The 143,788-nt window shown below is 42.7% G+C and overlaps 2 protein-coding genes, 2 long non-coding RNA genes and 1 other non-coding gene across 7 annotated transcripts in view; 4 read left to right on the forward strand and 1 right to left on the reverse strand.

The window, feature by feature from the left end:
* Positions 1-6,977, forward strand: part of LOC132647031 (uncharacterized) — an 18,271-nt gene extending 11,294 nt beyond the window's left edge. The window contains exons 2-4 of the long non-coding RNA XR_009585319.1: positions 1,991-2,541; positions 5,698-5,775; positions 5,921-6,977. This is a non-coding gene — a long non-coding RNA (uncharacterized LOC132647031). The remainder of the gene's footprint in view (positions 1-1,990; positions 2,542-5,697; positions 5,776-5,920) is intronic.
* A 38,502-nt stretch (positions 6,978-45,479) lies between these two features.
* Positions 45,480-81,927, forward strand: LOC132647183 (uncharacterized). 2 transcript variants are annotated; one of them, XR_009585492.1, is made up of 6 exons: positions 45,480-45,741; positions 47,187-47,294; positions 48,546-48,674; positions 49,239-49,709; positions 81,392-81,490; positions 81,735-81,927. It is a non-coding gene; the product is annotated as an uncharacterized LOC132647183 (long non-coding RNA). The 2 variants fall into 2 exon arrangements; XR_009585491.1 differs by lacking the exons at positions 81,392-81,490; positions 81,735-81,927 and having other exon boundaries at positions 45,481-45,741; positions 49,239-50,534.
* A 1,398-nt stretch (positions 81,928-83,325) lies between these two features.
* Eif4g2 (eukaryotic translation initiation factor 4 gamma 2) lies at positions 83,326-96,432 on the forward strand. Its single transcript, XM_060366205.1, has 24 exons — positions 83,326-83,362; positions 85,394-85,936; positions 86,050-86,061; positions 87,234-87,360; positions 87,669-87,734; positions 88,260-88,400; positions 89,191-89,293; positions 89,807-89,938; positions 90,060-90,126; positions 90,277-90,428; positions 90,582-90,692; positions 90,861-90,944; positions 91,029-91,127; positions 91,310-91,448; positions 91,529-91,689; positions 91,997-92,110; positions 92,597-92,722; positions 92,871-92,975; positions 93,068-93,283; positions 93,366-93,624; positions 93,759-93,963; positions 94,071-94,282; positions 94,371-94,492; positions 95,607-96,432. Exons 1-24 carry the CDS (start codon positions 83,326-83,328, stop codon positions 95,670-95,672), a joined length of 3,399 nt encoding a protein of 1,132 aa, XP_060222188.1. The 3' UTR covers positions 95,673-96,432.
* Positions 92,163-92,326, forward strand: LOC132647443 (small nucleolar RNA SNORD97). The gene has a single exon (XR_009585811.1). It is a non-coding gene; the product is annotated as a small nucleolar RNA SNORD97 (small nucleolar RNA).
* A 15,469-nt stretch (positions 96,433-111,901) lies between the features above and the next one.
* Positions 111,902-138,205, reverse strand: Ctr9 (CTR9 homolog, Paf1/RNA polymerase II complex component). 2 transcript variants are annotated; one of them, XM_021627904.2, is made up of 25 exons: positions 137,985-138,199; positions 136,911-137,009; positions 132,932-133,171; positions 132,366-132,483; positions 131,452-131,541; positions 128,385-128,533; positions 126,221-126,328; positions 124,065-124,172; positions 123,724-123,960; positions 123,439-123,528; positions 123,200-123,328; positions 122,919-123,102; positions 122,190-122,278; positions 121,383-121,568; positions 121,219-121,306; positions 120,914-121,062; positions 118,652-118,768; positions 118,375-118,520; positions 117,560-117,631; positions 116,974-117,109; positions 116,728-116,874; positions 115,903-116,060; positions 114,897-114,993; positions 114,536-114,648; positions 111,902-112,901 (listed from the first exon to the last, which is right to left on the reverse strand). In XM_021627904.2, the coding sequence occupies exons 1-25, from the start codon at positions 138,027-138,029 to the stop codon at positions 112,481-112,483; spliced, it is 3,516 nt and encodes a 1,171-aa protein (XP_021483579.1). In that variant the 5' UTR covers positions 138,030-138,199; the 3' UTR covers positions 111,902-112,480. The 2 variants fall into 2 exon arrangements, 1 of the variants encoding a protein (XP_021483579.1); XR_009585493.1 differs by having other exon boundaries at positions 112,763-112,901; positions 114,897-115,034; positions 137,985-138,205.
* Positions 138,206-143,788: the final 5,583 nt, after the last annotated feature.

Genomic DNA, 143,788 nt, shown 5'->3' on the forward strand with positions numbered 1-143,788 from the left:
TGTGTGACATGAACACCCTCCCCACTCCCTCCTCATCCTCTCCTCACCCCTTCCCCACCTCATATCTGGCCCTTCCATGTGGTATTAGCTGAAGGAGTTGCCAGGCCTCTAAAGCCATCTCCTTCCTGGGACGGAGCCAGGCCTCCCCCCCCATCTCCACCTGCTCCCTCAGTGCCTCCTGATAATCTTGATTCTTCCTTTGCTCCATCCCCATTCTTCTTCCTACTAGGCTCCTCCTCCTCAGCCCTTCCATCTAGGCCCTCTCCCTTTCTCTCTCACCTCCTCCCTTCCTTCTACCCCTGGCCTCTCCAGTGTTTCCCCTCTCTGCCTTCTCAGACCTCCCACTCTCTTCCCTGCAGCTTGGCCTCTCTCCAAAGGAGGTCAGCTGACTGCCTGGCTCTTGGGGCCTTGCGTCAGAGCCTGCAGACCTTGGGGCCCTTCCCTTGGGCCTCTAGAGGCCTCATTACAGCCTCCAGGCCTCCTAGTACCAGCACCTCAGCCCTCCCTCCCGGAGGACATGTCCCCAAGCTCCCCCAGGGCTCTTGCCTCCATCTTGACAATAGATGAGGCCCAGCACCCATCCCTTATCAGAGTTTACTCCCATTCTTTCTTCACTCATCTCTTAAATGTGACACAGCATCGGGTTTTGTTGCTGTTGTTGTTTTGTTTTGTTTTGTTTTGTTTTGTTTTGTTTGCCTTCTTTCCGTGAAAGGCAGAGGCTGCATTTGGATCCCGGTTTTCTCCCCCGGTACTGGATTATTGAACCTGCACCTTGTGTGTGCTAGGCGAGCCACTCTACCAGCTAGGCTAACCACCAGGAGCTGCTCAACTGCTGCTTCCTCCCAGTTCCTGCCAGTCAGCACAGGACCCCAGGCAGTGTGGGAGGCGGCCCCATTAGTGAGCAAGCGAATGCTAGATTACCTGATGGCTTGCAGATGTTCTATCACAACCACTATGTTTTCCTCCGTGAAATTCCTGTCTGAGTCACTCTATGTAGCAGAAACAAACTAATATCCTATAGGCCCTGCTCATTTCCTGCTTGACTAAGAAGATACAGCCAGCATGTGTATGGGCAGCCACTTGCTTTCACAGAGTGCTGTGTGTCCCCAGGCCCAAGCCTCCCTCCCAAAGGAAGTTCTTGCTCCCCAAATCCTAGTGTTCTGAGAACATTGGAGGCACACTCCTGTCTCCAGGCCTCTTCTTTTCCCCAGGGCTTGCTCTCTGGATATTTTTAGCCCCCACTCTTAGGGAGCCAAATAAAGTTCCCTCTGGTCAGTAAAGCTTCCTCAGAACCCTTAGGGATTTTTTTTCTACTGTTGTTTCTAAACATACAACAAAAGTAGGAATGCTACAGCCTCTGCACCAAGGAGGATAAGGTGGGAGGATCCTGAGTTTGAGGCTAGCCTGGGCTACACAGAGAGCTCTAGGTCGATGACGGATGAAAAAATAGTGACTATGAATAGTGTCAGAGTGGACAAACCCACGTTTCTTAACATCTGCTTATTACTAAAGTGACCTTGGGAAAGCCTCTGAACCTCAGTTTCCTCAAGACATGGGGACAGGCCTAGGCCTACCAGGATATCTGAGGAGGTGGCCTGGGTACAGTGTGGAGTGCTCTGCATAGTGGAGAGGCAGTTGGTGCTCTCTTTATCACTACCGATAATGTTGAAAATGAGAGCTAGGAGTTCACTATCAGCTTCCCGGGAGCCTTGACTTACTAACAGTAATTTCCTATCAGATGAAACGAGAGGTCAAAGACTTTCGCGTTAAAAACTAGAGGCAGCTAGTTGAGACTCCAAGGACACTCCAGACCCTGAGATTTGGCCATCTGGTGCTAAATGTCTGGGACCCCCTTGCTCAGGGCACCCCCGCCAAGTGTGCTCACTGGTCTGTACCCAGCTTCTAGAATCTGGAATAATCCTAACCGCTAACTCTGAGCCTGCCATGTGGGAGCTGAAGGTGACCCTAGCCTCTTCTATACATTCTATAGGTACAGAAGCAACAGCCCTGGCTCATCCACCCGGCAGGGAACCACCGCGCTGACACTGTGAACCCAAACATCCTGACCTCCACCTCAGAGCTCAGCACTGCCACATCTTGCTGACTCCTACAGAAAGAAGGGCTGCGGCCGCTTCCATCTCCTCCAGCCGTGCGGACTCCGCAGAGCCCCACAGACGGCAGAAAACACTGGCTCGTTCTGTAGTTGTTAAGTAAGTAACAGTCCTGTTGCAGCAACTTTCAGCCGCTTCTGGAGCTGCAAGTGAAACGGTCCATCTGCGGAGAGCCAGTCAGAGCTCAGAGATGCTAAACAAAGGCTGAGAAAATTCTCCCAAATGCACATGCTTGGCCTCTGAACGCCACGCCCTTGCATGGAGCCTTGAGTTCTCAAAGGCACGTCTAGGGACTGGTCAGTTAGGTCACTTGGTGAAGTGTGTCCCTGGAAAGCATGAAGATAGAGCTCGTTGTCCCCAGCACTTACCAAAAAGAAGACGACATGGGCACAGCGTTCGTATAAGCCCACGGCTTCTGGAAGTGATGGAGGTAAGGGTATACAGAGGCCGGAAGTTGCACAGGGGCTTGCTGGCCTAGCTCAGGCTCAGTGAGAGACCTTGTCTCAAAAAGAATGAGACAGAGAATTAAAAAACACCTGCCATCTTCCTCTGGCCTCCACAAGCAACTGCAAACAGGCCTGGAAACATGCAAACACACACACACACACACACACACACACACACATAGACAAAGACCTACACAAACAAGGCAGCTCTGGGCAATCTTAGAAAGTCAATGAACTGGGCTGGAGAGATGGCTATTCTTCTAAAGGTCCAGAGTTCAATTCCCAGCGATCACACGGTGTCTCACAACCGTCTATAGTGAGATCTAGTGCCCTCTTCTGACGTGTAGGCAGAACACTGTATAAATAATAAATAAAATAAGTCTTAAAAAAGAAAAAGAGAGAGAGAAAAAGAAAGAAAGGAAAGAAGGGAAAGAAAGAAAGAAAGAAAGAGAAAGAAAGAAAGAAAGAAAGAAAGAAAGAAAGAAAGAAAGAAAGAAAGAAGTCAATAAACCAGCCTGGTGCAGTGGCACACACCTGTAATCCCAGCACTCAGGGAGACAGAAGCAGGTGGATGTCTGTGAGTTCAAGGCCAGCCTGGTCTACAAAGCGAGTCCAGGACAGCCAAGGTTGCATGGGGGGAGGGGAGAGAAAAAGAAAAGAAAAGAAAAGAAAAGAAAAGAAAAGAAAAGAAAAGAAAAAAGTCAGTAAACCTCCTGAGTTCATACACAGAGAAAAGCATATGGATGGAAGCCAAAGAGATGACCAAGGCTGTGTGGAATGTGTTCATGATGCAGCAAGAACTCAGACAGATGCATACTCTCTCTTAGCCATGCCTTCATCTAGGAGGAAATGGAGGAGGAGAAATGAATGGTTGTCAAGCGAATGACTGATGACCAAAGGTAAAATTCAGTCATCACCCACAGCGCTGCCAGTCAGCTCTGAGCGAGTGGAATTCTGCAGATGGAATCACCACACCCCTGCCTGACAGGGCTGAGCTTGGCTCCTGTCTCCACATTCTGGGGCTTTCTCACAAAACTGATTCTCCCAGCTCCTGGCATAGAGGGCTCACAATAGAATTCATCCAGTGGTACATCCTGCCTGAATCAAATTTCAGTCATGATGGCTCCCATAGAGTCCCTTGGCAGAGAGAGTCCTTCCCTACAGCGCAGAAGCATGTTTTGGTGGATGAGGAAAACTTACCAACCTGAGAACCAAGGACCCATGAAGTTCTCCCATCCCGTTACTTCCATGAATTCAGCCGTGGCTTGTAGCCTGAGAATCCAGCCAGGTGTCTCACTGGCTCAGTATAGCCTCCTCATAGATAGCCCTGTCTTCACACGGCACCTCGCTCCTCTGAGCCTTTTGCTTGGAGTGTCCACATGGCCTCCAGGATAACAGTGGACACCAATCACTGCACTGGCAGGCCGGGGGCCCCAGAACCCACAATGCCACAGTCTCTGTAAACAGTAGGGTATCAGCTGGGGATATAACCTAATTGCTAGGATCCTGCTTAATGTGAAAAAAATCCTTGAGTCTGACCCCCCAACACCACATAAATCAGAGATAGAGATAGAAATCTCTAATCCCGGTGCTTTGGATGGGAGAAGCAGAGGATCAGAAGTTCAAGGCCAGCACTGACTACATAGTAAGTTAAGACCAGCCTAGACTAATGGAGCCTGTGTCACCATACACACACACACACACACACACACACACACACACACACACGTGTGTCCCGCCTCCCATCCCCTGGACCCTGAAGTACTGAAGCTGCTGATCCACAGACAAGCCTATTTGCTGATCACTCACTGTGTGCCAGGAACAAAGCTGAATGTTTTATAGGCATTATCTGATTTCCTTCCCTTGATGGTCAAATAAAGTAGACTTTATGACAGCCATTTTATATATGAGAAAACAAAAGCGCAAAGATCAAGTGACTGGGCTCATATCACACAAGTAGTCAGTGGCTGAGCAAAATGACCCCTCTGTGTCTGACTCCAAAGTCCAAGCCTGCAGCCCCTGTGCTCTGGAAGCCTCCATCCTACGGCCATTCATTTCAGAGCTACAATGCTATGCACCAACCTTATCAGGCACTCGGCATTGCAGACAGCTGGAGCCAGTGCTAGCCTCGCAGCATGCATCTGCCTGGTTATTCTTCCAGCAGATGTTGGCACCTGTGTGGGCCAGAGCTGGGGCAGGCGTTGGGACACCAAATAAGCAGCATAAAGGTCCTGCCTGTGGCATGAGGACTGTGCGTGTGTTCGTGTGTGTGTGTGTGTGTGTGTGTGTGTGTGTGTGCATGCATATCTGTGTGTGTTGTTTGTGTGTGTGCATTTTGTGTTGGTGTGTATGCATATATCTCTCTCCCTCTCTCTCTTTCTCTGTATGCATGTGTAGAGGCCAGAGGTCAACTCCAGGTATCATTCCTCAGGTGTCATACCTTCTTCTTGGTTTTTTAAAGCTTATTTACTTACCTACATGTGCACACGCTCATCTGTGAACATACACACGGATGCCCCAGGAAGCCGGAAGAGGGCATCAGATTCTTCCGACCTGGAGTTACAGGTGGTTGTGAACAACAGGGTGTATGTGTGTGTTGGGAGCAGAACTTGGGTCCTCTGGAAGAATAGGAAAGACTCTGAGCACTGAGCCATCTCTCCAGCACCAGCTCTGCTCTTGAGACAGAGTCACCACAGGCCTGGAGCTCACTAAGTGAGCTGGGGTGGCAGGCTAACGAGCCCTAGGTCCTGCCTGCCTCCACTTCCCCACCTCTCAGATCACAAGTGTGTGCCGCAGCATCTGGCCTCTTCACACAGGCGCTGGGGGTTGAACTCGGGTCCTCACTCTCACGCAGCAGGCGCTTCACTGACTGAGCTATCTCCCGGGCCCTAGCAGGAGGATCTTAAAGACATGCCGGGGCTCCTTCTGGGTGTTGCTCAGCATGTGGGCATGGAGGTTCACTCTTATAGACGTTGTCTTGGTGAGAGTATCCCGGTGAGACCGAGCTAGCTCCTGCTACCTGGGTTCCGCAAAGTCCAGAGCACAAGGCCAAGAGGTACTGCTTTGGGTCTCCTGCCAGGCCCTTAGCCCCGGGGGACTTTAAACAATGAGAACAGGGCTCTGAAATCAGTCCTTTCCAGCTGCCTGGACCTGCTGTTGGACATGCCTTCAGATGACCCCCCTTCGGAAGCAGTTCTTCTAAAGTCTCCACATCTCAGGTGAGAGGATCTCATGGTTCTTTAATTATTGGCTTTACCTGACAGAGGAAGGCTGGAAGGGCCTGGGTGTAACTGCTAAGTGCACTGAATACACGATAATGATTCCCACGTCATTCCTGAAGCTTTGTTTCTTGTTTTCTTTTAGGAAGCCAATGGGGCTGGACAGGCCCAGCTGTGTGCTCCAGCTCACCGTGTCAGTGTCAGCACGCACACTATACCCGTGGCTAGGTACATGTGGAAGAGACCATAGGTCTTTGATTCCACAAGCTCAACATGGCAGAAGGACAAAGGGACTGAGATGTGCTCTTCAAACTCCTACTAGAGACACTAAATCCGTTCCCAAGGGCTCTGCCTCATGACACAAATATCTAACGGGCCTGACTCCTAACACCATGTATACTTCTGGCAACAGTGGGAGCATGGCAGGGGTGCAGCTGTCTGTCACAATTCCTCTGCACCCAGCAACTTCATTTGCTTGCACTTTAAGTGCTCCCAATAAGGAGAAAGAGAGCCTGACCATTGGGACTGCTCATCTCAAGGGAACTAACTTCAGGTCCTCCATGCTCAGAGGCTCAGCCAAAACAAGCCTCGGGCAAATAACTTAAGTGTTTACCCACAGAGAACAGGTAGGCCACACCAGCTCAGGAATTCTAAACTCCTGCAACTTCCAAAACAACCCAGTGGTGAGGGCAAATTAAAAACAATGCCGTGCACCCGGAATGCTGCTAGTTGATGCTTCCAGAGAGAATAAAGATAAACAAAAAATATTCCCAAACCTGGTTCCCGTTCACTCTGAGAGAATCCAGCTCATTCCTTCATAAGGAAAATTAGGGGCCTGGGAGGTATAGCTCAATGGGGTGAGAGCTTGCCTAGCACCAGAGCCCTGGGTTCAATGCCCAGCACCACATAAACTGGGTGTGGTGGTACACATCCATAATCCCAGCACTCAGGGGATAGAAGCAGGAAGTTCAGAAGTTGAAGAACATCCCTAGCTACCCAGCAAATTCCACATCCACCTGGGATACATAAGACCCTGTCTGAAACAACAAGAATCTTGGTTGGCCTAGCCTACATTAGGCATACGAAGAGTTTGTCTTCTAGGTCATTTAAATACTATCAAGTTGACATTCAAGGTTAATCATAACTCCAGCCAAGCCCTGCCTCTTTCAGAAAGCCTGCCCTGCTTTTCACTCTGGGTCTTTTCCCACCTCCAGCCTTGGTCATCCATGACTAATGGCCTAATACGACTCCAAAACAAACCAGCAGTGATTATCAAGGGGAAAGTGTCTTTTTTTTTTTTTTTTTTTTTTTTTGCCTCTTCGATGAGAACGTAAGTGGGAAAATCAGACTGTCCAGTGACATTTTACAATCAACTCAATTGTCCCCCTGGTGACCTTTCTCAGGTAACTGCTTAGTTGCTCAGTGTTCTGTTGCAAAGAGTTAGCATGCTAGACTTTTCTGTTAGCTCTCCAGCTGCAATTGTCAAATGTGAACATTGAGTAGAAAATCTACTTCCAAATGTATGCTGAACAATTAACTACAGAAGTCCACCATGGTGTCTGATACCTTCACGTGATGGTCTGTCTTTACAAAACTAGAGATAGACAGGGAAGTCACTGCATGGCCATTAGATGATGGTCAAGTAGTCATAGTAACAATCTCTTAAAAAAAAAAAAAAGGAGAGACTGGAGAGACAGCTCGGCAGTTAGGAGCACTGGCTGCTCTTGCAGAGGACCCAGCCTGGCTCCCAGAACCCACAGGGAGGGTCACAACTGCCTGCTATTCCAGTTCCAGAAGATCCATTGCAAGCACTAGGCATGCATATGGTGTACATATATACATGCAAGATGAACATTGATTACATAAAATTAAAATAAATAAAACTTAAAAAATAAAACCGCAGCTGGGTGCAGTGGCGCATGCCTGTAATCCCAGCACTCCCTTTGTAGACCATCTGGCCTCAGATTCACAGAGATCCACCTGCCTCTGCCTCTCTGAGTGCTGGGATTACACGGCACCTGGCAAACATGTTAGATCTAAAGTATGTGCATGTGTAGGTGTCAACAGGTAGATGTGCATGTGTCCAGAGGCACATGTGAGCACACAACTGTGTGAGGCAATAAGTATGCCAGCTGACTTGGCTGTAACAATTGCTTCACAACAGATACATAGATGACAGAGAGAGAAGATGAACAGATACAAACAAACAAACACACATACATCTCAAGTCATAAGCCTAGCATGGCGATAAGTGCCTGAAGTCCAGCACTTGAGGTGATGAAGAGTTTTCTGTTACTTGCAGCCAAAGAACCCTATACGAGACATTCTTAGAATAAATTATCCATTTCCAGGTCCTACGAGGATGGCAAGTACACCTTTTAGAAATTATAATGTTTTTAGAGGCTGAAATCTTTTCCATTAGAGGAATTAAGGAAAGCCATGCTAAAATCCAGAAATTTTTGCTTTCACTGACCTTACTGATTGGTCAGTTATACTCTTGAGTAAGACTATATCCTTCAATCCCAACGTGGTGGCACACGCCTATAATCCCAGCACTTGGGGAGGCAGAGGCAGGCAGGTCTGTCTGAGTTCGAGGCCAGTCTGGTGTACAAAGCAAGTCCAGGACAGCGAAGGCTACACCGAGACACCCTGATTCAAAAACCAAAACCAAACAAACAAACAAAAAAATATATCCTTCAAAGGCCATGATGAAAAATAGGTATCTTTAAAAGTTTGTTTTCTGTTACTCTGATAAAACGCCCAACAGGAAGATAAGAAGGTTTACTACCAAGGCCTGAGCGTCTAGAAAATGCTGCCCATCCTCCAAAGACAGTGATGCATGAGAGACCTAAACTAGGACCCATCACTTCGAACTCCAACTTAGGGAGGAGCCTTGATCTGTCGCTTGAGCCATCTCTGGCTTTGCTCTTTCTCACTTGCCTGCTCTGAGCATCTTCAGCTGATGCAAACTTCCAGAAAGCTACTTCTGTCCAGCCTTAGCCAAAAATATCCAGAAGTAAGACTATTTGAAGAAAGTTAACAAGGTCATGAAAGGGGAAACTGATGAAACAAAAAAGCATTCACCGTATCCTGACATTGCTCTTATTTAATTTTAAAATGGAAGAAAAGGCAGGAGTGTCTTTGCCAACGACTCAGAAGGAAGAAGGAGTATCCTCCTCTGGGTAAAACTGAAGCAGGTAGTCAGAGCATCTCTGCAGATTCCTCACATGACTCCCAGTCTGATGACTTATCAAAGGCTGGGTGTCTCAGTGAGCAAAGCATAAAGGCCTGAATTTGAGTCCTTGGCAACATGTAAATGCCAGGAGAATATAGCAGCTCACCTGTAATCCCAGCAACTCAGGAGGTAGGGAGGGGGGTGTATTTGCCTAGGGTTCCTTAGCTAGCTAAGCTAGCTGACTCTACAAGCTCTAGGCTTGAGAGAAAGACCAGAGACTCAATATGTAAGGTGGAGAGTGATCAAGGAAGGTTCCTGACATCAACCTTGGACCACATGTGCCCAACACACACACACACACACACACACACACGACATTCAGAGAGAGAGAGAAGACACCTTCCATAAAAATAACTAGAATATTTCATGTACTGTAAATTTGGTCACTTGGACAGAAGGACTTTTAAAAAACAGAACTGTTTGTATTATATTTATTCATGTATTTGTGTGTATGGGGTGGTGGGGACAATTATGCAGAGGTCAGAACTTGCAGGACTCAGTTCTCTCCCTCACAGTGACCAAACTCAGGATGTCAGGCTTGGTGGCAGGCACCTTTACTGACTAAGCCATTCCGCTGGCCCTAGACAGGAGAGATCTCAAAAGTGCAAAAAAGGAAAGGGGTAGAAGAAGGGGAAAAAGATAGAAAAGTCCACACAAATATTAAACTTCTAGGCATAATAATCTCTAGTGACAATATAAGAAACATTTTTAAATGTTTTAAAATATTGAGCCAACTTTTAAAATATTGAGCTCTGATAAATTAATTTTAAAGGTATTTTGATATTCCAGAGTAAAAGGCATTAATCAATAGATCATCAAATAATTACAGCTAGTTCAAAAACAAGCCCAAGAAAATCATTCATTCTCCTTCTTTGTAAACAGATGTATGCAAATTAAAACAAAAAGATAAGAATCCCATCCACCTGATTAGCAGAGGTGTTGTTTATGATATTGCTGTTTTACTTAGAGCAGTGAAACTCCAGTAAAATGGATAACATACTTCTAGGGATTCTACCAATTTCTCTAAACGCTCTGAAAAACACGGTATATTTCTATTTCTACATATAAACATACATACTTTTCTAAATGTCTATGTTTCTCTTTCAGTAGTAAAACCAGCTATACCTTTCTGAATTCTCTTTGGTTAATATTTAATAAGTTAGCATTAGGGTAGGGCAATCAGCACAAAAAAGCATTAGAGTACATCTCCCCAAAGATGTTCATGCTCTAACCCCAGAACCTGGGAGTGTGTTACCTCGTGAAAGAATCTCAGAATGGGGGAGACAAGCCTGGATAAACTGAGTGACCTGACAGAATCTCTCCAGGGGGTTGGCAGAGAAAGGAAGGTTCAAACACAGGAGTTGGAGTCAGAAAGTGCTAGTCTAGATGCAGTTTGTCCTTAAAGGTTATGTCCTGGAAGCTCAGTCCCAGAGTGATGGTAATGAGATGCTGGAACCTTTAAGAGGTGGGGTCTGAGGGACCGTGGTAACACATGGGAGGCACCACCTCGGAAAAGATGGAGGTAGTGCTCGTGAAACTCCAGTTCATTCCAGTAAGGATGGGTTGTTATAGGAAAGTGAGGCCTCCCACCCCCCACTCCCCCTCACACACACACAAAACTCTCTGACTTCCTATCTCATTGCAGTCTCTCCTCTGCCCCTTTCTCCTGCCATGATGTTATCTGTCATAAGGTCATCACAGGGGCTGAGCTGGACCAATGCCATCTCCTACAGAATTATAAGCCAAATGTACCTCTTTTTCTTTACAAAGCACTCAGCCTTAAGGATTTTGCTGTAGAAACTGAAAACAGTCAGAGATTGAAAGATACCATTCCACTTTCAAGACAGAGGGACACAGTCAAAAGTAGAGGCAGGAAAAGGCAAGGAAGAGATTGTCCCCAAGGGCCCCCTAAACACAGCCCTTTTTGATGACTTGATCTTAAAACTTTTGGTCTCCAGAGCTATGAAATGATAAATATTTGTTGTGGTAAATTTTAAATGGTAAAAATTAGTTGCAGCAGCATGTATGGGTTCTGGGTTTCATACCCAGCCCTGCGTTAACTGGCTGTGGGATAAGAAATACAGCACACACCAGTAATCCCAGCACTGAGAAGTCAGAGATCACAGGTTCAAGACTATCTATCCTCTGCCACATATCAAGTTGGGGCCAGCCTAAGATGGGGTGACACTGTCCTTTATTTTAAAGGACTTTAAGAAGATCTCTGTGAGTTTGAGGCCAGGACTTGTGACACAGAGAAGCCCTGTCTCAGAGAAAGAGAGAGAGAGAGAGAGAGAAAGGAAGGAAGGAAGGAAGGAAGGAAGGAAGGAAGGAAGGAAGGAAGGAAGGAAAGTCTTTAAAAATAATACATGGGCACATATGCACATACAATACACACAAACACTGGCATGGGTCACAGGCCAATATTTCTTTATTATTTAGATGTCACAGAATGTAAAGAATAATGGCATTTAGTCTGGTTCAAAAGACTATGTCTTGTTTTTAATTATTCTCTCATCAACATAGAAATGCCTTGCTACACAGCAATAAACATTGGCTATAGGGCAATTTGCTTAATAATGACATTCAGTACACAAAGCTCTGGGAAGCAGGCAAAGAGCAACAGGAAAGAGAAGCAAAAAAAAAAAAAAAAAAAGGAGAGGGGGAGTGGAAATTTGATGAATCACAAACAAAATACACCCCCTGAGTGAGCAGCTCTCAATATATGCAGCTTCAGTTCTGCACAGATTTCTTACCAAAAGGCACACACCACAGTTTTAGAGAAGTGGAAAATTCTAGCAAAGTTAATGAGCAATAGTTGTACAAAACAACTGTCATCATCTCCTCACTGTTTCCAGAATGTTCCTCCTTTATGCCAGCATTTTGTCCTATCTGGTCCAGTTTGCCTTCCAGTTGATGAGCTTGTGCTACCACTTCAGTCTTCATCTGGATGTGTCTAACTACTGGCTTTCAGACCCTAAACCGCAACCTTCCCATCCCACCTCCCAAAAGTTTCTGCTCTTGCCATGGTTCCAATGCCCGTATCAGGCGGCTCACACTGCCTAGAACTTCGTTCCAGGTGATCCAACGCCCTCTTCTGGCCTCTTCTGGCACTACACGCACACGGTTCACATACAGACATGCAGGCACATGCACATATTTTTTTAAATGATCCACAGCAGGCAGGAGTTTGATGGCAGAGAGGAGGCAGCCTTGGATAAAGGACAATAATAGCTCCCAAATAAAGAGAGAGGAGAGGAAGAAAAGAGGAAAAACAAGGGAAGGACTTAGGAACGTCAGTGGTCACCTCGAGGGGAAAGAGCTGGGGGGGGGGGTGGAAGCCATCCATCACACATGGGATGTTTCCACAAATATTCATTCTAGGCAAGTGGCTCATTAGCTCACTTGGCTCGTGGGTGAGCTGGGTTTGGTGAGCTGGCCTGTTTTCCAAGGGTGACCTAGCACAAGCACACGGGTACACCACTTGGCAGGTTCGGTACATGCTGGAGCAGAAGAAAGGGCCTCACGTCGTCCCCAGTTGGAGACAGCCTGCTCGATCCCCTAATTATCCGCTCTGCCCTCATCAGGCAGTCTCCTCATTATAATCTGGCCGGGCTGTAGCTTTCCCGAGTGGGAGAGAACGGGCTGACCCAGAGTAGGAGTGTTCTGGTCCCGGTGGCAGTTACTCAGTACAGAAATTAATAAATTGGCATTCTCCTGAGAATTCCATGAACACATCTGTTCTCTGAAGCCTTTGTAAGAAGCATCTTAGTGAAGCCATTTTAGGCTGTATTAACAAAATGCAGACATTTCACAGGTAGGTGGCTGCACGTCACAGCCCTCAAGCGAGCAGGCTGTTAATTCGGAAGCACCGAACCGGAAAGTGTCTCCTTGCTCACATCCTGACACCAGGGGTCAGTTTCCACTCCAGGCAACTCTCCGCTCCTCTGAAGATACCAGCTAGATGTCCTGTCGTTTAACGCAGATACCAGCTAACCATGGTTACTGCAAACTCCATACACCACAGACTCAGTCTCCCAAGGCTGGACATTCACTGTAACTGTCCATTGTAGGAAGTGGTTCTAAATAACCCACACTTTGGCCAGGAGCTCAATGTAGTGGGTCTCCAAATAATCGACACTCGGTCTGACTTGACTAAACAGCTCTCTTTCCAAGCTCAATAATTGACAGTAACAGTTCACAGGATGCAGACAATGCTGCCTTTACATGTCCTGGTTTTGCATAAAGGGGAGCATAAATGATACAAAGGCTCTATCAAAGGAAGAGATATACACAGCAAGTTCTGCAGGGGTCTAGAATGCAAGAGCTTCTGTTCCCGTGGAATTGGGGTGTTCTACCCTCTCAAATTGTCCTGTGTTCACCAATCTGGAAACTCTCCAATTCTACTGTTTACAATTTTCATGGAAGCCATAGTTCAGATCACAAAATGTCCTCTGAACAGCCATGTGCTAAAAGCCTGGTGCCCAACCAGTAGTCCATCAGGAGGCGCTGGAGCCTTTGGGAAATGGAGCTCAGTAGAAGGAAGCAAGTCATTGAGATTGTGCCTTTGAAGGAGATAGTGAAGCCCAGGCCCTTCTCTTCTCTTCTCCTCCTTCTTCCTCTTCCTCTCTTCCTCTTTCTCTCTCTCTCTCTCTCTCTCTCTCTCTCTCTCTATATATATATATATATATATATATATATATATATAGTCAGCTGATGAACACTGCTCCTCGCCTGCCTCTGTCCTTGCTCATATCACCCTTGAGTCCAGGCTACAAATTCCCCCAAAGATAACACAACACAGGGGCCCAATTGGGGTGCTTCATTCTATCAGTTTTTCTACATGTTTACCTTGACCTGAGTCTAACCATAGGCGGACAGGATGGATCTTCTGCATGAAGTTAAGAACAATTCCCAAAGATTTTGAATAGAGCAAGCATCCACAGATTATCACAGAAAAACAACAGTTGCATACACAGTTCCTAGGGAGACAAGAGACTAGTCACCCCAGACAGGAAACAGACAAAAGTAAATATAACACCAAAGACTGGCTTGGTGAACTAATGAGTTTTATTGGGGTTACTTAAAGGTGAGGGGTTAGTTAAAGCTGCAGAAGCGGCTCAAAGACAACTGCATGACCAAAGTCCACAGTAACATGGGAGATGGCTAGCAAAAGCTGTGACCTTGCACAACCTGGAGACAGCTCAACAGGTAGGAGAATGTCCTTTCTGGGTAGTTTAGTTGGGCAACTTGCTTGGTGAGTATCTTCTAGGCAGCCCAGCTTGTTTAACAGGGTCTTTCAGCAGCCTTCAAGGCCTCTCTATGCCTATTTATGCTTAGGGAAGGAAGGACCTAGGAATCTGGTCAGTTTCAGGGATTTCCTGAAGCCTTTGAGTTGTGGACTCCCTGAGCTTAAGGAGAGTCACTGCAGAGCGGAATGTTCTACCTCATTTTAGAACATCCTTTGTCACCCCACTCTCTTACCCTGCCCCCCACACACACACAAGCACAGGACCTGCATGGCTCTGCACCAGGTCTTCTACATATATGTTATGTTATGCTGTGCTGTGCTGTGCTATGCTATGCTATGCTATGCTATGCTATGCTATGCTACGCTACGCTACGCTACGCTACGCTACGCTACGCTACGCTACGCTACGCTACGTTACGTTACGTTATGTTATGTTATGTTATGTTATGTTATGTTATGTTATGTTATGGCTGATAGCTTTACGGTTCTGTGGAGCTCATAACAGTGGAAGTGGGTATATCTCTGACTCTTTGCTGCTCTTGGGACTCTTTTCCTCCTGTTGGGTTGCTTTGTCCAGCTTAAACATGAGGACTTTTGCCTTATCTTATTGTCTCTCATTTTGTCCTGTTAAGCTGCTGTCTTTTGGAGGCATGCTCTTTTCTAAAGAGGAAACAGAGGGGGAATGGATCTGGGGGAGAAGGAAGGTTGAAGAAGCAGAGGGAGGGGAAACTGTGGTTGGGGTGTATTATATGAGAGAAGAATATTTTTATTTTAAAAAATTTAATCAATTAATTTTTAAAAGAAGAGCAACCCTGTCTTAGGGAACTCCCCTCCAAACTGGAAGATTTATGTGAGAGGAAATCACTATTCAGCACAAACTCCGATAGTCAGAAATATGTGAGGATTCAGAATTTGGGGTCCTAAAATATGGTAAAATGCCATATTTTAGAATCATTCTAGCATGATGAGGACAGCCTGGTGGCAGGGCCAGCTCCTATCTGTGGTAGTATGTAGCTGCTTTCTCATATCTCCAGGGGCCAAAAGCAGAACAAAGAGACTAAGGTGGAAATTCATCTGGTTTTCTTCTTTTCCTGCTTTAATCCAGTATGGGCCTCTCAGCCTGTAGAGTAGGGTCTCCACCATAGTGCCTCTTTCCTCCCCAACTAATCCTCTCTGGAAACACCCTCACAGTCGTGCCCAAAGGTGTGTCTCCTGCATGATTATAAATCTAGTCAGCCTGACAATTAAGAGCAACTATCATAATGCCTGAACCCTATTTGTGCACATGGCTCCAGCATTCTTTCTCAGGAGCTCCTTGGTCGCCAGGAAAATTATGAGAGAGAACTAAACATCTGGGAAGAGAGCTATAATCCTGTTCCACACATCAAATGTTGGTGACTTTCAGCTTCTGCCTGCCCAGCTGAGGTCCAGCTGTGCAGATATACCACGTGTTTTTGCATCTGTTTTAAGAAAGTAACTCTGTGGTCCTGCAAGATCTATCACTTTCTACCAGGCCTGACCATCTGAGTGTGATCCTGAGGAACTGTGTGGTGAAAGGAAAGAACCGACCCCTACAAGTTGTCCCTGGCAAGTTTACACATGTGTACCTTTTAAAAAGATAATAAAATAAAACAAAATAAGAGTGTACAGCTACCAATTTCACCTAAACAAACTAGTACATAGTCCATTCAGCCTTTCCCTCACAGTGGTTTCTGGGAGAAAATGCTGTCTTTTCCTCTCTAATCCTCAGAAGTGCTGAGAACTGCTCTCTCAGTTCCCTACGGAACAATCTGGAAGATCCTTGAAGACAGGGTGCTAAATGAAATAAGCCAGTCACAAAATGACAGAAACTGCACGGCTGCTCTTAGTGAGAGCTATCCAACTCAGGCGGAAAGAAGAATGGCGGGGGAGGAGTGGATGGGTGTGGACTTAGATGATTAGATACAGTTTTGGTTTCACAGAGAAAAAAAGCTCTAGAGATGGCACAGGTGGTGATTTCTCAGCACTGTGGACATACTTGAGGCCATTGTGCTGAACATGTAAATATGATAAAGCAAGAAGTGTGTGTGTGTGTGTGTGTTTCACCACATGATAAGCACATTCAGAATTTATGAACTACCTCTGGTTAAGAGAAGCAGCAGACAAAGATACAAAGATGTTGTGAGTCCCATTCAGGTGATAGTGCGCCCTGAAAACCAGAAAGGGGTGACTTGTCTCCAATTCACAAAAACACTATTTACAGACCAGGCTGAGTGACTGTGAAGACTGAAGAATTTTGAGAGACAGATGGGATTGGAGGTGGGGAAGATAAACAACAGATAATTACCCCTCAGAGGAATGTTGCATGTTTTCAAAACATTGCCACAACTGACCTAACCCACTGTCATGCCAAGCCTGTTCGTGAAGGTCAGGGGTCAGATTTCAGGGCTACAAAGAGGGCCTTGCCCAAGGGAGGCCTAGGGCTGGGAGAGAACCTTCCAGAGGTGAACTTCCTTGCCCCAAATTCCACAGTTACTACAGAGCAGGGTGGGGACTTGATCTCACTTTCTTATCTCCCGGTGCTCATTCTAGAGCCAAGGCTGACTTAAAACAGAATGAACCCAAAAAAGCCAAAAATAATTCTTTATTGCATTAAAGAAAGGATCCCTGTTGTGTATGAGCACACAAATGTGCATAATTTGAGGGTGTATTTTAAACCTGACAGCATCCTCCACCCCCATTCCTGAAGGGAAAAGTGGGTAAGAACAAAATGTGGGGTGAGAAGTCATCTGACTCACCCATGAGGTGGCGGAGAAGAATCTGTAAGCAAACACCCCGCGTTTATTTCCAGCACACATCTCGTTCTGCCAGCCTTGGCCGCCAGCCCACCCGTGTGTTGCAGGGGCCTCCTTTGGAGACGTGGCCAGGGTCCTATTTCAGGAGGGCAGAAGTAGCCTAAATCATGGGGCTGTTAAGCTAGAATTTAAAAGAACAAACACACGCATACACAGAGATGGAGAAAGCCAGACAGAGACACAGAGACAGAAAGCCAGAGAGTGAGGGGAGGCTAGAGGAAGGGAGGATTTATGATACGGGATGCCACCATCTGTTAGCAGTTGACCGTTTGACTACGTGTTCCAGGCTTGTCTAACCCAAGGAAGCCTTAATATAGTCCCTTTGTCCTGTCTATTCCGGGAACAGCCAGCAAAATTGCCTGCAGGAAAAAGCACGTGGTCTCAGAGGTGAGCCAGGGACAGCCGCTGAGGTGCCAAGAATTTTTCTGAGCAGACACTGATGGACAGGTCTGTGTGTGCTGAAGAAACCCGTTCCCCGGGCTCATTGCGGAATTCAGCCTCCAGGGAAGTGAGCTAATGACTGGGGTCGTTCACCTTCAGCCCAGATGAGCCATAAAATCAACTTGTAAAGCCTGGCTCGGAATACCTTTGCTCACCCAGATGTAGTTCTCTGGGGCTCTGGGGCCTTTCATTGGGGTGGGGGTGGGGGCCAGTGTCCTGAGCTCTGCAGCTGAGCCAGGCTGCGGTCAAATCTGCTGACAGCAGCCACAGTCCGCCTGTGGTGTGTGCCCCACATCTGGGACTTGTGATTCACCATCCAGTCTCTCCCCCAAACCTACTTTTTCATGCAGGCCTGAGCACGCAGGACCCACAGAACCAAGGATCCAGCGCCTAGACTTGTCTTTCCACCCCAGCACCCATTAGGTTTTGTTCTTATCTCTAAAAGGCCTTCCCCTCCCTCTTTGGCTCAGCCTGATTCACCAGCTTCAGGTCCAGGGGAATCCCTGTCTGGCCCTTCTCATTCCCAGCCTGAGCTATGGTAAGAAATTCCTGAATGGGTTCTGTGTCTCCTGGATGCTGTTGGTGTCTGTGCTGGCCCTTCAATTCAGAGACGGTCCCTCCCCTAACCCCCAGCCTCCTCATCCCTTACTCCCCTCTCCTTTTTCTCACTTAGTCCTTAGTCCGAACAGAACCGACAACTGCTGTGAACCACAAGGAGCCAGTTCTAGCCAGTTCTGTTTACCTGGGCTTCCTGTTTCTGCTCTCACCTTCCCGGCTCTTAATCCCAGCTGTCACAGCTACCTCTGGCCCCTCTCGGACTTCCCCTTTTAGACCACAGTCTTCCCACATGTTTCTGAGTCGATTTGTTTCTGCAAAACAGTTTCTCTGTTGATCTGGGGTGAGGGCTCCATCAATCACCCTGTGGGCAGCTTCCAGTGTCCTTGACTGTGTCTCACCTGACCTTTTGGGTCCCTCACTAGGGTTTCCCTGGCCCTGCCCTGGTTCCCTAGCTGCTGACTCCACATTGGCCTTGATCTCTAGAGTCCCTCCCTCACCTGAGGCAGTGATAGCCAAGGCTCAGCTCTTGACTTCCTGCTAGTCTTACCTAGTTATCCCAAGTTCACTTTCCTCCTTCTCCTCTGCCTCAGGGGGATGAGAGTGAGCCCACCCCCCACCCCCATTACTCCTGGCCCACAGGGGATTTCAGCTTCCTGCTCACCTCAGGCCCTGAACAGGTGATTTCATTTTCTGCGCATGTTTCCTCATTTCTGAAGTTGGGGTGCTAACAGCCTCCCTCTCACTGCACAATCGAGAGGGCTGTGTGCATTAATGAATGAAAGACTGGCTTGGCTTACATGGTGCCTGTGGTAGCTACAAGCTCCCATTTATCAGTTGTTTGCTGCAGCTTGCTTTATTCCAAATGTTCTACATCTGATTATTCTTTTTTCCTAAGCAAGCAAAATAAAGACAGAAGAACCATTCCATAATTCTTAAAAAGTGTTAGTGTGCCAAGCATGGTAGAGCATGGCTGAGCAGAGGAGGCAGAGGCAGGTGGATTTCTGGGAGTTTGAGGCCAGCCTCGTATTCATAGCAAGTTCTAGGACAGCCAGGGAGCACAAGAACATTTTTCAAAACAGAACAACCCCCTCCCCCCAAAAAAAAAGGAAAGAAAGAAAGACAATGCTTTTTATCAACAGGAAAAGAAGGATTATTCTATATTTCAATTTAAATTATTGTTACCATTTATTAGATAATCCCCCATCAATAGGAGTTGATGAACTTTATTAAAATTCATCCCAATTTCTGCTATTGCAAATATTCATAACTGCTCAAAAAATTAAACCAACTTCCCTGACGTGGTTCCTTAGGACCAGTGAACCTGCCTGAGAGCTGCATCCAATAAACCTGCCTCTGTGCCTTAATCTGACTTGAACTGGCTCATTTTGTCAGTGGAGAAAATCTATTACTGAGCAATGAGGCCAACATACTCCAGAGATCTCCCTGCCGCTACCTCCCAGAACTGGATGCTTTTGTATGTGGATTCTGGCATTGAACTCAGGTCCTCATGCTAACCTAAGCCATCCCTTGAGCACCATCTCAGTGACTGCACAGGAACCCTTTTAGCAGTGGTTCTCAACCTTCCTAATACAGTTAATACAGTTTAATACAATTCCTCATGTTGTGATGACCCCAAATCATAAAGTTATTTCATTGTTACTTCATAACTGTAATTTTGCTACTGTTATGTATTATAATGTAAGTATTTGGTATGCAGGATATATGATACACAACCCCCGTGGAAGACGTGAGAACCATTGCTTTTAGCTAAATTATCATAATTGAACTGACTGGTGGATATTGGTAGCTTTTTACCATCATGTAGGAGTGTCTAGTAAGCATCTCAGCACCAGGAACTTATTTAAGAGTATTTCTTAGGTCAGTTCTCAGCAGCAGGCTTACTAGGCCAAAGACACAAACTAAAGCTTTCCAAAACTGTTGTTGCTTCCATCAGTTTATGCTTTCCTGGATTGAGGTTAGTAAAGTGTCTATCTGGGAAGTCTAAACACTCCTCAGGAAAGCAGGAAGAAGCATGTGCAATTGTGTCAGGCATCCCACACAGAGTTGGTGATATGCTACCAACACAACTGCTCTTATTCTCTAGGCTGTTAGAGAAGATATTCAGCATGCAGCATTTCAGAAACTTTGCTTATACGTTCCTGGCAGTCCTCCCAGCCATGCTCTGAGAGAGATGCTATCAAGCCCATTTCATAAAGGAGGCTGCAGGAGAGCCCAGAAAAGCAGGGACACGTGCAAGCCTGTGCTCTTTCTGCTCTGCCACACTGTGCTTCCGGCCTCCCATGCTCTCCATCTGTACATGTGCACACTGTCAGAAGATGAAAACTCCCTCTCCTGATGGGTGGAGGGAATGGTGGAGAGGTAGCCCAGGAGGGAGGTCCAGCTTCACGGCTTCTCTAAAGGGAATGGATTGCTCTCAGCTGTCAGTCCACAAATGATTTCTCTTTTCTTGCTTGCTAGTGAGAAGTATATTAAAGATATTTTTGTCTTATGTACACAGAAAGAGAGACAGAGAAAGTTCCATGTGGGCTGGGGAGATGGCTCAATTGATAAAAGTGCTTAACATCCAAGGGTGAGGACCTGAGTTCTAATCCCAGAACCCCATATAAAGCTGAGTGGCATAACATGGGACTGGAACCCCAGCATTCCTGTGGTGAGATGGGAAGTGGAGACAGGAAAATCCCCAAAAGCTCACAAACCAGCTAATCTGGCAAAACAGAAGCAAAACAACAGGAAACCCTGTCTCAAACAAGGTGGAAAGCTAAGACTGACACCCAAGGGTGTCCTCTGACATTTCATACATGTACACATACACACACACACACACAGCAGAAAGGACTGGAGAGATGGCCTATTTCTTTTGCAGGAGAATAGAGTTTGGCTCCCAGTACCCATGTCAAACAGATCACAACTGCCTGTAATGCCATGGAATCTGATTCCCATTTCTGGTCTCCCCTGACACCTGCACTCACATGGACACATAACCACACACAGACACATAATTTTAAAATTACTCTTTTTTTTTTTTCTTAAGAGGAAGAAGGATGAGGAAAAAGAAAAACGCGAGAAAGAAAAGAAGGAGGGTCTCTCTAATTTTAGGTCCTAAAACCTACCAAAGACAAAGACTGATCGATGAGCTTTAAGGCTAATTATCTTTCATATCATTATTCATCATGAGCTAATAGTCAACCTACCAATGCAATGACCCAACCTTATGTTAAAAATACATGCTATTCTTGTATTAGAAGTCCTCTCATGAAATAATTTAATCTACCTACCTTTACCATATTTGTGCACAGTTTAAGGCCTCAATTCCTTTAAGTCAATCAATTTGAGCCTTTTTTTCATATGAAAAAGGACTTGTATTCAATTCCCAGCATGTTTTAAAATACTGCCTCCCAAAACACACTGAATTTATAAAACCCCAGATGTTGGCCAGCTATACCCCTGGGCACTGACATCTGGAATTTCTTAGCAACCAAGAACAGGAAAGAACTGAGGCAGTCACTGGAAAAGTTTGGACAGAGAGGGACTGGCATCCGCACAGACTGAGGACACCAGATTTGGCTGGCTGAGTGTCTGGATTAGAAGACACTGACTGGCAGAGCAGGCAGCTGTACGGCTCTAGGAGCTGAGTTTCACTGTGCCTAAGACTAGGCATACGGTTTATTTGTCAGGCATCTTAAGATGCAGCTAACACACACTTGATTGTTAAGAGCAGAGGAGAAATGTCTAATCCCTGGCTGAAAATTCTAAGTGTAATTGAATACAAATCCTTAGTTTGTGTCACCAAAAAATGGTTCCAGTTTCTTTACTCTGAATCTTCTCTCCATAGTGGTGATAGCAGCCAACAGCTTCAGGTTTACTTTCCATAGAAATGCAAGTAGATACAGGAACCTGTTTCCCAATTGTCCCATCAAAAATCTTAGTGCTATTCAAGCCAGTATCTTGGGTCCAGAAATCAGATAGATAGATAGATAGATAGATAGATAGATAGATAGATAGATAGACAGACAAAGGTCCAGATCCAGAGTATAATGAGGGTTTGTGTTTCTTTAAAAACTCAGTTATGCTATGTGAATATATTTTTGTTTTAATCCCAGGTGTGGGATATGGGGCTGCTTCAGTTTGTCCACAGCTGTTAATTATTATTGTCTTGTACACTAGCAGGAGTGTGATTTTTGCCAGCTGTGGATAGTTTAATTCTTGTATTAGAATTAATTAATTAGAATTAATTCTGGGGACTCTGGAGAGGGAACAAATGGCAGAGCCCAGAGAGGAACAGGATGGGGGTCGATCTGAAGAAGGCTGCTGCTCTCCTTACTGCTCTTGGCTGTTGTTGTTGAGGTCTGATGTTAAGTTGGCCGTATCCTGACAATAAAGATTGCACTTTCCCCCAAGGAACCCAACAGTTCTAATCATAAGAGACCTATGCCCCATTTCCCCTTTAACCTTCTGTCTCTCCTACCACAGGATTGGGGTGTTGGAAGGGATTGGGCTGGAGAAAGGTGGTAGATATAAGAACCCAACAAAGTAGCAAAAAACAAATATGCCTACACCAGAGGGATACGGGTAAGTCAGTTAGGACATCTCTTTGAGCAGGACAAGAAATATGGTTCTGAGAAAAGTCTGACTGAAGGCTCCGTAAAGAAAGGAAGAGAGGGATTAGAGGAAAGGAGAGGAAGAGGAAGGGTGAAGAAGCATGGCAGTTATGGACTCTGTGTGCTGTGGTATAGGGAGGAAGAGGTTTGATGATGGCTGCTGTCTGCTCACCAATCTCAGGACTCACTAGGTGCTGTGAAGAAGAGGTACCCAGCAATCAGGACCCTCCCATGTCAATAGAAAACTCTTATAAGGAGTCTCTTAAGGAGTGCCAGGCGATGCTACAACAAGGATGTAAAGTGAATAAAAAAATTAAATAAAATTTTAAAAGTCCTAGGTAATGGTGGCACACACCTTTAATTCCACCACTTGGGAGATAGAGGCAGGTGGATCTCTTTGAGTTTGAGTTCAATCTAATCTGCAAAGTGAATTCCAGGGCAGCCAGGGATACACAGAGAAACCCTATTTCAGGGAGAAAAAGTGTATATTGTTTAAGAAATGTATAGACTATAAGAATATGCAACATGTACAGATTTTGTCCCAGTTTATTCCTCCATTTACTATGTGCATTTAGGGAAGACACATAAAAGCTTTTTGTGGAAACATACAGAAAGAAATAACAAAAGGCATTAAGAGAGCTCATATCTCAAAATTATGAAAGTTTGTGACATCAGATATAAGGAATAAATTTTATAAAGTTACTGTCAATAAACCTGTAAGTGGATAAATATTAAAAAGAAAGAAAGGAAGGAAGGAAGGAAGGAAGGAAGGAAGGAAGGAAGGAAGGAAGGAAGGAAGGCAAAGAAGTTTCTAATATAAGGAGTTTCTCACCCAAAGGTCCTTGTCTAAGACCTTCATACAAATCATGGATTTGAGCTTGCAGAGAGGATCTGCTCCCAACTGACTGATATCTGAGCTACCTTGTTTTAAAGGCAGTTCATTGGTCAGCTTTGGTTGCTACAGTAAGTTTTTTACAAGGTTGACTCCATCTTATGCCTGCATTAGTGGAGGTGTTTGTAAGCTGCTCTATTTTTCATTCTGGAGATGTGTGAGAGCCCTTATCACTTACGTCCTGTTAGACATTCTGTGACAGTGTGAGATAGGTTAGGATTAGCTGTGACTCACCTCCCCGGCTCTCTGTTTTATCTCTCTTTCGGGTAGTCCATCTCTTTAGGAGTGCCTCACAATTGTCCCGAATAAGCTTATGTGTGGAACTTCAGCTTGGCCTCCAAATCTACTCTGTTCTTCTCCCTACTCTACTGGGGGAAGCTTGGTCTGTGTGAATGCGTCCATGGCCCCGTTCCCCCAGGGCTTTCCTCTAGGGTATTTTCAAGGGAAAGAACCATGGGAAATGAGGGAAGGGGAAAGAATAAGGTTCTGTAGTTCCTTTCCTCTTTGCAAAACCCTACATGAATTAGCTGTGCCTCTCATTCAATAGTTAGGTCCAGCCAGCCTAAAATTCTCTCTCTCTCTCTCTTTCTCTCTCTCTCTCTCTCTCACACACACACACACACACACACCTCTACAATCTTAAGTGGTACCAATGCCTTGAAATGAATAGGTCTTTCCATCCCAAAACTGTATTATCTCTTGTGATTTTTCCCTTTATCTGCCCATAACCCCTATTTGAAACTTATTTGAAAACTCACTTTGAAAATACAATGCCTTCAATTTCCAGGATTGATTGTTACTGCAAACTTATCCATCCCTAAATCAAAGCCATGCTTCTCATTGGACAGGCCTGGGCCACATGCCTGCCCTTGAACTAAATCTGAAATCAGCTCCTTCCAAATCACAGGTATTGAGAATGGGGAGGTACAGAGAGAAACAATCAATGATTACTATATTTAGCAAAGTAGGCAGAGAGGCATTCTCATCATCAATATCAGTCTCAGCACCCATTCTTTAGCACCAGGACTGAGGTATAAATAAGGAAAATTTCAGAGAATAACTACATGCTGAAACAGCAGCCAGCCCACCTTCCATCCATGTCTGTTCAAATCAATTCTTTCTAAAGATCTGGCCACTCGTTTTCTGAGCTCCAGGCCTGTTGTCAACTCTCTTCTGAAACAAATTGAAATTTCTATCATCGATTCACTTTGAAATGTCATAAAGCAGCACAGTCCTTGTCTAGCTGAGCAATAAAGCAAACCCTCTTGGCAGCTCAAATGAGCGGCCCCTGACAGAAGGACAGGGGACACACCATTGAACATTGCCAAGGATAGACAATTTGGAAGCTGCCTAGTGGCAGAAATGACAAGGCCAAAATCATAACCACTTTGAAAAAAAACTGACAAGAGTTTCAAGATAAACATAAAATAGGACAATAGCAATCTCATCTCAGAGCTAGTACATAAAAATCTCCCTTTTAGCGGAATTTCTTTTCAGATGGCTACTGTAGTGGCTCTTCTTGGTTGTCAACCTGAGGACATCTAGAATTAACTGTAACAGTATGGTCTTGTGCTTTTTATTTGATTGCTAATTCATTTGCTCCCCCAAAATCTGCTTGCTGTCTTTCACAAGCAGACATTCACATGCCCCAAAATGATGTTTGTAACCTTGCCTAAGACATTATTCCTGATTGGCAATTAAAAGGCCTGCACCTAGGCAGGGCAAAATGGAGTAGGTATGGTCAAAGTTCTTGGGCTTTGAGGACAGGAGGATCATGGGAAAGAGAGAGAAACAGGAAGAGGAGGAGGAAGGAAGTAGAGAGCTGCCATGGATTAGCATGGAGAGAAACACATGGCCAGCATGGATGGATGAAGTGGCCTAAATGAGAGAAAAAGCAAGTATTCATGGAACTATGGATGAAAAGTAGCCTAGATAGAAATTAGTAGAGCAGATGGCCTGGGATGGAGCTAGGAGGTAAAGGTAGTTTAGAGGGTTAATATCTGCCCTGCCCCAGGTAAGATAAGGCTATTCTAAAATCTATCAGGTGTCTGTGTCTTTTATTGATTATAATAGCAGGTTAGATAATATCACTCTAATAAACATACGGCTAATAATAAACATTATTAGACCATACCTTTAAATTAACCACAACAATTAACTAAAACCCAGAGGGCTGGACACACCTGTAAGGGATTTTTGCTTAATTAAATCATTTGAAGGAAGAAGATCTACTTCTAATTCAGATCTTTGAGGTGGGAAGATCCACTCTTAATCTGGGCCACACCCTTTGCTGGCAGCCAGTACAGAGGACGTAGAAGAGGGAAGCTAGCTCTCCCTTGCAAGTCCATCCTTTCACTGGCATTAGAACCTACTTCTTCAGGATTCTAGCATATACTGAAGACCAGCTGAGACATTCAGCCTTGTAGACTGAACAATTACTGGGTTCTTAGACCTTCCACTGTTAAACAACCACTTATGGATTGGCTGGACTACAACCTATAAGCCATTCTAACAAGTCACACACACACACACACACACACACACATTCATTTATATTCATGTCTGTGTTCTATTATATATAAAGTCTAGTCCTTCAGAAAACCCTGAGCAATACAGCTATCCTGATAACAGGTGACTGGATACAGTAAGGATGAGTCTCTGCAGGAAAAACCATGAACCTCTCTACTCCAAAACCCTCAGTCTTGTAGAAGATATTTGTTTGTTAACCACTAACCAGAGAACCAGTTGTTCAGTCTTTAGTTACCTCATCCTCCAACCCTGGGCCTTAATGGAGCCTCCACAATCCCACTGTGCCTTTTTAATAGAAAAGTTGACATTCAGTGACACACTTGGAATATTTGTCTCTCCTCCGCCACACCTCCAGTGCCGCTTTGAAGGGAGTCAGGAACATTCTTGCGTTAGGACAAGCCCCCTGAGCCAAGTTGCTTGCCGCTCCTCTCCTCAGTTCCCTCACCATTATCTTCACCTGTGAAAACTCTTGAACGTCACCTCCTGCAGGAAAAAAAAAAAAAAAAGATTCTAAAAGACCTTTGTCTCTAGAGTCTACGAAATGGCAAACTAGGAAAAAAATCTGAGTATTGTTGCCAAGAGAATCCCTTTACCATATCTGGGGCCTAGCCTTGGGTACAGTAAAAGATGGTGAGCACTCAAAGTAAATAAGTTGGGTTCAAGTCCCAGCATGTAATACTGACCAAGTCATATCTTATGAATTTCAATATTATTAGTTTGTAGTGTAAGTGTTTCTGAACACCAATGATATGCTAATCATTTAAAAATTTTTAAATGATGGCTGGTGAAATGTCTCAGTAGGTAAAGTATTTGTTTTGCAAGCCTAATGACCTGAGTTCGGTCCTTGAAACTGAAATAAAAGTAGAAGCGAGCTGACTCAGTAGAACTGCCCCTGCATTACAGCATATGTGCCCCACCCCCAACACACAAACAACACATCAAATACACACACAGCAGTAAATTTAAATTTAATTTTAAAATGAGTTCTCCAAGACGAAGCAGATCTGATTTCTTTTTTTTTAAGATTTATTATGTACTCTGCCTGCATGAATGCTTACACACCAGAAGAAGACACCAGACCTCATTATAGACGGTTATTAGCCATTATGTGGTTGTTAGGAATTGAACTCAGGACCTTTGGAAGAGCAGACAGTGCTCTTAACCGCTGAGCCATCTCTCCAACACCCTGAAACAGATCTGATTTCCAAGTCCAGGGACATTCCAACTTTGCCATGGTCACTGTTATTCACCATGTAGGTTGCATTCTAAGCAAATGATGAAAATAACTCCCTACTGAACTTGCAAGTATTAAAAGTCATTTAAAAATTTCAAATTCTTCCTGGCCACTTTGCCCTAACTCAATCAATAAGTATGCACTTCTTAATTTATTCTTAGCTGCAGCGTTCTCAGATCAAAAACTTCTACTTCAGTGCATTTTCTTTCTAGACCCAAATAGGAACTTATAAAAATATCTGAGCATGTTTCAAAGCACTGCAAATGGGTTTGGGAACAAAAGTACACATACTTTTTCTGAAAACATTTCCTTAACAAAACTCTCCCTGACGTTGGAATTTTTACTTACTGGTGAAAACCTCAACCTTTGAAAGAAATCTTTGTGAATGTTACCTTGGTTAAAGTAAGAAAGACAGACCTCATAAATACAATGTGAAGTCTAGTCTTTCCTAGCCCTTCCAGACTTTGATATGTTGCTAATATTTTCACACACGCACACACACTCCCAAACACATGGACACATTTGATTGTGAATGATGACATTGTGCTTAATTCTGCATCACTCAGTCTCTCCTTCTAATCTCTCCTCCATGAGGGTTTTCATCTGTTTGAGTTAAGGCTTGGTGAAAAGATATTTTTATCTTAATTTCATACCAGAAAAAATAAAATCAAGAAAATGTTCTGAAAAGGATAGTCGTCTTTAACAAGACCTTAAGAACCAAACCCAACTCCTGTTGCCAAACTCAATGAAGAATTGTTTGGAGTAAAAACAGAACATCGCTCTGGGATTGAGCCAACTAGAAGGGCAGATACGCTATGACAGCTCTGGCTTATATAATCTCCCTGCCCTTGAAATGAACTCTGGAGAGAGGCCGCGAAGCCAACACACTATGGCCCATTTTATGCTGTGCTGGAGGTCAAACCTAGAGGCTTCATGCATGTTAGGTAAGCACTCTGCCTACAGAGCTCCATCCCTGTATGTTTTCAATGATTTTTAAGAAATGCACAATGGTCTTGAGTTTTAAAATCATAGAGTAAGGGATCCATGTTATATTCACTTCCACATCTGGTTTGCTTGGGGGTGAAAGGAGATAGAGAGACTGGAAGGTGAGCATTAGAGAACACCCCGGTCCCTCTTCTGCTGTTTTCTTCAGTGAGCTTTCACATTTGCACCCTACCCTAAAGTAGTCCCAGCAACTCAAATGGAGGAAGGGTGACAAGTGACAGCAGCAATGTCCCTTAACTTTACCTACTACTTTTGCTGAACTCCTTCCCACTGTCTTCTGAGTCTAAAGTCCTGAGGGAACACGTACTTCTAAGCTGCTTAGTAGAAGCTGGAAGTGGCAGGGACAGCTGGTTTGGGGAAACAGGTAAGTGTTCCCATACAATCCATTTACACAGGGAGACTCCAGGTTGCCTCTGTACAGATTTGAGAAAACTAATAAATAACCTATAATAAAAAGAAATGATCTGCTGTCATTTTATGACTCTCTGCCCTTGGGCAAAATACAAGTTCATGACTATAGCAGATGCTTTCCCCTGCCATGCCCTAAGATACTTAGCATACCAGGCTCTGGCTGGCTGCAAAGGTGAGAAAGTGATGACACAGGCCAACCCTCCTGAGAAGTATTCAGAATCTCCTCGACGATGAGCCTTAAGCAGCTATTTATTCAGCAAGACCTATTTAGTCAGCAAGACCTAAAGGTATTAGCCAGGGCTGGGCACTTATGGATAAGAAAAGGACTGTATACCTTTTCTTTCAGGCTATCATAATTTCTTTTTCTCACTTAGGCATGGGTTCTTATTTTCAATCTGGAAAATAAATGACTACCTTCTCAGTGATAAGGTTGGGCTTGCAGTAAATTGATAATGGTTTATTAATTCTGAGAATTATTGTACTCAAACTATCAGTGGAAGGTTTGGGTTTGTAGTTTCTTTGAAGAATGCTAAAATTAACTCCTTTCCCTATCTCAATTCCGATAATGTGGTTTGAAGTGTTCAAAAAGGCACCCTTGTGCAGTTGTGGGCCTTTGCAGAGGCCCTATGGAAAAACAGCGAACAGTTCTAATAGCTAACATATTATCTCAGTTCCTTACCACCCTGCCCCCCGCAGTGAATGAGAGAACACAGTCTGCTGTTCTCTTCAGTGAGCTTTCACATTTGCACCCTACCCTAAAGTAGTCCCAGCATTCACTAGAAACACTACCAGAGATCTGCAATGCAAACTTCCCCCCTCCCTTTAGCAACTTCCCCCTCAGAAAGCAAGAGCACACGTGTTTTTGAAAGAAGGGGGGGGAGAGCTGCTGTTCAAAGGTAGCCATGTCTGTTTCATTGCCTATATATCTTCCCCTGTCCTTCCTGACTGCAGAGGACAGGCACCACACAGCTTGCCCAGAGTCCTGTGCCTTTTCCACTGTTTGGGGAAGAACTCCTCTAGGACTTCTTGGAAGATACAGGAGGGAAGCAGATGTACAGATAACATCTAAAATCTACTCCAAAATTCCCATCTCCTACGTCTGTCCATACATCATCAGTGAGTTTCTGGCAGCATCAAACATTTTCAGTCATCTAAGCAAGCCCATTAGGGCCACTACCAACTTTAAAAGAGCAAAGCCAGACTAGCTGGTAAACACAGTCTTACCCTATGTTAATCCTTCTGTAAAATTATATCCTATTCTTTTTGGCCTACATCTTTAAAATCTATTTTAACACATACTTCTGAGTTTCTACTCTATATGAGTCACCAAATATCACATTTTTTTTTTTTTTGGAAGAACAAACAATTTCTTCCTAGATCAGCGTCTGCATTTGTCTTGCTTGAACCTCCTCATAGAAAATACTGCAAAAGAGACAGGTATTAAGACTAAGTGTCTCCCTACAAGGCAACTGCCCCAAGTACAGTAAGAGGCCAAGCATGGTGACAGGTACTTGCAAGCCCAGCACTGAGGTGGTACAGCCAAGAGGATCCCTGGAGCTTGTCAGTGAGTCAGCTTAGCCTACTTAGAAAGCCCCAGATCAAAAACCCAACAGCAGACTTGAATTCTGTTTACACATGCATACACGCTGACACATACAAAAAAAAAAGAGAAAAGAAACTTAACAAACATGCCAAATATAGCATAAGCTCATGGACCAGTCCAATGATTTGAAACAACTATTGAACTTTTTTTTTTTTTGAGGGAAACTTTGTATTAGGTTTTCTCTGCCAATGAAATATGAAAAAAAAAAAAAGGGCTATGAGTCTCAACATCTGCTTTGATACCTGGTGGGTAGAGTCTTTCAGAGGCCCTCTGTGGTAGGCTCTTGTCCTGTTCCCTGTTTTCTCCCTCTTCAGATGTCTGTCCAGTTTGCCTTTCTGAGTGAAGATTGATCATCTTACCCTGGGTCCTCCTTCTTGCTTAGCTTCTTTAGGTGTACAGATTTTAGTATACTTATCCTATATTATATGTCTAAATATCCACTTATGAGTGAGTGTATACCATGATGCCAAGACTCATAGCCAAACTTTGGGCAGAGTGCAGGGAATCTTTTGAAAGAAGGGAGAGATGAAAGACCTGGAGGGGACAGGAACTCCACAAGGAGAGCAACAGAACCAAAAAATATGGGCCCAGCAGTCTTTTCTGAGACTGATACTCTAACCAAGGACCATGCATGGAGATAACTTACGACCCCTGCACAGATGTAGCCCATGGCAGCTCAGTATCCAAGTGGGTACCCTAGTAAGGGGAACAGGGACTGTCTCTGACATGAACTCAGTGGCTGGCTCTTTGATCACCTCCCCCTGAGGGGGCAGCCTTACCAGGCCACAGAGAAACACAATGCAGCCAGTCCTGATGAGACCTGATAAACTAGGGTCAGAGGGAAGGGGAGGAGGACCTCCTCTATCAGTGGACTTGGAAAGGGGCATGGGAGTTAATGAGGGAGAGAAGATGGGATTGAGAGGGAATGAAGGAGGGGGCTACAGCTGGGATACAAAGTGAATAAACTGTAATTAATATTAAAAAAGGGGGCAGGTTTATTGGGGTAGCTCTCAGGTGGCTGCTATGGAACGAGACCAGGAAATTGCCAAGCAGACAGAGAGACAGAGGCAGAGGAGAGAGAGCATGTGTAGGCAGAAAGAGAAATTCAGAGAACAGAGGGGAGGGGTTCTGGATTATATAGGGAGGATCCCTGGAGTCTTACCCTATGTTAATAGGAGAGGGGAGAGGGGAAGCCCAGCCCTGGGCTGGAAAGTTCAGGGCAGAAGGTGGGGTGTGCCAGCCACACCTTGCAACAAGTAGGGACTGAGGGATGCTAGGAGAACCTGGAAGCCAGGTCTGCTTTAGATAGGAACCCACCATTGAGCTCTGGCTGCCTGGGAACTTGTTAATGAAAACCAGCTTGGACAGAGCTAAGGCCAGTTTCTGCCTCAATATCTATGGCTCAGGGGTGGGGAGTGGGGAGAACTGGATTAAGACCTGAATCACCGCACTCAGGCATGAAGATATGTGTTTAATGGTTGCCCTTCTCATGATTTTTCAGATTAATTAACTCCACAAGGATTAAAAACTTGACAGCAGTTTTTAGAAAAGGGGAAGAAAAAAAAAATCAACATCTTAAAAGTCAAGAGAAACAGACCTAACACCAGATTCAGAATCGAATCATAGTATTTTAAAAGATTTTTGCAAATAGAAAAATAAAACTTTACAGGCAATGCACAGACGAGATGGAAATGGTGATAAGCATTTTTTAAAAAATCAACTTCATTAGTAACCAAGGAATTGCAAAACTTAGAAATACTGATAATGTGCAAAAAAAAATTGGTTTAGGCATGGTGGGTAGGTCCTTCTAGGCTAAGTCTAGAAGTGTAAATTGCTATAGGCTTTGGAGTTACAATTTGACATACAAATTAATGCTCTTTAAGGTTTAATGTTTAAGCATTGATTTCAGATTAAGAATATAACTAATAAAAGGACACACACAGAGGCACATGTGACATTTATTGCAGTATTCATTCTAGAGCAACCTCAAAGTCTTTCCATAAGGGAGCAATAAACTCAGTGGAACACTATGCTTTGCTCGAGAGTTTTATATGCTAGAAATTTCTCGTCATGTTAGCAAAGTCAGAAACATGCTCTGAATCATGTCCGAATACTTACATCATAGATATATGTTTCTACATGCACTTATGTTAGGTTCCAAATCTGGGACAAATGGCTAAGGTGGCTATTTAACATTATCAAAGCGGACACTGGCTGCCAGGTTCTCCCTGAAGCCCTCAGTCCTACCTATTACAGGGCCCTCTTGACCAGCATAGCCCTCCCCCTACCTTGAACTCTACAGCCCAGGGAGCTGGGCTGCTCTTCCCTATGTAATCCAGCTATTTTGGTTACCCTCAATCTTTGTACCTTTGGGCCTCCTGGCCGCTTCACCTGCTTCGCCTCTTTCCCCTCTCCCTCCCCCATACTCCTCTCCTCACATGGAACAACTCAGTCTGGTCGTGTCCACCCTGGACTCTCCCAGAGGTCCCTGCTTCTGGCTCTGCTCTCCCAATTATCTCCAATAAACCTTCTCCTCCAATAAACCACTCCTAGGAGCAGTCTTGCTTCCTTTCCTTTGTATTTTTTTTTTCCTATTGACTGTCATGAGTGAAGGAGAATGTAACAGGATGGGATGATTAGAGAACATTTTTCTCAATCCTGTATTTTTAAATTACAACAGTAGCTATTTCTTATAAAATGTTTGTGATTATAGGATTAGAAAAAGCGTATGTACCTCCCCTCATCCACATACACGTGCTGCATGGAACGTGTAGCCGGACGTTTGGCTACTTTATTGGACTCTTTTTCCTACCTCCCTACACCACCTCTATCCCTTCCAAACCTTAACACTAGGTAAGAGAGAAAGAAGATTAGAGGGGAAAAGGGACATTAATATCATTAGACTTCTTCCTGATGATTAGGAGCATCAAGTTCCTTGGGTGAGTTTGATCTTTGTCATCAGGATATCTCCAACCAGCAACAACAGCAGGAGCAAACAGTAACAGCCACCATCACCAGCAGCAGCAGCAGAGAGAACAGCAGCCGCAGCCATGGGTCCTCTCAGGTCTCTAGCATTTATGCCCTTCGGAAGGGTCCCCAGAATTCCAAACATAAACTCTCTTCAGCTGGCAAAGTCACACCGCTGCTACAGCATGAGGCAAATCATAGTCAGCTACTGTGAACAAGCTAAAGCATCCCTGTATCCCACACCTGGGATTAAAACAAAAACATATTCACATAACATTTCTGTGGTTTTACTTTTTTTGTTTGTTTTTGGTTTTGGTTTTTTGTTTCATAAGACAGAGTTTCTCTGTATAGCCTTGGCTGTCTTGGACTCTCTTTGTAGATCAGGTAGGCCTCAAACTCTGGGAGATCTGCCTGCCTCTGCCTCCCTGAGTGTCCACTGCGCCCAGCCCATTTCTGTATTTCTAAAGAAACCAAAAATCCTCACTACAGGAAAGCTCTCAGAGCAATGATACTACATATATTCTGAGCGTTTGTATTGTTATACTCCTATTGTCAGCACTCTTACCCCTCACTCTTACCCCTATTGACACTGATATGCCTTTCATCAGAGAAATTCAAGCAAGATTTACAGCAGAAGTTCATTTATTCACACAGCGCATCTTTGAGGCAGGCTATAATTCCAGAATCTACAGACATAATAAATGACTTGCCCAGATTCTCAAACAAGTCAGGAAATGATCCAGAGACAGAATTCCACTCTTGTACAAATAAATGTACACACTGGCTCTCAGCACAGTGCTATAAATACTCCATCCCCTGGCATCTCCGTCTCTCCTCAAGTAATTGAGTGTTTAAATGGCTTGCAAACCCTCACACTGGCTTTAAAAACTGCCTATGTCTGGGATTCTTTTTTAAAGTAATGACTTTATAAAGTTTAACATCAACCTTCCCAAGAAAGTCAAGAGAATAAGATTTGTTTTCACCTTCTGTAAGACTCCAAAAGAAATGGTGTTTCCCCAAATGACAGCTCTGATCATATCATTTCTCCCAAGATCAAAACTTTAGCAGGGGACTCTGTAGCTGTGTTGCCTTAATTCTGAAAGCTTTCTTAAGTAAGTGTGAAGATAAATGAATTAAAAGAAAAAAACTGATCAAGCACTTGTCCCTTCCAGTAAATCTGTGTGCAACCATGTGTAACTCCATCCAACTCTCTGATCTGAAGTTCCTCATCTGTAAAATAAGAATGCTTCCCTGCTTAAATACATGGGCTGTCTCAAGATTCAAATAAGAGAGACTGTGAAGTGCTAAGTACCCTTATTATTGAATGGGGAAAAAACGAAATAGAAAGGAAGGACATAACTGCTCCTAGATCTGGTGAAAGAGGAAGTTTGCTGTAGATAAAAGGAAGAGCATAGTCAGAGGCAGACACATCTGGGAGGGTGCAGAGTCTTCATGACTCTGAGCCGCATGAGGAGAAAGGGGAGAGGAATGGAAAGAGCAGAGAAGGGAGCCAGGTGCATCATCCCTGAGGGCAAAAAATAAAAGAGTGGGTAAACAAAATGCCTGGATTATATAGGAAAGAACCTCCGGGGAAAGGGCAAACCAGCCCCTGGGCTGGAGAGTTCAGGGTAGAGGGAAGGGTATACCAGCCATGCCCTGAAACAGGTAGGTGCTGGGGGATGCTGGGAGAACCTGGCAGCTAGGTCCACTTTGATATGTTAAATAGGCACCTCAGCCATTTGTTCCATGGTCTGAGACTTAACAATTATTAACGGAGCTCTTCATGTAAGTGTATATCCTACCCCATTTTCAAAATATGAAATGTCTGATTTGCTAAGTTTAAGTCTCTCCAGTCGTAGTTCTATAATCACTTTGTTTTGTCTTGTTCTAGACTGAGTTCTCATCTTCAACATCTAGAAAAGGAGCTATGTCACTTGTTAGGTGTGTCAGGTTTAAAGTGATAGATTATGGAGCACTATACTAGAGCTGTCACTCACTGCAGTACCTGCCATTGTCCTTTTCAGCACAGGATCCCCCTTCCTTCAGTTTCTGCTCACATGACTCCACTTGCTAAACCAAAGCCAGAGCTGGATTAAAAGATGGGCATTTGGGGAGTTGCTGAAATCATTCACCTACAAGGGGTGCTGAAGTATCACTAGAATATTAAGTCATTACAGAGGTAACTCAGGCACTCGTAGGTAAACTCTTACATGCTGGTAGGTAACTCTCAGTGCTGTGACAAATACATGACAGAAAAGAATACATGACAACTTAAGAGAAGGGCTTGTGAGATGGAGAGAGAAGAGAAGGAATGGGGTACAAGTATGAGCAGCTGGTCACACTGCACCTGCAGGCAGAAGGAGAGAGGTGAATGCTGGGATTCAGCTGGCTTTCTCCTTCCCCCTTTTGACTCAGTCTGGGACTCCATCCAGTCCATGGGCTGCTGCCACCCACGTTCAAAGTCGCTCCCTCCTGGTCAGTTAACACATCCTGGGATATGTCTTCTAGATGATTCTAAACCCTAGAGGATTAAGAGTAAGAACTAAACCATCATGCAGGGATATGAATATATACCTGCCCCCTTGAAATACAATCCAGGCAAGTAGAAATAAAAAATACTAACTGAACATTTACTGTATGCTTTTTACATACCAGGCCCCTGTGCCAAGAGCTTTACCTGCATTGTTAATTTTAAACCCAGCCATTATATGTGTGATTAAACCCATTTTCTGGATGAGGAGATTCAGGTACCAAACTTTAGGAGCATATGGTGCTGATATTTGGATGCAGTCTTCCTCCAGGGCCTATGCTAACTATGCCTTAAAGCCCTCCCCTAGTTTTGCAGTCAGTTAGTATGAAGATGGTACCACACAGGCTCACATGTCTGATCACTTACTTGAGCCCCAGATGGTGGTTCTGTTTGGAGGAGACGGTGGGTCTTTTAGGGGGCCTAGCTAGTGGAAGTGGATTGCTAAAGGATAGGCCTTGCAGGCTGTGGGCTGGCCCCCCTCTGGACGGATAGCCCTCTCTGCTTCATGATCCACTGAGGTATAGAAAGCTCCTGAAGGAGCTGTGGAGAGTCTTAGCCGCCATGCCTTCCCTGCCATAGTGCACTGTATGCCTTTAAAGTATGAGCCAAAATAAATTCTTCCTCCCTTAAACTTGTCAATTAAGATAGAAAATGGACGCCAAGAATGTGCTGCTGCACTGAAAAACCTGTACAGCTGATAAGCTTCAAAAACAGCTTGCAAAGGGGTGTGGAGGGTTCGGGGCCCTGAGCTAGAGAAGCCCCGGAGCGCAGCAGGCTGCGCTGCCTGAGAGGAGCTGCGAAGATCCTAAAGACAGCAGAGACAGACCAGGGAGACCGAGCCTGTGGAGTTTCAGAAGTGACTAGCTTTATCAGGAACTAGATCCGAATCTGTTGGCATTCCATTCTGGAAAAGCATCTGGCTATGTCCTGAAAACTCAGCACGGCTGAATTCAAAAGTAGTGGGCTGCCTTGTTCTGTGGAGGAAATTTCTAGCTAACATTGCTTTCAGATTGCAACATGCAAACTGCTAACCACTTTTAGCAGGTTACCAAGAATAGAGAGCACAAAGTAGGGCAGAAAGATTTTTTTTAATGTACATTTTGTCAAGGAAAGGAAGTCATCTATATTCAAAATTACCAACAAGGCAGATAAGGCAGATGGATGCAAAGTAGCCATAAAAAGATTGGTACCACCAGGAGTGGTGGCATATGTCTGAACAGAACTCAGATATCTGTGAAGCCAAGGCCAGCCTGGTCTACAAAGCAAGTTCAGGACAGCCAGGGCTCGTTTACACAGAAAAATCCTATCTTGAAAAACAAACAAAACAACAGAAAGAAAGAAAGAAAGAAAGAAAGAAAGAAAGAAAGAAAGAAAGAAAGAAAGAAGAAAGAAAGAAAGGAGGGAAGGAGGGAAGGAGGGAGGGAGGGAAGGAAGGAGAGGAGGAGGAAAGAAGGGAAGGAGGAAGGGAGGGAAGGAAGAGGGAGGGAGGGAGAGAAGAAGGAGGGAGGGAAGGAAGGAGGGAAGAAAGATTGGTACCATGAAGGAGAAACCTCAGACTGCAGTGAGACATTAAGGAAGGTGCTTTGAGAGAGAGACTCCGGTTATTGCAGGCTCCAGGGTATAACATTCATGTAAATATGAAAGGCTTTCATTTTTAAAAGCCGAGTGCACTCAGCACAGCTGCAGCTGTGGTTCGGTGGAGCCAGGCTACATCTCAAGCTGGTAGTGTAACTTGGCATCATACAAGTGACGTCAGCTTTCCAGGCACAGGCAATGCAAGAATCACAGCATCGTGGAGGTCTATACCAAATTCCCCCAAAAAAAAGTGGCCAAAAAAGGTGTGACAGGTTCAGATTGCCCAAAAAGAGGTTCCAGAGCAATATGTGATGCTTTGAAAATGAAGCCTGTACGGCAATAAAGACTACAGGAACGTGGGATGTCCGTGAAGAAAAGCTGCAAGCACCAAGTGGAGAGGGTGTCGCCTAAAGTTCCAGGTGTCAGACAGGGAGCTGCAGGGCTTATTTGCCCTGCTGTATTGCGCACTTGCTTTGGTCTGGTCTTCCCTTGCTCTTCTCCTGTTCCTCCCTGTCGGATGGGAATGTTTACTCTGTGCAATCACTGTGAGTGTGTAGTTTCCTTTTTATTTTTGCAGGAGCTTACAGTTAAGAGATTACCGTGAGTCCCAGAAAAGGCTTCAGATTTTTTTTAAGTGTTGGAACTGTTAAGGCTATAGGGACTTCGGAAGGTGGATTTCATTTTGTGTTATGAGATAGCCAAGAGTCTATGGAAGCCGGGCCAGCATGTTATGGTTTGCATACGAAATGTCCCATACACTTGAACACTTGGTCCCTACATGGTGGCACTGTTTTGGGAAGCTGTGGAATCTTTAGGAGGTAGGGTCCAACTAGCAGAAGTGGGTGTCTAGGGGTTGGGCCTTGAGGATTGCGGTCTGGCCCTCTTTTTGAGCCAAGAGCTCTGCTTCCCAATCCTCCGAGACATGACACACTGCACCACAGGTTCCACTGCCATGTGCAGAGCATCCATGATTTCCAGCTCTCGGATTATAGCCTCTTAAGTCGGGAGTCAAATAAATTGTTCCTCCTTAAAATTGGTCTGTCAGGTTTGGGGCACTGCAATAAAAGAAGTAACTTATCCATCTGTCAAATGTGATTGTGTCTTGCCTCTAAGGCAGAAGGTATTTGATGAAATTCATCAGGAGAAACTAAAACTATAGAATTATTCATGGCTCAAGCTGCTGAGGAATCAGTGACCTATTTTAAACCTGTTAGGTATTATGTTTCAAAAACATGTGTGCGGTTCAGAAAAAATTGCAAAAAAAGGGGGGGGACCACTACAAAAAAGGGTGAAATGAATGTCAAAATGTTTCAAAATACACTGCTTAGGGATGCGTAAAATTCAACTGATGGAAAATTAGTTTTTTGCTGTCCTCATAAAATATGTCTGAAACATGTAATTAATTTTTTTTTGAAAGAAGAATCAGAATTTCACTCTACTTAGTTAAACATAAAGGGATTTACAAGGAGGAATTAGGGCTTTAAAAAAGTACCAAAAGAGCTGGAACAAGGTCGAGGCTGGACTTTCAGAGATAGCTTCCAGAGCCCCACTATTGAACTAGCACAACCTGGGCACCACACTTAGGTGACACTTACAGAACTGGGAGTCTGGAAGCTCTGCCATGATCTGAACCAGGGGGCCTACTCCCTCTCATCAGTGCTGGGACATCTGCTCAAACTGTCTCAGAAAACACAAACAAAAACATTATTCCCTAGTGGAAGCCACAAAGGTGGCAAGAGTGCAGTTTCCACTTGAACGCTCATGTTCAACTTTCATACAGTCCTCAGGCACACCTGTTTCACAGAAACTAGGTGATAATCCACCTTGTAAGGTCTTCTGGCAAATGTAATTTCCATATTTCTAACTTCAAACACCAAGACCTGCTATTAATTAAATCCTTCAATCTATGATGTAATCAACACTAAGATGCCAAAATATTAATCAGACTAGTGTACACACCCATCTTGCTCCAGGCCTGATGTAACCATCCTGGCAGGGATGAAGAAAGACACTTGTGGCTATCAGACTATTGAAATGATGCTCTCTAAGGAGAGATGGTAAGAGGACTGAAGCCTGGTGCCAATCTAAAGAACTTGGTTCCCAGGAAGAGATTTCACACAGTTCTGTGAATTTGTCAGACAATCTTGCAAGACAGACAGGAGCCAGGGCAATGATAGGTAGGATAACATCTTGACCAGAAAGTTCACAGTTATGCATACCACGAGTGACCGCTAGCTGAAGAGAAGGGTTCCAGACATTCCTGTCCATACTCATCTCACTTCCTATCGCCTCTGCTGCTGTAAACTTAAAGAATATTAAAAATAATTTTTCAGAAGTTAGACATGATGGTACAAATCTGTAACCCCATACTTGGAAGGTAAAGGCAGGAGGATTAGGATTTCCTAACCATCATTCCATCCTGAGTTTAAGACCAGCTTGAGCTACATGAGAAAAACCCAAAATGTAAACACAAAAATTTATTATTTCTGAAAATCCTGGTTGCCATGCCAAAAGGAGTTGATTACCCAACAACAAAGATATGGAGTAAGAAAATGACTTTAATGACTTTATTTTTATAGAAAGTCTACATCTACATTAATTACTTGTCTTTTTACTGTGATTTAAAATATCTGAACAAAGTAACTTAAGGAACTGTTTATTTTTGGCTCATAGTTCAAGGGGACAACTACCATGCTGGGGAAATGATAGTGGTAGGAACCGAGGCACCTGGACTCATTGTATCCAGTCGGGAAACAGAGAGGATGAATGCTGCTCTTTAGCTTGTTTCCTTTGTATGGAGTCAGGCACCATCCCGTGGCATGATGCCACCTAACTCAGGCTGAGTCTTTCCACCTCAGTTAACCTAATCTAACCTAATTTCATAAGCATGACCAGAGGCTCGTCTCCTAGCTGATACTAGGTCTTGTCAATATTAACCATCATAGTACACACATACACAAACATATTTGAGATATTGGCTAGGAGATAGACTAGAATTAAAATGGTGACATTGGGGCTAGAGAAAAGGATGGACAACGGAGGGCTTCTTGGCTGGTAAGACGTGAGGGGCAAAAGTAAATTTAAGTGTTTCCCACTATTCTGTAAATTTCCTCTGAGACTGAAACATTCCATCAGTGAAGATTGGGGGTAAACAAGTCAAAATATCTTCAGGAAGTCCCTGGAACTGCTGAGATTCACTAGCCTCCCCCTCCCCCCCCCCCCCCCCCCCCGTCAGAGTAAGAAATAAAAGCTGAGGATCCCCCTCAAACGGAAAGAAACTGAGTTGCCAAGAAAACTCTCAGATTCAGGCCAGATGAGCAGCCTAGAAGAAACAGAAACCAGCTGAGCTGCCTGGAAGAGGCAATTAAAGCCTCCAGAAAGGACATTATTCAACCTGTTGAGCTGCCTGTGAAGTGTGTGCCAGGCCCCAGTTTGTGAGTTATCACCCATGCTGAGATGGACTTTGGTGATGCAGCTGTATAAGAGTAATTTCCGCTTCGTAAGTAACCCCTTATCCACATTCCTAACACCAACAGAACTCATTGGTTCACCAAATTGGACTTTGATGGTCTCCATGCTGTGATCTGCTCACTCCTATTGGAGTGAGCAAATGTGTGTATTGCATCTCCCCAGTAAAAGCTTGTCACACATCACCTTTTCTTTCTTTTCAGAATTACTTCTGTTTAGGCATAGGCCCTCACGTAGTCCATGGGATTTGGGTGTTGGTTAGAAATAAGTCTGCTCTCAAAACAAAAGAGTGGCTTAAGGGATGGTTCCACAGTTAACACTTGCTGCTCTTGCAGAGGATCCAAGTTTGGTTTCCAGTACTCATGTCAGGCAGCTCACAACTGCCCTGAAACTCCAGCCACAGAGGTTCTGATGGCCTCTTCTGGATTCTACCAGCACTTACGCAAACAACCACCACCACACACACATACAGCCCAGAAAGAAGGGGAGAAGGGAGGGAGAGGAGAGAGAACATGAATGGATTAAAAATAAATCTTTAAGCATGCACACAAACACACACAGACAAAGACAGAGAGTATCCCAAAGTGGCCACAGCTACTATTTAGCATACAAACATGACCTCAAACTAAAGTCTAGAAGCCTTTCTTCTAATGCTACAGGAAGAAAACGTTCTTTCTCCCCAGAAGTTTTGGGATGCCACAGATCATCATCCTGTCATGAAGAGAGGGTTTATCGATAGAGAGCAAAACAGACTTTTTTGACCCATGCCCCTACTGATGAACTTTTGATGCTGGGTTTTGTTCAGTCAGGGTCTCATACACAGCCCGAGAACTCCAACTTGCCATCCTCCTGCTAGAGCCTCCTCCTGACTTCGGGGATTATAGGCATGTGCCACCACACCTGGTTTATGTAGTTAGAGACTGAGCCTAACACCCAGGAGTGCTCTCTGGCATTCAGGCACACACACTGAATAAATGTAGTTTTGAAAAGTTCTTCTTGACCCTGGTCTAGGTGACTTGTAAGATGACAGAAGGAAGAGGATAAGCATAAAAACACTAATAGAGGGCTGGAGATAAGGCTCAGTGGTGACAAGCCCTGGCTGATCTTACAGAGCACACAGGTTTGATTCTCAGTAACCCCCCTAGATGTTTACAAACATCTGTAACTTCACTTCTAGGGGACATACATGCAAGCAAACATACATACACCCACACACATAAAATTAAAAACTCACAACAACAAAAACACCAATAAAATGTAACAACCTGATGCCTGTATCTGCAGATGATGACTCCGAGTGTCCCAGTACAGAGTTTTAAAAGAATATAAAAGCTTTAAATAGTTTATTTATTTACTTTATTCATGTGTATGGGTGAATATACGTAAGTGACTCTGAAAGAACTAGTACAAGTCTCAGTAGGAAATATAAACTATTTAAAAATCTGATAATTTGGCATGATTTGCTTGGTTATTAATATGGTCAAAATGTGTTAAATTATGCAATGGTTACTTCCTAGGCCTTTAAGCTTAATTTATGAATATTAGATGTTTTTAAATTTCATAATCATAAAATATGGACACTTCCACTTATACTTTGCTCTGATCTAATTCACAAGCTTAACTAAGTATTTCTTAAATATTTAATCTTATTTATATATTCAACTAATTAACTTTTCTTAGACACTTGAAATTATGATTACAAATGTAATAATATCTTAGGCAGTGAACTCTTTATGAGCATTTACATAACTTTTCCAAATCTAATACCAATAAACCAGTCTTATGCGTGAGGTCGCTAAACTGACCTTCACTTCAAGTTTCATACATGTCAAATGCTAAGAAGCATATACCACTAATGATAATGTTCACAGAAATAATGAAAGTATATTATCATTGTTAAATGTTATAGCTTCTGACAAAAATGGAGGTCTATCACCACAGTCCTCCTTCAAGAAAGGACCTGCTGAATTGTTTGGGAAAGATGCTCTCAAGCTGTCAGTTCTTTCGGGATCTGAGTGGCAGTCAGGGCTGAGATAGGGTGTGACAGAAAGCCTAGAGTGTGACACTGACCCACAATACTAGATTTAGAGCTTCTTGGCTCCTCATTTCTGGAGGATTTAACTGCAAAGCAAGCTAACCACACCAAGGTCAACAATACTGCCACCTCAGACTTCCTCCAGGAACTGGTTCTTGTTCTTGTCAATTCTTCAGTGATGATTTACTTCAGCCCCAGATTACAGAGGTTTTTTGTTTGGGTTTTGGTTTTGTGTGCGGTGTGTGTGTGTATGCATGAGATTAGATTCAGGTATTGTTCTGCAGGAGCCATCTTGTTTCTTTTCTGCAATTTTGTTTAAGCTTTATTTTACTTTATGTGTATGGATATTTTGCCTGAATGCATGTATGTGCACACATGTGTGCCTTTTGGATCCCCGAGAACTGAGCCATATTATGGGTGCTAGGAATCAAGCCCAGGCCCTTTACAGGAGAGACAAGTGCTCTTAACCTCTGAGCCATCTCGCAAGCCTCCCCACCTTGTTTCTTAAGACACTGAGCTCTTGGGCTTGCCAGTTAGGTTGGGCTGGCAGGTCAGAAAGCCCCAGGAATCCACTTTCCCCGGCTCTGACACGACAAATGTGTCACTATACTTTGCCTTTTACATTGGTGCTAAGGGACCAGACTGCGGTTCTGGTGCTAGCCCTTCCCTGCAAGCACTTCACTGAACTATCTTCCCACCCCCCTCTCCATTTGTAACCCTGGCTGCTCTGACAGGTTTCTGTCTCAGTGGCAATCTCTCTCCTCAGCCTTCCCAGTGCCAGGATTACCATGTGCGCTAACACACCCAGCTCTCAGTACCAGTTTAAAAGTGAGGCCCCACCTTCCTATTGATATATTAATATACTCTACATGTCTTCCAATATAAATTCACTTTGCATGAGTACACACATGCCCACAGGCAAACATACAATTTGTGGTTCTCACAGCTAGAACTGAACCTGACACAGGCTAGTCCTTGGATAAGTGTGCAAACTTTACTTTTCCATGCTAAATGTCCTTAGCATGTAAATAAGATCTGATCTTAGACTGTTGACGGGTAAATGAGTTAATACATTGAAAAAGTATATAAAACAGCCAGCCTTTAATCCCAGCACTCAGGAGGCAGAGGTAAGTGGAGCTCTGTGAATTCAAGGCCAACCTGGTCTACAAAGCTAGTTCTAAGACAGTCAACGCTATACAAAGAAACCGTGTCTCAAAAAACAAAACAAAGTACACAAAAAACAGCCCCTGGTTCCTACAGTGTGTTAATAAATACTAGCTATTATCATTATTGGCTGAGTACTACATTGCTTATATTTATCTCTTAACCAAAGTTTTATAATACTTTGACAAAGAAATTACAGAAAAAAATCTGTGTGTTTCAAGAACATTTAGACTCTTCAGATTATAGGGCCTAAGTTAAATCCTTGTCTTTTATTAAACATTAACATGTTTAATAATTAACACATTTAATTAATTATTCTTTCCATTGTCTCATTTTTGAGGTTTTCCAATATATAAACCAGGTATGTGTGGGAACATTATGTAAATATAAAGATATGAAATCTTATCCAAAATTATTCTGAAACTAGACAACTGCCATCAGTCCTGAAAACTATTTTTAAGAGTTAGGCTTCTTTCACCATATAAAGGTGCTTGAGCACAAGTTGGAAAAGCATCTTTTAGAAAAACAGGCCCCTTGGTGTTAACTCCAAGTGGAGAATTTTCTGTCATTGGTGCAGGATCTGAAATAAATGATCCAACCTTTAAACATTTCTGTGAAATCTTAGACAGACAGAATTTTGTCAATAATGGGATCCATTGTCTAATGCTACCTGTGCTTTCACCCATACTGTATCTATTTGAAAGTGCCAATCTGGGCAAAGTCTTCAAGCCTACAGGGATGCCACACAATACCAAAGTGAAGAACTACACGCGAGGCCTCAAGCCTGGCCATGCCCTTTTGGAAAAGGAAGACAAAGATGGATAGCTTAAAACACCTAAATATTGCAGGCCACCAAAGGAGGGTTCAGAAATGAGTTGGTAACTCTTGAGGGGGACCTCAGAAAAATATGGAAGCCCTAAGGACTTTCTCTTCGGGAGGCCTGACCACATCAGACTTGACCCCAGCAGGACCTGAAACCCTGGCTGGGGGAGAAGGTGAGTTTTTTTCTCTCCGCTTCCGGCAGCCACTGTGTGACCGGCCCATGGGGCAGGGGATTCGAAGAAGCCAAGTCGCTAAGACCCATCAGCCTAGGCTCGCGAGCTCCTGATCCACACCTGTCACCGCCGCCCAGGCAGGGCGCCAGAGCTGAGGGGAGAGGCTACTGTGGCTTCCACCTGTCCGACGGCATCTCGTGTGGAAATGGCGGAGCCCGGGAGCCCGCTCTCTGAAACAGCGCCTTAACCCTCGGCGGATGGGGAAGCTCAAAAGAAGTAGCCAGACCCCAACCCCGCGCCAGCTCAGCGCTCCCAGGCCGCACCGCGCCTAAACCAAGCCTGGCCTTTAGTCCCGCCTCCCTGCTCAGCGCGGATTGGCGGTAGGGCTAAGTCCTGACGCTGATTGGACAGCGGCGAAGTCGCTCCCGCAGACCGTAGCGTCCAGCCGCCCCGAAGCACTAAGTGTAACCTCAGACCCAGGACTGCGCCTGGTTGCCCATAAGAGCCCCGTGAGGTGGCCTGGGCGCTCTCCCTGAGCTGGCAGCGTCACCCCATCCCGCATCCTCCTCCCCTGTTTTGTCTTCCATCTCTCCCTCCTCCCTCCAGTCCGCGCCTCGCTGAAGGTGAGGAGCAGGGCCGCCGGCGAGCGGGCCGCTCTGAAATGGCCGCTGGCTTGAGCTGTCTAAAATGGCGGTCTCGTGCTCGGCTGGGGACCGCGGTGCTGCTCTGCAGCCCAGCCGCGGCCGGGACGGTAGGCTGATGGAGATGGAGCGGAAAGGTGTCGGGGGTTGACCCGACTTCACGTCACATCCCGGGGCAAAACCGAGGCAAGGATGGGCTACTGTGAAAAGCGAGCCTCCGGGGGCGTGGCGGCCTGCGGGCAGCGCACACCTCGGGATTCCCGACTCGCTAAGGGCTGGCAGTCCCTGGCCACGGGGCGAAGGGGAAGAGCTTGTAGCTCGAGATGCCCGCCCCTCCTGCTTCCTAGCCTTTGGGATTGGCCTGCGCTCCCGCCCCCTAAAGGGTATTGTTCACACCTAGGGCGAAAAGATAGCTTGCGTTTCAGTTCGCCCCCAAAGGAGAGACCCAAGTGTTCCCCTTTTGGGAGTGAACTGGAAACTTAGGAGCACAGATTCTTTGTCCGCAAGAGCTGGGGGGAAGTACCTTTGAAGAGAAAGGCATGAGGTACCCTTTTAGGAAAATGAAGCTACTGTGTGTGCCAACTTGACAACAAGGAGAGGGGTCCTAGTTTTATGGTAAACTGGTGGCTCCATGAAGCTCTGTTTTGCTAAATTAAAATTAAGGCTGAAAGGAGAGTCCACTGCTAAGGAATAGGTTTACTAACCACTGCCCAGTTTAAGATTGCTGCCTCTGGCTGTTCAAACACACTGCTAATCTCTTTCTACCTGAACATCAACTCCTGGTACCAGAGGGTTGTAGTGCTTGATGAAGTAGAAGAAAACCCACAAGTAATGTTGAGGCACGAGTACTGCACAGTGAAATTTTCCAGCCTCTGTTCCTGATTCTTCACTGTTATGTGTTGATCTAGCAGGTGACAACGTCTCTGTTTCTAAACTGGCCATTAGTAATCTCAGGTTCTTGAGAATTAGATGAATTAACCTATATTAGGAATTGAACACAGATACTAACAGCTCACAGATAATAATAGCATTAGTTGGGAGATTGGGGACAACTGGTTATAGTAATGGCATAGGTCCATGTAACACTTGCATGTACAACTCCGTTTTAGATCCAGTTTTTAGTTTTAGAGACACTGAAACGGGGCTGTACTTTTCTAAAAGGTACTTAGTTTTTGTTTTTCCCCAGAATGTTTCCATGAGGTGAATGGATAAGGCAGCATTTCAGAGCAGGGGAATTGCCAGAGTAGTAAATAGAATGAAAATATTGGCATGTGTACTTTACTACATGCTAGACTTTCTCGGTTCACATCCAAGAGCCACACTTCAGTGAAGAATCATTTGTGTTGACTGTGTTTAAAATATGACAAGTGGGAGAAGTTTATAGTTCTGCTTGGTGCAGTGTCTGATTTCAACTTTTCTTATTCTAGGCTTCCGGTTACCCCCATTCCCACCCTATCCCTTAGTTTTATTCTCTTGAAGAGTCTGCATTTCAAGCTATCAAGTTGGAGAGATTACAGAAAGAAGTGTTGTTTCAGGTATCTTCCCTCCTAGCTGTTAACAGGAGAACCATTTTGATTGAAGATCTAAGAGGATAGAGTTTAATCTCTAACCACATGAAGTTTAAGTTGCCAGGAACAATCTGTATGCCTTTACCTGCAAATTTCATTTAAAACGTAGAAGACAGTATTCATTAGATGGTCTTAAGTTTGCATTATGTTTCTTTTATATAAGAGAAAAATCTGTTAAAGTGAGTTTATATTTTCTTAAGATTCTGAGTATTACCTCTAGCACAATAGTAGGCAGAGTAATTAGTAATAATGTGCATTACTTTAAATAAATCTTAATTAATATATATATTTACTTTTAAATTTGGAGACGTTGTATCTACATTTTGGTGTGCAATTATCATTGCAGACCATTGTAACACATAATGCCTGGAATATACTAGAATTCTGTGTCTTGGGACAGTGTGTGTTTTTAATATAGCTTATTAGAACTGTTGCAGCCCTGAAGGGAGACTTCTGATATCTAATACTGTCAACATTTAATTGCATCTAATGGGAGTAGTTATCAGAAAGATAAAAGAAGTTCTAAGATACGATACACTATGAGATAAGGTTGGTAAATTAGAGCCCACACAGTCTGTTTTGGTACATAAAGTTTTATTGGAACACCCTCCCATTCTTTAATTTGTTGTTATGCTATAACTACAGAGTTGAACAGTTGCAACAGAGCCTGTATGACCCACAAAGCAAGCATTTTCACTGTGTGGACTTAGTATTTACCAAGCCTTGCCATGGAAGGGTTCCTAAAAATGTTTCTAAAGATATGTTCCTTAAAAATGTACATAGGAACTCATTATTATTTTTAGCCTAGTAGTTCCCAGATTTTTTTTAGAATGTTAATATTCTCTGAGTGTTTTGAAAAAAAATATTGATACTAGCAATAGTTTTTTAATAGGTTGATTTGAATGTAAGTTTAAGACTACTAAATTCATTTCTATAGTTTTTATTTTTATGTGATAATCTACCTTTAAGAAAGGTGTGCCATAGTTGAGAACACCAGGAAGTCACTTGAGAGATACCTGATAAAAGAATGGATGTTCTGTCTTCAAAATGGGGCAGCATTTACAGTTAATCAGTTAACTGATTTGTTGTTATAGATCTTCTTTCATCTTTGTTGTTTGTCTTATAATTTCAAAACATTTGTGATACTTGGTGTTAAATCTAAATTAATCATGTTTTGTACCACAAACTCCTTACCCATGGATCATTTGCTGAAACAAGGAAGTCTTAAACAAGAAGTAGAATTGTTTGTTACCAACTTGTATCTGAATCAAACAGTCAAAAGGTTGGGAAAAAAACAAGAAGAGAGAAGCTGACCCATTGCAATGTTCATTTCTAAAAAACCAGAAGGTGAGCTTTCCAGGGTCAAATTTATGTCCAATTTCAATAAAATAGCAATATTTAGTAAGAAAATATGAAGAAAGTTACTTGTCCTTTGGATTTACTTACATTTGAAGCCTAGATGTACCTCATGTTTAATGTGTACTAAGTAAGAAAGTTTTATCCACTAGCTCTCTAGCCCCAAGTAAGCTTCAAAGATATTTAGAAACTAAGCACACTGCATGTAATGACAAGGACATCAGCTTTTCCAAGCAGCATTTTGACTCACCTGAAAACAGTAAACTTCAGCACCTCTGATTGTCGAAACAGAGAATGGAAGTGCTACAGAAGCACCATACAGTGTCAGTTTCCACTTAGCCCTGAGCAGAGAGGCTCAGACTATTGAAGAATTGCTATTAAGCCTTGAGCAAAAGGGGCAGTGATGCAGATGTTTGATGAACAGTATACTGAAAAAGGAGATAGTACAACTCTCGAACAGTCCTGTGTCACATTGAATTAAAGAGCTAGCTGCTAATGTTGAAAAGGAGCTTGTTTGTAGACTGAAACTTTGTGATGGGTTTTCATTGCAACTAGGTGGAGCAGCTGATGTTCCAGGACTTGCTGTGCAGCTTGTGTGTATTCGCTATAGGTGTAATAGATCTATTGAGGAGGACCTACTCTTATGTGAACCTTTCCAGAGTAATGCAGCTGATGAAGAAATATTCAACTATATCAACAGCTTTATGCAAAGACATGAAATTGAATGGAAGAAATGTGTTGATGTTTGCAGTGATGCTTCTAAGGCAATGAATGGGAAAATTGCTGAGGCTGTCACCTTGATAAAATATGTAGCTCCAGAAAGTACCAGTAGTCACTGCCTATTATATCGACATGCATTAGCAGTTAAAATAATGTCTCCATCTCTCAGAAATGTGCCAGATCAAGCAGTCCACGTTATCATCTACATTAAAGCTCGACCACATCCATCCCAGTTACTAAAGTTTTGTGTGAACAAATGGGTGCTCAGCACACAGCTCTTCTAATACAGACGGCGGCTTTCGCCAGGTAAAGTTCTTGTAAGACTCTTTGAGCTTCAGCGTGAACTACTGTTTTTATGGATTCTCCTTTTCGACTGTCTGATTGCTTAACAAAATTGTCTTGGCTGCTAAGACTTGCATATCTTGCTGATAATTTTACTAAATTAAATGAGGTTAACCCAGCAATGCAAGGAAAAAAAATGTTACAGTGTTTACAGTGTTTGATGAAATGTCTTCATTGTTAAGAAAATTGGAGTTTTGGCCTTCATCTATAGGAGAAGGCTTGGGTTGTTTTCCTACACTCAGTGACTTTTTGACTGAAATTAATTCTACAGTTAACAAAGATACTTGTGGTGCTATTGTACGGCATCTAAGGGGTTTGCACTGTAGTCTTTTAAAATATTTTCCTGTAACAAGTGATAATAATGCTTGGGTTAGAATCCATTTATAGTAACTGTTAAACCAGCCTCATTAGTAGCTCAGGACTACAAGAGCCTGATTGATTTAACATCTGATTTCCAAGTGAAACAAAATTTCAGTGAACTGTGACTAAATGATTTTTGGAGTAGCCTAATTCAAGAATACCTAAACATTGTAAGAAGTGCTGTTCCTATACCTCTTTCTCTTACAACACCTGTGTGAGACAGAGTTTTCATATTGTGCTACAACAAAAACAAAATATAGGAAAAGACTTGATGCTGCACCTCATGTGGATCTGACTTAGCAATATTATACCTAATACTAAACAAATATGTTATTTAAAAAAGACACAAAAACACTGTTCTCATTAAAATTGGAGAATTTTGCATGTCTCTTGGTAAGGTAAGGTAAAAATAAAAGATGATTTACTTCATCTGTAGTATTTGGATTTTAAGAAACTAAGTCAAAAATTCAAACATGTTATTGCTATTATTTCTTACATTGTAAATTTCAGAGGGTTCCATAGTGACAACTGGGAAATGATGATCCATAAACCAAAGTTCTAGTTCCTTACTTAATGTAGCACTTCAGGATGTAATCCCTACCTTCTTTCTATCCATGCTTGCCCTACTGATATTTGTTTCTATGAAATGTTTTTCCATTCCCTAAAAATATCAGTTTCATGCTTTCAGATCTCAAAAAACTCAGTCATCCACATGCTCTCTTGATGACACCTACTTACTTTTCAAAACTATGACTTTGTGTGTGTGTGTGTGTGTGTGTGTGTGTGTGTGTGTGTGTGTTTTCGTGTTTGCTCATGTCCTCTCTCTTTTGATTTCAAATGTTACTGGGCTGAACTTTTAGAGGATCTTACTGAGCTCTCTACCTTTTTTATCTGGCAAAAGCCTTTACTAAAATTCAATAAAAAGGAGGGGAATGGGATGGTGAAGGAGAACCAACAAAAAATGGAAATGTAGGTTTCCTCCTTCACTGGTTGATATGATGGCATGTGTACACCGTTTTACAGTTTTGAGGTTTGGCTGTGGTTCAGGTATTCTTTTAGCAAGAATTCAGTGTGACCCTTCTACAAAAGTTATTGAGGAATGTCCCAACATTTGATAGAGGCTGAACTGCAGAGGGAAAGGGGCAGAAGTATGAAGAATATTTAAGATATTTTCTCAGTTCTTTTTAGATTATTACAAATTCCATTGCACCCTGTTCCAAATTAATGAGAGTTCATGTAAAATATTTGGATGGCTTATTTACTTAACTTAAAATATTATTAATTAGAATTAATTGGAACTGTCTTGGAATACTAGAAAAAACTTGTTGCTAGCTGCCTTTGGACTACTTTTCCCATGTCACGTCATACAATACTGATAACCATTCTGTTAAATATTTTGTGTTGCTCCTGTATTCAAGAGCACTATAGATAGTAATTTATTTAATCTCACTTACTGAAACATTTATTCTACTCTTCTAGCAAATTGTAGTAAAGTGATTTCGGCTCAAAGGTCCATTCTACTACTTAACTAGATGTTTGACTACAGCATTCTGAACTTCTTAAACTTCAGTTAATTCATTTTGTTTTTTGAGATAGGGTTTCTCTGTGTAGCCCTGGCTGTGTTGGAACTCACTATGAACCAGGCTGACCTCGAACTCACAAAGATCTAAATGTCTCAGCTTCCCAAGTGCTGGGACTAAAGGTGCAAGCCACCACCACCTGGCTCAGTTGATTCATTTGCAAAATTAGCTTTTCAGGGGGTATTTTGAAAGTTAAGTGAGTATGTGCTTAAAACCGTGATCTAGAACATATATGGCACATGTTCTCTTCCATACCCGGTGTTCCAGTTAAATTTGATCAACAATTCACTAAGAGGCTCTGTGGAACACATTTTGATCTGAGGCAGAATGAAGCACTCCTGCCCAGGTTCTCTGTCTACCCCTGGCTCTGTCAGCTCATTAAACACCTATCTATCTGTCAGTCGCCTTAGTAAATGTGTGTGTGTGGTTAATGTTTATAACACGATGAGACTTGAACTTGAGTGAGGTTGCACACTGAGTAAGAAAATTTAATCTTTCTCAAAGATGGTACTTTTCTCTGTCATTGCCTTTTAGACTTTTTAAAGAAAAGCAGACAGTGACTTTCTAAGTTCAGCACATTTCCTCCTAAAATATGAACATTTCTTTGAAATCTGTATTTTCTTCTAAAGTCATCCAAAATGGACCATCTACTTTATAACTGTATTCTCTTGTTTAAAAAAAAAAAAACAAATTGTCATAAAATAAAGTTAAGTTAAATATTCAAGACTACACCATAGTTCCTATGCATGTACAGTTTCTGTACAAGCCATGGCATCAAGCATGCCCCAGTTTGGGAAGCATGTCTAAAGCTATGTGTGCTTTGCCTTGTACTTTATCTGACAAGTCTGCATCTGCCTTGTACTGAAGTCTGATAACTAGAAGTCTCCTTAAGTGATTACTGAGCTTGATTACATCTCCCTCTAATGCCTCACTCGTCAAACATATTATTTCCCTATCTTTTCCTGAACTACATTTCTTTTTTTTTTTTTTTTTGAGAATCCTCATTGTCTGGGATCCTGTTACCTGCCATTAGATCTCTAAGGCTGACCCTTCCCCAGTTTGACACCAACTTAAGTGTTCTGAAAACTGTCTGGCCTATTCTATCATGAAGTGCATCACTGGGGAGAAGAATGGGCTTTTTAAAAGCATGTAAAGGTGGGTCTTGGCCAAGACACCCTGTTCAAAGGAAGCCCATTGGCTGCTCAGTGGGCTCCCTAGTAAGGGGTACAGGGACTGTCTCTGACATGAACTCAGTGGCAGGCTCTCTGATCACCTCCGCCTTGGGGGGGGGGTGCATTCTTGCCAGGCCACAGATGCAGCCAGCCTTGAGACCTGATAAGCTAGGGTCAAATAGAAGGAGAGGAGGACTATCTGGGAACTAGGGAGAAGACATAGAGGGAGAAGAAGGAGGGTGGGTGGAACTGGGAAGAGACAAGAGAGGGGACTGCAGTGGGGACACAAAGTGAATAAATTGTAATAAATAAATATATAAATATAATTAAATTTAAAAAAAAAAGGTGGGTCTTGGTCCTGCTGGAAGATAGACTAACTCCATACCACACTTCTAAATTGCGCTCATCTGTTAGTTACACCGAATTCCCCAAAAAGAAGATTCTTTTCCTCTGTGTTTAAACATTTCTTGTCCTTCACAACTGGCTGTCTGTTCTGTAAAACCCGAGGTTCACAGTGCTGCCAGTCTCCTTTCTTGGGTGTTTAGAAGTCCTTGGGTTATTGTGCCAGACAGCATCCTTAAGCACAGCATAGGAACCTCTCTTCAGCCAGAGGGAAGACTATCTGATACATCTTCTAAACACAAAAAGAAATGTTACAAAAAGAAATAAATGTCATTCCACTTAATAGAATAGCTACTTTGGGGTCTAAGTGATATTTTCAAGGGACCATTAATGACAACTACCCTACTTGCTCATCTGTTAAGCAGTGATGTTCTATGTGTTCAACCCCAAAGGACTTACTTACCTTTAATATCTGTATTTCAAATAGTTGAGATTACGTAGACTACTCACCTCGGCCTCCAAAATGCTGAGATTACAGGCATGTATCAGCTAGTCTGGTCTACAGAGTGAATTCCAGGACAGCCAGGGCTTCACAGAGAAACCCTGTCTCAAACCCCACACATACACCCAGAAAAGACATGCCCTACCACTGTCCAGCCAATTTTCTAATACAAAATAGGGTTGAATTTTCTAGTTAAAAGGTAAAATGCAATTCATGAGAGAGTAGCTTTATAAAGCTTTCCTTAAATAGGATTAGAAACTAGCCTGTATTTCAAGAGCTTCAAAGGCAGAATTTCTTTGGAAGAACTCCCTATTGCCTTAAGATTGTTTTATTCCCTGAAATGTAATTCACCTACAATTTATAAAATGGCCCATCGGCTTTGGAGATGTTCCTGTGGAACTGCTGCATGTTTCTTTTCTTTTAAGTTACTATAACTGAGTACTGTTAATTAGCATACTGGAAAGAATTCTGGAGTAAGTATCAAGAGACATGTTCTGTAACTAATTAGCTGTCTTACATTTAAGTTCATCCCTCTCTAGGCTTTAGTTAATTTCCAAATGAATGAAAGGGATTGAACTGAAGTAAGCTCTAAAATTCTTACCAGATAAGATCAAATTTTAATCCCAAGTAAGAATTGGGGATTTGGTTGTTTGAATTTTAAATTTGGGATGTTTGTGGAGATACAGTTCAGCTGTTCAGAGCACTTGTTGCATCTGCACAGGACTGAGTTTGGTTGTCAGCACTCACTGAAAGCTCACAGCCATCTGAAACTCCACTTCTAGGGGATCCAACTCTTGACCTCTGTGTGTACCAGGCACACATGTGGTACAGTTACATACACGCAGGCAAAACACTCAAACACATAGGAAATCTTTAAAAAAAAAAAAAAAAAGTAATTTTCTGAGAAGCTAACCTTTTTCAATTATTCTATTACCATAACACTTTCTATCAATTAAATGATAAAATTAATAAATTGCCCTTTCATAGATACTAACTAGAAAGAATGAACTGTTTTGGGGGAGGGAGACTTGCTTTGTAATTTGTAAAACATTTAAGAAAAGACTAAAATGTGAGCAGTTAATTCCAGTTACCTTTTCTATTCTATGCATCCTCAGTTGGCAGAGCATAAACCTGTCTTAGTCACTGTTCTAATACTGTGAGGAGACACCATAACCAAGGCAGCTTAGAAAAGAAAGCCTTTTATTGAGGACTTGCTTACAGTTTCAGAAAGCTAGTCAGTAATCATGGGGAGCAGGGCTGCAAAGCAGGCATAGCACTGGAGCAGCCGCTGAGAGCTTTGCACCATGATTGCAGGCAGAGAGGCAGCCACTGAGTCTGAGGTGGACTTTTGAAACCTCAAAGCACAGCCCAGATGACACATCTCATCCACAGCTTCTAATTCTTCCTAAATAGGTCACCAACTGGGGAGTAAGTGTGCAAATATATGGGCCTCTGGGGTCCGTTCTCATTCTCACTGCCACAAGATCATAATGTAGTTTCCAAACTGCTCTTAACCCTAATCTGTAAGAAGAAACATTTTACATATGATCTCTGGGTCTACACGAAAGTTCCCTAACAGCCTTAACTTTGCATGTGTGTAGCGCATCCTCTAGTTCTGTATTTAATTTCTTAAATGATTAACTAGAGTTCTGAATTTAACTTCCTAAATGATGGCTAAGACTGATTCATTTGGAAGTTTTAACCCACTATTTGAAGTAAATTCTTCAGGAATGTGTATCTAAACCAATTGAGGAATACTTGAGGAATAGTGTGTAGTCCAATTCAGGCCAGTGAAAAACAAAGACAATATTTGGGCAAGTTAGAAAAAAGATGTTTCCTTACTCTTAAGGAAGAGATGACAGAATACTGTAGCACTGTAGCTTACCTCCTTTTGGAAGCCAATATATATACAGGAATTCAAGGCCAAAAAACTGATGAGAAATTAAAACTTGGGCCCTAAAAAAGCAATATTTGGTCACCACCTTACTTTATTTTTTTTTTCTTATTAACTAGGCTTCTAACTTCTTTTTATTGTACAAAATGGTTTTAGTTGTTGATTTCTATTATTATAAGCAAAATCATCTTTACATAGTAGTCTGAAAGGAAAGCAACATGATCTTTCCTGTGGTGTGTACCACCCCAAATTAACCTGAGCTTCCAGCCATCCACCAGTGTTTTTATTTGAAACTCTACCACTGGTACTGTTTTAGAGATGAGAAGCTCAGTCAGAATGTGTTATGATGATACATATCACCAAATGGCTTTTTCTTTCAGTGGGACAACTTGATAATTCATTGATTTTTTTTTTTTTAAGCTTAGGCTAGGCTACTCCTGAATTGGCTATATAATTGAAATTAGAGATTAAGAGCTTTTCAATTTTTTTTTTTTAATTTGCTGAAGGTTAGTAAAGATGATGAAATTTTAAAACAACACCCTAGTAAGTCATCATTTGTAGAAGTACCAGGCAGAAGTAGTTTGAGTAGTTCTCTACCTTAGAAGTTGCTTTCTGTCAAAAACTTTAAATAAGTTCCCTGAAGGAGCCATTAATATAAGCATAGGCCTTGCATAGGTAGTCTTGAAAAGTATGTATGCTGGTGGTACTTTGAGAGAATTCTGAGACCTTTCAGTTTCAGGACCATGTTGAGATCTGTCTATAGTAGTTGAAAGAGACTCACTCTTCTGTTGTTTCCTTGTGATAGGGGCTCTGTAACCCAGGATAGCACAGAATTCTCCTTGTAGCCCAAGATAGCCTAGAACTCTTCTACTCCCAAGTACTGAGAATGCAGGTAGGCAACACTATTCCTGTCTTAAGACACTTTTAGAGAGAAGGGATTATGCTCTGGGCTTCTTTTCATACTATATAGTGCCTTTTATACCAGGTTCTTTGTGTAACTTAAATTGAGCAATTACCTGGTCTGTCTTAGAGAAATAGAGTGCACTAGTCTGGCCTATAATCTATAAAAAGTCCCCAAATTTGAAGTCTTATTTAGGGTTTCTCTTGCTGTGATGAAACACCATGACCAAAAAGTTTGAGAAGGAAAGGATTTATTTGCCTTTATTTCCACAGTGCTGTTCATCATGGAAGGAAGTCAGGGCAGGAATTCAAATAGGGCAGGAACCTGGAGGTAGAAGCTAATGGAAAGGCCATGGAGAAGTGATGCTTACTGGCTTGCTCCTCATTTCTTCCTGGGTGGACCATCCACACTGGACTGGGCTCTCCCACATTCATCACTAATTAAGAAAATGCCTTACAGCCAGATCTTATAGACACATTTTCTCAACTGAGACTCCTTCCTTAAAGATGATTCTGGCTTGTGTCACGTTGATATAAAACTAGCCAGTACATTTGCTTTTGTTTTTATCAAGTGAAAGGAAGTACTATCACATGTTCAGGCCTTAGCTAGGACCCTTCAACTGCAAAGCTGATGGATCTTTGCTGCTATGCCTCTTACCTACTTTTCCTCTCATCTGAGAATTTTTGATGGGTAGCTTTCGTTGTAGGAGTTATTTTAAGCTTAAATTTTGAATTCTTTTTAAAAAATTTTAATAATAGAAATTAAAATATACCTAAAAGCAAAGCTTCTGGAAAAATCATTTGTTCTTCCCTCTCTTATATCACTCCTCAAACTTGACTTTGGCCTCCCGCCTGGCCTTGTATTTCAGAGCTGGGTCTCTAAAGACATCCTTGTTGACAACAGTTTTGTCCAAGGGGAGTACCTTGTGGGCAGGAGGTGATTGTAGATATAAACTTTCACAAAGGACTTATCTTTGATTTCTTGTTGATTTTCTTCTTGCCCTTGGCAGCTGTCACTTTTCAGGGATAGCAGTTGATTCCAGCCACCAGGGCATGGCTGTAAGGGCAATCTGAGGTACCATCATCAATATTCTTCAGGATGATGGCTTTGTAGCATCCCACCAGGACCAGCACCACTTTCCTGGGTTTCATGAACTTGCCCATTTCAACAGCGGGCAGCCAGCACCCAGCAGAAAGAGTTAAATTCTATTCTTAAATCATAACTTTAAGACTTCATATAAAAAAGTATCCTAGCCTGCTGGTAGTGGTACACGCCTTTAATCCCAGCACTCAGGAGGCAGAGGCAGGCAGGTCTACAGAGTGAATTCCAAAGCAGCCAAGGACGCAGAGAAACCCTGTCTGGAAAACAAAAAGACAAACAGAGGAACAAGCGAAAGTACCCTTTTCCTCCTTGCCCAATGTGTGTAAAGGAGAATGGTAATCTGGATAATAAAACATGGAATAAGCTTAGGTCATAGGAGTTAGGAACTCATTCTTCAGAAACTGTATAACCAAGTCCTACCTAGGAAGAATTCATTGTTTAACACTTAGGAAATATTTTGGGTTTGTTGTTGTTGTTTGTTTGTTTGTTTGTTAACAAGAACCTTTAAAAGGTAAATGTTAGTTTTTACTATTCCACATGATCAATGAAAATATACTAGTTAGGCTAGCAGAAGGAAACACTGTATTTTCCTAAACACAATGCTTTTGGAGTGCTTGAAGAGTTCACCAGTTTCATTCAGCAATTCTGATTCACTGTTTCTTTTCTTAACCAAGCACCTGTTTCAAGAGATACAAGTGAATACTTGTGCTTTAACAGCAACTCACTTTTGAAGTGTGTATCATTAAAATGTACATCAAAGCACCACAGTTTGATCAGACAGTTGTCATCAGGAATTGAACCACCTTTTCAGAAAGTCTTGTGTGTGTTAGGAAGCTGGGTTCAGACAAGAAATTGTATTTATTCTAGAAAAAAAAAAAGAAACCTGCAGTATCCAAACAAGTACAGTATTTTGCTTTCATCTATAAGTAGTTTACAAGTTCTGAGTTTAATGACTTCTCAGTCCTACTGAGTACAGTGACCGAATTAGGACATTTTCATATTGTTGCTGGAATTCATCATCACTCCAACACTGAATTCCACAATTACTAAGTTAGCTGTATCTGTTGTACTTTTGATTATTCTCATACTCAAGAGAAAAGGCACTCTTGTGAGCTAGATTGTGTGCCAAGAGACAAATAAAACTTAGGAAGCAAGAGGTCTAAAGTTGAGGACTCAGATTCTGTTATCAAAATCAATGAAGAATTCTTCAGTGTATATATAAAGCTCTGTCTAGAACTTAGTCAATGATATAAACCAAGCCACTACATGTGTTGTATAACTGCTCATAAAATAGCCTTAGGGAATCATGACAAAGCTAATGATAAACATCGCATTTCCAAGTCAAAATGTTTTGAAACACAAGCTTGACTATTTCTTAATAAAAGTTCAAATTGCCGTTTCCAATTACAATATGTGAGAGGAAATGTAAGCTTCAAAAAAGCAGATTCTTTGAGTTTCTTCTGTCTTTGTGTTCTGAACCTAAAATAAGAGCTGATGCCTAATAGTTAAAGGTTGAATGTTACATAGTAGTGATGAAAAGAGATTAGGCATAAATCTCAGGTCTAATAACTTTCTAATTGTGGAACACTACACAAGTCACTAAAGTCTTCTAACCCTAATTTCTGTATCTCATAAAGGGAAATACTAATTGACCAGGCATTATAGCAACTCCTATAACCGTAGCACTTAAGAGGTAAAAGTAGGAACATGAGTTCAGTACCAGCCCTAGCTACATGAGATCCCAATTTTAAAAAAAGATACTCTGCTCTGCAAAAAGTCATGATCTAGGGCTGGAGAGATTGCTCGGAGGTTAAAAACACTTGCTGTTCTTCCAAAGGTCCTGAGTTCAATTTCCAGCAACCACATGGTGGCCTATAACCATCTATAGTAAGATCTGGTGTGCAAGCAGAATGTTGTATAAAAAATAAATCTTCAAAAAAAAATTATGATCTAATTGTGTAAAACCACCATGGAAAATCCTATAGCCTTATTTAAAATCATTATTTTAATACCAACAATGTCATAACACAACATAGCCTGCAAGAGTAGACTTGAATTCATAGTAACATTTTTCTTTTCAATAATATACTGGCTGCTAGTTGCTTTATTTAGTTTTATTTAATACAGCTGTGAAGATGGGGAAACTAAATTTGTTAATCTGGTGCATTAAAAAAAAAAGCTTACTAGCTTTAAACGATATCATCAATTTTTATTTTTATGTAGTTATGTACTAAAATATTGAACCAAAGGTCTTATGTATGCTTGGTAAGCCCTCTGCTACTGAGCTACATGTCTGGCCACAGCAATATTCCTTAATTCACAGTTTCTAACATGTCAGGAATCAGATATAGTCTAGTTTCAAACTGCCTCGGAATCTCTCAAAAGCTGCTAGTGAAAGTGTTGACCAGGACTGTAGTCATTTCGATTCCATTAGGGAGAGATGCATTTCTAAGCTTATTTGTGTCAGCAGGATGAGGTTTATCTCAAGCTGTTTGAAGTCCTTTGACACATGGACAGATGTGTCATCTGTAGGGCAGATCACAGCATACCTAAACTGGCTCTATTAAGGTGAACAAGTGGGGCTGGAGAGATGGCTCAGAGGTTAAGACTGCTCTTCCAAAGGTCCCGAGTTCAACTCCCAGCAACCACATGGTGGCTCACAACCATCTGTAATGAGATCTGGTATCCTCTTGTGTCATACAGGTGTACATGTAAGCAGAACTCTGTATAAATAATAAATAAACAAATTAAAAAAAAAGGTGAACAAGTAAAAGCACCATGAATACTAAAGTCAGTCTTGCTCTTATTTGGGAGACAGATCTTGTGTGTACTAGATAAATGCTACACTGCTGAGCTACATCCCTGAGCTCCAAGTCCATTTATTTATAATGTAGTTGTTTTAGAATTGATATCCTAGTGTTCAAACAAGTCACATGGATCCTGTTCCTATTCATGGTATGAGAGTATTACACAAGGGCATAAATACAAGGAGGCACAGATCATTGTCAGCCATTTTAGGAGACTTTAGCCTGGGAGAAGTTGAAGTTGCTTTTCTAATTTCACAAACGTAATGGGTAACAAACCTGCCTGGGAACAAAGCCAGTGTACCCCATCTATTACTCTTCTCCCAGTGAATGAATGCATAGTGATGTTGGGCTAGCATAAACCCACTAGAAATTAATCATTCTTCACTTTTTTAATCTATTTGTTCTCTAAGATAGAATAAGCTGTTTCCATTCTAATTGTTTTCCCTAGGATTGCTTGTCTTAAACATTTTCTTCATAGATACAAAAAGGTGAATTTTCATTCCTGGTTTGAGATAACTTCAAATTTTAGCAATATCTGAATTTTCCTTTTTTTAAAAAAAAGCATAAGAAGTTACTTTTCAGCAAGGCTAAAGAAAATAGTTGATATGCTGGTACAGTGAATAGACTTTTGGAGAACATAGCTTTCAATTGTTAATTTGCTCATAGTTTAGTCAGGGAAGAATGTAGACATTTATAAATAATAAAAGTATCTACAAGGAACAATGTAAGTCCTGACAGGAAATATGACCAAAGATGTATGAATCAAAGAGCTTATACAGGGAAAAAATACTTTGAGCCTGGCTATAAATTTGAGTTTTCCAGGTAACCATGAGACTAAGTTTTATCATCATCGTCTTCATAGAGCCCAAGACGAGATTATGAGTGGAATTATAATTTATAATATATTCTGAACCAGTCTCAAAACAACAACAACAAAACTAAATCTTGACTCTGGGACAAGAGCTATAGCTCATAGTGAAAAAGCATTTGCTTTATATGCATAACATCCCAGTACTGGGGCTGGAGAGATGGCTCAATGGTTAAGAGCACTGTCTGCTCTTCCAGAGGTCCTGAGTTCAATTCCCAGCAACCACATGGTGGCTTACAACCATCTATACCCTTAACTGCTCTCTTCTAGCATGCAGGTGCACATGCAGATAGAGCACTAATATAAATGCATAAAATAAATAAATAAATAAAATCTAAAAAAAAAAAAAAACATCCCAGTACTGCCAAAAATAAGTAAATAAATAAATAAATAGATGACAAATGTATATCATGGAAGAGTAAATTAAGAATACTGGAAGAATAAGTTTCAGAAACATTTTTCTTAAATTACTCCAAAAGAATAATCGAGAGTTGAAGACTTGGTTCAGTTGGTAGAGTGCCTCACACACATGAAGCCCTGGGTTCACTCCCAAACACTGTCTAAAACTAGGTGTGGTGGGGTACACCTTTAACCTCAGAACTTGGAAGGAAGACCCAAGCATATCTCTGAGTTCAAGACCAACCTGATCTACATAATGAATTCCAGACTAGCCAAGCTACACAGCAAGACCTTGTCTCAAAACAAAACAAAACGCAAAAACTAAGCCAGGAGGTGGTGGCACACACCTTTAATACCAGCACTCAGGAGGCGGATACAAGTGGTTCTCTGAATTTGAAGCCAGCCTAGTCTACAGAATGAGTTCCAGGATAGCCAGAGCTAAAACAGAGAAACCCTGTCTCAGAAAAGAAAACAACAACAACAACACAAAAACTATTGAGAAATATATACACTCTACAGGTACACACCTGTATACATAAACATACACGTGTAAAGAAATTCTTTATCATGAAGTAAATTTAGACTTAACGAGTCTCAAAAATAACCTTCACAAAGAGTACCCTAAAGCTAACATGGAATAATGATTAAAATCAATTTTAAAAGAACAAAACTGCTCTCTCCTCTGCCAGCAAGATGCCAAAAGGAAAGAAGGCCAAGGGGAACAAGGTGGACCCGGCCCCCACCATTGTGAAGAAACCTGAGGCCAAAAAGGTGATCAATCCTTTGTTTGAGAAAAGGCCCAAGAACTTCAGCATTGGGCAGGATATCCAGCCCAAAAGAGATCTCACGTCCTTCATCAAATGGCTCCACTACACCCTTCAGTGGCAAAGGGTCATCCTCTGTAAGCAGCTCAAAGTCCCTCCTGCCATTAACCAGTTCACTCAGACCCTGGACCCGCAAACAGCTACCCAGCTGCTTCAGCTTGCCCACAAGTACAGGCCAGAGACAAAGCAGGAGAAGAAGCAGAGGCTGCTGGCTCGTGATGAGAAGAAAGCTGCTGGGAAAGGGCATGTCCCCACCAAGAGAGCACCTCTCCTTTGAGCAGGGGTGAATCCAGTCACCACCTTGGTGGAAAACAAGAAGGCTCAGCTGATGGTGAAAGATGGGGTCCCTACTGCATCATTAAAGGAAAGGCCAGGCTGGGGCAGTTGGTCCACAGAAACACTTGCACCACTGTTGTCTTCACACAGGTTAACTCAGAAGACAGGAGTGCTCTGGCTAAGCTGGTGGAGACTATTAGAACCAATAACAAGGATCAGCCGCCACTGGGGAGGCAACATCCTGGGTCCTAAATCTGTCATTGACATTGCCAAGCTGGAAAAGGCAAAGGCTACAGAACTCACCACTAAACTAGGTTAAATGTAAACTGCTAAGTTTTCTATACATAAATGTAATTACAAAATTTAAAAAAAAAACAAAAACAAAGCCACTAAGAAAATTAGGTATTATGCCTTATATATACTAGGACAAAAAACAAACAAACAGTCCATGGGAATGATTAACATGTATAAATGGGTACTAAATAAAAGGAGTTTGATAGTTACTCTATCCTTATTTCTATACCTATTTACTACATTGTGTTACCTTCTGTATTCATTTTTCACATGATTTGATAACCCGGAATCTTGAAATTTTTGAGTCATTAATGTTTCCACTTGAATAGATTGCTGTGATTTACTATTTATCACTGTACATGGCAACACAAGATGAATGAACATGTCCCTTTCAAGCCATTTTCATTCATTCTTATGCAGCAACAACCATATTTCCGCCGATCTCAAGGCTAAATAGAACTCTGTATTCTTTCATTGTTGCAGTGGCTCAAGAAGCCCAAAATAAGGGCAGGTATGGTGGTGCATGCCTTTAATCCCAGCACCTGGACTACATAGTGAGTTCTACAATAGCCAGAGCTATGTAGAGAGACCTTGTCTCAAAAAAAAAAAAAAAAAGAAAGAAAAAGAAAACAAAACAAAACCCACCAAAATAATTTAACTGTAGCATAAATGTCTAGTTAAGTAAAGGTTAGGCCATTCTTGGGATTTCTGGGGAGAGTAGTATGACTTCCGTGGATACTAATATCTCTAGGCAAAAATCAAAGTTATGGGACTAGAAAGCAAAACATTTTATGAGTTGGATCAGCAGGCATAACAGAGGAGAGAAATCAGCACTTGATGTCTGTTGCTGGTTCATTAAGGATATGCTGCAGGACAGGGATTAAAGTCTAGAATGAAGGAAATGTAAAGGCTGTATAGGCATATCTGTGAGTTTGAGGCCAGAGTCTTTGCTTTTGTTTATAACCCCTTTAAAATATAAAAACATTTTTTTATTTGTTTTGTTTTGGCTTTTAAGAAAAGGTTTCTCTATGTAGCCCTAGCTGTCCTGTAATTCACTCTGTAGACAATTCTGGCCACAAACTTCAGAGATCTACCTACCTCTGCCTCCTGAGTGCTGGGACTAAAGACATGAGCCACCACCTTCTAACATTTTTTGAGGCGGTGGGAGTTGTTTCAAGACAGGGTTTCTTTTTATAGCCATGACTGTCCTGGAACTCAGTCTGTAGACTAGACTGACCTTGAACTCACAGAGATCCTCCTTCCTCTGCCTCCCCAGTGCTGGAATTAAGGGCATGTGTCACCACTGCCCAGCCCCTCCACATTCTTAAAAGCTGTAAAAAAAAAAAACAAAAAAAAAAAAAAACACACAAAAAAAACAGGATGTGGGGGGCCATATTTGCCCTTAGACTATAGTTTGCTAAGCCCTGTTGGATAGCTCTGTAAATTTGCAAAGTATTCCCTCCCTGCTAATGTTGAAGCTAATTTTAGAAAGCCATTCAAGAGCTCTAAAGTCCAGCTACTAGTGGATCATGGGATATCCATATCAACCAGTGAGTCTTGTGAGTGTAATATTCAGGGTCACCAGGGATTAACACTACTGTCTAATAACCTTTAAAGACGTGATGTATTCCTACCCCTGTGCATGGATTTACTTTTATATGTCCCTTTTAGGGAAGGGTGAGAGAAAGATTTATGTGTAATACAGATATCCTTGATATGTAAGATCCTTTCTCAAAGGTACATGCAATACTCTACACAAGGCCTTCTGTGTCTGAATTTATTAAGACTAAAATTAGTGAGAGCTGTTCCCCTTAGTGAGGCCTCTCTGTTTCTCAATTTAGCGTTTGTTCATTTGCCCAAATCTTTAGGTTTACTTAGTAACACTTATTTTAATACTAGAAGTTAGTCGGCCACAACGAAAGATCTGTAAGCCAAACATTTTAGATCAGCATTCTTGACCCAATTTGATAATATGCAATGTGACTATGGCTGTTACATCCTACTACTTAGCCTCTGCCACCTTGGGGTCCCTCTTGTGAACACTGTCATAAGACTGTCTTAAATCCCAGCACTCCAGAAGCAGAAGCAGATGTATCTCTGTGAGTTTGAGGCCAGCATGGTCTACAGAGTGAGTCCAGGATAGCCAAGGCTACACAGAGAAACTATGCCTCGAAAAAAAAAAAAAATAGAATGCCCATTTAATTTGTCGTAGAGGAATTTTAGAACATGGCTCCCCTACAAGAGATCACATCCAAAGATCAGTGTGATCCAGCTAGATTACAAACATGCCTTTAATCCTGGAGAAAGAGGCAAGCAGATCTGAGTTCAAGGCCCGCCAGTATACAGCAAATATTAAGTAAAGAAAAGCTTAGGTCCAGGCGTGATGGCACATGCCTTTAATTCCAAACAATGAAGGTAAAGTTAATTTGTAGAAGGAAGCACCCATGTTTGAAAGTTATGTCTAATTGAGGGCCAAAATAGTGACAAATTAGAGAAAGACTTTACAGAATAGGATACGTCCAACTCTCAAGAAAAGAGAGAGGAAAGGGAAGCTACTTAAAGGCCAATGAAGAGAAGAGAGGAGGCAGAACAGATATATAGAGACAGGTTGAAGAGAGAAAAAGCTAGACATAGGTGAAGACAGAATGAGCCAGAAGATTAGAGCAGATTGCTGGAGTTAGTTTGAGGCCAAGCAGAGCAATTCAGGGGCCAACAGAGAATTCAGATTGAGTAAATCAGCTGGGAGAGGAGTTTGAGCCAGAACTGCTGAGGAGAACCAGCCAGCCCAGAGCTCAGAAAGAACAAGAAGTAAGCAGTAAGTCTCAGAGGCTGAAAACATTCTAGGCCTATGTTAGATTGTACAGAGGCCAGAAGCTTCTAGGAGTAGGCCTAGGTTAGCAGAAGAAGGCAGTAAACCTCCAAGACAATTGAAACGAGAATAAAAGTTCCTGTTAAAGTTTGTTTGTGGGGGGTGATTTATTTTTTCTGTTATTTTGCATGTGTTTATTCAGGGGAAGGGTACCACAGGTGTGCATATGGAGGTCAAAGCATAACCTGCTGTTTCTCCTTCCATCATGTTGGTCCCAGAGACCAAATTCAGGTCATCAGTCTTAGCAGCAAGTACCCTTACTCACTGAGCAATCTCACTAGCCCAAAATGCCCAGTTTAATTCCAGTATTTAACTTTCATTCCCAGATAACGGTCATTCAATAATGCTCAGGGTTGCTTGTTCTGTTCTACCAGTCTATTTCTTCATACTATAGTGTGAGATAATGCACTTTAGGACCTAGTTAGGACAAGAATAGATGATCCTGTGCAAGTAACAACCCTAACTTTTAAACTTATCTTCAATCTTTTTTTTTTTTTTTTTAATTCTGGCAACTCAACTTTATTTTCTTTCAGTCACTGGATGAGTCTAGTTTTTAATTAGCACAACAATAACACTCCTAGCTACCCAAATTAGTGTCTTCAGGCTCTCTAGTAAGAGCTCGTGTTCATCAGCATTTTGCTTATGTGACAGCAAAATCTTGTCATTCTTCTGCCATGTAATTGTTCTCTCATGTAATTGATTGCCTGGAGCACACTAAGGTCTGCCTCAATTTACATACCTAAAGAGAGTGAGGGGTAATAGGATAAAGAGAAAAGCTGATATTCAATGCAAGATGAGGTCTGTATTATCTATTACTGTATAGAAAATTACCAAAATTGAGCAACTAAAAATGATGATTACCCATATAGTTGTTTAAGCCTGAAATATAAGATTAGCTGGATAGTACTGGTTTAGGTTCCCTTGTGATTGGTGTGAAGATGTCAGTAGTGGTCACAGGTAAAAAGGCTTGGCCACAGCTGGTAGAACTGATTTAAAGATGGCTCGTTGACATATGTGGTAAAGTAATACTGGCTGTTGACTGAAGATCCCACTTCTATCCTCCAAACATGGTCTTTGACTTTTCTCACGCCAAAGAGAGAAAATTGAAAACCACAGTATTTTTTTTTTTTTATTACACTGCCTCAGCAGTAATGACAGCATCATTTGTGTAATATCCCTAGGTTATATAGGTCAGTTCACTTTAGAGTAGAAAGAGATGGTACACACAGGTTTTTATTAGTAGTAGAAATCACTAGACCTTTTTGGAGGGTGACTACCATAAAATTACAATAGGATTTTCAAGCAAGGTAAGCCCAGCCTCAGTCCAGTCCTTAGGACAGGGAAGGAACTACTTCTATGGGCAATAGTCATTCAGTAGATTTTGTGGACATAGTAAATCATTTTTTAAGTCTCATTCTTTTCCATTGAATATCCTAATGTTTACATCATAGATCAATGCTAATTTTACTTCTATAATTCAGCATTCCACTCACTCATAGTCTGTTTTAGTGTTAGATTTGTAACTTTCTAGACAAGGAAGTTTTTAAAGCAACACTAGAAAGTCCCTGGTTTTGTGAACATGCCCTCAGCTGAGAATTTGGAAACTTTTCTTCTTGTTGTTATTTTGCTTTTGTTTTTGTTTTGTTTTGAGACAGGGTTTCTCTGTGTAGCCTTGGCTGTCCTAAAACCTGCTTTGTAGACCAGGCTGGCCTCAGACTCACAGAGATCCACCTACCTTTGGGATTAAAGATGTGTGCCACCGTCATCACCCAGCTGAGAATTTGGAAGTATAAGTTTTTGTAAAATTTTTGCACAGAAACATCTAGCACAAACCCTACTCTTTGTGTCTTTTATGATTTCTCTAACGGTCTATCACTGTTGCCAGTCGGCCCATCAAAGACTCCTATAGTGGGCTTCTCATTCCAGATAATCACAGATAATGTTTTTAAACAGAAATAGTTATTTTCTCATGTAGCTGAAGTTAATGGATAGGCTTGGATCTAGGGACTTGTACTTTTTTAATTTTTATTTTTTTAATATCAGTTACAGTTTATTAACTTTGTATCCCAGCTGTAGCCCGCTCCCTCATTCCCTCCCAATCCCACCTTCCCTCCCTCATCTCCTCCCTGCCCCTTTCCAAGTCCACTGATAGGGGAGGTCCTCTTCCCCTTCCATCTGACCCTAGCTTATCAGGTATCTTCAGGACTGGCTGCAAATTCCTCCTCAGTCGCCTAGCAAAGCCTCTCCTCCCTGGGCGGGGGAGGGGGAGGTCAAAGAGCCAGCCATTGAGTTCATGTCAGAAATAGTCCCTGTTTCCCTTACTAGGAAACCCACTTTGATACTGAGCTACCATGGGCTACATCCGAGCAGGGTTTCTAGGTTATATCCATACATGGTCCTTGGTTGGAGATACAGTCTCATAAAAGACCCCTGTGCCCAGATATATTTGGTCCTTGTGGAGCTCCTGTCCTCTCCAGGTCATACTAACTCCCCCTTCTTTCATATGATTCCCTACACTCTGCAAAAGGTTTGGTTATGAGTTTCAGTATCTGTTTTGATACACTGCTAGGTAAAGTCTTTCAGAGGTCCTCTGTGGTAGGCTCCTGTCCTGTTACTTGTTTTCTCCTACATTCAATGTCCATCCCCTTTGTCTTTCTAAGTGAGGATTGATCATCTTATCCCAGGATCTCTTTCTTGTTTGGGACTTGTATTTTTAAGAATCTCCTAGCATCTCTCTTTGCTGTGTGTATGTATTCCCAGGAGACCTGTTCATGTGAGAACAAAGATGATCCCTATGCTAGCAATCCAAGGGTGATATTTAAATTACTTTCTCCTCTATGTATCATGAACTACCACTTTCCTCTAAGAGAAATAAACTCCTCGCTGGTTTCAGATTTTGGATACTCATCTAGCATTCCTGTCTGCTGGAAGGTCTGCTGCTTATGTACTGATGTCAATTTGAAACACCTGGAAAGAGGGAACCCCAGTGGAGAAATTGCCTCCATCATATTGGCCTGTGAGCATGGGGGGGGGCATTTTCTTGATTTCTAATTAATGACACTGTGTGGTGTCATTCCTGGGTAGGGAGGCCTAGGCTATATATATATGAAAGTTAGCTAAAGGAGAGTAAGGAAGCCAGCAAGCTAGTAAGCGGCTTTCCTGCTTGAGTTCCTGCTCTGAAGCCCCTTAATGATGGACTGTGATCAGGACATGTAAATCAAATAAATCCTTTCCTCCCCAACTTGATTTTAGTTAACAAGACCCAAACTAATATGCACATTTTTATTTGGTTTTGGTTTGGGGTTTAGGAGGGACAGGATGGCTTATAACACACAATGGCCTAAAACTCGCTGTAGTTTTGACTAGCCTTGAAATGATGGTGGTCTTCCTACTTCAGTCTCCCAAATGCTAGGGAGTCTGAAAAAACAGTGTGAGTCACCAAAAAAAAAAAAAAAAAGTGTAAGTCACCATATCCAGGTACAACTTTTGTTGTTATTGCATTTATAGGTTCAGTTGTATTAAAGAAAATCAAGGGTAGTTTGGGTGGGGGGAGGATTTAATGCAATAGACTGAATAGCCTGACAACACGCTGAAAAAATTAAAGGAGCAAGCTGTAGGTCCAACAATTTGGAATTGTCTTCAATACTCACAACCACTCTTTTTGTACTGTCATTAGAAAAGCTCCCACAAGGAGCTGGAGAGATGGCTCAGTGGTTTAGAGTACTGACTTCCAGAGGACTCAGTTCAATTCCCAGCACCCACATGGCAGCTCACAATTATCTGTAATTCCAGTTCCAGGGGGTCCGACACCCTCACACAGGCATACGTGCAGACAAAACACCAATGCATGTAAAGTAAAAATAAATAAATAAATAAATTATTAAAAAGGAAAGCTCGCACCCTACATGGTTGTATGGTAACTGTAGTTGCCACCAGTGTTATCACCATACAACTACATTGTCAGTGCTGCTGTTACGGTTAGAAAAGGCAGCTAACCTCAGAGTCACATACATCACCCCTAATGAGTCCACATGGCATATTCCATACATCCATTCTCATATTTTAATTTTGAATTTCTCTTAATGCAGTGCATTGGACTGAATCTAGAATCCTAAGTGAAACTGGAGTTCAGGAAATGTCACTTGTTAGCTTTCTAGGTTTTTCAGATCAGAAAGGAGTTGAATAGCATCAATTCACAGCTCTCATGACATTGATTAGATCAAGAATCACTGTTACAGAGCTAGGAAGATAGGCCTCTATTATAGAGACTCATAAGACTTATAAGTTTACAAAAGTGTAAACTTCATTAAGTTAAACTAAATATCATGTATCACTTCTAATACTTTTGTTAGAGAAGATTGGTCCACTCAGGTGGCTGTAACATTTCCATCCACCGGGCAATTTTAAACTATAGATTTCTTTTCTTAGTCTAGAAGTTGAGAAGTCCAAAACCAAGGTTCCAGCAGATCCAGTATTGGTAAGGGCTCTACTTCTGATTCATAGGTTGTTTGCCTCCTGTGTCCTCACATGATGAAGAGCAAAACAAGCTCTCTTGCTCCTCCTTTCTCAGAGTATTTACTGTATTAATAAGGGCTCTCCCTCCTGATCTAATCACCTCCCAGAGGGCTTACTTCTTAAACTATCACCTGGGGAGTTAAGATTTCAGCATATGAATTGGTCCAGGGAAGCACAATTCATACCACATAGCAGCCAGTTTTTCAGCATGATCGTGAGTTAGGGAGAAATATTAAGATTCTAAGTTTAAGCCTGCTGCCACTACAAACAAGTCAACTTCTGAGCTTGACTCTCTGGAGCCATCTGTTACTTACCCAATCCTCCTGGCCAGGTTTGTCCTTGACTTTACTCTTTGTTTTCTTCTATCTCTTTCCTCCTTCCACCTCTTCTTCATTCTCCTTCTCTTTGGTTCTCTCATTCTGGCTCTCTGCAGTCTCTTTATAGCATCCTAAGGATTGATGATCTTCTGAAATTCATTGCTCTATTACACACTGCCCAAACTACATGAGGGAATGAATCACTTCACTCTGTGGCTAGCAGGCATTCTTGGTTCTTGGGCCAAACAGGTATTTAACTCTTGTTTAATATAGTGAGTTACCCCAGGGTTCTTTTCTCTAATTTACACGTGGTAGTATTGTTTATAGCTCTTAAACCCATGCTACCTAGTCTCAAATCCCAGTACTATTTATTTATTTTTCTGTGTCTCAGTCTCTTTGCCTATTAAAGAAATACTGTCAACCACTTCCTAAGGTTGGTATGCACGCAGGAAATAGTTACAGTATAGACTGAAACATGGTAAACATTTGTGTTTATTATTATGGATTCGCCCATGACCTTGCTTGAGAGAGACTTATATCACAGTAACAATTTAGCAAGTGTTTATTAATCACAGGTGCCAGTGTGCTAGGCAGCTCGCAGAGATGAAACAAAAACTAATGGTAACGTCCATGAGCAGTGTTTGGTCTATTGATACTGCTAATAGCAAGAAATAGCTATTTTTCGAGATGATCCTTTATTATTATCTCTTTGCTTTGTTAGTTTGTTCTGACACAGGCTCTTGCTAGATAGCCTTGGCTGGCTTGAACATCCTGCATGGTGCAGGATGTCCTCAAACATATATAGCAGCTCTTATCCCTCTATATCCTGGGTGTTGGAATTAAATGCTGCTGCTCCCATTCAAAGTTAGCAGCAGCACTTAATTTCTTTTTAATTTGATAAGGAAAATTAAAGTTCTATATTTTTAATTGAAATGCTAAAGTTTAAATATTTTAAGATGGGCTTAAGTTGTAATGGTGTTGGTAGAATATTTGCCTAGCATGTGGAAGGCCCTGGGATTTAGTCTTCAGCACGCCCCTCCCCGACCACACACACACAATGAAAAAGAAGAAAGGACAGGGCTGATTAAGCTATAAAATTTGCCAGTTGCTTAACCTGCCATCACAAACATTCTCATTTTTTTCAATGTTCTCACATTATCTTTCCTATGTCCACTAATATTATTGCCTAAAATTAAGACCCATTATAAGTACTACATTCTAGGCCCAAATGTACTGGAATTCTTTATAGTGTTTACAGATACTAAAACTATTAAAATGGTCTGTCGTAATCAATGTTCTGTTACTGTGAAGAGACACCATGACCACAGTAAATTTTATAAAGGAAAGCATCTAACTGGGGCTTGCGTACAGTTTCAGAGGTTCAATTCATAGTCATCATGGCAGAGAGCATGGCAGCATGCAGGTGGACATAGTGCTTGAGAAGTAGCTGAGAGGTCTACATCCAGATGCAGGCAGCAGGAGAAAAGAGACACTGGGCCTCGCATGGACTTTTTGAAGCTTTAAAGCCCACTCCCAGTAACACACTTCCTCCAACAAGGCCACACCTCCTAATTCTTTCAAATAGTGCAACTCTTTGGTGACCAAGTATTCAAATTTATGAGCCTATGGGGGCCATTCTCATTCAGAGGTTATATTTTAATTTTGTGACAAAATTACTAAAGATAGAGAGTATCTAATCACACAACAAGCACAGCTCTGATTCACTGCCTGAGCATGAATTAGAATCAGTCTGGAATTCCTAGCTCAGGAGTCATGAAGCAAATGAATTTCAAAGAGAAGAATACTGGGCCAGGGAGATTGTTCTGGCATCTACTATACACCTTGTGCAACTCTTAAGGACAAAAATCCTAAAGTTAGATCTCATCATGCTTTAGTTTCATCATCTGTAGACTAGGATAGTTATACTTCTCCTTTACAGTGTCCTCTGACAGATGCTGAGATCTGACTGCAGGAAAGTACAGGACTCAGAAAAACAGTGCTGCATAGTTTGAAGCACTCTCATTTGTAGTTATTGTTGTAATATGTGGTACCTATTCATGATGTTCTTTTTGTAATAAAAATAAAAAATTTGCAAAATTGTATGTGTGTATATTCATTACAGCATACCTCTGGAAATGGTGTGTGTGTATGTATGTAACATTTCCAGTATAAAAATTAAAACCTTGGGTAAGTTTTCAAACAAGTTGGTTGAGCTAGAATTGTACTGTGACACACTTAAATATATAAGCTGTCTCTCAGAGCAACAGGATTATAAACTCATTCCCAAGAGCCAGCCTTTAATCCCAGCACTTGGGTGGCAGAGGCTGGTGGATCTCTGTGAGTCTGAGGCCAGTCTGGTCTACAAAGCAATTCCAGGACAGTCAGGGCTTGATACACAGAGGAACCTTGTCTCAAAACACCAAACAAAAACCAAAAAACCAACTCATCCCATGAGCAGTGGTTCTCAACATTCCTAATGCTGTTATCCTTTCATACAGTTCTTTATGTTGTGGTGACCTCCAACCATAAAATTATTTTGTTGCTACTTCATAGCTGTGATTTTGCTATAGTTATAAATCATAATGTAAATATCTGTGTTTTCTGATGGTCTTAGGCAGTCCCTGTGAAAGGGTTGTTTGGTCTCCAAAGGGATCACGACCCACAGGTTGATTACCACTTGCCTAATGATTGAGTGCTTAAAGTCTTACCAAACTGTACTTAGACTTTAAAAAGTATCTACAATCAGGCATTTCATTTTAATTTTACCTATGGCTTCTGAGAGCAGCTTTATCCATCCATACAGAGTACCTCCATTCAAAGTCTTTTTATTATTATTTATTTGGACTTTTTGTTTTGTTTTGTCTTGTCTTGAGATTGAGTCTGTCAACATAACCCTGGCTGTCCTGGAATTCACTATATAGACTCTGGGCTCGTACTCAGAGATCTGCCTGCCTCTACCTCCCAAGGGCTGGGATTAGGCATGTGCCACCATCGTTCTTTCTCTCTCTCTCTCTCTCTCTCTCTCTCTCTCTCTCTCTCTCTCAGAATAATTTACTTAATATTTACTTAATACCAGGGTTCCTTATGGCTTTTCAAACATCCTTAGTTTTGGTTGAACCTCCTCTTACCCCATCTCCATGATCCCAATCCTTGCTTAAATTTTTCTATTCCCAATATCCTCCATCTACTTTCTTAGGACATTTTCATAGGACATCTGTTCTATTATGCCTCTTCCTTAAAGCTCCTCCCCACCTCCTCTCATGGCCTCCTTCCAGCTTCTTGTCCTCTTTATACAGTCACTATCACATAAACAGATGCATAAAACTCTTGTCTTTTTAAGCCAGGGTCACCTCAATATATTTTCCAGTCCTATCATCTTGCCTGAAAAGTTAATAATTTCTTTTTCTGTAGCTGAATAAAATTTCATTGTGCATATGTACCACCTTTTCATTTTTTTTTTTTTTCCCAGACAAGGTCTAATGTGGCCCAGGCTGGCTTCGAACTTCTATGTATTCCAGACTAGCTTCGAATTCTTGGTCTACCTACATTAGCCCCCAAGCATGAATTACCATGTCCAGATAGGCAATCTTTTTTAATTAATAGCTTTTTTAAATTATCAGTTTCAAAAAACTTGAGCTAATAAGATTAATTTCAGTTTCTGAAAGAATTTATCATAATAATCTTCCAAGCAACCTCCGTATTAGAGTTCTTCTGAGTACTAGAACCAAGCATATGAGGGTATGTGGTCTTTGTTTATGTAGGTGTAAGAGAGATTGGGAGAGAGACAGAGAAAATAAGGAATTAAGTCACTTAAATATGGCATATTGCTGAGGCCAACATAAAATGAGATAAACCAGCAGGCTAAAAGCAGGGAAGAGTTGTAGATGGGGAAAGAAGGGATATTTTCTTTTTCCATTTATCTACTAATGAGTACTTAGGTTGATTTCGTGTCTTGGCTATTCCAAATAATGCTGCAAAAAACATGGGAATATAGCTATCTCTTGAACACGCTATATCTCTTTTGCATCCATACCCAGTATTGAAACTGCTAGATTATGTGGCAGTCTAGTGTTTTATGGAGTCACCATACTGTTTTCCCAAATAACCAAACTAACTTGCAGTCCTACCAAGAATACAAAGGTACACTTTTTTCCATATCCCCTCTAACAATTATGATGAATATTTTAGCAAGTATGGGGCAATATATCTCACTGTGTTTTAAATTTGCATTTCCCTATGAACATTTTTGCTTGTGTTTGTTTGTTTTTTGAGACAGGGTATCTCTGTATATCTCTGGCTGTCCTAGACTCACTTTGTAGACCAGGCTGGCCTCAAATTTAGAGATCCGCCTGCCTCTGCCTCCCAGATGCTAGGATTAAAGGTGTGTGCCACCACCTCCCAGCATTTTTAATATATTACCTATTGGCCATTTATATGTCATTTGATATGTCTCCTTTGGTCCTTTATCTAGTTTTCAATAAGATTATTTCCTTCCTAGCAGGTTGAGTTCTTTATATATCTTGGACAGAAACCTCTTAGCAGATGCATAGTTTACAAATATTTTCTTCCACCTACAGGTTCTTCATTCTGTTGACTGTTTCTTGAGCTGTACTGTTTAAGTTTGGTATAATCCTATTTGTCTTCTTGTTTTGATTGCCTGTGCTCTGGGGACTGTATCAAAGAAATCATTCCCAAAACAATGCCATAAAGCATATATTTTCTGCTGGTAGTTTTATCATTCCTGGACTTACATTTAAGTCTTTAATCCATCTTCAGTTGATATCTATATATGATTATGAAGTGAAGGTCTTCATTCTTAAGAGCATGTGAATATTCTGTTTTCCCAACACTTATTTATTGAAAAGACTATCCCTATATTTATTGCGTATTCTTGGCAACTTTATGGAAAATCAGTTGGCTATCACTGTGTGAATTTATTTCCAGGTTCCTTGTTCTGTCCCATTGGTCTGTATTTGTATGTTGGTAGTATGCTGCTTTGGTAAAAATAGCTTTGAAGTCCTGTAGTATGGTACCTCTAGATTGCTTTGGCTATTCAGGGTCTTCTCTATTTCCACATGACATTTAAAATTTTCTATTTCTATAGAAATAATATTATTGATATTTTGATAGATTGCATTGGGAATATAGATTAATATATGTAGAATGGGCATTTTAACAGCGTTTTCCAGTTTATGAACATGTGGCATCTTTCCATTTCCTTTTTGTCTCATTCCTACCATTAATGCTTTGTGTTTTGTTTAGAGATAGCTTGCTTCTTTAATTTATTCCTAAACACTTTTTCTGTAACTATTATATGGTATTATTTTCTGGCTTTCTTTTTCAGATAGTTCAGAGTTAGGGCACAAAATCACTATTGATTTTTATGTTCTTTTTATTTTTTGTATCTTAAAATTCTACTCTATTCTAAAAGCATCCCCACCCACTCCCACCCCAAGGCATCTTTAGTGTTTTCTACATGGAAGACTACATAGTTTACAAACAGGGATATTTTAACTTCTTCCTTTCCATTATCAATGGATTTCTTTCTCCCTTTCTCTTGCTTAATTTCTCTGGTTGCAGCTTCTATTACAACACAGCTATTAGAACAAAAGCTTTTAACTTTTTCTGTTGAGTATGATATTAACTCAGGGTTTGTCCTGTGAGTGGGCTTAATTGTGCTGAGGTGCCTTGCTTCTTCTTTTTTTTTTTTAATGTTTTATTTTTATTTTACGTGTATTGGTGTTTTGGCTGCATGTATATCTATGTGAGGATGTCAGATCCCCAGGAACTGGAATTACAGACAGGTGTGAGCTTCCACACAGGTGCTGAGAATCAAACTCTTCCTCTGGAAGAGCAGCCAGTGTTCTTAACCACTGAGTCATCTCACCACCCGGTGCCTAGCTTATAATTTGCTGAGGGAGTTTGGCAAGAAGTGTTAAATTTTGTCAAACCCCTTTGCTGTGTCTATTAAAATGATCATACTGTGTTTTACTTTATTTTGTTAATGTGATATATTACATTTATAGATGCCTGGACATTGAAAGATATTTGCATAACTAGGATGAATCTCACCTAACCATGGCAAATCATCTTTTAAAAAAAATGTATCACATTTTACTTTGTGTGTGCACTCATGTATGGGTGTGGGTGTGCACAACTTGTTAGACTTGATGGCTAGCACCTTTACCCACTGAGTCATCTCATGGGCCCCAAATCATCCGGTAATGCTAACTACGTGCCCTACCACTGAGCCACATTCACAGCCCACAAGAAGTATTATTTTCATTTTACAGATGAAAAAAAGTCGGTTGATTTTTTTAAAAAAACTGATATCTATATCTATGGTTTTAAACTTTTATTCCAGTGGTCTTTCATTGACTTTTTCTCCAAAAGAAGGAACATATCTGAAAACTGATCTTGATTTTAAAATCCATAAAGAACACTACCAAAACAAAACAAAAATGAAAAAATGAAAATCTGAACAGATCAATGAGTAAGGAATTTGAGTCAATAATAGAATGTCTTCTATAATGCAAACCTCAGAACCTTATATGTTCTGAGATGGAACAGTGAGTTCCATCTCTGAGACACACATTGTGAAGAGAGAAAACTAACTTCCTAATGTGTGTGAATAACATGTACTTTCATCCTGATAAAATAATTGGCTTATTGCAGTTAAAGTTTTCTATTGCAGTTTAATAATTTCTATTTTCTAAGACAATGATCTTAAGCTGCATTGTTTTAGCAGATTTTGATCACATTTGATTATAACATGGACTATTAATATTGTTGTAAATAAAAAGTATAAATTATTTCAATCTGTAAACGGTTTTATTGAGATAAGGTCTGTAGCCCAGGCTGATTTAAAAGTTGCAGTAATCCTTCCTCAGCCTCACAGGCACCAAATCATAGATCTGAACCACCAAACTGAGCTGTGATTCTCCTTTCTAATAAATGAGAAATGATTTGGTGGTCCAGAGATGAAGATTAGTGCATCTCTCCAAGAAACATCTATTTGCAGTAGGCAGTGATTAACAAAGACTCACAAATGGCTGAAAATGCACAAAATAAGATGCTGCAGAATGCCCAATCCTAAATGGAATATCTATACTGAACCCCCCACCGTCCCATAGATCAGGGATCACTGTGGAAGAGGAGGTAGAAAGACTGTAAGAGCCAGTGGACACACAGGACGGCTACACATAGAAACTCACAGCAGTTATGAGAATATGCACAAGCCCTGTGCAAGCTCAAGCCAGACCAAATCCCAGAATGAAGAAGAAAGGTAGACAGGAAGCCCCATCCTGAGCTGAGGAACTACTGGCAAATGAAAGCTGCTAGGGAAAAGAAGAATCAGTTTTCTTTGAAAGAGTTGCCCCTGTTAGGTTGACCATACTCCAGTGGAAGACCACACATCCATAATATATATGCTTGATAAGTAGGAGGAAAAAAAAAGAGCACACAATGTTGGGTGGGTAGGGAAGAGGGATAGATTTGAAAGTAGCTAGGGGAGGGAGTGAATATGATCAAAACTCACTGTATGAAATTCTCAAAGAATTAAAAAAGAAAGGGAAAGAATTTGATAATGTTTCCCTAATAGTATCCTCACTATCTTGTATTCATATATCTTTTACTTCTTTGGAGAGACAAAGAAGGGAATTATACACAACTTGAAGCAGCTTTCCTTTAACTCACTGCCAGTTAATCAACTCTCAGGAATGCTTCTTGCAAATGAGTATCACCTATTCTCCAACTTTAACTTTTCTAAATGAAATATATTATGAACCACAGTACGCTAAAAGAGCATCAGCTGTCCTCTTCACAAGGCTCATTTGTGTCTCTAATCTAGTACAGAAACTTTGGCCTGTTCTCAACCCAGAAACTAGTTATTTAAAAAACAAACAAAACAAAAAACAACAACAACAAAAAAAAAACAACTCTTAGCGATTCAACATGATAGGCAAGGTTCCTACTGTCATTGAGCTTACATGCTAATGCAGTGAGCAGACAATGTGTAAGAATGAAAGTCATTTCAGACATAAGGGGAATGTAACAGAGTACTTAGAAAAAGGAATACCATAGAGTAATAAGGGAAGCCCCACTACAACCCTGCAGCTCTGGGGATTTATCCCAAGGCCTTGTGCATGCTAGGCAGTCACTGAACAACATCTGTGACCTAGCCACAGCTTCTTCAAAGGCTGCTGTCTGGCTTGAACTCTAAACTATGGGGTGAAAAAAAAAAAAGCCAGTTATCTAAGAAACTGGGATGAAAACTTTTGTGATAGTGGTTAGTTTCCCTAAAACCATCCATTCACCAATGAAAAGTTATTAACTTTAAACAAAACTGGCAGAGTTATATTTAAGAACTTTCTTTGCCTGTATAGCCAAACATGAAAACATTGCTTTGGCACTGAAGATGTCCACAGCTTTATCTTCTATTATTCCTTTTTATAAAATCTTTCAGAATTTTTTTTTCTTGGTTGTCCAATTTAGCATTGATTCAACCCTTCCTTGCCATTAATTATAACTGGCATATTTATCTTTTTGTTTGTTTATTCTTTTGGTATTTTTGAGACAGGGTTGCACTGTGTAGCCCTGGCTGTCCCAGAACTTTCTACGTAGACCAGGCGGGCCACAAACTCATAGAGACCTGCCAACCTCTACTGTGAACCCCTTATACTTAAGCTCCCTGCATAACCATTAGTACATTAACTCATTAACTTCTTCCCAAAATAGACAAGAACTACTGAATTTTAATTATAGAACAGTGGTTCACAACCTGTGGGTCACAATCCCTCGGAGGTTTTGAACAAGCCTTTCACAGGGGTCACCTAAGATCATTGGAAAACAGATATTTTCACTAGATTCCTAACAGTTGCAAAATTGTAGTCATCAAGTAGCAATGAAAATAATTGTATGGTTGGGGTCAGCACAACATGAAGAACTATATTAAAGGGTTGCAGCATTAGGAAGATTGAGAACCAATGATACAGAACATGGTAAAATAGAGCAAAACATGAGTACCATAGAACTAGATTAGAGTTAACTATAGGAATAGGAGGAGTGTACCTAGGAACAGGTAAACAGTCTGAAACCAGCAAAAGCCTTTTATGCCAAACTAAGGAAAGTAATTCAGAGGTTATTCTGTTAGAGGAAAGGCAGTGTGATGGTTTAAATAAGAATGGCCCTTACAGGCTCTTATACTTAGTCACTAGGGAATGACACTATTTGAAAGGACTAGAAGGATTAGGAGGTGTGGCTTGTAAGAGAAGTATCACTGGAGGTGGGCTTTGAGGTTTCAAAAGCCCCTGACAAGCCCGTATGAGAGAAATTTGGAATTTTAGTTTCTTTTAAAAACACAGAAATATGTTTTCATTTTAATCCCAGGTGTGGAGATATGGGGCTGCTTTGCAGCAGTTGGCTATGATTTGCCTCACACTCTAGCAGAGGTGTGGTTTTGCCAGCTACGTGTGGAATTCTAGGGACTTTTCAGAGGGTATATAAATACTAGGGCCCTGAGAGGTGGGAGGGGGGTTGTTGGTTGGTTGTAATTTATTAAATAGTTGACCAAGCTAGCCTTCAACTCAGAGATCTGCCTGCCTCTGCCTCCCAGAGTGATGGGATTACAGGCATGTGCCACCACACCTGATTTGGGGAGGACTATTAGTAACTGTCTTAGAGACTATTCTTGTGTTTTTTCGGCAAATTGTGTGGCTGTTTTTTGCCCTTGTGCTAAAAATATGCCTGAGGCTAAACTGAAGTGTTTTAGACTAATGGCAAGAGGAGATTTCAATATAGTCTAGTATTGATTCTGTCATTTGTTTATTAGTAATCACTCCTATGCATGTCTATAATGAAAAGGAGCAAGCTGGACAGAAATACAAAACGTATAGTGTGAAGAGAAAAGAAGCTCCAGGAAATGTAATGGAGCTAAGTCCAGTGCTCAAAGAAATAAAAGGTTTAAAGAAAAACCTGATGCTAAATAGAATAAATGAGTGGTGGCTTGAGAGCAAGACTCCAAACTGCCTAGCTTCCAACTTGTGAAAAGGAATTAAAGGAAAGCTTAAGCAGCAGAAGGGAACCATCAGCAACAGAAAAGATGCTGCAAATGTAATTCGAGGGGGCCAAATTCCAGGCCCAGTAAGTTGTAGAACTTGGCAGATTCAACTATGTGATTTTGGCATTAGAGTCAAGAATACAAGAAAGGGGCTGTGGAATCTTCCTCCATGGCTAAGGGAAGCTACCAAGGTTAGGCATGTGTCATGGGTATTTTTGCATTGAGACCCAGGAAGGCCACCCTGTGAAGGTGAAACCTGGAATTTGTTGGAGACCCTGAGATGTTAGAGATGCCAGAGTCATAGGATAGCAATGATGGAAAACTGCTGTGTGGAACTAGCCCAAGAGAGAGAAGTATGTTGCAGTTAACAAAGTTGAAAGGACTTGGAAATCTGAAGAGTGCTTTGACATCAGATATAGAAATGCAGAGTTCTTCTGGGTTTTGGCTTTGTGTTTGGTCCGGTATTTCCTCACTACGTTCCCTTTCCTCCCTTTTGGAATGGTAATGTTTATTCTGTGCTATTGTATGTTGGAAGTATGTGATCTGTTTTTGATTTTGGTTTTACAAGGATTACAGTAAAGAGATTGCCTTGGTTCCCAGAAGAGAATTTGAACTTTGGACTTTTAAGCAATGTTGAGACTGTGATAAACTGTGGGAACTTTTGAAGGTAAAATAAAAGTATTTTTGAATTATGATATGGCTATTTGACTATGGGGGTGAGGGAAGAGAATGTGGTGGTTTGAATAAGAATGACCCTCATAGGCTCCTCTTTGTAATGATTACTCACCAGGAAGTGATGGTATTTGAAAGGATTAGGAGGTGTGACCTTGTTAGAGGAAGTATTTCAGTAGTAGTGGCTTTGAGGTTTCAAAAGCCAATGCCATGCCCAGACTCTCTCTCTCTGCTTGTAGATCAGGATGTCAGCTACTCCTGACAGGACCCCACCTGCCTGATGCCATACTTTCTGATATGATGAAACCATAATCAAGCCCACAATCAAATGCTATCTTTTTAAAGAACTGCCGTAGTCACCAGATGGTGGTGGCACATGCGTTTAATACCAGCACTTGGGAGGCAGAGGCAGGCAGATCTCTGTGATTTTGAGGCCAGCCTGATCTACAGAGTAAGTTCCTTGATGGTCAAGAGCTACACAGAGAAACTATCTTGAAAAATAAAATAAAACAATAGTAATAAAAAAAGAATCACCTTGGTCATGGTGTCTCTTCAGAGCAATAGAACAATAAGAGTTTGATACTTATATCTGTACTTCAGAAATGAGATGGCAAAGGAAATAAATGCACACAGGTAAGGACATATGTGGGTAAATGGGTCACATATGCCTACCATAGTATATCTGTTGAGGTCAGAGGACAATTTACAGTAATTGGTCCTTGGGATCAAACTCATTGTCAGGCTTGGGGGTAAGCACATTTATTCACTGGGCCATCTAACCTGCCCAGGAGTGATTTTTAAGGGCAGCAATACCTGTTTAACTGGCTCCCTGAGAGATGACAGGATGTCTGGGAGTGGTGAAAAAATACGGCCAGCAGAAGAGGTAGGGTTAACCTAGAATGTAAACAACTTAAAAGCTGAGACCCCTGGTTTGAGTGTCTCCTACTCTGCTTGAGAAAAGTCATTTTCCATTTGCCAGAGTAGTTTCCTTCCCTGTAGCCTGCAAATGTCATTTTTGTAATGCTCTTCCCTGTGGTCATGATTATTAAAACTTGACTGCACCCTGGAAATAAAATAAGAACTTTATTACTATTGATGTCTGGATTCCAAATCCAAATATTCAGAATTATCTGGTCTAGGGTCAAAAGCTGGGACCAAGTGTTCAAACGCAAGAGCTTGTGGATGACATGTACCTTTCCAGCTATAAGGCAGCCCCTAAGGGGCTCATGGACATCTCTGTTAATTTTCTTATTGTTGTGACAAAAATAACAGGAACAACTAAATGGAGGAAACATTCTGGCACACAGCTTGAGAGATTTCAGTTCATCAAGGCAAGGAGGGCTCAATAGCAGGAGTGGCTTTGTCCAAGGTAATGGGACTGTGAGATGAAGCTTCCAGATCAGGAAGCAGAAAAGAGAGAGACAACACCAGGAGTAAGTAACTAAACTTCAGAGGCCTGCATTTGAACTTCACTAGTCATGTTTAACCTCTGCAGCCTTCAAAAAGTACCACTAGCCAGAGAACAAATGCTCAAAACACATGCCTGAGAGGGACAAGTCAGAGTCAATCATAACTTCATATGTCAGTGACTATGCTATATCCCTTGTATATATAATCTCATTTAATCATTACAACTGTATAAATGTTATTATTCCATTTACAGGTTCAAAACAGAAGAGAACAGATTACTTGCAAGATCAAGTACTGATGTACTGAATCGGTTGAACAATTCAAAACAAACTGGCTGTAAAGTCTAGAGAACACCACAAAATGAGTGCATCAAGTCAGATTAGCTGCAGAGCAGTTCTTTTTTCCCAAACCCCTCTCGCTATGGCTGAGAATCAACCCATGACCTCAGGAAGGATAGGCAAGTGCTGTACTGCTAAATTACATCCCCATCCCAAAAGAAAACATCTACTCAGCTACATTTGCCCTATGGGAATTTCAAGGTCATATTTTAAGATTTAAAAAAAAAATGGAAAAAAAATTTTTTTATATAATCTCTTAATATTTCAGTATCAAGTTGCTTAAACTATTATGTGGCTCAAACCAAATAAGGCTACAAGTTTGCTTCTCTGATCAATAGGATGTTAGCAATTTAGGAGAGCTCTGACTTCAGCTACATGATCAGGGAATTGTTAAGCAGACATGATAGTAGTGTATGCTGGAATAGTAACCAGTGAGGTGAGTGGTACAGGAATCCCAGGCACAAACAGCACTTAAAAAGCTGAGGCAGGAAGATACCAAGTTTGAGGCCATCCTGAGCTACATGGTGAGAGCTCCAAAAAACAAAAAATAATACATGATTAAAAACAATGTGAAAATATATTAACAAGGCAAGACTCTTAGCAGTTTTACAGACTTAGTAGAAATGAATAAACATATTCTCTGTGAGTTTGAGGCCAGTCTGTCTACAAAGCAAGTCTAGAACAGCCAGGGCTACACAGAGAAACCCTGTCTTGAAAAAAAAAAATAAACAAACAACAAAAGGCTGTTTGGTTACATTTAAAATCCAGTTATTTGAAATTTTATACATCTATGATGGAAACTTCAAATTTGTGAATTCTTATTTCTGACTGAAAGTAGATTTTTTTTCCCTTTGTTTTTGTTTTACCTTGATTTACTCCCTGTCAGCTCATATGCCTGCATAACTGCAAAAACTCATAGCAGAGTTTTACAATTTGCAAAGATTCACTAATTTTTAAAAATATTGTTGTGTGCATGTATGCTTTAGCATAAATGTAGAGGTAAGAGGTGAACCATATGGGTCCTGGAGATTGAACTCCATCCTCAGGCATGTCAGCAAGTGCCTTTACCATCTTGCTGACTTCTTTTTAAAAAAAAAATTATTAAATTCAAGTTCCTTATTTTACAGGCATCCATGTTTTAGGGCTGAGTGACCATCCTTTGACATATACACTAGTAGTGAGTATGGTGTTTTTGACCACTGTTTCTACCACACAGATGCCTTCAGTAGATCATGAGGAATATATATTTCTACAAGTTATAAAGTGTTATAGAAGTTATACAAAGTGAAATCTCTTGTATTTGAAAAACATTTCCCAAAGATGTTTTTTCACACATAACTAATCTCAAAACTGAAAAATTGCTTTCTCCAGTTTTTAAGTGAATTTTATTTAGTAGCATTAATTCTATAGCAAAGATATAAGAATGATGGAATTGCATTAAAAACCTTCAAAGCCACACTATCCTATTATCAGACTTAAATATTAAGGAGAGTACAATTCTCTGCTGAAAATTCTATTTAAGGAGTAGGTCTTTCAGCACCGAAACATATCAAGTTTGGTTTGTTTGTTTGTTTGTTTTAAACCCAACTCTTGGGAATTCCAAACCATGACTGTTAAAAACAGGGTTTTGTTTTGTTTTTGGTTTGGTTACCCGTTGTATCAAAATATGCATGCTCAAAACAGAGATGGGACATTTTTGTTGTTTACATACCTTCATTTTTGGAAAGCTAAAATGTCGCGAACAGTGGAACACAGACATAAAACCCATCTTTTAAAAATAGCACCTGGAGTATAAATAGTTTAAACTATCACCTTTGAAATGCTTCATTTTCCTATATAGCCCTTAAGTAAAATTTTTAAAAAGATGAAAAACACTGTGCCGCCCGTCTTTAACTTTTTTTTTTTAAATAAAGAAAAAAAAACTTAAAAACGCGTTTGCAATTTAAAATCTTCCAAATGCCCGCGCTCTGCAAACACTCTCTAGCCAGCCCAGCTCGGGGACAGCAGGCCGAGCAGTCTTTGAGGAAAAGCTGCCTCTAGCCTGGGGTACAAAGCAACCCCTTTTGATCCTTCTCTCATTCCTCTGCAGATGGAGGACCGACAAACAACGCTCTCCTTTAGAGGGGGACACGTTCCTCTCCTCAGCTAAGCTCCCAGACGCCAGGCTCAGGATAGGCCGCGAGGCCACGAGGAGCTCTCGGGGAGCCAGGCCCGGGCGGGTCAGGGAGGCGAGGCTCGGAAAGGGGTCTTCCGGGCAGGCGGGAGGCTCGGACTCGGAACAAAGCTCCGGCCCAGGAAGACCAGGCCGCCCGCGACGCACGCTCACGGGGCTCCGGCGCTACGCGAGAGGCCGCAGCGCGCCGGCCCGCCGCCTTTACGCCACTGGCTTGGCCCCAGAGCCTTCGCGAATATGTCTTTGCGCACTGCGGCGGGGCTGCGCTGCAACCGAGCTTGCCGGTGGCTCCTCCCCGCCGCCCTGCGCGGATTGGTGGCGGACGGAAGCCCGGCTGCTGATTGGATAGCGAAGGAGCCACTCGGGGAGACTCTGGTGGGTCGGCCGCCCCAGAGTGATAAGTTCGGCTTCAGACACGCCTCAGAGCCAGCAGCGAGCCGGACTCTATGGAGGTGGCGGCGGGTACCAGGTGGTGGCTGCAGCAGCGACTCCTCTGAGCTGAGAGCTTCAGGCCGACCCCGTCTCCTTCCTCCCCCTTCCCTCCCCCTTTTTTGTTTTCCGTTCCCTTCCCCCTCCCTTCCCCGTCCCCGACGACCGGATCCAGAGGAGGCAGCTGCGGCGGCAGCTGCTGAGTTCTCGGTGAAGGTGAGTGGAGTCTCGGCCGCCGCCGAGCGGAGCCCTCTAAGATGGCCGCCGCCCCTGGCCGCTTCTTGTCGAGTGGTACAAAATGGCGGCCGCAGGCGGAGCCGGGCGGGGCGGCCTTCCCTCTACCTCTGGGCCACCGAGGAGTCCCCGGCCTCTGCTTTCCTTCGCGTGCAGACCGAGGATAGGGGAATCGCGGCCCGGGCTAGACCGGCGTGCGGCCGAGGCGGGCGCGGCCGGAACCCGGACGCGGGGTCCGAGACGGCGTGCGAGCGTGGCAGGCCTCGCGCCTCGGCGGGCGGCAGGGACGCGGCCCGCGGCAGGGCCCGGCCGTTGGCGCGGGACCAGCGAGGCGGACGAGTCCGGAGCCCGGCCTCCCGGCGGGGAGGAGGTGTGTGGGGCCTGCCGCGCCCGGGAGAGGCGGAGGACGGGCCTCCGGTCCCCTTTGTGGCCGTGGCAGCCGAGGCGCTGTCAGCCGCGGGATTTATGGTGGAGGCGGCGGGCAGGCAGGAGGCCGCCTTCCTGCGGGAGAACAAAGGGCCGGCCCGGAGGGGGCGCCTCCCGCCCAGGCCTGGGCCCTCGCTAGGCCCCTGTCGGAAGCCGGGCCCGACCGGGCCTGGGGGAGGAACCCGCTGCTCTTTTGTTCGCGCGGAGTGGGGCGGAGGTGCCTGCTGCCATGTTGGGGCCCCGGCCTTCCGGCCGCTTTCCACACGCGCCCAGTGGGAAGGGGTGAAAGGACGAGCGGAGGAGAAAGCTGTCCCACAGCGGGTAATGAGGCTCTGGCCGGCCTGTCACCACCCAGACCGCACATATTAGTACAGCAGACATTTTCCTGTAGCACCGCCGGCGCTCATGGCGTCTCTGTTGTTTTGAAGGCCCCATAATACGGCTGCGTTCTAGGCAGTATCCAGATGTTTTTGGTTTTTTTGTGTTGTTTTGTTTTTCCACCAAAGCTGTCTTTGCATCCTTGAACACTTGGGGAATCCCACGTGGCTAAACAAGATTTTACCGTGAATTTGTGGTTTTGGCTTTGTTCTATTTCGGTCTTGAGGGCTGCAGTGCAGTGAAAGTTCAATTAGCTGTAGTGCCGGGTGGTGAAATAAGCTGTAATTGGATCAGGTTTATAGATCTGTATATTGACAGTACCTAATTTTGATGTTTTTCTCTTGTTCCAGGCTTTTCATTTCTACCATCCCCTCCCCTCCCCACCCCATCCATTAATATTATTCTTTTGAAGATTCTTCGTTGTCAAGCCGCCAAAGTGGAGAGTGCGATTGCAGAAGGGGGTGCTTCTCGTTTCAGGTATGGTTTTGGGTGTAAGTAGGTACTTTGGAGGGGGTGGTTGGAAAAGACCAATCATAAAAAGAGTAAACTGCTTGCTTTGGCGGGCAGAGGTTTGCCCTAGTGTATGTCTGTACCTCTCTGAAGTGTGAGAATATCAGATTCCCTAGGACTGGAGTCGCCATGTGGGTGTTAGGAACTGCTCCCAATGGCTGAGCCATCTCTCAAGTCAAAGTTCACTCTTCCATGTGGTGCAATTTCTAAAATGTAAATAGATTCCCCTTTGAATGAGGCATAAGTGGTATAGTGATTTTTATTTTTTGTAACAGTGCTTCTTCGGGCGGAGGAGGAAGTAGGGGTGCACCTCAGCACTATCCCAAGACTGCTGGCAACAGGTATGGTAAAACTTGTAAAGACAGTAATTTGATTAATTACAGCCTTTTCCATGTCTGACAGGATAATTGGGAAGTCATCAGTAATCCTGATGTGAATTTCATAATTTCGAATTCCAAAGTTACTATCATTGGTATTTGATTGTGGAATTTGCTCATTTAGTGTTAAGTCTGTTGGCCCAGGTTTGATGCCTGGGCCAACAGTTTTGTTGTTGCCTGGGAGTATATGTATATATTTGAAATGAAAATTCTCAGGTACTGTCCCAAACCTCTTAGAGCAGACATTGGGAATGAGTCTCCAAGTCTACTTTAAGCTATCCAGATGATTCTGGTACTGTTTAAAAAAAAAAAAATATTTCCAGAATTGCTTTGTTGTTGGGGGGAGGGGGAGGATGAAGCCTGAGCTTTGATTTGGTGGAATTTTTTCCCCCCTGTTTAGCAAAGTTTTGGGGCAATTATATTTGTTATGAGTGGATGCTGTCTTAGGGTTTCTTAATTGTAAGTCATTTTGTTGATTTATTAAACTAGCGAGTTCCTGGGGAAAACCCCAGGGCAAAACGCTCAGAAATGGATTCCTGCACGAAGCACTAGACGAGATGACAACTCCGCAGCAAACAACTCCGCAAATGAAAAAGAACGACATGATGCAATCTTCAGGAAAGTAAGAGGGTAAGTGTCGAGTTCTGTTCTGAGAGAAGAGATCAATTGTCTTCTAGTATGTGTAGAGCACAATTCACCAGACATGATTCACATTTTAGTGAATTGTGATGTCAACAGTATTTTGAAGAGTATTAAACTAAAGAGTATATAGCCCATTGGTATTTGGCAGTAAGGCTCATTTGTTTACAACCCATAGGCTTATACTGCCATCTCTATGTTGGTCTAGTGGGTAGCTCACTCAGTGAGGTTGGTAATACAACCATCTTGACTCATGGTCAGTTCTTGAAGACCCAGTGCTGTAAGTTCTAGAAAGGTTTCTAGTGAAACAGGAAAGCCCAGATATGATTCTGAAGTCGTATAATTGTGAGAAGTTTATTCTCCTTGGTTGGATAGAAAGAAGAACACGTCTATACCAGCCTGTACAAAGTTTGCATAAGTTCAAACCAGACAAAAATCTTAGTCCAAGAGAAGGGAGTTACTAGAAGAAGAGGGAAATTTTTTCATCGACACTCAAGGGCAAGGCCCCTATGCTCAGAAACAAATTGCAACACAGGTTTATGTGTTTTTGTGATGTTTTTCCATAGAGAAAGAACATGAAGGGGGGTGGGAAGAGTTAGTCAGAAATGAGTATGGGTTTAAGAATATGCTATATCGAATTCTTAAAAGAATAAATTGAAAAAGAGGAACTTTTTTTTTCTGTGTAGGGAGCTAGTAAAGAAAAAGTCAAGATTTAAATGCTGTTTTTCAGCTCAAAAAAATAACTTTGTTTACTTACACTTGAAATGTGTTTTTCCTCCAGCATACTAAATAAGCTTACTCCTGAAAAGTTTGACAAGCTATGCCTTGAGCTCCTCAATGTGGGTGTAGAGTCTAAACTCATCCTTAAAGGGGTCATACTGCTGGTAAGTTTAAAATGTTAGCTCAGAAGAGGGGGACAAATTTAATACCCAAGTTTTTTATACTTAACTGTTGCATTAAATTATGTCTGAGTAATGATGATTAGTAAAAACACACACTTTTAAATGGCATCAGGATTCAAGAGGTGAACCTTAAATCATTTGCATTACTTGACCATGCTGTCTAGAAACAGCTGTTTAGTTGTTTTCCTATTGTGAAAGTGATTTGGGGAATTTATGATAGTTGATAATGGATTGTGTTATCTTTGTTTTACATGCAAGACTATCCATAGAGTTGGCAGTGTCTGATTATAATTCTGGCCATATTTTCTAGCTGGGGAGGAGGTATAAACCAGAGATGTTGAGTTTTAAAAAAAGCTTGTGGTTTTATTCTTCCAAGGCATTATCCAAATTAATTGAGATTGTAATTTGTTGTACAAGATTAAGACTTTAAAAAGAGGGAGGCTGTTTTCAGTTTCCAATTCATGGTGGGGTGTTTGGTTTTTTAATGACTTGTAGATTGTGGACAAAGCCCTAGAAGAGCCAAAGTATAGCTCACTGTATGCTCAGCTATGTCTGCGATTGGCAGAAGATGCACCAAACTTTGATGGCCCAGCAGCAGAGGGTCAGCCAGGACAGAAGCAAAGCACAGTGAGTGGCCATTTCTATTTGCTTTGTTTTAAAATTAGTTTGGAAGTTGTGTGGGGGTTTTTGTTTTTGTGTTGTTGTTTTTTTTTGGTCCAAGCCTGTGATGCATTTTGTTTTCAAATAGACATTCAGACGCCTCTTGATTTCCAAATTGCAAGATGAATTTGAAAACCGAACCAGAAATGTTGATGGTAAGAATTTAAATTTGCTATTATCTTGTACTGGGTGTTTTTGTTTTATTTGTGTGTGTAGCGTGCATGCACATGCTTGCATTCCCAGGCCTTACTTTTGAAAGAGTGGTGCTAAGTGTTTCTTTATTCTGTTTGCCTTCCCTCCCTTAGTCTATGATAAGCGTGAAAATCCCCTCCTCCCTGAGGAGGAGGAACAGAGAGCCATTGCTAAGATCAAGATGTTGGGAAACATCAAATTCATCGGAGAGCTTGGCAAGCTTGATCTTATTCATGAATCTATCCTTCATAAGTGCATCAAAACAGTGAGTATGGCTGGGGTGGTAGCTTTAGGGGTAAGGTGGGAATATCTACATTTTGGGGAAAATTAGTTGCTTCCTCTGAGATGATTAGCTAATCTATGGAGGAAATACTACATAAATCAGAATAACTAAGATTATAACACATTGTTTTGGTAGCTTTTGGAAAAGAAGAAGAGAGTCCAACTCAAAGATATGGGAGAGGATTTGGAGTGCCTCTGTCAGATAATGAGGACAGTGGGACCTCGATTAGACCATGAACGAGCCAAGGTATGTTTTTGTTGAGAATAGTGTAAAGGTAGTGTGTCTTATGAGTTGGGTTTTGCTTTAACCATTTAGTTTATAGCATAATAATCTAAAACTCCTTAACTAGTACACATTTACTTCTAATTGTGTGGTTTTTTTGATTTTTTTTTTTCTTTTTTTTCTTTTTGTCAGTCCTTAATGGATCAGTACTTTGCCAGAATGTGTTCCTTAATGCTAAGTAAGGAATTGCCAGCAAGGATTCGTTTCCTACTGCAGGTAAGGTGGTTTTAACAGTGTCTAAAGTTTTGAGTTTTTTAATTTGGAATAGTAAAATAAAATTCATGCTCTTTAAAATTGCAGGATACCGTAGAGTTGCGAGAACACCATTGGGTTCCTCGCAAGGCTTTTCTTGACAATGGACCAAAGACGATCAATCAAATCCGTCAAGATGCAGTAAAAGTAAGAGTTTTTTTTTTTTATTATTTCTTGTTTTATAGTTGTCCCTTTTATCTTTTCTTAAAAACTAGAGTTGGTAATGTCCTTCACCCCACTTTGGAGAGAAGTTATTGAATTGGAAAGTGAATAATGTAAATTAACATGGAGTCTAAAGACAACAGTACTTACTCACTTTATTTTCAAAGGATCTAGGAGTGTTTATTCCTGCTCCTATGGCTCAAGGGAGAAATGACTTCTTCCTGGAGGGGCCGTTCATGCCTCCAAGGATGAAAATGGATAGGGACCCACTCGGGGGACTGGCAGATATGTTTGGACAAATGCCAGGTAATTTTAAACAAAGCAGTGGTTTTGGTTAAACTAAGTTAACATTTTAGTGGATTTCTAAGAATTTTCTGTATTTTAAGGTAGTGGAATTGGTACTGGTCCAGGAGTTATCCAGGATAGATTTTCACCCACAATGGGACGTCATCGTTCAAATCAGCTCTTCAATGGCCATGGGGGACACATCATGCCTCCCACGCAATCGCAGTTTGGAGAAATGGGGGGCAAGTTTATGAAGAGCCAGGTAAGACATTGACATTGTTAGGGCTAGTCTTAAGAATGATACATTTTGCCCTCCATTATTTGTCATGAAGCTGAGTTTTAATTCTTTTTTTTTTTTCTTTTTTACCAAATTTCTGAACAGTTGTTTCAAATTAAGTAAGATGCTTGTCCTTAAGATTAGTAGAGTCTCATCACTTTATGTTTGATAGATAGGTTAGATACTCTTCCCCGTTTCATCTTTTCTGGGCAAAATAATGGCTTGGCTCTTCCCCTTGGTACTTGATTACCATAATTTTTATCTAGACTTTCTCTCTCCCTTTCTGAAATAGGGGCTAAGCCAGCTCTACCATAACCAGAGTCAGGGACTCTTATCCCAGCTGCAAGGACAGTCGAAGGATATGCCACCTCGGTTTTCTAAGAAAGGACAGCTTAATGCAGATGAGGTACATTTGCCTACATTACTTCTATGTAGTAATTTGTCAGTGCAGAAGTCTCTTGCCCGATGATTATAAAAAGACGCGAAAGAGGACTTGGAAGCTGGACTTCTTTTTCTCTTTTCTACTCTTTAACTTCTCTTTTCTCTACCTTTTTATCTGTTTCTTTTTCTCTCTTTGGATGTCCAGTGTCCTATGAGCGAAGATTATGAGATATGAGGGCAAGTTTCTAAGTAATTTTTATTAGTTACCATAAGGAAATGGTTAAGATGTTGGTGGTTTCCCTATAAATAGAATGATACTGGGAGAATTGATACAAATTTAAGGTTTGTGAACAGTATCTTACTCTTTTCTTTTTAAGAGAATTCTATTTCTGCCATAATTGTTAATTAATTTTGTATAGTATTAATTTTGGGGTATTTAAAATGTTAACATTTAATGTTCATTAGCTCTGTTAACTTAGTTGTGTGTTGATTTGTTTTCAAAATTTTTTAGATTAGTTTGAGGCCTGCTCAGTCGTTCCTAATGAATAAAAATCAGGTGCCAAAGCTTCAGCCCCAGATAACTATGATTCCTCCCAGTGCACAGCCACCACGCACTCAAACACCACCTCTGGGACAGGTATGGGCCACAAAATATGGCATGCTTTTTAGTGCCACTGAAGATGTGTGAAGATTCAAGTGTTTCCTTCTTCCCTCTGCATCATTGTAGTACTGTTATTTTTTGTTTGTTTCATTTTGATTAAATGTGTGTTGTTTCTTATCCTTAGACACCTCAACTTGGTCTCAAAACTAATCCACCACTTATCCAGGAAAAGCCTGCCAAGACTAGCAAAAAGCCACCACCATCAAAGGAAGAACTTCTTAAACTGACTGTAAGTTTCAGACAGCCCCACAAATCATCTCTGTTGCTTGGAAAGCATTTGAGGATAAGGGGATACTAATGGGAATTGGATTGTATTCTTAGGAAGCCATTGTGACTGAGTATCTGAACAGTGGAAATGCAAACGAGGCTGTCAATGGTGTAAGAGAAATGAGAGCTCCAAAACACTTTCTTCCTGAGATGTTAAGCAAAGTGATCATCCTGTCACTTGATAGAAGTGATGACGATAAAGAAAAAGCAAGCTCTTTGATCAGTTTACTCAAACAGGAAGGAATAGCCACAAGTGACAACTTCATGCAGGTACAGCATTCTACTGATAGTGTGTTAACTTTGTAGTTAAGGTTGCAAACTAATAAAAAACTATTTGGGTCTTCTTCCCAAGGCTTTCCTAAACGTATTGGAGCAGTGCCCCAAACTGGAGGTTGACATCCCCTTGGTGAAATCTTACTTGGCACAGTTTGCAGCCCGTGCTATAATTTCAGAGTTGGTGAGCATTTCAGAACTAGCTCAACCACTGGAGAGTGGCACCCACTTCCCTCTCTTCTTACTTTGTCTTCAACAATTAGCTAAATTACAAGATCGAGAATGGTTAACAGAACTTTTTCAACAAAGCAAGGTCAATATGCAGAAAATGCTGCCAGGTGAGAGTTTGACTAACTTAATACTAACTGGATATTTGGGTTGTTAATGGGTTTGGGGGTACTAGGAAATCATTTATAAAGGTCTGTCCAGATAGGCCAACCTGATAAAATGAGAAATGGCTTTGTCTTTGCAGAAATTGATCAGAATAAGGATCGAATGTTGGAGATTTTGGAAGGAAAGGGACTGAGTTTCTTATTCCCACTCCTTAAATTGGAGAAGGAACTATTGAAACAAATTAAGCTGGATCCATCCCCTCAAACTATATATAAATGGATTAAAGATAACATCTCTCCCAAACTTCATGTAGATAAAGGATTTGTGAACATCTTAATGACCAGGTAAGATAATAGTTTCATTTGCTAGAAAGAAGTCTGTAGAGCAGAGGCTTAATGAATTTGTGTTGAGCTAGACACCTGTTGGGACTCTAATGAGACCTTCTTTTCAGCTTCTTACAGTACATTTCTAGTGAAGTAAGCCCACCCAGCGATGAAACAGATTCTTCCTCTGCTCCTTCCAAAGAACAGTTAGAGCAGGAAAAACAGCTGCTGCTCTCTTTCAAGCCAGTGATGCAGAAATTTCTTCATGATCATGTGGATCTACAGGTCAGTGCCCTGTATGCTCTGCAGGTGCACTGTTACAACAGCAGCTTCCCAAAAGGTAAGGTGACTGGTGTCAAGAGTAGGGGAAGGAACAGTCTGAAATAACACATTGAATAATGAAATTACTTGCTTTCTATCTTTTTAAGGCATGTTACTTCGATTTTTTGTTCATTTCTATGATATGGAAATTATTGAAGAGGAAGCTTTCTTGGCTTGGAAGGAAGACATAACTCAAGAGTTTCCAGGAAAAGGCAAGGCTTTGTTCCAGGTAAGTGCTTTTATAACTTTACTGTTGGTTTTTGTTGTTTTTCTTAGGAACCATTTTAAATGCCTTTCTTTGTAACGTCAGTGCTTCCAAAAGTAGTAAGCCAGTTTTACTCTATTACAAGCTGTAGTTACAGTCTTGGGAATAGAACTTGACTTACCAAGTACTCCATAATCCTTAGTATATATAAACTTGAATTTAAAAGGATCCTAGCTTGGTGCTAACGGTTCTAACTCTGCTGATATTTTTTTTTTTAAGATTTATTTATTTTATGTATATGAGTGTTCTATCTGCATTTACATCTGCCAGAAGAAGGAATCAGTTCACATTATAGATGGTTGTGAGCTACCATGTGGTTGCTGGGAATTGAACTCATGACCATTGGAAGAGCAGACAGTGCTCTTAACCACTGAGCCATCTCTCCAGCCCCCTCTGCTGATTTTTCTATGCCCTGAATTTTGAGAAAGCCCCGGTTCACAGCTTCTAAGGTTTGTAGGCTAGTTTGTGAAAATTTGTGCTTTTGAGAATCTGATAAAGTAATTACAGAATGCAACTTGGCATACCCTCTTCCCCTGTCTATATGCTGATAAAATTTACATTGGAAGAGTTGCTGTCTTTACTAGTAGACTTCAGTGTTCCTGAAATATCATTGTAGAATTGTCAAACTGAGTAGTTAATTGAAGCTAGGTGTGTGTTCTTGGAAGCCCAGCACTTTGGGTTAGAGGGGCAGGGACTAGGTTCAGAGTTGTCCTCTGCTACATGACGAATTCAGTGTAAGGCTCTGGACTATATGAGTGAGATTCTGTTGTCTGGTAGGCAACTTGGAGAGGCAGCGCAGTAATTTTAAAGTACTTGTAGCTCTCTGGTTCCCAAAGGTCCAGTGCCCCCTACTGGCTATCATGGGCACTGCACATGCATGGTACACAGGCATATCATGTCAGCAAAAAAAAAAATGGTCTTTTTTTTTTTTTTAAGGGGGGACAGCTATGGAAATGGCTCAGTAGGTGAAGCATGAGGGCCAAAATTCAGATCCCGGAATCCAGTTTGGGTTAATTTCCTGGTTGTATATCCTGAACTAAATTTTTGTATACTATTAAATTATAAATGTAATTTACAGGTGAATCAGTGGCTAACCTGGCTAGAAACTGCTGAAGAAGAAGAATCAGAGGAAGAAGCTGACTAAAGAACCAGCCAAAGCCTTAAATTGTGCAAAACATACTGTTGCTATGATGTAACTGCATTTGACCTAACCACTGCGAAAATTCATTCCGCTGTAACGTTTTTCACAATATTTAAAGCAGAAGCACGTCAGTAAGGTTTCCTTCTGCATAAGGTTTTTGTAGTGTGATGTCTTAATCATAGTCTACCATCAAATACTTTAGGAGTATCCTTAATGTTTAGATAGAATATTAGCAGCATGCAATAATTACATCCTAAGTTCTCAAGCAGAGGCAGTCTATTGCAAGGACCTTCTTTGCTGCCAGTTACCATAGGCTGTTTTAAGTTAGAAAACTGAATAGCAACACTGAATACTGTAGAGATGCACTTTGCTCAGTAATACTTGAGTTGTTGCAATATTTGATTATCCATTTGGTTGTTACAGAAAAATTCTTAACTGTAATTGATGGTTGTTGCCGTAATAGTATATTGCCTGTATTTCTACCTCTAGTAATGGGCTTTATGTGCTAGATTTTAATATCCTTGAGCCTGGGCAAGTGCACAAGTCTTTTTAAAAGAAACATGGTTTACTTGCACAAAACTGATCAGTTTTGAGAGATCATTAATGCCCTTGAAGTGGTTTTTGTGGGTGTGAAACAAATGGTGAGAATTTGAATTGGTCCCTCTTATTATAGTATTGAAATTAAGTCTACTTAATTTATCAAGTCATGTTCATGCCCTGATTTTATATACTTGTATCTATCAATAAACATTGTGATACTTGATGTTGGTTGTACATGACTTCAAATAATACCTGCAAAGTTATGGAGAATTGTTCATTTAGTTTTCAGGTATGGATTTGTCTTGTTTTAACTTCCAGTGCTCTGTTCAGATGTGACTTATCTGGTAGACAGCCTTAGGACTGTCCCTATCAGTCTCATTCTAATACAAATTGTCAACTTAGTCTGGAGCTTCCTTTTCTCTAAAAGATCTTGTGTCATTCTGGCTCTATTTTCTAAGCACTTTAGAAATAATTTAGCTTAGCCCTTAATCTCCATTCTTCACAACAAAACAGCCATAGCAAGAAACTGAAAAAACAGCTGCTACACATGTGGTTTAGAACTCAAGCATAATTGGTTTCCTCTTATTTTCAACTTGTCTAGCCCTTGCATATTGACTTCCTCTACCTGGAATCGTGCTCCCCTTACCTCTTAACCTTCAGGTGTTGGTATATTGCTCAAAAGAACTTGCTTTCCTCTGCTGGGACAGTGAAGAGTTTGTATCAGTCAAGGTCCTTTCCTCTGCTGGGACAGTGAAGAGTTTGTATCAGTCCTCTGCTGTAAAAAACATACTTTGGCAAGGACAGTGGCCTGACTGGGTCAACCTACTGTGTACTCTGCCAAATAGCTGTTCTCTGGTATCAGCAGCTCCAGAAGCTTACCGTGGATGGAATAGGGACAGATAACACCCTTGCTGCCTCCCAGCAGAACCCTAGTCCACTTGGGGGCTCCTACCATCAAGGCTTGAGTAGCAACTGAGAAAAAGGTGAAATGGAGAGCAGAGGATAATGGGGTTGAGGCCCAGCCCCCATCTGTGCCTATTCTGTAGAGCTCCAAGGAGAGAGTGCAGGTGTCTCAGTCACTGCTGAGTGGGGTGATGAGTTCAAGTTTTTTGAGTTTCAATCTTAGACAATTGCAGGCAATTTTGAATTAGGGCAATTCAAAGTCAGGTTTAGTATCCAAAATGTCCTGGATAAAAGATTCTTTGACTGATTGACTTGATTGACTTTATGGTAGCAGGGCTAACACACTAGAGTGATCTATGTATTGTCCCATCCAGTAGAAAAACTAGTAATGAATAAATGCTTGGATAGTGACCTGGGTTTTTCTCATTTGTTGTGCCACTTGATCCTAGTGTTTCACAGTGCAGTGATCAAATGTGTAAAAACTTTGCCCTTGAAAAAAGGCACTGCTCATGCCGTAATGGGCAGAGTCCTTTTACATATCCCAAAGTGAGTCTCCAACTCTTTGGGGCAGATGTTGAAGATAGTGGTAGCTCATTGTTGCTGTAGTAAGCCAGGAGACTTACAAAGCTCTTGCCCACCTTGTCTCACTGTTAAGAGTCCTGGTCCATGGAGACAGTGGAGAAGAGCAGAAACTGAACTTGGAGTCACATGGGTGGTTCTGATCTGCCACATCACCTGGAACCTGGGTCAGAAAAACGGGTCAAAAAGCCGTCCACCCACCAAGAGTGTTCCTCGATCCTTCTGCCAGGCCCTAGGAGGGATCTTTGTCCTGCATCCAAAAACATGTGGATACAAGGAGTGGCATTTGAAAATTTTGCCTTCAACTTGGTCCCCATCAACTGAATGACACCTTAAAGTCTGTTTGGGTCAGCTGAACACTCAGGGCCCTTTGGAACATAAAATGGTTAACAGGTAGTAAAAAAGTAGTCGGGGGAAAAACAGGATAAAGGGAAGGGAGCCATGTGAGTACTACTTACTACTTGAAAGAAAATAGGGAAAGGTGTTCAGAAAGTCCCACATGCTGGGGAGATAAAAGGACAAAAATTCAGGAGGCGATCAAGCTGCTGTCTAGAACACCCAGAAAGGAGCACAGCCAGGGGCCCCCACTATGTCATAGAAACAATCTCAAGGTTGGAGTGGCCTTAGGCTGGAGACCAGCCTTTATTCAAAGTGGAAATGGCTATCCTTGGAGGATTATATTGTTTAGCAGTGATCTTCAGTAAACTACCTCATTGTCTGCTCTATGTTGTGGCATTTTGTTATCCTAGCTAACATTCACTGAGCATTTAGTGTGTGGATCAGAGCAGACACGCTGATTCATCCCATCTAATCTTCCCAGGTACCATGCTATCTCTAATTGGGGAAGCTGAGACTTGGCTAAGTCAGACACATACTTTGTCCAAGAACTTTACATAGTTCCCTCACTTAGAGGCTCTTAAAGTGGCGCATTCAATGAAACCTTGTGTTGTGATTCAGGTTACTGCTCACTTCCTCCTTTTTGTTCAGGCAGAGATCCCAGCTCAAGAATGAACTTCAAGTAGGGCTTTTCAGTTAAAACTTCTGGAAATATCCTCAAAGACACACCCAGAGATTTACTTAATCAAGTTGGTAAGGAAAGTTAACCACATCCAAAGAGAAGCTTCATGCCTGTAGGATGTCTGTGTGTGTGTGTGTTGCCACAGCACTTGTGTGGAGGTGGGTCTGACTCCTGACACAGCACATGTGTGAGTTTCTGTCTGATTCTCCTGTCTCCACTTTGCAGCTCATTTTAAGAGTGCTGGAATTGCAGACATGAGTCACTGCAGCTGGCTTTTAAGGTTGGTTCTTAGGATTCAGCTCAGTTGCCATGTTACCAAGCTCCCCTTTCCTCCCTTCTCTTCCTATAACATGTGACTTGGTATACTGTTTAAGCACTCCTCTGCAACGTAACTGGAATGGAAATGATGTGACCTCAGAGCGTGGATGAAAGAAAAAAAATCCATCCAAATCTAGTTTTTTGGGATTTCTTACAGAAGCATGGATGAAGAGGTTTCCAGCACTGAGTTGTCTCTGCCTCCCAATGGTGGGTGCAATGTGACTAATGACATGATACCGCCACCGTGCCTTCCCTACCATCATGGGCTAGTGTATCCCAAAACAAACTCTTCCCCCCATAAATTGCTTGTTAGCTATTTTGGTCTTATTAACAAAAAGTTATTGGTGGTTGAATGAGAAATGTTCCCTGTAGGCACATGTATCTGCACTCTTGGTCACCCAATCCATTGCACTATTCGGGATGGTTAGGAAGCGGATCCTTAGATTTGAAGGTTTAAAGCCTCATCCACTGTTTTCTATGTGCAGCAGAAACTATATCAGCCAGCTCTCTGCTCTGGCCAACTGCTGCCATGCATTCCACCGCTGTGGACTCTGGAACCATAAGCTAAAATAAACTCTTGGACATTGGTATGGACATGATACATTATCACCTCATGGTTGGACCACGAGACCTGGAGTACTTCACACTCAGCCTCTAAATGCCCCTACGATGGGCTGGATTATATTCACCAGCTCAAAAGGCCTGAATGTGGCTCACTTGGGAAAGTCTTTGCCAATGTGACCAAGTTAAGATGAAGTCCTGAGGATAGTCCCTGGGCCTGTATGATGATATCTCTAAGAAACACAGACAAGTGTCACTTGATGACAGAAGCAGAGGTAGGAGGGATGCCCAAGACTGCAGGCAACACTAGAAGAAAAAGGCACATGAGGGCCTCTCCTTCCTCTAGAGAAAAATTTTGCATTTGAGACACCCGTTTACTGCAGCCCTGGGTGCCCAGCGTACACGTGTTCCCCAGGACCACGACCCCCTCAAGAACCACCATGCCTTTCAGCCTACTCCTTTCCCTGTACCTCCCTACAACTCCAAAACTGCTTCACTCAATTGGATGCAAAGTTTAAGGGTGTAGACCTTCTTAATGCCAAGGCCCTTTAATACAGTTAATTCCTCATGGTGTGATGACCCCCAACCATAAAATTATTTTTGTTGCTACTTCATAACTATAATTTTGTGAATCATAATGTAAGTCTTTTTGGAGATAAACGTTTGCCAAAAGGGTTGTGACCCACAAGTTGAGAACCACTCGTTGGGGGATTGGTCTGGTGCTGCTGTGTATTCAAATGCAAATGCTGACCCCCAAGATCTGGTTGCTGTATAGACAAGTACCTTCTTATGTGCACCAAGTGATGTTGTAGAAACTTTGCTCCCTTATTATCGCTGGCTGGCTAATAAAGGTTTTTTGGGCTGGAGAAATGGCTCAGCGGTTAAGAGCACTGGCTGCAGTTCCAGAGGTCCTGAGTTCAATTCCCAGCAACCACATGGTGGCTCACAACCTTCAGAAATGGGATCTGATTCCCACTTCTGATGTGCATGAAGACAGAGCACTCACATACATAAAATACATGAATTAATAAATTTTCTTTAAAAAGGTTGGAGCCTGTAGCCAGGCAGAATAGAAATAGCTGGAGTTTCAGTTCCCTGGCTGAAGGTCTCAGGTAGGAACCACAAGACCAGGAGAAACAAGAGACACAGAGGCCTGATGGAGCAGATCCTGCCCAAACAAGAAGACTTATTGGCAAATAACTTGGGAAATACAACTGGGAAGTAACCATACTAGCATAGAAAATTAGTTTGAATTGCACCTGCTCAGTTATTGTTCTAATAAATCAGTAAGCCTCTGTTTCGATTGTTGGGGGGGGGGAGGTAGCTGAGTCATAGAATAGCCTCTTAGGATTAATAAATATTCCACAACTGCTGGCATAGACAAACCAAGAGTAATGACATGACTGGATGAACAATGGTGTTCTATTTAGTTCTCAGAAGAATTCTTTGAAGAAATTTACAAGTCAGCCATTTTAGCAATAAAAAATTAGAAAGTAAAAAGGAGAAGAAAAAGATAATTATACTAATAATTTCTATGAATTGGTGGGGAATGACCTTTTGAGGAAGCCTAAGAGTTTGAGAAGTTTAAAAGTTATGTAACTATAAAATTATAAAATCAGATACAGGGCCTTCAAGGAAACCTGAGTGAAAATCATGTCTGTGTGAAAATCCATAATGGAAAATGGGAGCACGGAGTGAGGGAGTGTTGCCAATATGTCTGATTCAAGCAAATTTAAATTAATGGCAAGCTAAGAAAAAAAGTGCCATACGTACCTCAAGAGCTGAACATAACAGCTCTTTAAAAAATCGGGCAGGAGGCTGGGCACTCAGGAGGCAGAGGCAGGTGGATCGCTGTGACTTTGAGGCCAGCCTGGCTACAAAGAGAGTCCAGGACAGCCAGAGCTTGTTACACAGAAAAACCCTGTCTCAACCCCCTGCCCCCAATAAAAAGAAAAAAATAATAATAATTCAGGCAGGAAAAAGAACATTTCAAGCCCTGAGGTAGAGACATCATTTATTCCAGTTTAGTCAGTAGGGAAACACAGCTGTTTAAAAGTCATGTCTGCCAGCAGTACAGAAACTAAGAGTTTGAATAACTCTAAAACTCATGTTTTCTTCTCTTAATGCAGCAGTTAAAACTGGAGTTTATGCCAGGTAGTGGTGGCACATGCCTTTAATCCCAGCGTTAGGGAGACAGAGGCAGGTAGGATCTCTGTGAATCCTAGGCCAGCCTTGTCTACAGAGTGAGTCCAGAACAGCCAGGGCTACACAAAGAAACCCTGTCTCAAAAAACAAAGCAAAACAATAAAAAAAATTGGAGTTTATTTCCAAACACAATGGGAACCCCCAGCTACAGCCACCTATACCAACCATTTTGTGGTATTTTGTTTGTTTACAACACTGGAGAGGAAACTTAGGGCCTCACACATGCTAGGCAAGACTTTTACTGCTAACCCCGTCCTCAGCCTTGCAATTTTTAATGTTTAAATTACTCTTCAGAAAAGAATGAAAATCCAGCCCTCACCATTTCTTTCCAGCCACACAGACTCTTGCAGTACCTTGTTTTGAACAACAGTGTTCTGTTTGGGAATGACACATCCCTCTGAAATTGTTCTGACCGCTGCTGGTTTGTGATGTTCAAGCACTGTTCTGGGGACTTGACTGTACAATCTGAAGAGTCATCAGAAGCCAAAACAAGCACCTTAAAGGATTACTTTAAAATATCTGTTTACTTAATTTTGTGTATGTGTTAAATTTACAAGTTTGCTTTCAGTACCCTCGGGGGCCAGAAGAGGGCATCATCCCCTGAAGGTACAGGTGGTTATGGCTGTCAGGTGGATGCCAAGAATTGAATTCACATCCTCTTCACCACTGAGCCATCTCTCTAGTCCAGGACATATTTTTGTTGTTGTTTTGAGACACAACTTTTCTGTGTAGCTTTGGCTATCTGAGAACTGGCTCTATAGACCAGGCTGGCCTTGAACTTGCCTCTACTTGCCTCTGCCTCCCATGGGATTAAAGGTATGCACCACCACCACCACCACCTTGCTCATATTTTTCTTTAAGATTTATTATTACTTTTGTTTGTTTCTTTGAGACAGGCTTTCTCTGTGTAGCCCTGGCTGTCCTCAAACTCTCTCTGTAGACCAGGCTGACCTCCAGCCCAGAGATCCACCTGCCTCTCTCTACCTCCTGGGTGCTAGAATTAAATGTGTGTGCCACTACTGCCAGGCTATTTTTAATTCCTTTTTGTTTGTTTTTGTTTTTCGAGGCAAAGGTTTCTCTGTGTAGTCTTGGCTCTCCTGGACCTGATTTGTAGACCAGGCTGGCCTCAAATTCACAGAGATCCACCTGCCGCTGCCTCCCTGGGATTACAGGCCTTCGCCACCAAGGCTCCTGTTGTTGCTTTTAATTATGCTTGTAAGTACGTTTCTGTGTAGGAGTCACAGGAGATTGTGAGCTGCCTGACATGGATGCTAGGGACTGAACTTGGGTCCTCTGGAAGAGCAGACAGGATGAGGTCTTACCCATTGAGCCGTCTCCCCAGCTCTAAGTACTTTTGAAAACAATACATTGATTGAAGAGAGTCTCCACCTACTGAGTAAATGGAAAGTCCAGCTGTCCTAATGTGAGGCCTAGAGCTCAGAAAAATGTCTCTAGCTGACTAGGGACACCGATTCCCAAGGCCTGGACTTTATGTAAGCAACACAATGGTGAAGTTCTCTGGAAGAAACATAAGGGCAAGCCACTGGCAAGCCAAGGGCCTGTGTAGAGTCTGAAGGAAATTATTTTATGAAATGTAGACAGAAGAAAACACCAGTTATTAATACATATTAGTGTAATATATGCTTTTAAATGTGAATTTTAACATAGCAATGAATGATATATTAGTAGCTGAATTATCTCACATACCCCCCAAAGGCTTATAAATTTGAGTTCATAAAAAATCATGTTAATCATGTGTTTATTTTGTGTGTGTGTGTGTTCACATGTAAGGAAACATGCAAGCCTTGGTGTGCATGTGGAGACCAAAAGACAACTTGAGGGGTTTCTCCTCCCGCCATTTGGGTCCCGGGCTCAGGCTTTATTGGCAAGCACCTCTACCTGCTAGGCCAGCTCTCTGGCCCTCAAAACACCTTCGAGCAGAGCGAGGACTTTCACAGTGTTGCCTCATGTCACACGGCTGCTGTTTTACTGCTCACGTGCCAACCTAAGTGCAAAGAACTGAACTTGCTAGAAGAATTCACGGTAGAGGCAAGGAGGAAGGAAGACATCACCACTACGGAAGGAAGACATCACCACTACAGCCAAGGGTCAAATTCCTGTCCAGAAATTGCATCTCTAGATAAATGTGTTTGTTTGTTTCTTTTTGAGACAGAATCTCACCATATAATCCAAGCTTGCCTCAAACTTTTGATCCTTCTGCCTTCTGCTGATAATCCCAGGTAGCTGGGATTGGCCACCATTTCTGTCAAGAAATGTAAAGAACAAAAATAAATAAAATAAAATAAGAACATTTCTTGCTAAGCCTTAATGATGACTGAAGGACCTTGGAAAATAGATCTAAAAGATACAAGATGTGTTTTTTTGTTGTGGCCGGGCCCTGGAAACCGGACCTGGAGCAACAGTTGATGAAGAAAGACAGACCAAGTAACATAAAGCTGTGCTCAGCGGGCCCTGTGGGCCAATGGAGGTGAGCCAACAGCCTGGATACTCAGCACAGGGGCGGGAAGGAGAGGAAGCTGCCCTCACTAGGGTGTCTCCGTAGGGGGAGCAGCCTCAGGGCCAGCTTCATCAGTTTGAACACAGTGACAGTAAACTCAGAGTCACCAGTAATGCACCAATTATTGGTGCAGCATTGGAGACAGAAATCAAAGCACTTCCTCACAGTGTCATTCAACCAAGGGTGAATCCAGATCTGAATTCTCTTCTTTGCTCTCCCCATCATTCCTATCTGTCTGTTGCAGTCATCTGAATCTGTGCCTGCCTAAATGCAGTCTTTTGAATCTGTCTGTCCTTGTCTGTGTGTCTGAACGTGTCTGCCCATAACACTTTGCTCTTTTTTTTTATTAATTACAATTTATTTTCTTTGTATTCTCCCTGTAGTTCCCTCCCCTCTCCCCTTCCAATCTCTCCTTTCCTCCTCGTTCTCCACGCATGCCTCTCTCTCATTTTTAATTGAACAGCACTGAAAGAATCACAGGGTGGGGGGAGTGAGGAATACTTTACAGAGCTAGCTCCTTAGAAGTTTTACAACTTTTAAGTCGCTGACTCTAGCTGACCCCCGACTGACCTGCATTTAGCATTTATGGTGGCCATTCATTTTATAAGACCGCATTCAGCCTGTTTCCGATCAATGATTATCATAACACACATACAAACACACGTGCATGGGTCAGGGCATGGATGGCACACATCTTAAAGTTGCAGCTCAGCATTAATTTCCATATAAAAACTGATTACATGGGAAAGGCCAGGCAAGTAAGGTTGCTTGTTAAGTTGTTCTCAAGGCAGACTGAACCTCAAGCTGAGTACGTACGCAGCAGGACGGCACTCTTACGTGACCTCAAGTTGTATTATGAACTCTGGCTGTGAGGTCTAGCAAAGGTTTAAACCTAGGGGATATTTTCAGGATAACTCATCTCACAGAGATGGCACACAGCCACCCAGGGTGAAGAGGCGGCAGTTGGTACTTTTTTGTTTTGTTTTGGTCTTAGTTTGTTTTTTTTAAGGCAGGGTTTCTCTGTGTAGCCTTGGTTGTCCTGGACTCACTTTGTAGACCAGGCTGGACTCAAACTCACAGAGATCCGCCTGCCTCTGCCTTCCCGATTCCTGGGATTACAGGAGAGTACCACCACGCATCACTCAGTTGGTACTTTTCACAAATATGGTTCACCAAAAGGTTATCCTTTAGCCAACATCCAGTCAGACTTGGACCAGAGGACTTGCCGTTACCCCGAGCCTGAGCCAGGAAAAGGCCTTGCCATTCCCACTGGTCTGTGTCACTGGTGTCCTTGACATGACACGAGGGCTCATTCATATAGGGGAACACTCACTCCCTTGAAAAGTCCTCACCAGATGGAAAATTCAAGAACTGTAGGGATTGCCTCCAAGATGACCTAAACCTCATCTTGTTCTATCTGAGATGAACTTCCAGCTCTTTGAGATTGGATATCTACCTCCTGAAGTGGCCAATCTGAAGGCCAGGATTTAGGATGGGGAATTGTGCTGTCAGCTCCGTTTTAGGGACTCAACAGGGTAGAGGGAGAGAACCGACTCCTGCAGGTTGTCCTCTGACTTCTACATGTGTTCTGGGGCACACAGGTGCCCGTCACCTGTGAGAAAAGAGCGCAGTGCAATTAAGAGAACACGCGTGGAGCTGGGCGTGGTGGCGCACACTTGTGATCCCAGCACTCGAGGAGGCAGAGGCAGGCAGATCTCCGTGAGTTCAAGGCCAGCCTGGTCTACAGAGTGAGTCCAGGACAGCCAAGGCTACACAGAGACACCCTGTCTTGAAAAACAAGAAAAAAGAAAAAGAAGAAAGAAAAGTGAGAGCGAGAGAGAGAGAGAGAGAGAGAGAGAGAGAGAGAGAGAGAGAGAGGGTTCAACAAGCAAAGGCACCTGCTGGTGCCTGGTGACCAGAGTGCAATTCCCAGGCCCCACAACTCCCACAAGTTGCCCTCTGACCTCCACCTGTGTACTATGACACACACATTACACACAAATAAATAACATAAAAAAAAGTTTGAAGAGAGTCCAGGGACTGAAGACATGGCACAGTGATTAAGAGCAATTGTTGCTTTCCCAGAGGACCTGATTGGGTTGCCAGCATCTACCCACAAACGTTGGGTGGCTTGCAACAGCTCGTGAGCCCAGCTCCAGAGTAGCTGATGTCTCTGGCCTCTTCAGGCATTTGCACTCATATGCACCATACACCCTCACAGACACAGAAAATACACAGGATTAGAATAAAGTGACTCTTAAAAAAACAGCAAGGAAGCCCCCAGAGCAGTGCAGGTCCACTGGCTTTGCATTTTGTATCACGTCTGGCCCTGGAACTCTCTGCTTGTTCAGGGAAGGCTGTTTCTGTTTGTTTGTTTGTTTGTTTTGTTTTGTTTTATAGTTCTTGTTGTGATGGTGTTTTTTATTTTTTATTTTATTTTTTCTTTTTGAGATAGGGTCTCACAATATACCCTAAGCTCATCTGGACCTTACTATATAGCCCAGGCTGGCCTTAAAGTGACAGGGAACCTTCTGCCCATCCTCTGGAGTGCAGCCCATGCCACTACATCTGGCAACACTGGGTCCTCTGACTGAGCCACGCTTTAGCCTCACCAATCTCCCATGAGTAGCTCCACTCCAGGTACAACCAATCCAAGCTCTTGTTAAATTAGTTAAAACAAACAAACAACAAAATGGGGTTTCTGTGATTTGACATCAAAAGCTTTGCTAATGGTACAGGGCTATAGAATGCAGCATTTTCACAACTTGTATGTGGATTTCTTTCCTCTTTTTTTTTTTTTCTGGTGTTTCAAGGCAGGGTTTCTCTGTGTAGCCCTGGCTGTCCTATAACTCACTGTGTAGACTAGGCCGACCTCAAACTCACAGAGATCCGTCTGCCTCTGCCTCCCAAGTGCTGGGATTAAATGTGTGCACCACCAACCGCCACCTGGCAGTCTGTGGACTTCTTAAAGAAGGCTTTGTGTGTCATGGAAAAGGCTCGTTGGTTTAAAGATGTATTTGAAAGATAAGGTAGATAGAGAAAGCGAGCTCAAATTCAGCAATAATTCATCTGAAAATCTGATTTCTGGAAGCCTCATGCCTAGTAACCAGTGGTCAGTTACTAGTTAATTGTGGCTTTCATGACAAAATACAGATTAGTCCCTGGAGAGACAATAGTTTTGGGGCTGGATCAGCTTCAGTGCACAAAACACAAAATAGATACATAACTAACATAATTTTTTTGGACTAACTCAAAGTTGAAGTCTTTCCCAAGAATCAATATTTAAAACCAGAAAATATTATCAGAAACATTCCTTCTACAAAGCAGAAGAAAATTAAACAAACAAACAAACAAACAAACAAACAAAAAAACAAGAGCCAAATACATATAGGCAAAACTGTAGCATGTTTATCTGTATCTTGGAAATTTTAGGACTGAAATACCATTTTCAATTATTTGGAAACATCTCAAGCACTTCAAGTGCATTAGATTAAAAATGTTTTTCTCAACCAACACTGGTGTTTTGAGCAGTCTGTCCCTAGAGAGTCAACATCTAACCCCTCCTCCTCAGATCCCAGGAACAAAGTTCACCCCAGGAAAGCGATGAGTTCATTGGGTTTACAGAGCATGGGGGAGGGGCTAGTGGCAGGAGTGCGGGGTCCCCAAAGCAGTCTTACCCAAAAAGTCTTCACCCAGCCAGTGTGGATTGCTGGTTCCCTCATAGCATGGCGCCCCCTTCAGCGGACCTCCAGCGGCAACCAGGGCTGAGGCTGGCATTAGGGCAGAAGTGCTGCCAGATGGCTGAGAGCAGCAGTGGGGATCTCAAATGAGGGTCCACTGACCCCCTCCACCGCCCCTGTGAGGGAATGTTAACAGTTTATAGGCCCAACAGTGACAGACCGGTGCGAGCAGGCCCAGCTGATCTGATGAACATGGTGGCTGTCTTGCTCGGAAGTCTTAAGTGGTACAAAGAGCAGGAGGAAGGAAAAAAATTTTAGAAGGATAACCTGTGGAGGAATACCTGAACTCGCCCCATTGGTCCAGAAAAGCTGGGCATGGGGAACAGGACTATGCATCCACAGGGTGATTTTTCTGGGACTGTATGTCTTCACCACTAATCTGCTTGTAAGCCTCCAAGCCTCCTGAGAGTTCAGTGCACTGTTCTGCTGTTATGGAAAGCTGTCTGCTTACCACATTTGACAACAGAACTTGTGGGAGGTGGTTATGGTTTTGGGTTTAGAACAAAATGGCTTTTCTTCCATTAAATGGCAACAAAAATTATTTTTCACTCAGCAGTTGTAGTTTTATGGTTGTGCCTGATCTAATTTTGACTGGCCAACAAAGACAATGAAATTACTTCCTCAAATGTGGATTTCTCAGACAGATTCTACTGTTGGAGAAACAATTTGATTCAGATGGGCCAAGAAGCCAGCTGGGAAGACGAAAATGCCTGAATCTGAGCACGAGGGAGTAAGATTCCAACCCAAGATTCCTGGCCTTCAAGGTCTCATGCAGTCCAGCAAGCCTTGGCTTTCATGCCAGATTCCCAAACCAACAGTTACATGCTCTGGCTGCCCCTCCCCCACCCCCAGGGCCTGGGCTCCTCACTGACTGCTTCTTTTCCACAGCTGCTCACACCAGCCCCACTAAGGGACCTGCCTCCACCGTGAAGCAGGATCCAGCCCCAGGGCAATGCAGACCAGAACTTCTCAGTGTCCCAGAGGGCAGCAGGAGCTAAGCAGTTCCGTCAGCCATGGGTCTTCTGTCAGAGGCTGTTCCCACTCTGGATACTCCTGTAGTTACTGTCCAGACACCAGAGGAGGCTGCGCCTGAGGAAACCTCACAGTGTCCTCTGAGGCAGGCGGTGTGGCCAGGGTTATGAGAACATTGCTGTTCTGGTAGTCCAGGGACACAGAAACAGGCTGATTCAACAAAAAGCAGTTGGGGTGTTACCCAGAGGCACCTCTCAGGCCAAATCACCACAGAAAACTGAATGTGCTATGCTAGACACAGAGGAACACAATGTCAGAGCTTGCTGAAAGACAATAAATCCACAAGGTTTAGTTTGCTTTTTGTTTTTTGGCTTTTTAAGACAGGGTTTCTCTGTGTAGTCCTGGCTGTCCTAGCCTTACTTTGTAGCCCAGGCTAGCCTCAAACTCACAAAAATCCACCTGCCTCTGCCTCCCCCAGTGCTGGGAATACAGGCATGCACCACTGCACCCAGCTCAAGGTTTAACATTTTAAATGATAGCAAATTTGTCTATCTTGATTGCCTGCCTGAGGTGAAAGCAGGTTCTTTTATTTCAATCTAATTGTTAGTAATGTGCATAAAACAGTAAATGTGTCTGCAGATCTGTGTCATCTCAGTTACTTTCCTATTGCCATGATAAGATATAACTTAGGCAACTCATAGAAAAAAGTGTTTAATTTGGGGGCTCGGAGCTCCAGAGGATGAGTCCATGACCATCATGGTAGGAAGCATGTCAGGAGGCAGGCAAGTATGGTGTCGGAGCAGGAGCTGAGACATCTGATCCATAAGTATGAGGGAGAGCAGGTTGGGGAGTGAGAACTGAAGATGGTGTGGGCTTTGAAATCTCAAGGCCCAACCCCAGCAACATACCTCCTCAGCAATGTCACACCTCCTAATCCTTCCCATACAGTTCCAGCAACTCTAGATCAAGCACTCAAACATAATGAGCCTATGGGGGCCATTCTTACACAAACCACTATAAATACATGAGGGTTATAGAATGAATACAAGTTAAAGAGGTCACAGCAGAGTTTGAGAGAACTTGGAGTCTGTGGTGATGAACCAGAGTGCCTGGAGGGAGCTGCCGGAACCCAGGTCTGGGAGCAAAGCTGCCGTGTGCAGCTGCTAGGTGAAGGAGTAAACCTGCCTGAAGCGGGACATAAGTTAGGAGCAGGAAAAGGTAACCAGGTCTAGGTCCAGAGGGGCAAACCGGGGGACCGGTGGCAGTCAAGTAGGCCTTGTCAACAGCCAGGGACTGGAGCCTAGCAGAAGCTTCAGTCCTTGACCCACACACCAGGTATCAGACGATAGTTTGATGTGAGGCCATATTCCATCAGCTTTGGAGGCTGGTAAGATAGCCGCACCCTTTCCCTGGTTGGTGTGTCCGATAGTCTTGAGCCTGCCCCTGAATTCCTTCCAGACAGGGCTTCACTGAGTAGCTCTGCTGGCCCTGGACTTAAGAGATTCACCTGCCTCTGCCTCCTGGTGTGATTTTAATACTTCCATGTGCCCCCCAGTCTCAATCCACGCCAATCTGCTTACAGGGTGGAACCCTTTTTGTCCTCAGCAGTAAGTCATTTATCAGTCTGCACTGGGTGGGTGGTACCTGGCAAAGGATATTTCTAGGTCCACCAGAGGCTGCTGTCATCTCTGTCCCTCGAGATGGAGTCAAAAGCTCTGTTTATAGGGAATTGGAGAAATGGCTCAGCATTTACGAGCGTTTTCCGCTTTTTCAGAGGACTGGAATTCAGTTTCCTGCACCCACACTGGCTTGGGGAACCCCAACTTGGGGAGCCAATGTTCTCTGTGGCCTTCAAGAGCATCACACAAAGGCACACATACAGTTTAAAAAGTCATCTTTAGAATGGAGTTTCCCAGAGCAAGGAACAGCCTGGAATACGTTTTATTCTACCTGCAATAACCAAGAGTTATTCCTGACCTTAACAGAAAGCACAGTGGACATGCTAGCCCTGGCTTTCCCAGGGCCTGCTTCTGGATGGCTGCTTACTACCTGTAGTAATGGGAATTTCCAAGTAGGAAGTGATCTTTTTGATGGAGTTTTGTCACTCGGGGACAGATCTGAGTGGTACTCGTGTTCCGAAAAGGGCAGAAAGAAGTGCCCAGAGACCTGCCTAATCATCTGCATTCACAGAACTAGCTGTGTGACCTGCACCCATTCAGCAACACCAAATCTCAGGCTGCTCAGCTTCCTAGCAGTTACTGCCATCCACAGTGACTGCACTCGCCTCTGCCTGCAGCCCCTCAGAGGTTCTCCGTGATTCAGCGCTGCCCAGCGCCTGCTGGTCTCCTGTCTTTCAGGAATGCCTGGTCCGCATCCTCCACGGTGGCCCCACACTCTGCAGACACCAGCACTCCACTTCATGCCACAGGGACAAACTTGTCTTCTTAAGTTTTTTGAAAGAGGGCATTTACCTCTGCATTCTCTTGCTCATTGTCACATTTACTGTCACTTGATTATTAAAACTTTCTTACAATGCTTACAAAAAACACACTACTACTTATTTAAAAACAAATACATCTGGGTGTGGTGGTGCATGCTTTCAAGCCCAGCACTTGGCAGGCAGATCTCTGTGAGTTTGAGGCCAGCCTAATCTGCATACCGAGTTCCAGGACCGCCAGGGCTATGTACACACCTTGCCTCAAAAAACCCAAAAAGAAATAAAAACTCATAGCTTTCTTCTGTACTTTTAAAAGCCTCCAGAAATTTGTCAATGAATTACAAAAGCCTTCGGATTGGACAGTTTCTCAAATTTTTGCTTAATACATTCATATTAAATATGTTACTGAGTTGAAAAAAAAAAAGACACATGGCTACCCACCATGGTTGGTAAAGGGGTTTATTAAGTGGCTGGGTGGTCTTCCCATTTTAACAACAGAAAAGCACTTTCCACACTTCCCCTCCCATGTTAGCAACTCTGCCTCATGGCTGCAGCCTCACAATGTGAACACCTTCCTTTCAGAGTTCGGAACAGGGACAGCTCTTCATCCAGAAATAAACTTTCAGTCTCAACTCAAAAGGGAACAAAGGCATATATCTCGGTTTCTGCAACATTTGGTACAAGTTTGCAACAAAAACCGTACATAGCAGCATGCTGCCTACTGGAGACCGGGCTAGCCTGGGCAAGCCTTGCGGGAATGCTTTAGCATCTGTGCATCACTGCTGTTTTCACATATGACAGGTGGAGCTGCACCACAATGCAGGAGTCTCGAGGCTCCAGTTTCACACACTGGACTCTAGCACAGGAAATGTCTTTTGGAGTTTAGCAAATATACAAATAGAAAAGAAAATTGCCTTAAGAAAAGTTTCACAAATGACTAACCATCTGAACTGTTCTTATCACAGCTTTTATATATTATAAAGCTCCCCTCACCCCCACTGAGTCTTTGAGGAAATAAACCTAGTCACTATCATCTGAGCCGCGCTCTGAGCCTCGGTCTGAGGCCTCATTGTTTGAGCCCTCCGGTTCTGATTCATTTCCCGAGCCTTGGCCAGAACCCTCGTTGTCGGAGCCCTGCTCCGATTCGCGGTCCGACTCTGCACTTGGAGAAGCTGGCCGCGAATCATTCTCGGAACCTCCAGAGGGGCTTCTCCCCGACTGTGCAGACTCATTGTCCGACTGCTCAGAGCCGGAGCGCCTTCTCTTTCTGGATGGCTGGTCACTGTCAGAATCCTCATCTGACTCCTGTCTTCCCGACCTCGGAGGGCTGCCCGCCTCGCTGCCAGACTTGTTCTGGTTGTCATCTGAGTCGCTCTCTGATGAGGCTCGTCTGTTGGGCCGCTCGTCTTCATCAGAATCGCTGTTGCTATTCCTGGGGTGTCTGGAGGAGGGAGGGGTTGGTGAGAACAAGGGTTGCCAACAGTACTCTCTGTTCTGGGTCATGCCTGGTACCACATAGGGGCTCCTGTGATACTGGTTTGTGTGCTGATAAGTGTGGGCTTTTTACTTACAAACAGATCAACAATGAGGGAGCACAATGAGCGAGTTTAATTGAGGTGAATGGCACAAATAAACTCGGCCTTGGCTATAGGCACAAGCCTGGCAGCAGCTCAGCCTCACAGACTTGTTCCCTGGAGTCTGCACCTTCTCCTGGCCCTGCAGACCACTAGCCAACAACCTGGGGGAACACTGTGAGGACAAGGGCATCCAGATCTGTCAGGCAATATCTTCAAAGCATCCTCACAGACGTTTTCTCTGTTGCGTTGAGGTCCACTCTGACCAATCAGGGCTCCTCCTCCAGCCACTGCACTTAAACACCCCTTCTCTTACCAAAAACTGAGCTGCTACCACCAACGCCAGGGTGGCTATGCTCCCCAGAGCAGGAAATGGGAAGGAAAGTGGACAAACGGCCTCTGCAAGGAGGCTTGGGTCTGGGGTATCCTCATCACCTGCCAGTCTCTTTGGGGGGATCTGAATGTTGACTGAGTGAAGAAGCAGAGGCCATAGAGGAATGCAGGGAGTGTGGTGGAGAAAGCTCTGCTCCAGGAGTCTAGGGGTGGGTGTGTGAGCACCAGAGGCAGGCACAAGTCAGCAGTCAGTTCTCCAAGGCTACGAGCTCAGCGTGAGCCCCATATGGGCTGTCTAGGCTTAGCCCACCAAGGAAGGCACAGGTGTGTCGCTGGTCTATCAGGGGAAGAAATGGACACTAAATCCCTCATTTCCACAAGGCAGGCCCAGGCTATTCCTAGTACTGTTAGCCAGTCAGTGCTGGGCAACAGAGCAACATTTTGCTTAGGAGTGAGTGTGCCACCTAGGAAACACCAGCTGAGCTTCCTAATGAGATGCCCACTATGGTTTCTTCTAGCTACAAGACAGCTAGGCATGGAGCTCAAGTTTGACGCAGGAGGGTCACTGAGTGCAATGCCAGCCTGAAGCTGTCGAGAAGCCAGCACATTGACCACTCCCAGCCATCTCTTCTTCAAGTATGCTTCCCCGCTTAAGATAACAAAGACAAAAGAGGAAGCAAATGTCTTCAAGGAAAACAGACTGAGAAAACAGGGGTGTGTGTTAACTAGCAGCGGCCACAACTGCTTTCCTTTCTCGTGGGAAGTGTGTTTGGCTATAGGGCTTCATAAACATGAACTGTTGTAGCTAGGAGAAAACATACAGATCGCTACTCTAGTTTGACATTACATTTTCATGATGAGGACAGCGAGGCACAGAACAGCTCAACGGTGGTCCTAAAACTATGTGATTTCAGTAGTAGAATGAATAATAAGCTAAAATCACACCCAGTCCCAATCTTTTCTGTCCCAACAAATTGCTATGGCAAAACGGTAGACAACTAAATAAAAACGGCTTTAACATCAAAAAAAAAAAAAAAAAAAAAAAGATACAGACAGTTTGCAGCCACTATGACTTCCCACTGCTACAGTTTGCCCTGGAAGTTCTTGCCCTTCATCAGACTGGGCTTGCCCACCATTACAATTTACCAAGGGGGGAGGGGAATCTTACCCTTCATCAGCAATTTTCAGTTTATCCTCATCCGAAGAATCATCACTTGATGATATAATGGCTTTGGATTTTATTTTTCCCTTCATTGAAGGAGGCAGGCGTTCTGGCTTGGGCTAGAGAATGTCAAGCATGACCCATTAGTTGGCATTCCCATATTCTTGGGACATTACATCAGACCAGGTTTTATTACAGTGAGAGAATCAACAGCCACCAATGAAAACATGCATTTGTGCTGCAAGAAGCTACGGAAGAGTGCACTGGGTCTCCCTGTCAGACTTACACACACACACACACACACACACGGGCCGGAGAAGAGCACACTGAGTCTTTCACAGACACACAGGACAGGAAGACAACTTACAGCCTTCTTTTTCTCTGTTCTTGGTGGACGTCGTTTCTTTGGTTTGGGGCCATTTTCTGTTTCATCATCATCAGATCCTTCTTCTCCCTTTGGAGGTCTTGAATTGTGAACATCAAGAGTGTGTCAGGAGGTTCACACCTGCCAGGTATGACTACGTCGCCATCACAGTAGTACCCTCTGTATGGATGCCAGCTTTGGCTACACTATATGCACTCAAGGGCACAGGGCATCCAGACTGCCAGCAAATGACATCTGCCGCTAACTCGTCACTGTGCAGCTTCCTCCTTCATCTACACTGCAATCTGTGTTTGGTGCAGTGACTGAAACAACCTGGGTTTTGTATCTCTAAATCTTTCCCCTACTCCTCCTCCCTTCCCAGTTGCTACCGATCTCCTCACCACAGCTACACAAGTGATGGTCTGAATGGATTCACAGGTTCTTTCTTAAGGACAACTGTCCAAGGGATAGGAGGGCGGGCCTGGATAAAACAGCCAGAAGAAGACTTCTGGGCAGGAAAGCTTGGGGCATCCTGGATCTTACAACGATGGCACTGGGTGGTTAAAGGGCACTGTCACCACCATTCACATTCCAGAGAGGAAGGGCTCAGTGACTGCCAGTACTGTGCATGCAGTCAATCCAGCTGCCGCCCGGGCTGCTCACTTCACATCACATTTGTGTCCAAAACACATTACAAAAAACTGGGCATGGTGGTGCACACCAACAGTCCCAGCGCACTGGAGGCAGAGACAAGTCGATCTCTCAGTTTAAGGCCGACCTGGGCTACACACTGAATTCAAGGTCAGCATGGGATACAGAAACCCTACTTCAAGTAACAAAATGACAAAAGGAAGGACATGGGTGACTCTCAGCTGTTTCAGGGGACAACCTAGAGATACACGCAAATTAAATACTCAGGACTTCGAAAAGCAGGGAAGTGTTTTGGAGAGATGGAGTATAAAAGGTCTCTCGATTTTACAGACACTTGAAACAATAATGAGGTCACTACCTCCTCCTTCTCCTCTTCTTCCTCTCTCCACCGTCCTCCTCTTCGCCCTCCTGTTCACTGCCACTGCCCTTCCTTCTCTTCTTCTTTTTGGATATAGGGAGGTCGTCATCGGTGTCATCATTGACAAACTCATCAAACTCGCCTCCTTTCTTAGAACGCTGCGATTCAAGGAGACTAGAGTCAGCCACTTCCAAGTATGGCAGTATTTTTTGGCTGCAGGGACTGCAGAGCATTCTTGTAGGTCTCTGACAGGTAAAGACCTTTTACTAAGTCAAATGGAAGAGGGGCTTGGCTGGGCCCACATTCCCAGCCCTCGTCAGGAGAGGTTCTATCAACTGTCTGAGAAGTCAGCACAGGGAAGCGCACCTTCAATTAAAAAAGCATTTAAGCCACCTAGCCCCAGAATGCAGAAAGGTGCTGGTTGTCTGCCCCATGACCACTTGGTTGACAGGGAGCTGTGGGTCTCTGCAGACACTCAGCACCACAAAGGAGTGTCATACCAAATCCTTCAGCTTGGGGAGAAGACCTAGATTCAACTGTTCTACTGGCTGCTCACCTGAATACCATGTACGTTAAACCACTAGGAGAACAGGACCCCCTGCTCGCTGAGGTAAGCAGAACAAGAGCGGCAGAGCACGTTTGTGCCAAGCCCCGTGTTCACCCACTGCACCACATACCCCAGAAAGGCAGGGACTGCTGTCTGTGTTGGAAGACTATCATCCCTCAGTAGAGAAGTGGAGGCTAAGAACTAAGTACAGAGCCACCTAAAGTATGTTCTTCCTTTCAGAAATCCCAATGATGGCAGGCAGCGGGGCCCGATCTTACCCGCCCTCCACCTCCCCCTCTTTTCTTCTCCTTTGTGGCTTCAGTCTCGCCAGTGAACATGAGGATATTTTTGGTCTTCTCCACATACTGGGCCCGCTGTTCCAGAAGCTTCTTTTGCTCCTCCTTTTCTCTGAGACGTTTCTCTTCCTAGGGTGGGAACATGGGCATTGATAAAATGTTCTCACAATGAATAAAGGAATGTAGAGTAGACGGGGCTAGCTCCTAACACACAGCGTGCACACGCACCTGCTCTTTGAGAAGCTTCTGCCTTAAAAGTTCCTTCTCCTGCTCCTGCTTGGCCCGCAACTCCCGTTCTTCCTCATCCTGCTTGCGTGCCCGGGCCACATGGTACTGGGCCTGGCTCAGTAGGTCGGAGCACTGCCTAACATTTCAGATGCACAGACACAGCATCACAGTTAGAAGGACCTGCTTTCCTTAAACCCACACCAACACTCTCAGTGGTACTAAGCTCCCCAACTCAGAATTCTTGTCCTGATTCACTGACACAGTGTGAGTAAAGCAGAAAAGTATTGATCAGGTGGGAATGGTGGCTCGGGCCTGTACTTCAGCACGAGAGGAAGGTCTGAGTTCTAGCCTGGCTGCAGATTAAGACTCTGCCTCAAAAGACAACAGAAAAAAAAATAAAAATAAAAAAGAAAGGATTTCCCCACAACCTAAGTATACTACACCAATTGCCTCCAAGTCTGAAAGTGCTGTAGGTGAGGGACTCCCCAGAGAGACACAGTAAGTGACCCTGTCAAAGCCAGGGACCACCTTTTTCATGCAACGCTATTACTTTCCACAAAGCCACCTTCTATAAACAGGGCTTTACCTGGCTTCAGAGGCAGCAAGGGCCAAATCGAATCTCATTTTATCTCCTACTTTACTCAAGTAACTGAAGTATCTAAATGGAAGAAGATAAAGATATTGTACTTAATCCTCATCATTAAGACCCTCACGTGTTTAATAAACAGAAGTTTATCAAGGAAGGCAAAATGTATTTAATACTGTCAGTTAACTAAAAAACAACCGTAACAAACAGGCAGGAAACACTAAATTGACTAATAAACTGTGTCAGCATGGTGGGTTGGGTCATGAGAGCACTTACACTTCACCAGATGAAGCAAGAAATATTAACAGAGATGACCGTAAGCACAGCTGATCAATCAGAGACTTGAGGTTTTCACTTTACCACACACTGAATTGCTAAGTCCTATAAGGTTAAACACATTTGAACTGAGCTGAATAAATCTGTTAAGCAGTAAGTGATAAGATTTTAAACCCAGCTCGATGAAAACCAACATCCCATAAAGACACACTGGTACAAAAATGAAACCAACACAAGCGGAGACAAAACAGTTCACATGTGTAAATGGCTGGCTCACACCGCTGAGAGATTAGTGAAAAATCTAGGGCAAGCCCACAGCTAGCCAGCCAGGTCCAGAGATCCAGCTTCAAGAGCCCAGTGTGGCAGGACTCTGCCCGGAGTTTGGCGCCACCACATGGCAACTGTGTGCTTTGGCCTAAACTAAACTAATGCTTGCTTTCCCCTAATGGTTAATTTTTTTAAGGGAAGTCGGTTTTTTGTATCTTTTGAGACTGTTTTAAGGAAACAAAGCATTTTCAAGTCTTCTTCAGAATTCTCACCTGTGCGCCAGCTCCAGCTCCTTCACAGCATTAAGGACTTCCTTCAGATTACTCTTTTCATCCTTCAGGACAGAGGTAGCTAATCTTTGCAAGACCAACGCCACATTAAACATCAGAACTGTATCACTGGGTGCCACATGTCTGGCCTGTAAACACAAAGGAAGGCAAGTTAACCTCTTCTGACTGAATGCCACAAAAGGGACTTTAACAGTCAGAGCCAGGAGGCAGCTGGGGAGCGTTGGTGGCGGGCAGGCGGGCGGCACGGGACTGCTGTTACCTTCAGCAGAGTCTGCTTGCACTCCTGTAACTTGCCGCACTTGAAGAGGGCGCGGGCCAGGTAGAGCACCACCTCTGTGTTCTGGTGTTTGTAGAACTTTCTGAGGCAGTTCTCATACTGTGAAAGAAACGTCGGTTACAGACAGCACAGCGGGCAGTGGGGGTGCAGGCCTTTACTACCAGCACTCAGGAGGCAGGGGAAGGTGGATTTCTGAGCTTAAGGCAAGTCTGGTCTACAGATTGAGTTCCAGAGGTTCACACACAGAAACCCCATCTTGATAAAACCAAACCAAGCCAAACCAACCAACCAACCAAACAAACAAAAAAACACATCAGGGATAAAGTGCATTTTCATATTGTGTCAGGATCTCAAAACAATTTTAAAGCTCTGACAAGACAATCCACCCTAACTAATTTCAGAAAATAATCTGGAGTTGACTTCTGATATTAGCCAGTTTACTTTTTTACAACATAAAAATATGATCACAGGAAAACTAAACTCAAAATATTTTTTCACTTGGAAATTTGATCAGTGCTGAATGGAAAGGTAAAGAGATTTAAGTCTGTCTGCCCCAACTTTAGTTTGGGAACCCCTTTCTCCTATCTTCGGGACACTGTCTATAATCAATTCACTGGCCACCATGACAAGTCATAGCTGGTGACACTCTTAATATCCTTTGGGTTCTGAATTAATTTCTTTCCAGTTTTCACTCTAATATGTGTGGCATGGACCTCACGTGTGCGAAAGGAGGTGTGGAGGTAGAGGCCAGAGAGGATGCCAGGTGTCCTGGCCTATCACGTGCTGCCTTATCCTAGGGACAGGGTTTCTCACTCAACCTGGAGCTTGCCATCCTCTCCCCGACCCCCATTTTGCTACCCCAGTGATCCTCCTGTCTTATCCCCTGACAGCACTGAGATTATAGATTTTACATGGGTACTAGGAATCTAAACTTAGTCCTCATGACTATGCAGCAAGCACTCCTATACACAGTCATCTCCCCAGCCCCCCAGTTAATCTTTATATAAACATGACACTTTTTGACCACAAGCATACACACGTCCTGCTATAGGTGCCTGACAAGGTGATTTCCTGGAAATCCCTAATGACTAATTTGCATTTCTAGAAGGCAGTAGGGCTACTCTGCAGACTGGGATGGCTTATCTCCGAGAATACAACTTCTGGGCTGTGCATGCAATCTGAGCTCTGTGACTCCCTCTGACCAGTTTAATTCCTGAAGCCTAGACTACTTTTACCTTCTCTTTGTTCAGAAGCTTCTTTCTGACCATACTCTACCCACAGATACCAAAAACTTTGCTGCTTTAGTGTACCGAGAACACTGAATATAACTTTTCCTTCAAGTTCAAGCACTCTGCAAGCAGAAGCTAACAAAATTCTACAGGTACAAGCCTTGTTTCTATTTTTGTCTTTCTTTTTTCTAGTTTGTATTTCTTTTTGTCTTAAAAGATAAGCCCTGGAGAAGGATAAGCGGTTTAGTGGTTCAGTGACTAAGAATGCTTCCCGCTCTTCCGGAGGATGGAAGTTTGGCATCCAGCATCCATGGTCAGTGGTTCACAACAGCCTGCAACTCTAGCTCTGGCCTTCTCTGGCCTCCATTATGCACATGGCATACTTTCATACGTGCGTGCACGCACGCGCACACACACACACGTGTACAAAAATAAACCTTTTAGGACGAGCTATTTAAACTGAGGGCAGTGGAATGACTGTAAGCCCAGGTCCCTGTGAGGCTGAAATGGGAGAACACTTAACACAAGTATGTAAGAGACTGTATTGTCTCCACAACAGCAACAAAAATCACCTAACGTTTCTGAAGCTCAGTTCACTTCAGAAACGGAAGGAATAAATACCGAACCCTCCCGGTTAGTGGATACTTGTTCTACATTTTAGTGCCCAGCTCTTTTCAGACCGGAGCCTCACAAAATTCTCTGAGGTTAAGTGAACTCCACTTTACTTAGAGGGAAATGGGTCAGAGAGGAACTTCTCTGCCTGTGGCATGCATTCATGGAACTGGGAGGGACTCACATCTGCCTGGCCTCCTCGTTACACGGTTGTAAGCCTCTGAACAGACAGCATCAGAGGAGATGGCATGAAATTCTATGGCGGGTCCAGAAGGATTAGGGAAGCAACGGCCCCACGCAGCCTCTAAGTGTCTGGAGAGGCAAAGGCCTTACCATCTGAACAGTGTCTGGAGAGGCAAAGGCCTTACCATCTGAACAGTGTCTGGAGAGGCAAAGGCCTTACCATCTGAACAGCGCTGATGTACTGCTTCTGCTCCACGTAGATGTGGGCCAGGTTCAGCCACACATCACTGATATCTGCTGTTGCTTCTCTCACTTGGGCAAATACATCACGAGCTTCACGGAAGTATCCTTTGTGGGCCAAAACAGCTCCTAAAGTTGCACAAAACAGTGAGAGTGTCCTGACTGCTGCTCAAACATCTAAAAGCCTAATATTAAAACAAGTGCACTCATCAGAAAAACCAGATCTACGAACACCCCAAACTCATTAACTTCCCCACTTGTCATGGACCCAAGGCTTCCAGTCACCTATGCCATTGGCAGCATACAGGTTCTTGGCATCGTTTCTGAGCACTTGTTTGTAGATGGCCAGGGCACGGTCTTGGTGACGCTTTTCCTAGAGAAAAGAAGAATTACTGAAAAATTCAACAATAATAAGAACACCAGTCTCTCTGACAGAGACAGGGGATTACCTTTTCTCGGTCTCTGGTTGGCTGATGCAAAGTCTGGAGCCACACATTGCCAAGGGCCAGCATAGAGTAGGTGTCACTCTGTGTGGCTGGCTGTTTTAATATCCTCTCAAACTTCTTCTGGCCTGGACCCCATTCTTGTTTTGCCAGATGGAGGTTACCAATCAAAGACCAGGCATCTGGGTGATCCTATATAAATATAAAGAAGTAAATTTTATAGTCTGGGATTTGAGGAATCAGTCATTTTTCTTACAATGGCTAGTGGTTGAAGAGGTTTACAGCTACAATACAATGGTGGTTTTCAGACTGAGAGTTGAGACCTAAGAGCTAGTTGCAAAAACAATTTAGTGCCTGTATCAGCATACAAGGCGCACCGGCACCGAATGAAGTAGAAACAGTGCACTGCCCACCAGTAAGAGCCACTAATGGCGTGTAAACCTGTCTTTCAGGGCTCTGCTGCAGCGTGCAGTCTCTTGCTGCGAGCCACTTCAGAAGCTCAGAGCACAATGAAAGCTAAGACTGGTTCTGGAAGCCGCTCCCGGCAGACTGCAGGGCTGAGCACAGGGGACAGGATGCAGACAAAGAAGGAAGCGGAAGGGAAATAGTTATATATTTAAAAAAAAATGATCCTGACTAATCATACAAACTATTATACTTGTTAAAGTCTTTAACAAGTGAAATAAACACAGACAGAACTAGTCAGTAAAACCAGAGATGACATGGTTACTAGAAAGATTACAGTCATTAAATGGACAACCTGATTTTGAAAGGTAGAGAGTGAATTTCTGAAACTCCATCAACAAAACCAACCTGATTGATCTGAAGAGCTTCCTTAAACCAATCTGAAGCTTCATAGAAGTTTCCTTTATCTCTGGCCATGGCTCCCAGGCGCAGATAGCCTGAAAGTGCACATTTAATTTATCTTTACACTCTCACATCTAAAGGACCCCAACACTGAAGTCTGACATCTTGGACAGTCATGCTTTGTTACCTGTCTCAGACAGGAGAGACCCACGCATGACGACATATCACTCTAACCATGCAGAAGAGAAACTGCGTCACGAGGTCAACCTTTCTTTTTTTTCTTTTTCTTTTTTGAGACAGGGTCTTACTATAAAGCTCTGGCTGACCTTTAATTAATTAACTATGTAGACCAGGATGGCCTGGAGTTCACAAAGATCCACCTGCCTTTACCTCTGGAGTGCTGGAAGTAAAGACATGTGCCAGCACCCCTGGCTGGGACCACTACAAAATACAGTAAGGGTCACTGCACACAAATACTGACACCCTGACAGTCAGTCTGCTCTCTGAAATGACTACTCAGTCACTGACAGAATGGCATCGAGTAGTGGGATGATTCACACCCTGGGCTGGGTGGAATGGAGCTGTATGAGGTTTCATCATGACACTCAGGATGGTCCACAATTTGAAATTTATGAATTACTTAAGGAATTTTTAATATACTGTTTTGAGAGCAGAGCTGAGTGTAGGCAAATGAAACTACAGAGAGTGAAACCTTGGAAAAGCCTAAATTCTTACAGTCAACGTAGTTAGGATGCTCTCTTAAAATGTTTTTGTACAGTTTCTCCGCTTCGTGGAATTCACACATGGCCTCGTAGAGCCTGGCTAAATTGTAGGATGTGGTAACAGAGATGGCGTTGTAATAGTGTTCATCATGCTCGGCTTCTGCCTTCGCACGGTCCAGTGAGGCCAGGAAGTATTTCTGTGAGGGAGAAAGCAGATTGTTATTGGAGATGGCTGAGCAAAGTGTCTGCAGCTTGGTCAAGCACAGAAAAAAGAGAAGGTTTCTGTATCCCCACCTTTGCTTCGCCTAGGTTTCCAAGTCTAAAATGAAGGGCCCCAACGTTATTCAGAATCTCGGGAGGGACGTCGGCCTGCACCTTCTCCTGCAGGATGCGTGTGGCTGTTCCATAGGCTGAAAGGGCACCCTGCATGTTTATGGTGGACAGAGTAAAGGTTTACTCACAGGGCAAAGAGACACACCACACCGGCTTATTAGGACTTAGTATTTAGGACAGGAAAAAGCAGATGTCAATACCTGGATATCAGTCTGTTCTAAGATCTGGGCCAATTCAATCCACGCTTCCACGTCATCAGGATACTGTTCTGTGACCTTCTTCAAATGGCCCTGGGATAAATGAGATCATTAAAACAATGCTGTCAAAGGAAAAACAAAACAAAACAAAACAAAACAGAAAACACAAAAACATGGCTACTGTAATCTGCTTAGGAAGCCAAATGTGTGATGCTCAGCTAACCATCACTTCTCACAGCTGTACTAGCAACAGCTGGAATCTCAGGGTACCTAAGGTTTACAACATACCTTGGCTATGTCTCGTTTCTCCTGATCTTCTGAAGCAGCATACAGAGAGCCAAGAATTTTCATAGTTTCGTAATTATTAGGATAAGCTTTCAAAACTTTCTCAAAACACTGAGATGCATTTTCTTTGTCGCCTCGATAAATATACATTTGTCCCAAACCAAAAAATGGCAGTACAAAGGAGGATGAGGCAAACTGTGTGGCTTGATAGTAGTACTGAAAGGCTTGGTCATAATCTTCCTGAGAAGGAAAACAAAACAGACCAACAACATGTCAAAAGTGTCAGAAGGCTGAAATCTTGTGAGTAAAGGACTACATATGTAGAAAGGTTAAAATGGTCTCACCTGAACATGGAATGATCGAGCCAGCTGATAACAGCTTTCTGCTTGCATAGCCTCCACCTCTGTGTTGTGGAATGCATGGAGAGCCAGGTGCTGCACTTTACTATAATCCTGAATTTGACACCAGAAAAATCAATTTAGTGATGTCAGAAGATTGCTTGAATAGTGATTCATTTTAATGAGTAACATTTCATTTAGTTATAAAGTTTATTTTCATCTACTTCAGTAGCTCAACTTTTAGCATTGTAACAGTTACAACCTTAAAGAATAATCAGTTTACAAAGAATGACTGAACAGCTATAAGCTTAACGAATAATCACTGTGTCTGTAACTGCAGAAGTGAAGCTCCTGTCAGGGACGAGGCAGCACTAAGCTCTAAGCTACTAATTCCGCATCAATTTACTCATCAAAAAACTGGGCACAGTTGGTAAGAACCATGCAGTCACGAGGACCTGAGCACCTTAGCACACACACAAGCTGCACACAGTGGCCGTGTGTCTGTCACCTTAGTGTTGGGAGGCAGAGAAAGAGAGAGCTCAATGGCCAACCAACTAACTGAGCCAGCGAACTGCAGATTCAGTGAGGCCATCTTGGAAGAATAAGGTGAGAAGGATTAAAGAAAAGACACAGCAGTCAAGAGAACTTGCTGCTCTTGCAGAGGACAAACCCATATGGTGCTCACAACCTCCTGTAACTCCCTTTCAGGGAGTCCAATGCCTTTTCTCATCTCTTTGGGCATTAGACGCTATCTGGTACAGATACATACATATGTGCAGGTGAAACACTCATAAAGACACACACACACACCTTTAAAAAATGAAAAGGGTGATTGAGAAAGATCCTGGCACCGGCCTCTCGCCTCCACACTGTTGTGCACTCATATGCACGTGTACACGTGCGTGCACACACACACACACTCAAGAAAGGAAGGAGGGAGGAGGGAGAGAGGGAGGGAAGGACCAGACTACTTACCTCATAGGGTAGGTGTGGCCGATACAGAAGGAAGTGCTGGGAATGCACTTTTAACAGTGCTTGGGATATAGTAAGCACTGAGTACATGAGTAACAACAGAAACACCAGAGTAGCTTACATTAGTAAGGCTGATACACTTTTGTCACCTTTTACCTAAATTGTTACAGTATTTTAAAGTTTATAGTACAATTTAGTACCTGGTTCTAACATGGCAGATTAAGCTTTCCTGTTTAATGTATGAAAACTTTGCCACTGGTGGTGAGACATTCTTTGGCAGTGTAGCCTCTGGTAAGCGGCCCATAAGCTTATAAACAACCTCTCACCCAAGCTGCTCCAAGCAGCCCTAATTAGATGCATTGGATCACCAACGAAAAGACAAAAAAGCAGAGGGACTAATTGGGAAGAGGAAGGGATCAGCAGGAGGGGGACGAGAGAAAAATGGAAGAACATGATCAAGGCATATTATATACATTTATGGAAATGTCAGAGTTAAACCCATTATGTATGATAAATGTATGCTAATAAAACTTTAAAAATGAAAAACTTCATCAATGGTATCTTGGATTTGGCATGTTAAGAAATTTAAATACTGTTGTTTCCACAAAACTGGCGGAATTACAGACAAGATCAACAAGTACAAACAGAACCACCACTGACCCTGGCACCTAGACACCTACAGCAAATTCTATGAAGCAGATGCTCGCTACCTGGGCCTAACGCAGCACCTGTTGTAGTCGGCTACATGCTTTGTCTGCCTTCTCCAAAGGCTGGGGCTTTCTCCACCCCATGCCTTTTCTCTTTCAACTACCTAGTGACACCCAGTTTAACACAGTGGAAAACTTGTACACTGTGAAATGGCCCCTTCACCATCTGATCACTTCCTCATTTCTGTGTGAGCAGAGGCCTTTCCTTTCACATTTCCATGTGCTTACGTGCCTGCTTCCTTGAGTGCAGACAGCAGTCTTACTCATCTGACACCCGACCGCAGGCTGCACACACTGCAAAGTGCCATGCATATTAGTTGAGTGAATGGATGTGCTCAGCCCCAGAAACTAATACAAGTTCTAATTTGGGAATAAAGTAAAAACAAAATGACATTTTCAAATTTCTTCCCTAGTTAAACAAAAATCATGTACTGAGTATATTCAGAAACATCAGGTTTAAAGAATCACATAAATAGTTTTTACCTTTTTGAAGAAAAAGTGGTTTGCCAAATGGTTCAGTACCATCGGGTTGCTAGGATCTATAGTATAGGCTCTGGAAAGAAGCTGTACACCATTTTTGATGGAATCAGCCTAGGAGAAAACAATGTAACAGAGCTGAGTGGAAAACATCACTTAGTTAGCACTGTTCAGTTTTCTTCACTCTCAAGAAATAAAGTCCTACACCTATAGTCCAATACCACAAGACTCTTCTTCCACAAGGATGTAACATTCCAAATAAGGGAACACCAAATCGTTACAATTTAGTTTTCTTAACAAAAGTTTATTTGGTACCAGTTCTAATAACTTATGCTGACTCTGAGGACAAAGACTAGAAAACCAACTTCTAAGACTTATTTATTTTTATTAATATGTATGAAAGTTTTACCTGTATGCGTCTGCACCAAATGTATACACTGATTGTGAAGGCCAGAAGAAGGCAACAAATTCTATGGAACTGCAGTTTTAGACAGTTGTAAGTTACAATGTGGGTGCTGGGAACTGAACTCAGGTCCTCTGAAAGAGCAGCAAAGTGCTCAAGTAATGCTGAGCCACCTCTCCAGACCCCTCTTATGATTTTTCAATATTCATTTGTAGTGAAATCCCCATTTTAATTTCAGTATTAGATTTTTGTGAGTGAGTACGGGGTGTGTGCCACTTTCTTTCTTTTTCCTTTTTTTAAATTTATTTTTGATTGAAGTTCATTGGTGTTTTGCCTGCATGTATGTCTGTGTGAGGGTGTCAGAGCCCTGGAACTGGAGTTACAGACAGGTGTGAGCTGCTATGTGGGTGCTGGGAATTGAACCCGGGTCCTCAGGAAGCGCAGCCAGTGCTCTTAGCTGCTGAGCCATCTCTAGCCCTCCTCCTTTTTCTTATTCAGTTCTTGTTTGAGGTTGTCCACCTATTAGTCCTGCGTTAGCCATCTTTTTGACATGGCAGCCATTTTACCTTGCTAACAGGATACAGCTTCCTTCCTTCCTTCCATTCTTTCTTTATAACACATGGTCTCATCATGTATCTTTGGCTGGCCTAAAGTCATCTATGTAGAACAAACTGGATTCAGGTTCACAGATCTGCCTCTCTTTGTCTCCTGAGTGCTAAGATTAAAAGCATGCCTTACCATGTCTGGCCTCAGAATAGATTTTACAGTCTATGAGACCTTTTGATTTCTGGAAGGAAAGCTCCCTTCCCTTTTTGCAATCCTTGGTGACAAATCATGATTGAGTCAAACTAATCAAGATAATCTATTCTCCCTCTCTAGAGATAGGCATAAGGCAGAAATTTTCACTGGGGACAATGTCAGTTTTTGTCATCACTACTGGGAGATGGTACCAGCATTTAGTAGTAAAGGCCAGAGACACTAGTAAACATTCTACAATAGAGAGACAACTCTATGTTAGAATAGATGATAAAGACAACTCATAGCTCAACTGTCAACAGAGCTGATACTGAGAAACACTGGCAACCTTTTGGACAATCAAATAAAGAAACAGGACAGGAACTGCCTTTCCATATCAGCTGGAACTTCTGTGGGAAAGCCAGAGAGGAAAGCCTCTTGCTTCCTTCCCTCCTGTGAGACTAATGGACCAAAAAGACATCTGAGGCTGCAGCAACCGACTTATGACTGTGAGGTAACAGGCACTGGGGAAAGGCACATTAAGGAGGGGTCAATATAAAGTTATTCAAAAGCTTTGAGCTTGATGGCACTGTAGTGCCAGATGTGAGACCTCGGACACTTTGTTCAGTAAACTATAAAAAACGCTAACGTTTAGGTCGGGGGAGTGGCGAGTGTGGGTGTGTCACTTCGTCACAAGCACCCCAGGCAGATCTGCGGGCCTGCGACCTTTCAGCTGAGATTCTAAGCTTCACAAAGTTCTAAAACCATTTTGAGGCGTGTGTGTGGTGTGTGTGCTGCTCTTAAAGCAGAATCACCTGGTAGGGACATCTTACCTAAGTTGCGAGGCTCTCTTCACATGGCTATCCCACAGAAATGTGTTTGCTTTAGGGATGGTGCCCGGAGCACAGGCATCACATTTTCTATCTATAACCTGAAATCTTGATTTCTAAAGCATAAGTCGTTCTAGGAGTCCTAAATAAGGATCAGCAGGCCTGATAAACCTGAAGCTACAGGCCATCGTTCTTCCCATACCTCTTTATTGTTGAGCTCTAGAACAGCCAGTCCAACCAGCGCTCCCACACACTTAGAGTTGAGTTCCAGGGCTCTGCTGAATGCTAGTCGAGCTTTTTCCAGTTTGTTAAGTTTGACAAAGCAATGGCCCATTCCTAAACGAACTTCAGCTAAAAAAAATAAATAAAATCAAGTCATTTGCCCTGTCAACCTAGGACACTTTAAGAGTTTAATTTCTAGTGTCTGGACTCTTTGAGACACATTTGTTGGCCTACCACAAACTTGATTTATTAGGAGTCAGATCATATCATTCCAATCCTTGTCTCCTCTTATGGGTACCACTTTCACTATACAACAGAATAACTGTAATATTGGCATTTTTCTTATCTTGTAGCACCTGCTGCAGTACACCACAATTACTGGCTCCATTTTTTATTTAAAAGTTATTATTACATATATGTGTGTGTGCGCACACACACACGAACAAATGCGAACATGTGCACTGGTGCATGCATGAATAACCCTAGTATTTAAATAGAGAACAAGTCTGTGTCTGAGTACCTACAGCTGCTGTCATTCACTTCTGAACTATACTGATATAACCTAACTCATCGAAACACAAACAACCTTAGTCCTCCCTAAGGGTATACTCCACTGGTCTCATCTATTTGAAGATGCTATGACAATACTGCCTCTCATTTTTCCTGCATTACAAATAATATTTTCTTCTCTGGACCATTCTCAGCCATAGTCAAACATTCTATCATCTTACAGAAAAGTCTCTGGATTCTGTTTCCTTTCGGGCTGCCAGCGCATTCCTGTTTTTCCGGACAAGATGCTTCAACTGATTAAACACCTGTGGCCTCTCATTTCTTTCTTCTTTTCCTCTGGCACCAACTCTAGTGAGGGGTTATTCCCACCAAATCACTAGTGATTTGCACTCTGCTCGATTCTGCCCATTTCACCGGCCTAAGCAGACAATGTGACACAATCTATAACCTTCCCCTTAGGAAACGCTTCACATTTGGCTTCAAGGACATTACTTGGAGTTTCTTATCTCTGACTACTCCTTAGGATGCTTTTCTAAGTCTTTCATTTTTCGAACACTTATACTTTAGAGCAGCTGTTCTCAACCTGTGGGTTGTGACTCCTTTGGGGTCAGATGACCCTTTCATAGGGGTCATTGAAGATGACTGGAAAATATATTTAGATTACAATTCATAACAGTAGCAAAATTACAGTTATGAAGTAGCAACACAAATAATTTTATGGTTGGGGGTCACCACAAATGAGGAATTGTATTAAAGGGTCACAGGCATCAGGAAAGTTGAGAACCACTGCTTTAGAGTGTCGCAGGGCCTCTTTCCTGTCTACACTTACTCCTGTCTTCATGCATACTCCAGGACTTTTGTTTTGGGGGTGGGAGATGTGGTTCTTAACAGGTTTCTCTGTGTAGCTTTGGCTGTCCTGGACTTACTTTATAGACCAGGCTGTCCTTGAACTCACAGAGATCCACCTGCCTCTGCCTCTCCTGAGTGCTAAGATTACAGGCATGTGCTACCACATCTGGCTCACACTCCAGGCTTTTGCACCAGCAGTAGACTGGTGCTTTCTAAGTTAATCTGTTCATCACAGACTTCATGAATTCCAAGATAAGAGTCTGCCTTCTTGTACCTCAGACAGGCATTTCAACCTTTTCATATCCAAAACTAATTTCTCTTGGACTGTTTTCCAAATGAGGTAAATGCAGCTCCACTTTTAATATTACTTGTTCAGCTTTTGATTCTTGCTCTTTTTGCTTCACATTTTACATGGGCTCTCCTTTCAAAATGCTAGAACATGACCACATGTACATCCAGTTATTACCCTAGTTGTGAGCTTTAGCTGGTCTGTGACCTGAATGCTTGCAAGAATCTTCCCCTGGCTCACGCTACCCGTCCTTGCTTGCTCACTCCACACGCTACTCTAGTCTGTGGGCAGCAGTCCGATGGCACGCCGACTGACTGACTGACTGAGTGTGCACCGGTGTTTTATCTGCATGTCTGTCTGTGTGGGTCAGGAATCCTGAATTTGGAAACTGGTCCTGTGCAAGAGCAGCCAGTGCTCTTAACTGCTAGGCCATCTCTCCAGCCCCTCAACCGGACTCTTAAACATAAGTCAGATCACAGCATTCTTTGCCCAAAGCCCTCCACGGCCTCTCCACTCTGTCAAAAGCTTGCAGTCTCTAACATACTCTCAAATGTTCAACACGAGAAGCATTGGGCAGTATCTTTGATCTTATTTCTTACTACTTCCCACCTATTTCCACTCTGGATACACATAGTATTTCTCAAATTTGCCAAGAAGTTTTCTGAGGACGTCTGCACCTGCTGTGCTCTTCCCAGGATGATAGTCTCCCCTGTCTGCATGATCCTTGGTTATTCTAGCACTTTATAGCCCTGATGAATTTTCCAGCCACCCTTTGTAAGTAACTCCCAATGCTTCTCAAAGCTCTAATTTGCTTCAAGTTCTCAGGGGTTACCAATACCTTTTACAGTATCTATTTTTCTCACTCAATTCACTGCAAGGTAAATTACTTGAGAGGACAGAAACTTTTGTCTTTTGTTTCACTGTTGCATTCCCTGCATTGCACAGTGCCTGGCACATAGTTGATACACAATAAAAATATACTAAGTGAAAAATATGTTGGAAGAAAAGTAGCACAGGTCAAAAATATAGTATGATTTGCCACTCACATTTTAAATCAAACACCAAGAAAATGCAGTCTTGGTGGGGGCAGGGTTGATACTATGTATCTTCTTCCATCTTTCTCTACCTTATTTACCCAGGCAGAGCCCCTTACTGAAACCAGAGCTCACCAGTGTACCTAGCTGGCTTGTGCCAGCATCCTATTTCTGCCTTCTTAGTGCTGGGATTACAGATGGCTACTACATCTGCTTGGCTTTTCCATGGAACAAGGATTCAAATTCAGCCATTTTTCCACTCCAGAATAAAATAACTTTGATCTTGTCATTTCACTATTCTTAAAGTATCTTTTTATAACCAATCTTCGACATTTTAAACAGCTTAGAATTAAAATTTCTCCTACCTGGACATCCTGGGTTAGTACGCAATGCTTTTTTATAGTAAGCCAGAGCTCCTCTGTAATCCTTCTTGTTGAATGAAATGCAAGCTTTCCCTGTGGTGATTTAAACAAACAAACATTGTTGATTAAAGAACACAAATTTACTATATATACACTAACGTATGTCTTGGTAAGAAATACATGAAAATAGTTAATTATCATACTAAAATGTTTTCCATAGGTCATGCATTATTTTAGTCCTTCAAGTCTTTATGTAAAATAACAATATAAATAGCTATCTTGTAGTTACCTATGAAGAGATTGTTGACTCCTCAGGAGAAAATAATAACTTACTCTATTTTGCTTTTGACTGCTGTGATAAACATCAGGACCAAAACAACATGGGGAGGAAAGAGCTTATTTTAGCTTATAGTTTAGTCTATCATGAAAGTTGGTTAGGGCAGGAACTCAAGCAGAGGCCATGGGAGAATGCTGCTTCTGGCCTGCTACTCCTGACTTGCTCAGCCTGGTATTTTATTTTATTATTTTATTTTATATCACCCAAAACTACCTGCCCAGGGCTGGCAGTGTTCCAGTGGGCTAGGGCTTCCTCTATTAATTATCAATCAAGAAAATGCCCTGCAGATTTGCCTAAGGCAATCTGATAGAGGTTCCTTTTTCCATTTGATTCTCTTGTATCAAACTAATAAAAAACTAACCAGGGCTCTCTCTATAGACATACACACACTAACTTATTACACACACACATATATATGTAGATATATACATACATATATAATATATACTTATACACTACATATACACATACATAAAAAACATAAAACCACACACACATAAATACATATATATATACAAACAAAAGCTCCTTGCTAGTGCTGACCAACTATAACCTAAGGTCCTTGCTGAAGATCACTCACCAAGAAGGGCTGGAATATTGTTTGGAGATTGGTTAAGTACAAAATGAAACTGTGCATCAGCTTGATCCATTTTGTCACCCTCGAGCAGGCAGAAGCAGGCTCTTCCCAACAAATGGTTCTGTAATGCACAGATTCTACTAAGACTACAGACAATTTACCAAGAGCATGCAAAACCAAACGCTTCCCACAAAGGGTGGAAGTGCAACATTCCTCTGTGAGTGACCAGAGTAGCTAGCTACCAAGAAAAATCTCAATGGACAAATGAGAAGCTCACCCTGAAATGCAAATCTGTGCTGGTAACAACAAAACAAAGGTCACAGTTCTTAAAATCTGCTTGAAATTTACTTGAGAATCCTGGGATTACGGACTCAACATGTACATAGATACTAAATCTGCACAAATTAACAGTACAGGACTAATGCAATTGTGACTTTAATAAATCCTTCTTTTTGACTGTATCAACAATTATTTTAGTAAAAATTCTTTCACAAAGAATCTGCTTATACACATATTTTGCTTTCAAGTGGTAGTTTGTGCTGTCAAAAATTACAACAAATTTGACTTACCTGGTCATACATAATAATTTTATCAGCCATTGTATACAGCAAGGTTGCCTGTGTAATAAGGTCCTTTTTGTTGTCTTTGTTCTTTTCTTTCCGAGCCTGTTGCACATAGTAGGCTGCCAATGTATCCAAACAAGTCATCTGGTCTTTCTCGTGGTCTCGATAGTCCAAATTGCCATCTATCCGTGCTGCCTCCAGCAGCTTCACAAACTCTTCTGTTTTCCCCTGCTTGTAGTACTCCAACTGCAGGCGAAAAAGAAAATTAAAAGTCACTAAACATGTGTCCACATAAAAAACCTACACAAATGTTTACAGAATCTTTCTTTGAATAGCAAAAAACTGGAAGGCAAAGATTAACAAGTGAGTTGATAAACGAGCTGTAGAATATCTCTGTGATGCAGAGGCGTGAACTATTGATAGCTACTACAACATAAATAAAACTGTGATTCTACTTCAAGACTCTAGAAAATGCTTAACAACAAAAATGTAAGTAGAGCAGATCAGTGCTGTCTGGGAACAGAGGGGCTGGGAAAGAACAGTGGAAGAAACTTCGGGGCACTGGACACATTCATTGACCTCAGTTGGCTGGCGGCAGCTCCACAGGTACACCCTTGCTCAATACCGAGTAGTACAGTTCACACAGGAGCAGCTTACCAAAGCCAACTAGACTTGAATAAACCTATTACAATTGGAATCACAAAAGATATTTCTGTTTCTCATCTAGTAATAGTTTAACCCCAATACTGAGGAAGTAAGAGAGAGAGATGGAACCTGGGAGCTTGTTGGCCAATCACTCTAACTGAAATGGGGAACTCTAGGTTTGGAGAGAGACCACGTCTCAAAAAATAATGTGGAGCCAGATGTGGTAATTTAGTTTTAATCCTAGCATCTGTGCAACAAACGCAGATGGAGCTCTATGAGTTTGAGGCCAGCCTGATCTACGTAATTAATTCTAGGCCAGCCAGGGCCATATAGTGAGACTCTGTCTCTAAGGAAAAAAAAAAAAAAAAAGACACCCATGTTGACCTCTGGCCTCCATATACATATCCAGAAGGGCACCATGCAAGCAGATGTATACACCATACATACTAACCTTGCCCCACAGCGAAGAATAAATAGAATCCTAACATGCTACAAGAGACCCTGTCTCAAAAGAAACAAAACCAATCTGGGTTCTGGTTTTGGCTCTATCAAAAATTATCAGTGACTTTAGGGCAGATTACTAACTTCCCTAGGTGTTTGCTTCATGGGTAATATAAAAGGGATATCCACTCTATATTAACTAGTGTCTATTGGTCACATAGCATGCCAGGAGCTACATACATTTCCTCTGACCCTTACAACTACTTGATAAAGTGAGTATTTACATCCTCATAGTTTAGATGAGGAAACAGATTCAGAAGTTAGAATATTGCTTAAGGACAAACAGCATTCATGTTGGGACTTGAACAAAGTTTTCTTTAAACTCAAGACTGCAGTTTCCCCAACAGTAACTTACATTACAAGACTTCATCAGATTATTCTACCACTAATAACAATTCTAATTAATAACAGAATCAATAACAGAATCTCCAGGGAATAGGAAAAGTTGACTCTTCTAGCCAATATGGCAATGTCTGTCAGTAGAAATACTTCTTTGTATATCCATGTGTGAATGGAAGATACTTGTTTTTGGAAACTATCAATATGTAGCCTAGACTAGCTTCAAATTTGTAATCTTCCTGCCTCAGACTCTGAAATGCTGGCTTTTAGAAGTATGCCACTACACCAAGCTAAGAAGATTCCTTTAGAGAAGACATTTCAGGAAACAAAAGCACAGATTGACACACAGAACTACAATAAACTTAAAGTGTCCACACAGCAAAGGAAAGAGTAAACAGAGTGAAGAAGATGGCTTACTGAGTAGGGAAAATCTTTGCCAGCTATTCACCTAACAGAGACTCCATCTCTAGAATACATAAAGAACTCAGAAACCAACCAAATAACAAACACAAGAATAAGTAAGCCAAGCAGTACAGGCCAATGATATGACAGAGACACTTCCCAAAAGAGTAAATACATGAAAAATGTTCAGCATCTTTAGTCATCAGAAAAGTGTATATGGAAAGTACACTGTGAGCTGGGCACAGTGGCATAAACCTACAATCCCAGCGTTTGGAAGGTGAAGGCAGGAAGATCAAGAGTTTGAGGCCAGCCTCAGACCAATAGCTGGCCTGCATGAGATTCTGTTTCAAACAACAACACTACCCCAAACAATAACAAACAAATCAGGGAATGGAAAGATGGCTCAGTAGCTAAGAGTGTTTGCTGTTCTTATAGAGGACCTGGCTTTAGTTCTCAGTACCTGAATGGCAACTAATAACTATCCACACCTCCAGTTCCAGGTCCAACACTCGGTTTGACCTCATACATGTGGCATACAAGAATACATATAGGCAAAGTACTCATACACATAAAAGATAAATAAATCTTTTAAAACAAAACAAAAAATTCCAATAAACAAAAATATATTAAAAAATATACTGAGATTATACTTCACCCTAGTAAAAATGGCTATTACCAATCGCAATAACAATAACGAATGTTGGCAAGGATGGGGAAAAGCAGTAGGGAGGTTCTTCATAGTCTAAAAGCAGGACTACCATATGACCCACCTATACCACTCCCAGTCTTATATCCAAAGGAAAAAGCCAGCACATACAAACACTACCTGCATATCCACTTTTAGTGTGGCACAGTTTATGATAGCCAGGCTATGGAATCAGCATAGGTGCCCATCAATGATAAATATACTATACATGTAAGAGAGTTCTACCTACTGATAAAGAATGAAGCATGTCATTTTCAGGAAAATGGCTAGAGGCCATTGTACAGGGTAGAGAGGAAGGTAGATATGACCAATGCACAATATATACATATACAGAAATGTCTCAGAGAAATCCATCAAGTTGTAAACTGAGCAATAATAATTATTTGTTTTTTTTGAATGACTACTTGGAAGGAAGACTAAGGAGGAAGACGAAAAGTTCAAGGCCAGCCTGGGCAAGTTGGTAAGACTCAAGATAAAAGGTAAAAACAAGGCCGGGGTACAGCGTAGCAGATGAGTGTTTGCTCAGCATTTGCGAAGACGCAGGTTCAATACGTAGGACATCTGAGCAAAGACATGCCCAGTTCCAAACCTCCTATTCTGACCATCACGATAACGTTAGGAACTTCTTAGATATCTGTATCTGAAAGCCACTGGCGGCCTACTAGTTTAGGAATAATGAGGACAGAGTTCATCTTACTATTTCTCATGAAAAGGAAACATGGTGCCAGCGAGTAGGGTTGAAAGTTTTATGCTCTCAGATTAGGTTTTGCTGAGAATTTCCAGTAGCGTTAATATTACAGAGGTAAGAACAAGTATGACAAAAAAAAAACAAACCGTAAGGCTGGGATAACTTTGACCTCCAAAGGGTTTTTTTATGTGTTAGCTTGGCGCCTAATCACCTTCCAGAATGTTTAAAAAGAAATGTTATGAAAAGCAATGTTTATTCCGTCTATCTATACATAAGCCAAACTTCAATGAATTACCACTAAGTAATTAAAACCTCAATACAGAGAACTATTTACTTTAAACAATTCTTGCCTTTATCAATAGACATTAGTTTATGGTAGAGTTGTACTTAGGAAACTACCCTTATTGTTCCATAAATGATAATATAATTATTTGTCTTTTCATTGTTTTTTAAAGTCAGGTGGTGTAGCCCTCACTGTCCTGGAAGTAGACCAGGATGGCCTTAAACTCAGAGATCAACCTGCCTCTGCTTCCCCAGTGCTTCGATTAAAGGTGTGTGCCACCATGCCTGGCATAACTAATTTTCATACAGATGGTTTATTGTGTACAATTGAGTTAATCACGTGGGCTACTACTGCACTTGAAAACCAAAATCCCATATTTTTCCAGTTTAAAAAAAATATATATATATATAGGAATACTGACCGCCAAAGCAATCCATATGTGCAGTTGTGTGTGTTCCTGCTTCAGAATACTGATAACTTCATCTCCCTCTGGTAACTGATCGAAGTCAAGTTCAATGACCTAAAACACAAAATAAATGTTTTATTTCCTTTTCAATTCACAGTTTTTCTTCTCTGTGCTTTGTGAATACTCATCAGTGTGCATATAAAAACGGTGTGCACTTACTTTCAACGGGGTGAACTAACGCATGTTCATATTTAGGAAACACATGGCAAATAGGTTGGCAGTCTGATTTGGTCAAAGCATACAAAAACAGACAACAAATCCTGTTAGTAGTTTTCCCAATGACTTGCTCACTCAAAACCAAAATGAAACCTTGTATAACCTATAATCCAATGACGCCCTGATGCCATAGGTCTGAGACCTTGAGAAACACGACCCCAGAGGCCAGGCAAAGTTGAATGCCAACGCACACATAAACCACGATGGCGGTATCGCGTGTCACATACATGCCTGAAATGGGGGCAAAGATAATAATGTCCTGGAATACACCTAAGTCCATAGGACTTTAGAAATAAATTCTACCTCGGACAAAATTAAAACTGTGAAATACCCAGGAAGACTGAAGCAAAGCTGGAGCTGGAGACCCAGCTCCACGCCACCCAGGGAGGAGAGTGGGTCCGTTGCCACCACACACAGGAGCGGCTAAATCTCGGGCCCCTTAACTGGCCGAGGGAGCTGGGCTAATGGTGTGCCTTGACAGACTCTTACTCGAAGACATTAAGAGCGACCTCTCAGATCCCCAGAGAGGTTAAAAAAAAAAAAAAAGATTGCGAGTTTGAGCGCTCTGTAATCGGTGAGGTTTACGCGGCGCTCACACCCCTGCGCCCCGGAATTAGGAAGACAGCCGAGGACTGTCAACAAGGCTGCAGGCGAACTTTCCCGAAGTCCCTGCAGCCAGAAAGGTGAGCGGCTGAGCGGAGCCTGGGCCGGGGAGCTAGACAGCGGCTCTCCGCCGAAAAACCCAGCGGAGCGAAGTCGGCGCTGGGATCATCCAAGTTCACAGCCCTCCCCCGCTCCGCGCTCGGCACCCACCTCGTCCGTATCCCGGAGGGGAATCTCGATGGAGCCCCGCGACATGGCGAGCTCTAGAAGCGGGCGCTTCTCGCCCCACCGCTCGGCAGCGCGCAGTCCCGGCTGAAGCCGTGCAGCGGGCACCACACCTCACAGCCCGCGGAGCCGCCGGAGCACCTGCTCCTCCTTCCCCGTCCGCCGCTGAAACAACGAGCCTCGGACTGCGGCCGGCCACTTCCGGAGGCCCCGCCCCCCGTCCCGGAAGCACTACCCGGAGGGCGTGTCCACGCGAGCTCCGCCCTGCGGCTCCGGCGCGTCCTTCTTTGGAAAGACGGATAGTTCCGAGGTGGTCAGTGTGTCGGCCGTAGGTGACCCGAGCGCCTTCCGGAGTCCGGCACCAGACGCTAAATAGTCCGAATCGAGTTCCCCCCAGGCCCGCGCTGGGGCTGGTGGGTGTTGAAACACAGCCACGCCCCTGTGGGCGGGGCCTCCGTGACACATTCTGTAGGCGGCGCCTCGGGCCCCTAAGCTTCTTGGGGACGATTCAGTCGTTTAACAGCTCTGCAATCATCTCGTCTTCCTGCAGACAGTTTGTGCGAGCCACGCCGGTGATACCTTTGTGACTAGTTTAAGGAGACATACTCAGTGAATTCTGAAGTTATTTGCGTATGGGTATACGGGAGCGATGGTGTGGCGAATGGAGGTCAGGGGACGTCCCGTGGAAATCCTCAGTTTTCTCCCTTTGCTCTGAAGGTCCTGGGTATCGAACTGAGGTAGTCAACGCTGGAGCCAGGCAGCTGAACCATCTTGCCAGCCCTGTTTTATTTTTTTGACGTAGGGTCTCACTTTGCACCCCGGGCTGACCTAAACTCCCGACCTCAACCTTCTGACTGCTGGGGTTATAGGTATGAGCTTGGGTACCTGGCTTTTGTATTTTTTCTTTATGTATTTATATTTCTTTGGGAGCACAATTAAAAGGAACCGCATGATTTGATTTAAATAAAATCAGAACTCAATTAAACCTAAATAACGAACTTAGAGAATTTGATTAAGAACATTTTAGCTAGTGATTTCATTACAGAAGAGCATTAAATTAGTTTTCTGTGTTTGGAGTAAATAAGGGAAGAATCTTAAATAAGTGAGTAAAAAGGGCCTGTTTGGCTGAGCGTGACGGTGCATGCCTATAATCCCAGCTCTCAGAAGGCAGACACAGGCGATCTCTGTGAGTTTGAGGCCACTCTGCTCTATACATCGAGTTCCAGGCTAGTCCAGGGCTACATAATAGAGAGATCCTGTTTCAGAACAAACAAAGCCACCCCCACCCCTACCCGCAAATGATTTTGGAGATAATCCCTTTTCTCTTCCGGTTTCTTCTGCTGAGCCAAAGCCACCATTATCTCTTTGCCATCTTTACTTGATTCCTCACTTTGACTCCAAGCTCCAACGCAGTTTCAGCCATATTACATGCTTAGATTTTAAAAAATACTAATTCTTTATGTTTTATCTCTCAACTCCCTTAAAACCCCTGAGGAGAAACTGAAGTAAGTTTATGCTTTGGGGCTGAAGAGATGGCTCATCGGTTAAGAGCACTGGCTGCTCTTTCAAAGGTCCTGAGCGCAATTTTCAGCACCCACATGGTGGCTCACAACCATGTGTAATGAGATCTGGTGCCCTCTTCTGGCGTGCAGGTGCACATGCAGGTAGAACACTATACATGATTTAAAAAAAAATTGTTTTGACTTATTGGTTGTGTAACTATTTAAATGTTTGAATCTATGCTTGCCAATATAAATATAATGCTAACTACATATGTAATTTTAAAAAGTTTTTTTAGACAAGGTTTCGATGTAGCCCCTGAATGGCTTGTAACTCACTATGTAGATCAGTTTGGTCTCAGACTCACAGAGATCTGTCTGGCCTTGCCTCCCCAGTGCTGGGATTAAAGGTGTGTACCACCATGCCCATCATAACTTAAAAAAATTTAGCAGCTACTTTAAAATATAAAAGCCAGATGAAATTAATTTTAGTAATGTATTTTATTTAAATCAGTGCTTCTGTATCTAAATGCATTCTAAGTACTGAACTTAAGACTTTAACATGGGAATTTTGTTCCAGCAGATTATAATAACTAGAAAACTTTCCTGTTAAAAATGCTTAGATTTGCTGAATTAAGAAAAGAATGCACATTCTCAAAAAATAAAGTGTTTGGCTGGGTCATCTAGTGATTTGATGTTTAAGCCTTTGCTAAGGATCCCATAGAGTGACAGGTGAGAGCAGGATGTTTTCCCCATATTCTAGGGACTTGTGTTTTGACATTTGTAAGCACACAGGCTTAGAGCCTCAGACCCAGGATACTTTCCTGAAAAGAATAAGTAAAAGAAAAGGCTGAAGAAATCCCACCAATACAGATGACAGTCTGGCCTGTAGGTATAAGCATTAAGTATAGGGGCCAGAGATAGGGCTCAGTGGTTAAAAGTGCTTGCTGCTTTTGTAGAGGGCCTGAGTACTCCAACTCCAGGGGATCAGATGCCCTTTTCTGGCTTCTAAATGCGCCCCAACTCACACATGCACTCGGCATCCACAGAGGGGTGGGGAGGAGGGAGGAAGAGAGATTGAGATTAAAAAAAAAAAGAAATGAATCTTCTTTTTAAAAAGTATAGGACGTTGCTTGCAGAGCTACCTCAGGTTTATTTGCCTGGTCTGGGATTCCCCAAGCCAAGGAGTAAATGTAGAAATTGTCCCTAAGTGTGTACTATCCTTAGAATGCCTGGGTGGGTTACTTAATCTCTTTGGTTGATCCTTGTTTCTTCTGGTAGTAATTGAATAATAGTAACCAGCAGGCATGAATGTTTATTCCTACAGGAAAGTGATTGCTGTTTTCCAGAGCAACCCTTGGCAGGAGCACTCTAGTCTGTCAGTGGCGTAGGCGATGGCAGGGAGGTGGCAGTTACACCTGTCTCCTGCGATTGATGGGAAAGTGGGATGAACTGTAACATGTCTGGGTGATGCTGTTTCTACACCATCCATCATCTATGTGTCCTCCATAGCCACTACATCCCCCTCTTCTCTTCTTAAAGACTTTACTATTGATGGCTTTTGAAGGAGGGAAGGAAGGAAGGAAGGAAGGAAGCTAAACTAGGCTTTAGCAGATTTCAAGCAGAACAGAATCTTGACAAGAATAGGCTTTAAGGCCTGTGACGAATGAGGTATGACAGCACTAAAACCTAAGTGCTGTGTGTTCTCTCTGCCCTGGGAAGCCTTCTGCTAAAATGCTGCTAAAATGACTCAAAAGTTTGGTTCCTAGGGTGGTGGGCACTCTCATAGCTGCCCCACAACTGCCTATGACCCTAGTTTCAGGGCGTCAGTGCCCTCTTCTGGCCTCTGTGGACACCAGGCACGCATGTTGTGTGTAGACATAGAGGTAGAGAAACACCCATATACACAAAAGCCAAACCACTGAGTCCTGGAACTTGTTATGGCAGAGAAAAACACCAAAACAAGACAAAATAAAATGAATCAACTTATTTTATGCCCAAAGAATGATACAATGATTTAAGAAATTCTTTCCCAACTATCATATCTGCTTACCCCCTCAATTATGTAAGAAGACAACTTGACTATGGAGTTGTGGCTAGTGAAATCAGTGGCTTAAGCAGCAGAGTGAAGCTTGCCAAATTTATCAGTGAGTTTTGTCCAAGGAGAGTTCAAGTCCGGGTCATTCTGACATGCCTTTGCCACAGGGCAGGCTGCTCCCATATGGCAGACCTGTTTACAGAGATAATTTAAAAAGTCATTGGAATTAAAATGTCAGCACTATTTTTATTTCAAGTCTTTTTGCTTTGTTTGGAAAGATTCTCTTCCAACATTAATAGCATTTTAAAATAACTTTCTGTTATGATGGGATAAAATGCTTTTTTTTTTTTTTTTTTTCTGAGACAGGTTGTTCTACATAGCCCTGGCCATCCTGGTACTCACTATGTAGACCAGGCTGGCCTCAAAAATCATAGAGATCCACCTGCCTTTGCCTCCTTATTGTGGGGATTAAAGGCTAGGCTTGAATGAGCCTTTTAAGGTTTGGAGAGCACTTCCTGTATTTCAGAGACAAACCTGTCCCAGAGCTGTTTGAGCTTCTCAGTGTAGCAGGCTTTACCTCAGGCACAAGTTAAACCTGGATTTCTGGGTGGCTCCCCAATGTCTGATTGTTAGGAATGGATAATGTTCGTTTTTATCAAGTCTCCAGCAGAAACTGACCCTGCTGGTCCAGGGCCCACACTTTGAGAACCCGGGGCTGGAGGGTTGTTGAGTCAGACAGTATAGAAAGACCAGCTCTCACTTCCTGAATGCTGGGGTCCTGGCAGGCACTCAGTGCCAAGTCTGTCCAGTTAGCATAAGAAGTCTACAAGTGAGAGACTGTTTCTGTGAAGGACTAAAGCTCAGAAAGTTTGCTGAATTGTCCAAGAACACACAGTAACAGAAAGGATTTTTCAGTCTTCAGGTCAAGCGGTATCCAGGAAAATAAGTTTATCTGTCTAGATGAAGCTTTGTCTAGTTCCCTCTGCATTCAGGGGTACTCGTTTGTTTTGGTTCTCTCTCTCTCTTTTTCTTTCTTTCTTTCTTTCTTTCCTTCTTTCTTTCCTTTTTTCCTTCCTTCCTTCCTTCCTTCCTTCCTTCCTTCTTTCTTTCTTTCTTTCTTTCTTTCTTTCCTTCCTTCTTTCCTTCCTTCCTTCTTCCTTTCCTTTCTTTCCTTCCTTCCTTCCTTCCTTCCTTCCTTCCTTCCTTCCTTCCTTCCTTCTTTCCTTCCTTCCTTCCTTCCTTTTCTTTCTCAGACAAGGTTTCTCTGTGTAGCCCTGGCTGTCCTGAATCTCCCGGCGATCTGCTTGCCTTTGCCTCTCAGGAGCTGGGGTTAAGGGTGTGAGCCACAACACAGAGCTGTGTTTGTTTCTTGAGCGCAGGGGTGTGGGGTGGTGAGGTGGTGGGGGTGTGGGGTGGGGTGGCGGGGTGTGTGTGTGTCTTGGAATGGTCTCAACTTTGCTGTGTCGGCCAGGCTGCCCTCGCGGTTGAGCTCTCCCCTCTCGGCCTCCTAATGCCTGGGTTACAGGTCTGACCTGCCACACCTGGCTACGGAGTCTGCTTTTTAAGGCAGAGGATCATAACAGAGCTTCGCAGCTGAAGATGACCTTAAATTCCTGACCCTCCTGCCGACACTTCCGAAATGCTGGGATCACTGACTGGCATATACCATGTATTTGTCTTTTCCTACTTAGCCCTCAACATAGACACTTCCAGTCACTAACATGTATGTGAGATGTCTTCCATTTGTTAGTGAATTCTCCGGAAAACCAAACTGGAGGTCCTATAATATGAATCAGCTTGAGCACTACCTACTGGGGACAGAGTCACAGCCCACAGGTTAAAAGCTTGGTGCCTCACCCGACCGTTAACTCTTACAGCTGCGGATCTCAAGTTCCAAGTTGTAATCCAGCACTTCAACATCAGCTATAAACTGGGGGTTCCAGTGACACCCTCTGCCAGGTTTATTAGCTTGTGAGAAAAGCTCACAAACTCAGTGCAACACTGGAGTACAGGCTGATTATAGTTGAAAAGCAAGTGAAAAAGATGACCAGTGGGAAAAGAACTACAGGACAAGGTTTGCTAGAGAGGGGTGTTGGACTTGTATGCCCTCCCAAGGTACTCCACCCTCCTGTATCCAGGGTACAAAGCCATCTGACTGCCATAGTTCAGGGATCTTTATGGAGGCGTCCTCATGCAGGTGTGATCACTTATCAACTCAGTTGACAGCTTTTTCTCTTTCATCTAAGCTGGCA

Source organism: Meriones unguiculatus, chromosome 14 (assembly GCF_030254825.1).
Source record: "Meriones unguiculatus strain TT.TT164.6M chromosome 14, Bangor_MerUng_6.1, whole genome shotgun sequence".
In the NCBI taxonomy this organism is placed as follows: domain Eukaryota; kingdom Metazoa; phylum Chordata; class Mammalia; order Rodentia; family Muridae; genus Meriones; species Meriones unguiculatus.

Bases quoted from the DNA above. Each gene is read 5' to 3' on its own strand.
- Eif4g2 (XM_060366205.1), top strand. From the start codon at position 83,326: ATGGCTGAGAATCAACCCATGACCTCAGGAAGGATAG. The intron at 87,361-87,668 runs GTATGGTTTTGG...TTTTTGTAACAG, and splicing joins GGGGGTGCTTCTCGTTTCAG to TGCTTCTTCGGGCGGAGGAG. The intron at 88,401-89,190 runs GTAAGTGTCGAG...TTTTTCCTCCAG, and splicing joins ATCTTCAGGAAAGTAAGAGG to CATACTAAATAAGCTTACTC.
- Ctr9 (XM_021627904.2), bottom strand. From the start codon at position 138,029: ATGTCGCGGGGCTCCATCGAGATTCCCCTCCGGGATACGGACGAG. The intron at 128,534-131,451 runs GTAGGAGAAATT...TATTTTTTTTAG, and splicing joins TACTAACCCAGGATGTCCAG to CTGAAGTTCGTTTAGGAATG. The intron at 123,103-123,199 runs GTGGGGATACAG...TCTCCCTCACAG, and splicing joins GAAACCTAGGCGAAGCAAAG to AAATACTTCCTGGCCTCACT.